We start from the raw sequence: 128,790 nt of genomic DNA, 5'->3' as shown, positions 1-128,790 counted from the left end.
AGAGCATCTCAGTGCTGTGGTGTGGCTGAAAACCTGACTGGTCGACATCGGAACAAGTATTTAGTATCAGGAAGTTGTGTAGCTGCAGGGAGACAGCTTTTTCTAAAAACCTGACTAAGAAAGGGAAGGTTTAATATCAGCCTGTAGCTGCTCATAAGGGACGAGTCCAGGTTTTTCTTTTTCAGTAGTGGCTTGATGACGGCTGTTTTTAGGGTCTGAGGGAAGATTCAAACATTCTTAAAAACCTGGTTGGCAGGGCATCAAGACAGCAAGTGGTGCTTTTCAGATGGACAAGGACCTCATCCAGGTTTTTAGGACTGACTGGAGAAAAGTGTGTCCTGGTGTTCATGTCTCTGAGTGGACACAGGGACATATGTCCTCCCCTGACATGGAAGCACTAACTGACTGCCTGGTTTTCTGGATGTAGTCAGTAAAGAAAGAAGCAAACTCATTCCAGGCCCGGTTGGATAGAAGTTCTGGGTTACTGACCCAGCAGGATCCGTTAGCCTGTTAACAGTAACGAACAAGGCTGGAGTTTTACTGCTGTTCTTAGCAATGATGTCAGAAAGAAAGATGGTCTGAATTTGTCAGCTCCAGGTTAGAAACCCTCAGTCTCTCTTTATAGATCTCATAGTGAACCTGCTTTGTTTTCCACCACCTGCATTCAGCTTTTCCACATTCTGGTTTTCCATCTCTTACCAGCGCGGAAGTTTTCCATGGAGCTCTCTTTTTGGCAGCGATCACTTCCACCTCGGTGGGAGCAACAACATCATGCTGTAATTGTACCACTGAAACGATCCACAAGCTCATCAGCTGAAGGCCGGGTTTAAAGGCCAGCTGGATTAACTGGTCTGTTTGCTGGATTACCTGGTCTGTTTGCTGGATTAACTGGTCTGTGTGCTGGATTGACTGGTCTGTGTGCTGGATTAACTGGTCTGGGTGCTGGATTAACTGGTCTGTGTGCTGGATTAACTGGTCTGTGTGCTGGATTAACTGGTCTGTTTGCTGGATTAACTGGTCTGTGTGCTGGATTAACTGGTCTGTGTGCTGGATTGACTGGTCTGTGTGCTGGATTAACTGGTCTGTGTGCTGGATTAACTGGTCTGTGTGCTGGATTAACTGATCTGTTTGCTGGATTAACTGGTCTGTTTGCTGGATTAACTGGTCTGTGTGCTGGATTAACTGGTCTGTTTGCTGGATTAACTGGTCTGTGTGCTGGATTAACTGGTCTGGTTGCTGGATTAACTGGTCTGTGTGCTGGATTAACTGGTCTGTGTGCTGGTGTAACTGGTCTGTTTGCTGGATTAACTGGTCTGTTTGCTGGATTAACTGGTCTGTGTGCTGGATTAACTGGTCTGTGTGCTGGTGTAACTGGTCTGTTTGCTGGATTAACTGGTCTGTGTGCTGGATTAACTGGTCTGTTTGCTGGATTAACTGGTCTGTGTGCTGGATTAACTGGTCTGTTTGCTGGATTAACTGGTCTGTGTGCTGGATTAACTGGTCTGTGTGCTGGTGTAACTGGTCTGTTTGCTGGATTAACTGGTCTGTGTGCTGAATTAACTGGTCTGTGTGCTGGATTAACTGGTCTGGGTGCTGGATTAACTGGTCTGTGTGCTGAATTAACTGGTCTGTGTGGTGGATTAACTGGTCTGTTTGCTGGATTAACTGGTCTGTGTGCTGGTGTAACTGGTCTGTTTGCTGGACTAACTGGTCTGTGTGCTGAATTAACTGGTCTGTGTGCTGGATTAACTGGTCTGGGTGCTGGATTAACTGGTCTGTGTGCTGGTGTAACTGGTCTGTGTGCTGGATTAACTGGTCTGTGTGCTGGATTAACTGGTCTGTTTGCTGAATTAACTGGTCTGGGTGCTGGATTAACTGGTCTGGGTGCTGGATTAACTGGTCTGTGTGCTGAATTAACTGGTCTGTTTGCTGAATTAACTGGTCTGTTTGCTGGATTAACTGGTCTGTGGATGGTCTAACTGGTCTGTTTGTTGGATTAACTGGTCTGTGGATGGTCTAACTGGTCTGAGTGCTGGATTAACTGGTCTGTTTGCTGGATTAACTGGTCTGTGGATGGTCTAACTGGTCTGTGTGCTGGATTAACTGGTCTGTGTGCTGGATTAACTGGTCTGTGTGCTGGATTAACTGGTCTGTTTGCTGAATTAACTGGTCTGTGTGCTGGATTAACTGGTCTGTTTGCTGGATTAACTGGTCTGTGTGCTGGATTAACTGGTCTGTTTGCTGAATTAACTGGTCTGTGGATGGTCTAACTGGTCTGTTTGCTGGATTAACTGGTCTGTGGATGGTCTAACTGGTCTGTGTGCTGGATTAACTGGTCTGTGTGCTGGATTAACTGGTCTGTGTGCTGGATTAACTGGTCTGTGTGCTGGATTAACTGGTCTGTTTGCTGAATTAACTGGTCTGTGTGCTGGATTAACTGGTCTGTTTGCTGGATTAACTGGTCTGTGTGCTGGATTAACTGGTCTGTTTGCTGAATTAACTGGTCTGTGGATGGTCTAACTGGTCTGTTTGCTGGATTAACTGGTCTGTGGATGGTCTAACTGGTCTGTGTGCTGGATTAACTGGTCTGGGTGCTGGATTAACTGGTCTGTGTGCTGGATTAACTGGTCTGTGTGCTGAATTAACTGGTCTGGGTGCTGGATTAACTGGTCTGGGTGCTGGATTAACTGGTCTGTGTGCTGAATTAACTGGTCTGTGTGGTGGATTAACTGGTCTGTTTGCTGGATTAACTGGTCTGTGTGCTGGTGTAACTGGTCTGTTTGCTGGATTAACTGGTCTGTGTGCTGAATTAACTGGTCTGTGTGCTGGATTAACTGGTCTGGGTGCTGGATTAACTGGTCTGTGTGCTGGTGTAACTGGTCTGTGTGCTGGATTAACTGGTCTGTGTGCTGGATTAACTGGTCTGTTTGCTGAATTAACTGGTCTGGGTGCTGGATTAACTGGTCTGGGTGCTGGATTAACTGGTCTGTGTGCTGAATTAACTGGTCTGTTTGCTGAATTAACTGGTCTGTTTGCTGGATTAACTGGTCTGTGGATGGTCTAACTGGTCTGTTTGTTGGATTAACTGGTCTGTGGATGGTCTAACTGGTCTGTGTGCTGGATTAACTGGTCTGTTTGCTGGATTAACTGGTCTGTGGATGGTCTAACTGGTCTGTGTGCTGGATTAACTGGTCTGTGTGCTGGATTAACTGGTCTGTGTGCTGGATTAACTGGTCTGTTTGCTGAATTAACTGGTCTGTGTGCTGGATTAACTGGTCTGTTTGCTGGATTAACTGGTCTGTGTGCTGGATTAACTGGTCTGTTTGCTGAATTAACTGGTCTGTGGATGGTCTAACTGGTCTGTTTGCTGGATTAACTGGTCTGTGGATGGTCTAACTGGTCTGTGTGCTGGATTAACTGGTCCGTGTGCTGGATTAACTGGTCTGTTTGCTGGATTAACTGGTCTGGGTGCTGGATTAACTGGTCTGTGGATGGTCTAACTGGTCTGTTTGCTGGATTAACTAGTCTGTGGATGGTCTAACTGGTCTGTGTGCTGGATTAACTGGTCAGTGTGCTGGATTAACTGGTCTGTGGATGGTCTAACTGGTCTGTTTGCTGGATTAACTGGTCTGTGGATGGTCTAACTGGTCTGTGTGCTGGATTAACTGGTCTGTGTGCTGGATTAACTGGTCTGTTTGCTGAATTAACTGGTCTGGGTGCTGGATTAACTGGTCTGGGTGCTGGATTAACTGGTCTGTTTGCTGGATTAACTGGTCTGTGTGCTGGATTAACTGGTCTGTTTGCTGAATTAACTGGTCTGTGTGCTGGATTAACTGGTCTGTGGATGGTCTAACTGGTCTGTTTGCTGGATTAACTGGTCTGTGGATGGTCTAACTGGTCTGTGTGCTGGATTAACTGGTCTGTGTGCTGGATTAACTGGTCTGTGTGCTGGATTAACTGGTCTGTGGATGGTCTAACTGGTCTGTGTTCTGGACTAACTGGTCTGTGTTCTGGATTAACTGGTCTGTGTGCTGGATTAACTGGTTTGTGTGCTTGATTAACTGGTCTGTGTTCTGGATTAACTGGTCTGTGTGCTGTATTAACTGGTCTGTGTGCTGGATTAACTGGTCTGGGTGCTGGATTAACTGGTCTGTGGATGGTCTAACTGGTCTGTGTTCTGGATTAATTTGTCTGTGCGCTGGATTAACTGGTCTGTGTGCTGGATTAACTGGTCTATTTGCTGGATTAAGTGGTCTGTTTGCTGTATTAACTGGTCTGTGTGCTGTATTAATTGGTCTGTTTGCTGGATTAACTGGTCTGTGTGCTGGATTAAGCGGTCTGTTTGCTGGATTAACTGGTCTGTTTGCTGGATTAACTGGTCTGTGTGCTGGATTAACTGGTCTGTTTGCTGGATTAACTGGTCTGTTCGCTGTATTAACTGGTCTGTTTGCTGGATTAAGTGGTCTGTTTGCTGGATTAACTGGTCTGTGTGCTGGATTAACTGGTCTGGGTGCTGGATTAACTGGTCTGTTTGCTGTATTAACTGGTCCGTGTGCTGTATTAACTGGTCTGTTTGCTGTATTAACTGGTCTGTGTGCTGGACTAACTGGTCTGTTTGCTGGATTAACTGGTCTGTGTGCTGGATTAACTGGTCTGTGTGCTGGATTAACTGGTCTGTGTGCTGGATTAACTGGTCTGTTTGCTGGATTAACTGGTCTGTGGATGGTTTAACTGGTCTGTGTTCTGGATTAACTGGTTTGTGTGCTTGATTAACTGGTCTGTGTGCTGGATTAACTGGTCTGTGTGCTGGATTAACTGGTCTGTTTGCTGGTGTAACTGGTCTGTGTGCTGGTTTAACTGGTCTGTTTGCTGGATTAACTGGTCTGTGTGCTGGTTTCAGCTGGCAGAACTACAGTAAAGACAGTTTGGAACAGAAATAGCAGTTTTCCCCTCGTGAAAACAGATTTTAGTCCTGAATGTGGAACCGATCTGGGTGCAGGCTGCCTAAGCTACCGTTGTGTTCTGCAGAAGAGGCCTGCTGGGTTTGCAGCAGATCTAGGAGGAGTCTGTGGGCGACAGCTGTGGTTTACATTCTTGTCTTGAGCTCTTAGGAGGCAGAAAAATCATAAAAAGAAAGAAGAAGAGGGTTTAGTTAAACCTGATGGCTGTGGGCCTCTCCTCTGAGCGACAGTTGTCATGGCAACAGGTTAAAGATCCTTCTGAAACACCGGGGTTGTGTGCTTGGATGGCGCTTTGCTCTGCTGCAGCTTACCTGGGAGGAGAAGCTCACCCCACCCCCACCAAACCACACGCCTGAGGTTCCTATCTGGGTTCAGCATCGCTGTGGTTTCGCCTCCTCTCAGACTCCCCACCTGTTTGCTCAACTGCTGCGGTTCTGGATCCTGGTGGATTCAAGACACCTGAAGCTGAGGAGGGATAAATTCTTACATGAGTTCACCTCCAGCTGTGAGGTAGGACTCATGGAGCAACACCAGGTCCTGGTCTGCCCTGCAGCTCAGAAACCAGCGTTACTCCAACAAGCTCAAAGTGAGAAAGCTTTGCCCTCATTGAGGCGAAGCTTCAACGTAACGAATGAAAGCAGCAGATATTAAACGTTCGGACTCGGTTTAATCGTATCTGGTTTTGTGGTTGCTGCTTGTTTAGGTCCCGGTGGCTGAAACAGCTGCAGCTCACCTGAACCTGCTGACACATTTCTCTGGTAAACAGCCAGAAACTTAGAGCTGCTTTCATTTCTTTCATTTCCTCAAACCTTTCTATCCTCTTCAGGAAGGGGCTCAAACATGCGGGACGGCTGAGACACTGCAGCCTGCTCTTAGTTATCACATTTCTTCACGTCATCCTGATCTGAACTTTAAACAGGTCTGAAGCTGCAAGGTGCACCAATGACACATGAAACGGTCTCTGAAGTGGAGTCTGTTTATTCATGTTACCATGAGACTGTGCTGATGAAGCACCGCAGCAAACAGGAGGGAAGAAATGAGGTGACCTGAGGGAAGAATGGATAGAAAATATAATATTTTTAAAACTAAAATGCTTCACTGGTTGTTTGGTCCAGAATCGGTAAGTCCATCGGCCATTCCTGATTATAAAGTGAAAAAAAAAACCAGGAAGCTGAAACTTTTCATTTCAGGTTCCTGCAGCTTAAAAAAACAAACGCACAACTCCAAATAAATCAGTGACTTTCTGTTTTTAGTGGTGAGTGAGACGATGCGTTTAGCTGCTACATGGAGCAACAACTACAAGGCTGCAGGAAGTTAACGTTGCTGTGGCAACGGCCAGGATGTCCCTCGTGTAGATCCATGGATACCTGCATAGATGCTGCATCTATTTATGTCTTTACACCTACACCCAAACACGAAGCCGCAGTGTAAAATCTCATGGTGATGAGTTTGAGTGAAGCCACACCAAAATGAGCGAATCTTTGAAGCCAAAACTCCAGTAGCCACATGAATGTCTTCTCTGAACTAGCGCTGCTTCCTCCTGCTCCTCTTCATCGTGCTGCTGGTGAAGGTTTCTGCAGAAAGCTGCAGCATGTTGTGCAAACAGAGTTCGACTTGTTCAGAAATGACTCGTCACCACATCCTCTTCCTTGACTCAGAGCTCGACTTCATCCTCTAACAAGCAGCTGAGGCGTAAACATGATGAAGCTCAGCAGTGGTCCTGCTGCCGCTGTTGCGCCCAAATTAGCACCCTAAGACCTTATATTCATCACGAAACTGAGTGAATGTCAAAAGAAACAGACTTGTGATCTTCCCTACCCTTCAGAAGGACTTAACAATGACAACCAGAAGGCCATGCCAGTGTTCAGGGCGTGTTGGGGGGTTGGAAACAACATACCGGTCCATCACCGCTGCCAACCGTTGTCTGAAACTGATGTCGGCTCGCAGGAGTGAACTCTGAACTCACCCACTAGTGGAGGAGCTGACTCAACAACCATGGCAACATAAAACATGCATGGAAGTATGAGGACTGCGACGTGTGAGGTTTGAAACGGACGTCGCTGTTTATGTACGTACGGAGCAGAAATGGGCCTTTGCTCTGACTGGAAGGGACCTTTTTACAGCAGGGTGCTTATTTCTTCACAACAGCGGCTGCTGGTACCGACCCACTGCTGGCACCAGTGTGCCAGTACCAAACCGCTGCTGGTACCGACCCACTGCTGGCACCAGTGTGCCAGTACCAAACCGCTACTGGTACCGACCGGCTTGATTCCATATCAAACAGAGACTCTGCAGGTGAACTCATGTTCTCTCAGAAACATCAGATAGATCCGTTTTTATCAGGAACCATTCAGTCGGAAATCTGACTCACTTTATACATTTAACATTCTTCATCATACATGCATATAAAGGCCTTGATTTGGTTTTCAAGAAATAAAAAACTTCTCAGAACATGAAAAAGAAAAACTTCACAGCTCTCCTTCTTTACTTGAATGTTGACCACAGGCCTGGTCAGAGACTGGGTCAGAAAGCAAACTGGGTCCTGGGTCAAAGGCCCGATAGCTGGGTTAGAGACCAGGTCAGAGGCTGGATTAGAATCCAGGTCAGAGGCTGGGTCAAAGGCCCGATAGGTGCTGGGTCAGAGGCCAGCCTGGGTTAGAGACCAGGTCGAAGGCTGGATTAGAATCCAGGTCAGAGGCTGGGTCCTAGTGATGGTGTGATGAAGCCCCATGAAAGTGTTGAGTCTTTCTGGCCAATCGTTTCTCTGAAATTGTTACTCAAGGCTCCTGTTTAACAGCTCATTTGTTAGAACTGACATCTGCTGGTCAGTCCTCCAATCCTCCTGTCAACATAAACCATATATCGGTGGAAATGTAATGATGCAACTGTATGTAAGTAAATCTATAAATACATCCAAATATATGAATAAAGTAATGTCTTGTTCTCTCTCCATCTATAATATGCAGACATATAGATATTAGGGCTGGACAATTAACACCATTAATTCATTAACACAATAATGTTATAACTAATTAATTAATTATTTAATTAACACCTGAGTCTCTGGACCCACTTCAGTTCGCTTACCGGCCAAACAGATCCACGGACGACGCTGTCTTCCAGGTGCTGCCACCACCCTCACCCACCTGGACAAGCACAGGGGACTCCGTAAGGATGCTGTTCATTGACTTTAGTTCAGCTTTCATCACTACAGTCCCACCACGCTCCACTCCAAGCTGCTCAGCCTGGGGCTGAACTCCACCCTGTGGGCCTGGATCCTGGACTTCCTGTCAAACAGAACTCAGGTGGTGCAGGTGGGCCGGCACACCTCCAGCCCCCGAACTCTCACCACCGGATCTCCACAGGGCTGCGTCCTCTGCGGTGGGAGGTGGAGAACCTGGCAGAGTGGTGCCATGCTAACACCCTCTTGCTGAATGTAGAAACAACTAAGGAGATGATTACAGACTATGGGAGGAGCCAGCAGAGGAACTACACCCCTCTGAGGATTAATGGGACTCTGGTCGAGAGGGGGTGCATCTCACTATCCTGGACTCTTCACCTCACCAAGGATCTATCCTGGACTCTTCACCTCACCGAGGATCTATCCTGGACTCTTCACTTCACCGAGGATCTATCCTGGACTCTTCACCTCACCGAGGATCTATCCTGGACTCTGACCATCACCGAGGATCTATCCTGGACTCTTCACTTCAGAGAGGATCTATCCTGGACTCTTCACCTCACCGAGGATCTATCCTGGACTCTGACCATCACTGAGGATCTATCCTGGACTCTTCACCTCACCGAGGATCTATCCTGGACTCTTCACTTCACCGAGGATCTATCCTGGACTCTTCACCTCACCGAGGATCTATCCTGGACTCTTCACCTCACCGAGGATCTATCCTGGACTCTTCACTTCGCCGAGGATCTATCCTGGACTCTTCACTTCACCGAGGACCTATCCTGGACTCTTCACTTCACAGAGGATCTATCCTGGACTCTTCACTTCACCGAGGACCCATCCTGGACTCTTCACTTCACCGAGGATCTATCCTGGACTCTTCACCTCACCGAGGATCTATCCTGGACTCTGACCATCACCGAGGATCTATCCTGGACTCTTCACTTCACCGAGGATCTATCCTGGACTCTTCACCTCACCGAGGATCTATCCTGGACTCTTCACCTCACCGAGGATCTATCCTGGACTCTTCACTTCACCGAGGATCTATCCTGGACTCTTCACCTCACCGAGGATCTATCCTGGACTCTGACCATCACCGAGGATCTATCCTGGACTCTTCACTTCACCGAGGATCTATCCTGGACTCTTCACCTCACCGAGGATCTATCCTGGACTCTGACCATCACCGAGGATCTATCCTGAACTCTTCACCTCACCGAGGATCTATCCTGGACTCTGAACATCACCGAGGATCTATCCTGGACTCTTCACCTCACCGAGGATCTATCCTGGACTCTGACCATCACCGAGGATCTATCCTGGACTCTTCACTTCACCGAGGACCTATCCTGGACTCTTCACTTCACCGAGGATCTATCCTGGACTCTTCACTTCACCGAGGATCTATCCTGGACTCTTCACTTCACCGAGGATCTATCCTGGACTCTGCACATAGACAGCCAGGTGAAGAAGACGAGGCAGCAACACCTGAGGAAGTTCAGAGTCTCTCTGAGGATCATGAGGATGTTCTCCACTGGAGTGGTGGAGAGAGTTCTGGTAACACCCCCCAGTGGTACGGGACCAGGGCTGGTCGGGACCAGAGGGCCCTGCAGAGGGTGCTGAGGTCAGCATAGCGTACCATGGTACCACCCTCCCCCCTCCAGGACATCTTCATGAGGAGACCAGCAGCCAGAGGAACAGGATCATGGAGACCCTCATCATCGTAACAACGGTGTGGTGGAGAGGCGGCGCTCTGGCCGCCGTCTGAGGCTCATGAAGGCGAACTCAGACTCAGGAGGAGCTTCTTCCCTCCGGCTGGAGGAGCTGGGGACTCGACCCTGTAGCGGCCCTGGCCAGCGTCCGACCTTCTGCTGGAACCACCGTCATTTCCTCCCTTTAACAAGCTTCATATCTGCTCCATCCACACTGGAAATGTTCTGTATGTACATGTAGTCGGTCTGTAGCAGCACATCGCTGCGGCTCATTATGTTTCTATTTATTGTCTTTTTGTTTATTACCGTCTGGTTTTTGTTTTCTTACTAGGGGTAAATGGGTGTGCACGGCCTCGGATGGATGTACGACTGCATTTCACTGCTATCTGCTTCATGATGAATAAACTGTTTAAAACTTGAAACTTGACCTGCTGATCTGGACGAACCCATAAGGAAAACTACAGCTGGTGATGAAGAGGAGGAACCTCTGGTGGTTGTACATAATAATGAAAAATGACAGAATACTGAAAAGCGTTGACGTGTGTGTTGGGAAAGATCAGTTGGAGGCAGCGTGTTGACTCTCCTAAGGACCACCTGAGTGACAGGTAAACCACGGACAGCCTCCCACACTCACAGCTGGTCCAACTGACTCTGCTGTGGAAACCCCCCCACCCCCAGAGACATGGGAATCACCCCCCCTCCTTGTTCACAGAGACTCTCCACATCCTGCAGTCAGGACACCTGCTGCAAGTCTTAATCAGATTTTCCCTTAACTTCAGCTTCTTTCTTTACAGTCTGGTAACAGAGTCCTGGTCCACAGTCTGAAACCAGAGTCCTGGTCCAGAGTCTGAAACCCTGCAGAGTCAGACAGATTACACCAGAGATGCAGAATGAAATGACATTGCATCCAGCCTTCATAAAAACATGTTGATAAAACATAATAGGAAAAAGTAAGAAAGTATAAAAGTAAGCCAAAAAAAAAGTATAAAGACATAAATAATATTAGAATAGAAATCGATTTATAAAGTACTGGTATTGCTTCATGTTGCTTCTGTTCAAGGGCAGAACAGACAACAGTCCATAACGGGGCCATAACGGTGGTGAGTGGGTCCATAGTAGGGCTGTTCGATTATGGGAGAAATGATAATCATGAGTATTTTGATTGAAATTGAGATCTCGATTACTGAACACGCTTAGATAAAGACAGATGGCAGCGATGCCGTTTGTCCAATGTGTTGATGAATTTCTTTAATCCGGGTTTAAAGAACTGTGTTAACAGAAAAGTTCTGTCTGTTCATAACGTTTGTTGTCTCTCTGTGTCTCTGGGAGCTGGTGGATTATTTAGTCGCGACTCACAAAAATTGAACATTTTCTATTTTCTTGTGTCGCTTCGCCCCCGTGAGCACGTCTGCATGAACCAGCGCAACATTTCACATGCACGAATGTCGCCTGTCGCTTAGCTGGAGGAGGGAATCGATCGTGCAAGTTCCATAGAAAATGATGGAGAAGGAGGGACGTCGCCTCCCGTGTGTCCAGCCCTTAACTGGCAACGTGTTTGCAACTCGCGCTGAATAAAACCAAAGCAGATGGGGCAGTGGGAGGAGTCTGCAGCAGTGGGAGGAGTCTGCAGCTGTGGGAGGAGTCTGCAGCTGTGGGAGGAGTCTGCAGCAGTGGGAGGAGTCTGCAGCAGAGGTAGGAGTCTGCAGCAGTGGGAGGAGTCTGCAGCAGAGCGCTGCAATGCTAGCTGCGCTTGATTTGCAACTGAAAACAGCAGAGGAGGAAACTGCGAAGGATAAAAATAATCGGATCCTTTCATTTTTATGATAGTTAAAAACCCAGATCATAATTGTGATTAAAATTCGAATAATCGCCCAGCTCTAGTCCATAATGGGGACAAGTGTGGGGTTCCCTAAAAGGGGTGAGTGGGTCAATATGAGAGGTGACTGGGTACTTTTTTTTTTTTCTTTCTTTTTTTTCCTACCCTGTCCTGTCCAGCATCCTAACATACAGAACGGTGGTCTGTGTGCCATATTTTGCTTGACAGATTTGCTCTACCAAGGGAGACATGTTATATACATGGCTGCCCTTGATATTTTTATTATTTTTATTGTAATCTTATTTTCTTTAGTCTTTATATGTCAGTGCCGAACCTGACAGGCAGATAGAGGAAGAGACAGAGAGAAAAAAAAGGGAGAAAAGGACAGGATTAAAATGTGGAAATAACAGTTGCCTATGCTGCCCAGAACATATCACAAAAAAACAACAACATAAACTACCACAGTACTACATGATACCGAAAGAAAAATAGAATGATGATGATATAAAAAATTACAATAGTCATCAAACGTACCTGCAGATGAACGTACCAACACACAAACATCAGCTACATCTAGTGAGAAGCGGATGGAGAGACGAGCACGTTTGTGAGCATGCACGTGTTAATATGCATGTGTGGTCATGCAACAAGGAGGAAATGCGTACCTGCAAGGGGGCCGCGATCACGCCGCACCCCGAAGCATCAGCGGGGGACGGGGGGAGCCCGAGGCCCCAAAGGCCAAGCAGATCCACAGAGTACCAAGCCCGGGACAGCCAAAGCAGACAGAGCAGCGGCCCACCCGGACCAGAGCAGAGGGGTCCCCAGACCGGAACCCCGGGCGCGACGGGGCAGGGGCACCGGCAGCCCAGGGCGATGGCGAGCAGGCCCAGCGGGCGCCGGGCGCTGCGGGCCGCACGGAGGGCAGGCGCCCCACAGGCCCAAGGGCCACCCTTTCCCCCCAGCAGAGCCCCACCCAGGAACCCGACGGGGCCAGACCACCCCAGGCAAAACCACCGTGGGCCACGCCAACCCAACACCAAGGCTAGGCACCCCAGGGACAAGAACATGTCTGCAGGTCCTCCCCCCCCCCCCCAAAAAAAAAAAACAAAAACCCTTTTTACCCCAACCCTTACCCATTCATCCCCCACCCCTCCCCAGGTGACTGGGTACTTGACCACACTCCTCTCTGGAGTGGTAGGGATGTTAAGTTTTTCTCAAGTAGAGGCATTTTGACCCCAATACCCTCCCAACGTTATTCTTCTGGAAATGGTTTGTTAAATCTGCACCAGGAACATTCCAACATCCTTCAAATATCTTCATGGTCACATCCTGGTACACGGGTTCAGACTAGAAGAGTGATCACAGATCTGGGATTTAACTTCTTTAATTAGTGTCACCACAAATATTAATAACAACACAAACAGAAAAGAGAAACTGGAGATCCACCAAAGTCCCGGCACAATAAACCCATCACAAAAACAGAAATGAAACCACCGATATCTTTTTATTCAGATTTCTGACAGCAGACACATGAAGCATTCCTGCTTGCTTCTAATCAATAACCTGCTTTTATGGTTAATTAGAAACTGACAGATTCTCCCTCGTCTTCCTGTTGGAGAACCAAGATTTACACGTCTGTTTCACACAAACCAGCTGATCCATCATTTGATCAGCTGGTCGTGTGATAGGTCATGTGACTGTGTTCAGAACCGATTCTTTCTGTATGAAACCCCCAAACGTGCTTCAGCATCATGAGCCCGACTAATTGATGACGGTAACGCTTCAGACCCGCCCAGTCTGCTTTGATTGGGCCGAACAAGCCCCTCCCCCTCTGCAACAGTTCTGTTAAAATGTAAAAAAAACATTTTACTAAAGAGAAAATATGGACGTGGTCCTGAGCTGTGGGAGAGTGGGTTTGATGTGACTTTGGGTCACCTGCTCTCACCCTAGAACTGATCCAGACCTGCTTCAAGCTTCAGGGTTCTGTCCAGTCCGAGTTCAGCTTCCAGCACAGTTGGTTCTGGTTCCTGAAGCTCCAACAAAATGAAACCACCAAAGCTGTGTGACATCAAACTGGTTCCGGCATGGTCCATCAGTGATGTACTCAGAACCTCGGACCAGAACCACTGTGCTTCTATTGCCCATCTCGGCCCTACGGGGGCCTCAGAGGGACAAACCAAACACTGCTGGGTGGAAATCTAAACCACTAGGCCTTAGATCAGACCTACAAACTGGAGTCAGAACCCGGTCAGCCTGGTTCTGGCCTGAGTTCTGCAAGAATCCCACATGACTAAAGCTTTAAATGAACTGAACAAAGCCAGAAAACCATCTCACAGAACCGGGTCGACAAACAGAACCTTCATTCATTCACACGTGTAAATCTTGTTTTCCAGTCCTCACATCTACAGAGTGTCCGGGATCTTCCTCCTCCTCCTCCTCCTCCTCCAATCACAGGACACAATGAATGACAGACAGAGGGACAGATCTGGGCTGAACCAGGAGGTTCACTGAGGACCTTCACAGAGCTCCAACATGACGGTGGACAGCTGGACATGAAGACAGATGAGGATAGCACAGCCATGGCAGACCGGCGCAAACAGAATCTGTGTGGTCCGATCGGCAGCAGGTCGGCAAGATGTCAGACCCGGACCAGGAAGTCCAGGCCTAGAGAGGCGGGAATGTGCAGTGTCTCCAGGCTGAGGGAGGACGGCGCGTACGGGAAGAGGACGGGGAAGGTTTGTTTAGTGTCCACCAGCAGCTGAGGGGGTTCGTTCCTCTCCTGGAGCCGGTTCTGGAGACGGAAACACAACAAGGCTGAGGACGGTAACCATGGTAACAGCTGACGTCTACTGTCAGACGTTCTGCCGTGTAAACAAACTTCTACTCTAGACCTTGTGAGACCCACCTGGATGTTCCTGATGAAGGACACGGTGACTCGCTCCTCGAACTCGTTCAGGGGCGTGTACAGGTTCAGGATCTTGACGATCTGCGGAGGAACACATCATCATGGTTATTGTTAGGAACCAGTCCAGAACCCGAGCGGCTGGTTCTGCTGCACCGCAGCGAGCTACGGTGGGACGTGAGGGTCACCTGCTGCGTGGTGAGGGCGCTGCAGAGCGAGCAGATGGCCTCGGCGTCCTGAGACGTCTTCTTCTTGACCTGCAGCAGCTGGGCGGCCTGGATGATGGGCTCCAGGGTGGCTGCAGCTTTACTCTGGAACAGGTTGTTAGCTCGCAGCCACTCCTCCATCTGACTGGTGTTGTACCTGCACACACACACACACACACACACACGCGCGCGCGCTCAGCAGCAGGAACAGAAGATCCAGTCCCGGTTCTAAAACCGCACCACCTGGGTCGGTACCTCAGCTGCATGCCGGTGCTCCAGGAGCAGACGTCCTTACGCAGCAGCAGGTTGTTGAGGGTGACGGCGTTGATGCAGTGGAACAGCTGCCGGACCACCTGGCCCACGATCTCCGGATCCAGTCCGTGGTCCCGCATGATGGCGTGGAACTGGCCCAGCTGCCGGATCAGCGCCTGCAGGGTGTAGCTGGCGGGGCCGTCGGCGTCCGTGTCCATGCTGGATGAACGGTTCCTGTAGCCCATCGACTTCACACTCGCCAGGCTGGGGATGCTCTCGCTCTCCAACATGGCCGACACTGGAACGGGTCAGAAGCAGATAAGAACATGGACTGAGAGCGGCCGCGTCCACCTAACACGACTCTGAGGGAACCGAGTCCACGTTCCACCATTTCAGCCAGAGAGAGGAACAAAACGGAGGGAAAATAATAGTTTTTATTTTCACGTTTTTTCATCTACTCGATAAAAATGTAAATACTAGAGCCCGAAGAGAACGAATGGGGGGCGTCACAGCCTGGACGGAGGAGGTCAGATCTGGTCCATGTACGGGGCAGGAGGTCAGATCTGGTCCATGTACGGGGCAGGAGGTCAGATCTGGTCCACGTACGGGGGTTCAGGAGGTCAGATCTGGTCCATGTACGGGGGTTCAGGAGGTCAGATCTGGTCCAAGTACAGGGGTTCAGGAGGTCAGATCTGGTCCATGTACGGGGCAGGAGGTCAGATCTGGTCCACGTACGGGGGTTCAGGAGGTCAGATCTGGTCCATGTACGGGGCAGGAGGTCAGATCTGGTCCACGTACGGGGGTTCAGGAGGTCAGATCTGGTCCACGTACGGGGCAGGAGGTCAGATCTGGCCCACGTACGGGGTTCAGGAGGTCAGATCTGGTCCACGTACGGGGTTCAGGAGGTCAGATCTGGTCCACGTACGGTGGTTCAGGAGGTCAGATCTGGTCCACGTACGGGGTTCAGGAGATCAGATCTGGTCCACGTACAGTGGTTCAGGAGGTCAGATCTGGTCCACGTACGGGGTTCAGGAGGTCAGATCTGGTCCAAGTACGGGGGTTCAGGAGGTCAGATCTGGTCCACGTACGGGGGTTCAGGAGGTCAGATCTGGTCCACGTACGGTGGTTCAGGAGGTCAGATCTGGTCCACGTACGGGGTTCAGGAGGTCAGATCTGGTCCACGTATGGGGTTCAGGAGGTCAGATCTGGTCCACGTAAGGGGGTTCAGGAGGTCAGATCTGGTCCACGTACGGTGGTTCAGGAGGTCAGATCTGGTCCACGTACAGTGGTTCAGGAGGGGTTAGGGACCAGAAGAAAGTTGGTTCCTGTTTAGAACCAGTTTTGGTTGGAGCACACCTTGTTCCACGCGTGTGCGTGTGGTTGGTGGTCCTGACGTACCGGGTCCGGTTGTTCCAACGTAATCCGATCGGGTTCCGGTTATCGGATAGGATCAAATCTTGAAAACCGGTTGTTCAAAAGAGAAATCTGGATTCCGAAGTCGGTGGGATCACGTCGTACAATCCTGATTGTTATCCGGATAAAACCCCCAGTTAGGATCCGGAAAACCAGGATTATCCTGATCCCGTCAGAGGACGGGATTACAAAGGAAACTGCGGGATAACCTCAGATTTGGAAAATATCTTTGTAGTCGGTGCATTGATAATATTTTATTTACAGGGACGAAGTGGTTGAACCGGCACCGAGAAAACCCCCAAACAAAACAAAGTCCGCTCCGAGTCCTCAGCGCATTTAGAAAAACCTCTCAGAACCACCATCAGTACTTAGACCCGCGACAAAGATCTGAGGTCATCTTTGGTTCTGGACTAAAATCTGACAGATGGATAAACTCAGAAAAGTTCTTTTCCACTTCAGAATATCCTTCCTTTCCAAAGACAGTAACCTGCAGCTGGATCAGAACTCAGCAGACCCACCTCTGTCCTCCATGGATCGGGTCTGACTCCAGACGTCTCTGATCTTCAGAAAATTCCAAACAGCTGCAAACATGTTTTTTCTCCTTTTAGTCAAACTGAATCGTTTCTATCTTTACTGAACTCCTTCACTTGGTTTCGTTCTGGTCTTATTCTCTCTGCTGCAGACATCTCGCCCCCTGGTGTTCAGTCTGAGGAACTCCACCACTGGAAGAGACTGGGACTCTGACAGGTTCAGAACCAAGTGGACCTGAAGCCATGAGGCTGCCATGTGGGTCAGACCTGAGGCAACCAGCAGCTGATCAGAAAAAGAAAAATCAAATCTCATTTTACCGATCACTGGCCAGATTCACAGGCCGGACCACAACCTGGCCCACAACCTGGCCAATCCCTGTCCACTGGTGTTAGATATTAAAGCTGTTTGTAGAAATAAAGACACGTTCCATATTAATCCTCCTGAGAGCCACGCTCAGGAAAACCAGGATTTCCAGGAAAAAGGGAGATGATGTTAATAAGAAGCTCAACCAGTAAAACATGTTCTGTCCTTGTGGAACAAAACTTCATGTTATAAAACCATCCAGATAAATAAGGAGCCAGTCTGCTGCCAGCATGTAGCAGCCAGTAAAAGAACAGGCGGAAAGTAGCTTCAGTCCTTCAGTCCAGCAGAGCGGGACCAGACTGGAGGCTGGAGGTCTAGAAGTGATGCTACGCTAACAAAACACACAAGAGGAGGATTTATTTATTCTTACACAATGTTTTTCATTGTTGTCCTCATTTCTGTCAAGATGGTCTTTATTTTTTAAACTCCTCGTCCACCTGGTTAATAGCGGTGATGATGTCCCTCTGCACCGCCCACCCAGCTGGAGTCCCGCCCACCCAGCTGGAGTCCCGCCCACCCAGCTGGAGTCCCGCCCGCCCAGCTGGAGTCCCGCCCACCCAGCTGGAGCCCCGCCCACCCAGCTGGAGCACCCAGCAACTAGAAAGTAATATTATTTAACACTAAATAAACTGCTACCAGTTTCAGATGTATCTGTACATACTTTATAATTTAAAGCAAATCACCGGCATCATTACTGCCATCTAGCAGACGCTTTTCTCCACTCTGGGAATCGAACTTCAGTCTCCTGCATGGCAGACAGATGTTCTACCGACTGAGATATCCAGCCATACGTTCCGATTCCTCTGGCGTTTCTTCCTTCTGACCCTGTGATGATAGCGTCTCCACCTGCTGCCACTATTTTGTCTTTCTGACACCAGTAACGTCCACGCCGTGTCCACCAGTTACACATTTTTACCTTTTCCAACATGGTCCATCAGGATCTCTGTCTCACACCCCGAAAAATTCCTCTTTTTCCCTCCTGAGCCATCATGGAAATGATGTGATGAATATTTATTACAGGCATCCACCTGACCTTTTATAGCCACCATGTGGGCGGGGCAAGGTGTTCCCTCACCTGCACCGCTTTAGAGTTGGTTCTGGTTTATAAACGGAAACAGGTGGAGGACGTGTGTACGCAGGCTTTGATAAATCTGAAAGGAGTGCGCTGCAGACGCCGCCTGTAGTTTGCTTTGCTTCGCTCAGGTTGATAATCGAGGGTCTGGACCGGCCTGTGACTCACCGATCATGGGCTGGATGGTGCCCTCGGCCACCTTGATGAGCTGCTGGTAGATCTGGATCGACAGGTCGCTCAGAACCTGCCGGTACTCGGCCAGATCAAAGTTCTTCAGGCAGTGCTCGTTCTGCTTGGCCGTGTTCTGAGTCATGAAAGCCTGAAGACGAAGGAACGAGTCAAGGGTCAGACAGGAAGTCAGAGCTGGAGGTCACTGATGTCGCTGTGGGGGCGGAGCTTACCTCGTCTCCGCTGTACTGCTTCAGACAGTGAAGGAGGCGGCTGGTGTTGGCCAACCAGAAGGAGGTCATCTCAAAGTCGTCGTTCTTCTGCAGAACCACAAGAACTTCATCAGAACCTAGCTGTATGTGTGTGTGTGTGTGTGTGTGTGTGCGTGGATCACACACCTTTAGGACCTTCTTGATGGAGTTGATGGTGGAGGTGAGCAGAGACTCCACCTTCTGGTCGTCGTTGATGTAGTCGGCGTGGCGGATGCACATGAAGAGGATGTAAGCCGGGAGGCAGGGGACGGTGGCCGAAACATGACTGGGTCTGACATCTGCCGGGAAACACACACACATCAGCTCAAACCTCCTCAGACCTTAGACCAACACAACACCGGTCCAGGTTCTGATCCAGTTTATATCCTGTTTACAGTGGCTGATCTGGATCAAAGAGACCAGAATCCTTTCTGCTGGGTTCTGGGTTCTTAGCTTCACCTCTGGTCTTTGGTTCGAGCTGCTTTAGGTGTTATTTGACCCGGGAACCCATCGGTCAGCCTTTGTTGTATGAAGGTCTCACCTGTGACCAAGGTCTTAATGAGCCGGGCTTCATCCTCCTTGTAGTACTCCAGCATCCCCTCGAAGTCTTTCTCCTTCCTCTGAACCGTCACCTGACGGCTCAGCACAGGTTTGGAAGAAGGGCTCAGAGCTGCAGCTTGAGAGGCTGGAAGAGGAAAAGCAGACAGGACTGAGCAAGAACCGCAAGAACCGCAAGACCTACAGACCTACAGACCTGCAGACCTACAAACCTACAGACCTGCAGACCTGCAAACCTGCAGACCTACAAACCTGCAGACCTACAGACCTGCAGACCTACAGACCTGCAGACCCGCAAACCTGCAGACCTACCAACCTGCAGACCTACAGACCCACAAACCTGCAGACCTACAAACCTGCAGACACGCAAACCTGCAGATCTACAAACCTGCAGACCTACAAACCTACAGACCCACAAACCTGCAGACCTACAAACCTGCAGATATACAGACCTACAAACCTGCAGACCTGCAAACCTGCAGACCTACAAACCTGCAGATCTACAGACCTGCAGACCTACAGACCTGCAAACCTGCAGACCTACAGACCTACAAACCTGCAGACCTACAAACCTGCAGATCTACAGACCTACAAACCTACAGACCTGCAGACCTGCAGACCTACAAACCTGCGGACCTACAGACCCGCAGACCTACAAACCTGCAGACCTACAAACCTGCAAACCTGCAGACCTACAAACCTGCAAACCTGCAGACCTACAAACCTGCAGACCTACAAACCTGCAAGCCTGCAGACCTACAGACCTGCAAACCTACAAACCTGCAGACCCGCAAACCTGCAGACCTACAAACCTACAGACCTGCAAACCTGCAGACCTACAAACCTACAGACCTACAGACCTGCAGACCTACAGACCTGCAGACCTACAAACCTGCAGACCTACAAACCTACAGACCCGCAAACCTGCAGACCTACGAACCTGCAGACCCACAAACCTGCAGACCTACAAACCTGCAAACTCTTCATACCTGCGGACCTAGAGACCAGTACACCTGCAGACCCACAGACATAGAGACCTGTATACCTACAGACCTGTAGACTTCAATGTGATCAGCTGGAGGCTCCTCTTACCTTCCAGCTCCTGGACTTTCTTCATGTAGATCCTCAGTTGCTTCTTCAGCTTCCTTTCATTCTTCTCCTGCTTCTCCACCAGCTCCTTGAGATCCTGCAAGCATAGCGACACAGATCAGAAAACCGAACAGAAAACAGGTTTTGGTTCTGGGTCCATCTGTAGACCTCCTCACCAGGTTGTCATTGGTGAGCCGTGTGATCTCCTGCTGGACGCTGTACTCTACCCGAGCCTCCGGAGACAAAGACGCCATGTAGGTCAGGATCTCCTGTTTCTTCTCAATGTCGTCCTTCAGCAGCTCGATCTGAGTGTGAAGAGCCTCCAGCTCATCCTGGTGCTGCCTGGACTGGGTCTGCAGCTGGGCCTCCAGCAGCCTGCAACCGGACCAAACCAGAACGAGCCAGACAAGGAGGAGCGTTAGTCACATGAAGGAAACATCTCTGAGCTGCACCTCAAACCACGCACAGCAACACAGCAGGACCTTCTGATCCACGACTGATAGGAGGTGGTCAGGTTCTGAGATGGTTCAGCAGCTGAAGGTCCGAGAAGATCTCTACAGAACATCAACACTGAGAAGATCTACAGAACGTCAACACTGAGAAGATCTACAGAACGTCAACACTGAGAAGATCTACAGAACGTCAACACTGAGAAGATCTACAGAACGTCAACACTGAGAAGATCTCTGCAGAACGTCAACACTGAGAAGATCTACAGAACGTCAACACTGAGAAGATCTCTACCAGGTTGGACTAAGGGAACTAGGAGATCTATGGCAGGAAAGCAGCAGCAGCTCTCAGAGACCTGGCCACTTGTTTCAGGCCTTGGTAAGCCAAACCCAGCTCTCCATCTTCGTTCAGGTGACACCAGTCCTGCAGGTTACTGGTGTCCAGCAGCAGAGGACAGAGAGGACAAAGTGTGAGAAGATAAAACCCAGATAAATTCTGCAAGACTTTTCTACAGGACCATCATGAACCTGTCTCCTGGCTGATGGACTTTAAGAGACGTCACGTTCTCATCGTGTTCCACAGGTCTGATGTTCTTTAGAGAACATCAGAGTTCAGGTTTAAATCCACCAGAACTCCAGACTAACTGGACTCATTTCACTCTTTCCCAGTGTTTCTACCTTCAGGCCGAACATCTCCACGTCTCCACTGAGTGGCATCAGCGAGGAGACAGCGTTGGACAGGCATCATCAGGTGTGGACGAAGAAGAAAATGGACTGAAAACTGGAATGTCAGGTGGTTCTGAGGAGGTGGACTTACTTTTTGGACTCACACAGTCCGTGATAAGCTCGGAGCGCCTCCTCTTTGTCCAACGGCTCCTCAGTGTCCCCCTCACGCACCTGTCAATCACAGAGGACAGTTTGACCTCTTCACGTCTTCAACCCAACAAGGCGGCCGGTTTTGAAGCCCGTTCTGGACTCACCGTGTCCTCGTTCCTTTCCTGCAGCTGGGCGTTGCTCACTATCTGAGTCCTCAGGATGAGGACCTCCTCCTTGCGGGCGTCCAGCTCCTCATTGGCTGCCCTGAGCTGACTCATCAGCAGGTTGTAGCCGTCCTGCAGCTCATTGGACGAGCTGCTCTGAGACGCTCGCTCAGCAACGCTCCTTCTCAGCTCGTTCAGGTCGTTCTTTAGCTTCTTGTTCTCTGATTCCAGCTCCTGTGTCTGCAGGGAAACAATGGAAACAGCCTGAACAGGTGCAGCCAATCAGGAGGAGCCGTTTCAGCTCTGGACTCAGAACCACCAGATCTGTTCTGGATCTCCTCAACAAGACTGTCAGGAGAAGAACTGCCATGGGTGGAACTGATCCTCACTGAAACGTGACCTGGTGCTCCTCCAGTTTCTGGTTCAGACCATGATTCTCTCCTAAAGATCATCATAAACATCATCTCCTGTTCCATAAACTAAACAGGTCACTGACTTCCAGGTTTTCCATGACTCCCTAAATCAGGTCCAGAAACTTCTTGTTCTGCAGCAGCTGAGCCAGACGTTCATTAAGGTTCTATCTGGACTGCCAGTCTCAGCTCAGACTGTTAGGTTTCACAACGGTGGAACAGACTACTAAAGTCTATCGGCTGGGGACCAGACCAGAGTCCAGCTCCACCTGAACTTTATCTGGACAAAGTCCAGTTTTACCTCAAAAAAAGTCCAGTTCTACCAGTTCTGTTCTACCAGGACTTTCATCAGTATGGTTTCAGTAGAATATTACTGTGCAATGTGGGGGCGGGGTGGTCTCTGGGGGCTTCCTAATGGCAGTGGGTTGGGGCTGCTGGTGGGGTCTGGGTTGGAGGCCGTTGGCTCTGGTGGACTGCTGCCCCATGTACCCTGGGGCCATGCTCTTTGGCAGGGGGTTTGGTTCTGGCTGTGACTTTCCTCTGCCTCCTTCTGTCTGGGTTCAGGTCTCTGTGGTGGCTCCTGGTGTCCTGGAACCCTCTCATTCTGCCTCTGATCCTTGAAGGGGGTGTTGTTGCATTTTGCACAGATGGTCTACAGATGGTCTATAGATGGTCTGTAGACGGCCTATAGATGGTCTGCAGATGGTCTATAGACGGTCTGCAGATGGTCTACAGATGGTCTATAGATGGTCTGTAGACGGTCTGCAGATGGTCTATAGATGGGCTATAGACGGTCTGCAGATGGTCTACAGATGGTCTGTAGACGGTCTATAGATGGTCTACAGATGGTCTGTAGACGGTCTACAGATGGTCTATAGATGGTCTACAGATGGTCTATAGATGGTCTGTAGACGGTCTGCAGATGGTCTATAGATGGTCTATAGACGGTCTATAGATGGTCTATAGATGGTCTACAGATGGTCTATAGACGGTCTACAGATGGTCTGTAGATGGTCTATAGACGGTCTGCAGATGGTCTGTAGACGGTCTATAGATGGTCTATAGACGGTCTATAGACGGTCTATAGACGGTCTATAGATGGTCTTCAGACGGTCTATAGATGGTCTGCAGATGGTCTATAGATGGTCTGTAGACGGTCTATAGATGGTCTACAGATGGTCTATAGACGGTCTACAGATGGTCTATAGACGGTCTACAGATGGTCTATAGACGGTCTGCAGATGGTCTATAGATGGTCTATAGACCGTCTATAGATGGTCTGTAGACGGTCTGCGGATGGTCTATAGATGGTCTACAGATGGTCTATAGATGGTCTGTAGACGGTCTACAGATGGTCTACAGATGGTCTATAGATTGTCTACAGATGGTCTATAGACGGTCTACAGATGGTCTGTAGACGGTCTACAGATGGTCTACAGATGGTCTATAGATGGTCTGTAGATGGTCTGTAGACGGTCTGCGGATGGTCTATAAACAGTCTAGACGGTCTACAGATGGTCTATAGATGGTCTGTAGACGGTCTGCAGATGGTCTATAGATGGTCTATAGACGGTCCATAGATGGTCTACAGATGGTCTATAGATGGTCTGTAGACGGTCTGCAGATGGTCTATAGACGGTCTATAGATGGTCTGTAGACGGTCTGCAGATGGTCTATAGACGGTCTATAGATGGTCTGTAGACGGTCTATAGATGGTCTACAGATGGTATGTAGACGGTCTACAGATGGTCTATAGATGGTCTATAGACGGTCTGTAGACGGTCTACAGATGGTCTATAGATGGTCTATAGACGGTCTATAGATGGTCTACAGATGGTCTATAGATGGTCTATAGACGGTCTATAGATGGTCTATAGACGGTCTATAGATGGTCTGTAGGTGGTCTGCAGATGGTCTATAGATGGTCTACAGATGGTCTATAGATGGTCTGTACCTCTATCTTTTGTTCGGTTTCTCCGGTCCAGCAGTTAGAAGCAACAACATGTTTTAAAATTAGTTCAGCACAACATGACAGCCAGACCATCATCCTGCTGCCACCATGCCGGAAAGTACACGGTGGAAAAAAAAGGATTGGTAGAACCGGACTCTGACCTTGTAGAAGCAGCCTTTCTCCTGATAGAACTGGACCCTGAACCCTGTCCTGTTAACAGACTCAGAACTCAGGACTGAACAGTTTCATTATCTGAACCATTTAGTCCGTGACGGGTCGTGGGTAAGCTGGAGCCTATCCCAGCAACAGGTGAGAGGCAGGTACACCTGGTCACCAGTCCATCACAGGGCCGAGACACAGGGGACAAACAACCATTCACACTCGCACACACTCCTAGCCATCAATTAACCTAACATCATGTCTTTGGACGGTGGGAGGAAGCCGGAGAACCCGGAGAGAACCCACACATACACGGGAGAACATACAAGCTCTACACAGAAAGGCCACGCCCCCCAGGTTTAAACCTCCCCCAGCCGAGATTCAAACCAGCGACTTTCTTGCTGTGAGGCAGCGGTGCTAACCACCACATCACCGTGCAGGACTGAACAGTTTACACACAAATCATCAGTTCTGATTCAGAACCAGAACCTGGTCTGGTACCTTGAGGTTGTTGTAGGTCAGGTCTGCGGTCTCCTGGCTGGAGGTCGGACTCCTTGGTTCAGAACCCTGAAATGGAATAAACATGAGTTATTATGTGTAATGGTTCTGATCCCGGTTGATAGGTCAGAACTCTGATCTGGTCCTGGCTGAACCGGGTCACCTTGCGATTAGCGAGCTCCTCCATCTTTTCCAGGTTGACCTGCAGCCTCTTCCTCTCCTGCTCCAGCTCACGGACCCTCTTCTGGAGCTTCATGAACAGGCTGATGTCCATGGCGGCTTTCTCCACCCCCATCTCCTGCAGCCCAGAACCATCAGAACCAGAACCATCAGAACCAGAACCATCAGAACCACTTGAACACAGTCACAGATGAGCGCCAAACCAAGATCCGGCCTCAGACTCACCTCCACCTGTTGAATGCAGTCCTCTGAGTCTCCGACCTCGGAGGTGGAGATGGACGGGTAGTTGGAGTCCGACTCCAGGCTGCTCTGAAGAGACGGGTTCCTCTGGTGGCCGGGCTGGAACTGGAGGATGAAGACGAGGAAGAGTAGGCTTAGGGTGGTCCTTCTACAGATCTGCGGTCAAACTGCAGACCTAGACCACCTCAGAGCGGGTCTGGGTTCTGTGGGTTAGAACTTTCCATCAGAGCATCCAGACGGAGACCTGAGAACCTCACCTTGCTGAGAGACACCTCCTCCTTCAGGTTGTCGTATCTCTGCTCCAGTCTGGAGAACTCTTTGAGGAGGTTCTGGTACCGCTGCCTCTCCTGGTCCAGTTCTGACTCCAGAGACGCGCTGCTCACCCCCTCTGAGACAATCAGGGACAGCATGACATCACGGGAGGGTCCAGGTGTGTGTTCAGGTGTGTGTTCAGTTGTGTGGTATCAGGTGTGTGTTATCAGGTGTGTGTAATCAGGTGTGTGTATGTGTGTGTTATCAGGTGTGTGTTATGAGGTGTGTGTAGGTGTGTGTATGTGTGTGTATGTGTGTGTGTATGTGTGTGTATGTGTGTGTTATCAGGTGTGTGTATGTGTGTGTAGGTGTGCGTATGTGTGTGTAGGTGTGTGTATGTGTGTGTAGGTGTGTGTATGTGTGTGTAGGTGTGTGTTATCAGGTGTGTGTGTATGTGTGTGTTATCAGGTGTGTGTAGGTGTGTGTAGGTGTGAGTATGTGTGTGTAGGTGTGTGTATGTGTGTGTTATCAGGTGTGTGTAGGTGTGTGTATGTGTGTGTTATCAGGTGTGTGTGTATGTGTGTGTTATCAGGTGTGTGTATGTGTGTGTAGGTGTGCGTATGTGTGTGTAGGTGTGTGTATGTGTGTGTAGGTGTGTGTATGTGTGTGTAGGTGTGTGTAGGTGTGTGTATGTGTGTGTAGGTGTGTGTATGTGTGTAGGTGTGTGTATGTGTGTGTTATCAGGTGTGTGTGTATGTGTGTGTTATCAGGTGTGTGTAGGTGTGTGTATGTGTGTGTTATCAGGTGTGTGTAGGTGTGTGTATGTGTGTGTTATCAGGTGTGTGTATGTGTGTGTTATGAGGTATGTGTAGATGTGTGTATGTGTGTGTATGTGTGTGTTATCAGGTGTGTGTGTTATCAGGTGTGTGTGTATGTGTGTGTTATCAGGTGTGTGTGTTATCAGGTGTGTGTGTTATCAGGTGTGTGTGTATGTGTGTGTTATCAGGTGTGTGTGTATGTGTGTGTTATCAGGTGTGTGTGTATGTGTGTGTTATCAGGTGTGTGTATGTGTGTATTATCCTGACCTTTGGAGCTCTGCGACTGCTGCAGGATGTGTCGGTTCATCTCCTCCTTCTCGTTCTTCAGGAGGAGGTTCTCCTTCTCCAGCTCCTCCACCCTCTGACGTCACACAGAACAGCAGAACATCAGGATTGGGGGGCGTACCTGAGCAGGTGTGAACTCCAGCAGGTAAACTCCTCTCACCTGTGTGAGCTCCACCTTCTCGCTGCTGTGCTCCTCCTCCAGCTGCTTGCGGTGAGCGTGGGCCTCCTGCAGCTCCTCCCTCAGCCTCTCCAGCTCCTCCTCCAGCGAGGCCAGCCGGCCTCCTCCGCTCTGCTGCCCCCGGACCTGCTCCAGCTCCTTCTGCAGCTTGCTGACCTCTGACCCCAGACAGGAGTTGGTCGTCTGCAGGTGCTCGTTCTGAGCTTTCAGCTCTTTGGACTGAAACACAAGGAGCTTGTTGTTGTTGTTGTTGTTGTTGTCAGCGTGTGTGTGTGTGTGTTCAGGTGGGTCACCTGCTCGTCCATCTTCCTCTGCAGCTGTACGATTTTGTTCTCCATGCCCGTGTTGAGCTTCTTCAGGTGTTCTGCAGAGCGCGCCTCGATCTTCAGCTGCTTCAGCTGCTTCTTGGCGTGCATGCGCCTGAACGCACACTGGATGATGACGGCGGCGCCGCGTGCTCGTCTGAACCGCCTCCTCGCCAGCCAGCCACGCACATTCTTCTGGATGATCAGGGCCTTGTGGTGCAGCAGGAACTACAGAGGAGAAGCTGAAGCTTCAGACCAGAACATGAACATCCACAAACAACACCTGGAAACAGGAAGTGACCCATGAAACCACCCGCCATTGTTCTGATCGAAGTCCCGGAGCAGGAGTCCAGCCCCGCTGTAAACCAGACGTCCGAAATGCTGATACTCTCCTTGTTTTATAAAATGTAGTTTCATGTTTATTCTTCAGTGTTCGTCATGGTTCCTCATTTCCACACCAACAGGGGGCCACAGCACCTTTAGTGTGTTTAACTGCACCAGGTCTCCCCAAGCTCCACCTCCTCCACCAGGAGAGGTGGTGTGTATCTCTGTGAAGTTTTCCAGCATTTCTATCCTGTCCAGGATTTTTACAATCCAGCCACTAAATGTAGTTCTATTCAGAGAATCTATCTGGTAAATCCACCATGATAACAGCTTTATTTACCACATTTCACCATAAAAACATCACCATGTTGCCATGTTCATTCGTTCTGGTCGGTGTTCCCGTTTCACCGCAGCAGGCCCTGTGCACGCTGGCCGACCAGCGAGCGGACAAACCCGGACTCCTCACCCCTGACCTTCCAAAATACAGACAGTTTAATAAATGCCGACCAGAGAGGGAATGTTCTGGATCACTGTTACACTACAGTCGGTGGGGCCATCACGCCGTCCCCGGCGCTGCACTGGGGCACTCCGACCACGTCATGGTCCTCCTGATTCCTCCATGCAGGCAGAAATGAAAGCTTTCTAAACCTGTTGTGAGGACATGAAAGCAGAGGAGGCAGGGAGGAGCTTCGTGGACTGTTGACCTGGATGTTTTCAGGACTGCTACCAGCTGTCTGGATGAGTTCACAGAGGCAGTCACGTCATACATCACGCACCATCAGGCACCATCAGGCACCATCACGCACCATCAGGACCAGCCGAAGATCAACCAGTGAGCAGAAGTGAGAGGTCATGTTTCCAGTCGACTAGTCAGGCCTTTCAAAATCGATTAATCGATTAGTCATGACGCAGGATGCACGCCAATCATCATCAGTAAAACATACATGAGATGTTATTTGTATAATGTGTGTGTTCCATAAACAAGTGTTTGTTTACGATTTTAAGAGACCTAGCTACATTTTACTGGTCTGAGGACACTGTCTCCGTCCTGTGATCCAGAGCAGATGTTCCAGCCCCATGGTCGCGGTGGAGCAGGTGCAGAGCTTTAAAGGGCTCGTGTGGTGGAACCATCAGCCGTTCCAGTTCAGAAGAGTGTGGTGATGCTGGGGAATATGGTGAAGGACCGAACCACACAGAGCGGCATGGGATTTAGTTTTATTTCAGATCATGTGGAAGTATTATGTAAGGCAGTGGTTGGCAAATGGTGGCCCACGGTCCAAAACTGGACACACGTTATGTGTCAATGTGCAGAAACGTGATGGTGTTTACAAGCTGTGTTAAAAGAACAACATAGCTCCTTTAAGACCGGTACTTTACCGATCAGGACGGCTTCTCCAGGAGCCAATAACTAACCCTCCACCCCTCCAAACATGCCAGCGTACCATAGCCTACGTTTACAAGCTGCTCACCAAAGTCTAGCAGCCTGGATTCTTACTCAGCTTCTGATTGGTTAGTCATGTGTCCTCTCATATCATTGGTGGAGTCTGGACCAGAAACGGATCACAAGAACCAATCACACCCAAGCACCTATTCTGGCTCCTGAGGACACCAGTGATGGAGGGTGTGGTGTAGCTGGCCTACCTCCCAGTAGATGCGGCGGGTGAACATGCCTCGGGTGTAGGCCTGGATGGTGATGGTGGCCCGCCTCACCCTCAGGTACGCCCGTCGCTCTCTCACCATGCGGTACTGTTTCTGACAGATGAGGGCGGCCCGGCTCAGACGCAGGAACTCCGCGTACCTGAAGGAGAACACAGGTGAAATCCATGGGGCCAGGTCTACAGGTGAAGCTGTTGGCCCGGTTCACCTTTTCACCGCCTTCAGGTGACATCAGAACCTCTCCACAACTCTTGGTGAAACAGGAAATGGTCACATGACCCGGTGAAGATGACAGCTTACCTGCGTGCCAGGTATCCTCGGCCGTATCTCTGCAGGGTGATGGCGGACTTGCGGATCTTTCGGTATCGAACCCTCTGCAGCCATCCTCGGACCGTCTTCTGGATCTTGATGCAGGCCGAGCGGAACTTATCAGCCCGGAGCTTCTCCAGGTACGCCACCTGACCGGCTCGGAAGAAGATCTTTGTCTTTCCAAACTGGAACATGTCGGGTTCCTGAGGGACAGATAGAACCAGAGAGAACCAGTTCACATGAGGGAACAGAACTGAAGCAGAGCAGAACCGGAGAATGTCCGAGGAAGAGAAACATCTGGAGGAGAACCGGAGAACGTCCGAGCAACAGAAACATCTGGAGGAGAACCGGAGAACATCCGAGCAACAGAAACATCTGGAGGAGAACTGGAGAACGTCCGAGCAACAGAAACATCTGGAGGAGAACCAGAGAGATTTCCACAGGAAGTAACAGAGGTTTTGGAGGGAACGTGGACATGTTCCCAGTGAGAGGAAACACACCATGACATTCAGCTCTGTGTGTGTGTGTGTGTGTGTGTGTGTTAATGGGAATGGTGTGAGCTTGGTCATATGACCTGCTGTTGCCGTGTGATGGGAAGTTAACCCTGTCTTCGTCGTTCTTCCTCCTCATCTTCAGGATTTGTTTTGTTTGTCTTCAGGTGATCTCAGTTCTGGTTGTTCTGGTTCCAGAACCAGAAGGTTCTAGATCTGAGGCGGGTCGTGTGTGTTCTCTCACCTTTATCAGCGTCTCCATCAGGTTCTTACACACCAGCTTCTTGTCTGCTGCCATCATGTCAGACTTCTTCATCAGGACTCGGTACCTGTTGAAGAAGTCCGGATACGTCCACCTACACACACACACACACACACACACTGGTTACACAACTATAAGCTGATGTGTGATCTGCTGATGAAGATGATGACTCACCGGGACGGGTAGCCAGCTGCGCTGATCCGGATCGTCTCCAGGACTCCGCAGGCCCGCAGCTGCTGCACGGCTCGCCGGGAATCGAACCTGCGGCGACACAGACACACGTTAAAACCGCGCCGGCGTGGTTTCAAGCACCGGAGCTCCGAACCTCACCTCAGTTTCCTGCCGGGCATTGGGTCGATGCAGCTCTGAGCAGCACACACACCGACTGACATGTGACTCTGATTTTATCTGCAGCAGCACACACACATTCCTGCGCTGTGTGACAGACTCCTCCTCTCACTGCTGAGGTCACACACACTGTGATGTCATCACAAACTGATGAGGTCACAAACACACAGAGGATCTCTGTCAGACAGCTGCGAGAGCATGGACAGTTGTCACGGAAACGCTGTGCCTAAGTAATAAAGGATGTGTGACCGATGCTGCATTCAGGTCACGTTGGAAACTTCATAAGCGTAAACAACAACAGCAACCTGATTCCAGCTGAGCTAGAAAAATCAATCATTTTCTTCTTCTGTGGTTTTACACAAACACAAATTCTTCCATCCATCCAACCATCATCCATCCATCCATCCATCATCCATGCATCCCATCCATCAATCCATCCATCCATCATCCATCCATCCATCCATCATCCATGCATCCCATCCGTTCATCCATCAATCCATCCATCCATCCATCCATCCATCCATCCTCACAGCTAGCAGAGACATCTAGTCCCTCCAGCATGTCCTGGGTCTTCCTCGGGGCCTCGTCCCGGTGGGACATACCTGGAACACCTCAGCAGGAGGCATCCAGACCAGATGCCCGAGTCACCTCATCTGGCTCCTCTGGATGCAGAAGAGCAGCAGTTCTACTCTGAGTCCCTCCCGGATCATCGAGCTCCAACTCGGGGTGGACTTGGCCCTGCCACTGGGGAGCTTTTTAAGTAACTTGGAGTAGGAGAGCCTTCACCAGGGTCCCCGCCTTCGGCCCCCACCCAGCTCACACTGCACCCAACCGCTATGGCCCCTCCTACAGGTGGTAAGCCCACAGAAACCGGTTTCTACAGGCGGGTAGAAACCGATTTCTTAAACATGGAATAAAATAAAATGAAAATCACAGAATTTTCATGGTTTCTGAAATAAATAAAAACCTGAAAATTGCTGAAGTTGAACGTTTTCTGCAACGAGTTGCAACAAATACAACAGAAGAAGAAAATCCGCTCCAACACCCCCAACTCTGTCTCTGACTGGTTGGTATAAAAACTGAAAGGTGAGTCAAGGTCAGGTCTGTTTAGGGACAGAGACCACCTGCCGGACTTCAGAAGAAATGACTTACGAGAAGGCCTCCTTGTCGTCGTTGGGCTTGATGCAGCGGACGTAGTGCGGCGTGGTGGCGTTCAGCGTCTCCATCAGGAGGTGCAGAGACGAGCGGAACTGAAACACAGAACCCGTCAGAACCAGCAGCAGGACGCTCAGAGGGTTCTGCAGAACCACGGCTCACCTGGTGTCCCACCGTCTTCCTGTGCTCCTTGTTGGGAACTTTGGGGACCGCCTTCAACGGCCGAACGTTGACTCGGGACGACTTGGACGACGAGACGTCGTCCTTCTCGTGAAACAGGTCGGCCACCAGCTGAAACTGAAACAGAGGACGGATCCTGGTTCTGTTAGCGACCCTGGACTGGGTCAAACCCTGATCCATTACCATGAAGACTGTTTAAAAAAATGGAACCCAGACGGCCCGAGTCCTGGCTCTGGTTCCTACCTGGCTGGCCTTCAGGATGTTGATCTGCTCCTCGTAAACCGTGTCCCGGTTCTTCTCCAGGAACCCGTCACACTGATACTCCACCTGCGAACAGAACCAGGTCCAGCTGTGAGTCTGTGGGTCTAGTCCAGATCAGAACTACCCTCCTGCTACATGTCTGTACTGGACCTGCTGGACCAGAACCAGGACGTGGCCTCGACTCACCCGGTCTGCAAAGTGGATGATGATGAAGGACGTGTTGGACATTCGAGGTTTCTGGAAGTGAGCGCTGCTGGAGTGCTGCTTGTAGAGTTTCTGGGCCCAGTTCTGATCCGTCCCCTTCGGAACCTGAAACAGAATCAGGTTACAGAACCGCTGAAGGAAGCAACGGATCCGTCGGCTGTGGTTCCATCGGTTCTGCTCTGGCGTGGTTAGGTTAGCTTTAGCATGGCGACAGCGGAGGAACCGCCGTCTGGACCATCCACAGGCGGATGTCGGACTTCTGGAGCCAGACTGAACCCACAAACCAGAAAACCCAAAGATCCGATCTGACTGGTGTGAACCAGAAGGTGGATCAGGGGAACCACCAGAACATCCTGCAACTGAGACATGGACTCTGAGGGTCTAGATAGTCCTGAAAGACTCCTGGTCATAGCAGATACCTTCAGACCTCATTGGCCGTACCTTACACTCTTCATCCAGCAGGTCCAGGATGCCGAGCCGGGCCTCGATCAGGTCTATGCAGGGCTGGTTGTCATAGAAGTCTATGAGAGTCCAAGGGATCTGCTCCTTCATGTACTCCTCCTGTTCCAGCTTGAAGACATGCTGAGGACACAGAGCAGGACCCAAGATCAGGACCAGGATCAGAATCAGAGTCCAGGTGCGAGATCAGGATGAAGATAAGGATCAAAGGAGAAAAAATTAAGATCCAAGAATCAGAACAGGTTCAAGATCAGGAACAGAAGCAGAAACATGATCAGGATTAAGATTAGGATCAGATTAAGAGACCAAGATTAGACCAGGACCAAGACCGAGACCAGGACTAGGACCAGAATCGAAGTCAGAGTCAGAAATAGGACCAGGACAAGGACCAGGACAGGAATTAGGATCAGAATCAGGATCAGGAACAGGACCAGGATAAGGACCAGGACAGGAATCAGGATCAGAACCAGGAGCAGGACCAGGATCAGGATCAGAATCAGGACCAGGACCAGGACCAGGACCAGGACCAGGACCAGGACAGGAAACAGGATCAGGAGCTGGTCTAACTCACAGAGTTGAACTGCTGCTGCAGCTTCTCGTTGGCGTAGTTGATGCAGAACTGCTCGAAGCTGTTCACCTCGAAGGTCTCGAACCTGCACACACAGCCTCCATGTCAACACACACCTGCAGACAGGCTGAACTCAGGTGTATTCCAGGTGTATTCCAGGTGTGGTTCAGGTGTGTTTCAGGTGTATTCCAGGTGTGTTTCAGGTGTGTTTCAGGTGTATTTCAGGTGTGTTTCAGGTGCGTTTCAGGTGCGTTTCAGGTGTGTTTCAGGTGTGTTTCAGGTGTATTCCAGGTGTGTTTCAGGTGTGTTTCAGGTGTATTTCAGGTGTGTTTCAGGTGTGTTTCAGGTGTATTTCAGGTGTGTTTCAGGTGTGTTTCAGGTGTATTTCAGGTGTATTTCAGGTGTATTCCAGGTGTGTTTCAGGTGTGTTTCAGGTGTATTCCAGGTGTGTTTCAGGTATGTTTCAGGTGTATTCCAGGTGTGTTTCAGGTGTGTTTCAGGTGTATTCCAGGTGTGTTTCAGGTGTGTTTCAGGTGGGTTTCAGGTGTGTTTCAGGTGGGTTTCAGATGTGTTCCAGGTGTGTTTCAGGTGTATTTCAGGTGTGTGGTCTACGTACCCGTAGATGTCCAGAACACCGATGAAGGAGTGCTGCTTAGACGACGTCTGCAGCGCCCTGTTGATGTGCTCAACGATCCAGTCGAACAGGCGGGCGTAGATGTGCTTGGCGAGGGCGTCGCGGGCGTTGGCGGCCTGCTTGGCGGACATATTCTTCACGTAGGTCTCGGAGGTGGTGGCCAGCTTGCGGTGGCAGAGCCAGTGCTCCATCTGCTGCAGCTCCACCCCCAGAAGCCTGCAGAAGTGTTGAAGGTGGAGGTCGTCCCTCTGCAACACAAACATTCCTCCATCAGGGACGAAACCTGGAGCAGCCGAGCTGCAGCAGCCAGACCCCGGGACCACATACCGGGATGTGACAGGACTCTCCGTCCCTCTCCGAGCGGATCTCCACGTTTCCCAGGTGCAGGATGGAGGCCATGATCTTGAAGATGCTGCTCTGACTGCTGTCCTTGATGCCTGCAGAAACAGAGGTGATCTGGCTGAAACCAGAACTGAAACCGGAGCTGAAACCGGAGCTGAAACAGGAGCTGAAATTGGGTCTGAAACGCTGCGCAGGTTGTGTTCAGAGTGGTTACCTAGCAGAGTGAAGGCCTCTCTGGTCTTCCTGAAGTCGTCAGCGTCGTTCACGCCCTCGATGAAGATGTTCTCTCCTAAAGACGTGTAGCTGAAGTCCTCTGCACTGGCTGAGAGACACAAGACACACATCTCACGTCCACAATCTGGCCCAAAGGTCACAGCAACCTGAGACATGATCCAGAATAACCTGCACCCACTACTGGATTCTGACTCCTTCTCCAAAGTCCTACTGAGACCTACTGGGTTCCACTAGGTCCTACTCAGTCCTGCTGGGTTTTACTTGCCCTACAGGATCTCGCTGGCCCTACTGGGTCATACATGGTCCTACTGAGTCCTGCTGAGTCCTTCTGGCACTTACTAGGACCTACTAGCCATACTGAGTTCTACTGGGTTCTTCTGGGTCCTACTGAGTCCTTCTGGGGCCTACAGGATCCTACTAACCCTACTCAGACCCTACACATGGTGCTACTGGTTCCTGCTGAGTCCTACTGGGCCTCCTGAGTAATACACTCACTCAGGCTGAGCTCCTTGAACTCCGGTATTGTGGCGGATGCACACAGCTGGTAGAAGATGTGGTAATTCCTCTCATCTTCCGCCTGGAACACAGACACCAACTCTCAGCTCTAACAGACCAATCACACGGCACCAACGGCAAACCTGCGGTGAGTCTGACTTACCTGGAAGACCACGCGGGACTTCTCCAGCAGGTACGTCCTCATGTTGGCTCCGATGATGTGGTAGTGTCTGCTGAAGCCGATCTGGATGTACTTCCCGAAGCGGCTGCTGTTGTCGTTCCGGGTGGTTTTGGCGTTCCCGATGGCCTGATGGGAATGGCAGAGCCCGTCATGTGACATAAAAACCTGCCAACGTTCCTCTGAGTCAAGACACCTGCACTCTGAGGTCATTCGTCATGATGGCATCACACTGTGTCACATGACACTCTGACACCGTGTTCATGTTTCTGTTCTCGGATAAATCAGAAGAACTTCAGACCACCTTCACCTGATTGGTTCTTTTGTGTCCAACGTGCTCACCTCCATGATGGGACTGGAGGCCAGGACCTTCTCCTCCACACTGGTGTCGCTGGCAGACCCACCCACAGTGGCGAAGAATCTCATGGCGTACTTCGCAGAGACGGTCTTTCCTGCTCCGGATTCTCCGCTAACGATTATGGACTGGTTCCTCTCATCTCTACGAAGTGATCACATGACCTCCATTAGTGAGCCATAAAAATGGAATCTGGTTTAGGTTGGAGCGGTTGTAGCTGATGGAGATCCTGATGAGGTCTAGATCCCGACCAGTACAGGTGGTCCCGTGTATTTCACCTCAGGTAAGGTGAGGTGAGCTTACCTGGCCGTCGGTCAGACCTCAAACAGGTGAGCGTACCTGGCCGTCGGTCAGACCTCAGACAGGTGAGCGTACCTGGCCGTCGGTCAGACCTCAGACAGGTGAGCGTACCTGGCCGTCGGTCAGACCTCAGACAGATGAGCGTACATGGCCGTCGGTCAGACCTCAGACAGGTGAGCGTACCTGGCCGTCGGTCAGACCTCAGACAGATGAGCGTACCTGGCCGTCGGTCAGACCTCAGACAGGTGAGCTTACCTGGCCGTCGGTCAGACCTCAAACAGGTGAGCGTACCTGGCCGTCGGTCAGACCTCAGACAGGTGAGCGTACCTGGCCGTCGGTCAGACCTCAGACAGGTGAGCGTACCTGGCCGTCGGTCAGACCTCAAACAGGTGAGCTTACCTGGCCGTCGGTCAGACCTCAGACAGGTGAGCGTACCTGGCTGTCGGTCAGACCTCAGACAGGTGAGCGTACCTGGCCGTCGGTCAGACCTCAGACAGGTGAGCGTACCTGGCCGTCGGTCAGACCTCAGACAGGTGAGCTTACCTGGCCGTCGGTCAGACCTCAAACAGGTGAGCTTACCTGGCCGTCGGTCAGACCTCAGAGATTTGAGCATACCTGGCCGTCAGTCAGACCTCAGACAGGTGAGCGTACCTGGCCGTCGGTCAGACCTCAGACAGGTGAGCTTACCTGGCCGTCGGTCAGACCTCAGAGATTTGAGCTTACCTGGCCGTCGGTCAGACCTCAGACAGGTGAGCGTACCTGGCCGTCGGTCAGACCTCAGACAGGTGAGCTTACCTGGCCATCGGTCAGACCTCAGACAGGTGAGTGTACCTGGCCATCTGCTTGTACGCCTCCTCAGCCACAGCGAAGATGTGAGGGTCCATGTCTCCCATGTTCTGGCCGCTGTAGGCGTTGATCACCTCTTCTCCATAAATCTGCAGTTGCTCATACGGGTTGATGGCCACCAGCACGATACCTGAGGCACAATGAAGAACACCTCAACACCTGGACACACCGACTCCACCCCCTCAGCAACATTACTGACTCCGCCCACAGCAGAGTGTGAGTGTGGAGTGGGTAGGTGTGTGTGAACGGACCGCAGTAGGTGTAGATGTGGTTGGACTCCAGGAACCGGACCCTCAGGTTGTGCAGGACCGCAGGTTCGTGCAGGTAACTGAGAGCCGTGAGGTCGTTCTCGCCGACCAGGATGTCCGGGTTCCGGAGGAACGGTAGGGGGTTGGTCTTTGGACCCACCTGGTACTCCAGAGGCTGAGACAAAAACACACCAACAGAACCGACACAACAGGTTTCAGGTCTACGTCCTCTGGTTCTGGCTGAATGTTAGAACAAAGCCTGAAACCAGCAGAACCTCAGAGGAAACCAAACCCCTGATCCTTAGGGACCCGGATTTCAAAGTCCTGGGTTTCTAAGGTTCAGAACTTCAGAACTTTGGTCTTTGACAACATGGCGTCTGCCGTGGCAAACTATTTGCTCGCGTCGCTCTTAAATTACAACTTTTTTCTTCTTCTTGTGTGTAACATGCGCGGATGTCATGCAGTGTTTACCGACAGACACTGCTGGACATCGGCAGCTCTCATGGAGTTTAGTAGAGTTATACCAACAGGTCTGCAACTCATCGTGCGCTCCCATGACCACCACCACCAGGAAGACACCGGAGCAGCGACCTCAGGTGAGCCAGCTGACCCGAGGAGAGCAGGCTGCACCCCCACTTCGGACATTCGGACCACGTCTATGTTCTTGTACCCGGCGTACAGACTAACGACAGACGTACAGACTCTGGACACCTGAGACTGAGGACACCCTGCAGGACTGTTTGTTACTACAGACAGGGAGGTGTTTAAAGCTGCAGCCACTCTGAAGGACTCTTCTCTCATTGTACAGACTACGCTGACTGGGTACATCAGCACAGTCAGGTACGTCACATGCTGCGTGCTTGCTCCGCTGCATTTACACCTGGCAACGAGTACAAGGCTGCAACGTATGGACTGAGGATGTGGCAGGTCTGCAGCACATCAGACTCCAGGAGCAGCTCCAGCACCACAGTCTGTCTGATGACCTCAACACTGACCTCCACCCCCACACAGAGAGGACGCTCTCAGACACCTGGACAGCAGCACCCCCCTCACCAGTCGTCTCACCAGCCCAGGTGAACAAAGCTCTGAGGAGGATCAACCCCACAAAGCAGCAGAGACAGACAGCCTCCACCGCATGTTCCACCGAGCTGACATTCTCACCTCCATATTCAACCTGTTCCTCAACCAGAGAACTGGTCCATCCTGTTTTAAGACCACATCCGTGGTCCCCCATCCTGCTTCAAAACCACTACCGTGGTCCCCCATCCTGCTTTAAAACCACTACCGTGCTTTAAAACCACTACCGTGGTCCCCCATCCTGCTTTAAAACCACTACCGTGGTCCCCTATCCTGCTTTAAAACTACTACCGTGGTCCCCCATCCTGCTTTAAAACCACATCCGTGGTCCCCCATCCTGCTTTAAAACCACTACCGTGGTCCCCCATCCTGCTTTAAAACCACATCCGTGGTCCCCCATCCTGCTTTAAAACCACTACCGTGGTCCCCCATCCTGCTTTAAAACCACATCCGTGGTCCCCCATCCTGCTTCAAAACCACTACCGTGGTCCCCCATCCTGCTTTAAGACCACTACCGTGGTCCCCCATCCTGCTTTAAAACCACTACCGTGGTCCCCCATCCTGCTTTAAAACTACTACCGTGGTCCCCCATCCTGCTTTAAAACCACATCCGTGGTCCCCCATCCTGCTTTAAAACCACTACCGTGGTGCCCCATCCTGCTTTAAAACGACTTCCGTGGTCCCCCATCCTGCTTTAAAACCACTACCGTGGTCCCCCATCCTGCTTTAAAACCACATCCGTGGTCCCCCATCCTGCTTTAAAACCACATCCGTGGTCCCCCATCCTGTTTTAAAACCACATCCGTGGTCCCCCATCCTGCTTCAAAACCACTACCGTGGTCCCCCATCCTGCTTTAAAACGACTTCCGTGGTCCCCCATCCTGCTTCAAAACCACTACCGTGGTCCCCCATCCTGCTTTAAGACCACTACCGTGGTCCCCCATCCTGCTTTAAAACCACTACCGTGGTCCCCCATCCTGCTTTAAAACTACTACCGTGGTCCCCCATCCTGCTTTAAAACCACATCCGTGGTCCCCCATCCTGCTTTAAAACCACTACCGTGGTGCCCCATCCTGCTTTAAAACGACTTCCGTGGTCCCCCATCCTGCTTTAAAACCACTACCGTGGTCCCCCATCCTGCTTTAAAACCACATCCGTGGTCCCCCATCCTGCTTTAAAACCACATCCGTGGTCCCCCATCCTGCTTTAAAACCACTACCGTGGTCCCCCATCCTGCTTTAAAACCACATCCGTGGTCCCCCATCCTGCTTTAAAACCACTACCGTGGTCCCCCATCCTGCTTTAAGACCACTACCGTGGTCCCCCATCCTGCTTTAAAACCACTACCGTGGTCCCCCATCCTGCTTTAAAACCACATCCGTGGTCCCCCATCCTGCTTTAAAACCACTACCGTGGTCCCCCATCCTGCTTTAAAACCACATCCGTGGTCCCCCATCCTGCTTTAAAACCACTACCGTGGTCCCCCATCCTGCTTTAAAACCACTACCGTGGTCCCCCATCCTGCTTTAAAACCACTACCGTGGTCCTCCATCCTGTTTTAAAACCACTACTGTACTTCAAGCGAGTGGTGCTGGCCCACATTCAGAGCTGCCAACCAGACATACTGGACCCCTGCAGTATGCTACCGGTCCAACAGGTCCACCTAAGACGCTACTGCTGCAGCCCTGCACATCTCCCTCTCACACCTGGAGGATGAAGACTCCTACATCAGGATGCTCTTTATTGACTACAGCTCAGCATTCAATACAGTCATCCCCCACCAGCTCACCCACAAAAGGTCTGCCCTGAGACCACACCCCATCCTCTGGGACTGGTTCCAGGACTTTCTGACCAGCAGGCCTCAGTCTGTTGGGATCAGGAACAGGACTTCAACAAGCATCATCACTAACACTGGTACACCACAGGGGTGTGTCCTCATCCCCATCCTCTACACCCTGTTCATCCATGACTGTGTGGCCTCCTGCCAGGACAACACCATCTTGAGTTTGTGGACGACACCGCTGTGATAGGATGCATCGCTGGCAGCCTACAGAAGGGAGAAGGCCAATCTGCTGACATGGTGGGAGGACAACAACCTCACCCTCAACACGGACAAGACCAAGGAGATGGTAGTGGACATGAGGAAGGAGAGGAACCCTCACCAGTCACTGCTTCTCCGCGGGCTGGAAGTGGAGAGGGTGAGTAGCTTTAAATAACTGGGGGTCCACATCAGTGAGGACCTGACCTGGACACTTAACACCACACAGCTGGTGAAGAGAGCTCAGCAGCGGCTGGACTTCCTGAGGAGGCTGAGGAAGGTCGGCATGTCACCAAAGATCCTCAGAAACTTCTCCAGCTGCGTGGTTGAGTCCATCCTGACCAGCTGCATCACCGTGTGGTACGACAGTAGTACGGTGAAGATGGGTCCAGGATCACCAGGATCCGCTACCCCGTCTGCAGAGCATCTACCATCATCAGAGACCCCACCCACCCCCAACATGGACCATCCACCCTCCTCCCCTCAGGCAGGAGATCCAGGAGTCTGAGATGCAGGACAACCAGACTCTGAAAGTCTTCCCTGAACAGCTGATAGTCTGTAACAACGACCTGTACCTGCACCCTGACTTTATGTTGTCACCCATCGCAGCACACGGCACACTTATGTACGTAGATTATTTACTCAGGTTTTTATCTCCCATCTAGTTTTTTAGGCTGTTTTTCTTCTCGTGTATCTTTATGTCATTCAGTGCAGATGGCAAAGTAAGAATTTCATTGTTCAGGGAAACTTGTTTCCTTACTGGGAAAATGACAAGAAACACTTTGACTCAAGTCTTTGATGAGGTCTGAATGAACTGTAAACCCTCAGCTGCGTCTGTAAGGCATCACAGGAACGTGACTGGATCTGATCCCAGCTGGAAACTAGGAAGAACTCCGAGTGTGCATGTTCATGTTGTGCATGTTCATGTTGTGCACGTTCATGTTTTGCACGTTCATGTTGTGCATGTGTGTGTGTTCACACCGTTCCATCTTCCAGCTGCAGTTGAAGAACTGGATCTCCTTCCTTGTAGTCTTTGGTGATCTCTGCAGCCCTCCAGACTTCATCAGGATCCGGGATCCACACCCGTGTGAACTGAAACACACACAAACACACACACACACACACACACACACACACACACACACACACACACATAACAGGTCACTGCAGGTCTCAGAGACGGAGCAAGCTTCTCGAGCACAGACCAAACGTCCCCAAATCCTGGTCTGATCCAGTTCTGTTTCAACCCCAAACCTGCTCATTATGTAATGATTTGACCTCCCGCCACCTTCCCGATCCTTCTCTCAACACTCCCGCCACGTTCTCGATCCTTCTCCCGACACCCCCGCCACGTTCCCGATCTTTCTCCCGCCACCTTCCCGATCCTTCTCCCAACACTCCTGCCACGTTCCCGATCCTTCTCCCAACACTCCTGCCACGTTCCCGATCTTTCTCCCAACACTCCTGCCACATTCCCGATCCTTCTCCCAACACTCCCGCCACATTCCCGATCCTTCTCCCAACACTCCTGCCACGTTCCCGATCTTTCTCCCGCCACATTCCCATTTCTTCTCCCTTCTGATTAGTCTGACACAGAGCATTATCATCACCATGGTGACCCTCTGAGGATGCACCTGATCTCACCTGAATACATGACATCATCATCTTCACCTGTTCTATGCAAATCTGCTGCACCACAACTAGCAGCTCATTTACATCTGACACAGGTGAGTCACCGGGACTCATGTGACTCAGAGCCAACCTGTGTTACGTAACAGGTCTCAGTCTGCATGAATGAATGCAGCTGTGAGATCACAGACACAGAAGATGAGCGATAAAATCCCACCCTCCTCTTTACCTGCTCCACTTCCTGTTAACACAGGTATCCAACCAGCCAATCACACGGCCACATGTAGCCATGGAGACGTGGTGAAGACGACCTGCTGAAGTTCAAGCTGAGCATCAAAATGATGAAGAAAGACGATTTAAGAGACTTTGAAGGTGGTTGTTGGTCTGAGTATTTACTGGGATTTCCACCCACAACCATCTCCAGGGTTTCCAGAGATGGTCTGAAGAAGAGAAAATTTCCAGAGCAGCAGTTGTCTGGACCAGGATGCAGCAGAAGACACACCGGGTGCCTCCTGCCAGCTAAGAACAGGAAACTGAGGCTACAATTCACACACACTCACCAACACTGGACAATAGAAGATGGAGAAACGTTGCTGGTCTGATGAGTCTCCATTTCATCCACATTCAGATGCTCGGCTCAGAATCTGCTGGAAACATCATGAAAACATGGATCCATCCTGCCTTGGATCAACGCTTCAGGCTGCTGCTGGTGTAATGGTGGGGGGAGATTTTCTTGGTCCACTTTGGGCCCCTTAGTACCAACGTGTCCTGGTTTAACCAGCACAGCCTACCTGAGTATTGTTGCTGACCATGTCCATCCCTTTATGACCACAGTGGAGCATCTTCTGATGCTACTTCCAGCAGGATAATGCACCATGTCACAAAGCTCAGATCATCTCCACCTACTTTCTAGAACATGACGATGAGTTCACTGGACTCCAACGGCCTCCACAGCCACCAGATCTCAGTCCAGTAGAGCAGCTTTGGGATGTGGTGGAATGGGAGATTCTCATCATGGATGCAGCCGACAAACCTGCAGCAACTGTGTGATGCTGTCATGTCAATATGGAGAAAACCTCTGAGGAAGGTTTCCACCACCTGCTTTTAGGGCTGGACAATCATTCAGAATCAATATATATCGCAATATACTTTTATTCAATAACGGTGATTATGTTTTGATCACACTTCTGATATTTCGATATACACACAGTATATGATTACAGTGTTTGATTCAAGCCGAACAGAAAGAGCTGCAACACACTGGCTACGTAAGTGATGACGTACCACACACACGAACCTGAACAATGAACCCGACCAAGCCCAGCAGCGCGAGGTAGAAGGCTAGGCTAGGCTAGGCTAGGCTAGGCTAGGCTCCAACGCTGCTAGCTTTAGCTACAAAACGAGTGTTCATCTCTGTAATGCAAAAAAGACTGAACAAGCTTCTACAAGCGAAGAGAACGCAGACGAGATGGTTGATAAGAGAGCAAAGAATAAGTCGATGGTACGAAGTGGTTTGGCTCAGTGTCGCTAACTTAGCGACTTTGTCCTGTTCGTTTTCTCTCCCCTCTGGCGACTTCTCTTTTTTTAAGCGACTAGTGACTTTTTCTGGTATTATTGGAGACTTTTGGGGACTGTAACGTAGTTTTACTTTCTCAATGAGGACCCGGTGTTACGCAGACTTGTCCTCACACTCCTCAGCTGTTTCACCACCAGGCTGAAATGAAACGTACGAAGCTGCTGCTGGAGGATCCCCGCTGGCTTACCGACACATGTTAATGTCTATTAATGAAGAGTGTGGACAATAACATTTTAAAAGTGTTTACATGTTCCAGACTAATTAAAATCATAATTAATGTAAAATTTTTGATTAAAATATCATTTAAAAAAAGTTACACTTAATAAAATTGAGCTAAAAAACAAAGGAAATATTGAGTAAAGATTTTAGTTTTATAATGTTTTGCTGATCAGGCAACAGTGAAGCATTTCCACTCAGAATATGCTGAGTCAGAATATGCTGAGTCAGAATATGAAGCATTAGTTGTTGCTCAGTCTTTTTTTCTGTTTATTGTAAGTTCTGAGTACTTTTATATTTAACCCTGGTTGAAGCACCGTTGTTAAAACCTTTAAGAATAACATAATAAGCCTGTGTTGTAGTTTAAAGTTACAGATATTAATACTGAGAAATATAAAAGTTTTATTTGACCTTTGATGGTAATTTCAAATTTCTTTGTTTGAAGGCTAATTTAGCCTTGCTAATGAAATACAAATAGAATACAAATAAAAGGTGAACATTAATTTTTTGCAGTGTTTATATCTGAAATGTTATATTGGAGGAGTTTTAAAGACTTGGCAATATAAGTTTTAGTTTTACAGCATCTGTTGTGGCATTTTAGCATATATTTATATTTATATCGATATCAGAATTAAATCGTATTGACCATAATGAAGAAATATATCGTGATAAAAATTTTGGCCGTAACGTCCAGCCCTACCTGCTTTCATCTATCACACCAGGATTAAAAAGGTCCGACCCGGTACTAGAAGGCGCCCCTAATGAAGAGGACGACCCGGTACTAGAAGGTGGACCTGATGAAGAGGATGACCCGGTACTAGAAGGTGGACCTGATGAAGAGGATGACCCGGTACTAGAAGGTGGACCTGATGAAGAGGACGACCCGGTACTAGAAGGCGCCCCTAATGAAGAGGACGACCCGGTACTAGAAGGCGCCCCTGATGAAGAGGACGACCCGGTACTAGAAGGTGGACCTGATGAAGAGGATGACCCGGTACTAGAAGGTGGACCTGATGAAGAGGATGACCCGGTACTAGAAGGTGGTCCTGATGAAGAGGACGACCCGGTGCTAGAAGGCGGTCCTGATTAAGAGGACGACCCGGTGCTAGAAGGCGGACCTGATGAAGAGGACGACCCGGTACTAGAAGGCGGACCTGATGAAGAGGACGACCCGGTACTAGAAGGTGGACCTGATGAAGAGGACGACCCGGTACTAGAAGGTGGACCTGGTGGTCCTGATGAAGAGGACAACCCGGTGCTAGAAGGTGGTCCTGAGGAAGAGGACGACCCGGTGCTAGAAGGCGGTCCTGATGAAGAGGACGACCCGGTGCTAGAAGGCGGTCCTGATGAAGAGGACGACCCGGTACTAGAAGGCGGACCTGATGAAGAGGACGACCCGGTACTAGAAGGCGCCCCTTATGAAGAGGACGACCCGGTACTAGAAGGCGCCCCTTATGAAGAGGACGACCCGGTACTAGAAGGCGGACCTAATGAAGAGGACGACCCGGTACTAGAAGGCGGACCTGATGAAGAGGACGACACGGTACTAGAAGGCGGTCCCGATGAAGAGGACGACCCAGTACTAGAAGGCGCCCCTTATGAAGAGGACGACCCGGTACTAGAAGGCGGACCTGATGAAGAGGACGACCCGGTACTAGAAGGCGCCCCTTATGAAGAGGACGACCCGGTACTAGAAGGCGGACCTAATGAAGAGGACGACCCGGTACTAGAAGGCGCCCTGATGAAGAGGACGACCCGCTACTAGAAGCCGCCCCTTATGAAGAGGACGACCCGGTGCTAGAAGCCGCCCCTTATGAAGAGGACGACCCGGTACTAGAAGCCGCCCCTTATGAAGAGGACGACCCGGTACTAGAAGGCGGTCCCGATGAAGAGGACGACCCGGTACTAGAAGGCGGACCCGATGAAGAGGACGACCCGGTATTAGAAGGCGGTCCCGATGAAAAGGATGACCCGGTACTAGAAGGCGGACCCGATGAAGAGGACGACCCGGTACTAGAAGGCGGTCCCGATGAAGAGGACGACCCGGTACTAGAAGGCGGTCCCGATGAAGAGGACGACCCGGTACTAGAAGGCGGTCCCGATGAAGAGGACGACCCGGTACTAGAAGGCGGTCCCGATGAAGAGGACGACCCGGTACTAGAAGGCGGACCCGATGAAGAGGACGACCCGGTACTAGAAGGCGGACCCGATGAAGAGGACGACCCGGTACTAGAAGGCGGTCCCGATGAAGAGGACGACCCGGTACTAGAAGGCGGTCCCGATGAAGAGGACGACCCGGTACTAGAAGGCGGTCCCGATGAAGAGGACGACCCGGTGCTAGAAGGCGGACCCGATGAAGAGGACGACCCGGTACTAGAAGGCGGACCCGATGAAGAGGACGACCCGGTACTAGAAGGCGGACCCGATGAAGAGGACGACCCGGTATTAGAAGGCGGTCCTGATGAAGAGGACGACCCGGTATTAGAAGGTGGTCCTGATGAAGAGGATGACCCGGTACTAGAAGGTGGCCCCGATGAAGAGGACGACCCGGTACTAGAAGGCGGACCCGATGAAGAGGAAGACCCGGTACTAGAAGGCGGTCCCGATGAAGAGGACGACCGGGTACTAGAAGGCGGACCCGATGAAGAGGACGACCCGGTACGAGAAGGCGGACCTGATGAAGAGGACGACCCGGTACTAGAAGGCGGTCCTGATGAAGAGGATGACCCGGTACTAGAAGATGGACCCGATGAAGAGGACGACCCGGTATTAGAAGGCGGACCCGATGAAGAGGATGACCCGGTACTAGAAGGCGGTCCCGATGGTCATCTCTATCTCAGGGTGTCTCAGAGAAGAACTTTTGCTGTACGGAGGCCCTGAAGGGCCAAACTCTGCATGTTTTCATTGAAACCAGTAAACATGATCTGGTTTTGTTCATGTCAGACTGAAGGCCTCATGCACCAGTTTTGCCTCCATTAAGTTCTCGGCTCCTTTTGTTTCCTCTGGTCCAATGAGCCGCTGCGTTGTGGGGTCACACGGTGGTTCAGCCAATCAGAGGAGTCCAGCTGACAACATGGACTTTGTTTATCTGGGACACTCGTGCTGGGACCAGTAGCCGAGCTGGACGCCGCCTGAATGTGGACACGCTCAGCAGGAGACACACTCACATGCATGCAGGCACACACACAAACACACACACACTTGCATGCACGCATGCACACACACATACACACAAACACACACACACACACACACACACATTGCTTGCAGGGTTGAAAGATTTTAATCTGATGACCAACCTCCAGCATGTGATGAACTAACCAATCAGAATGTGTGGTTCTCCTCCTGGAGTTCATCTCCACACCCACCAGGCAGCAGAACCCTGGTCTCCACAGGAAGCTCAGACATGTGACTACAGACGTGTCAGAATCAACATACATGTTACCGTGTCAGAGTAAATTCAGCTGAAACACAGTAGAACGTGTGGATGTTGATCTGCTTCTATCAGGGTTGAAGCTTTAGATTCAGACGGAAGGAGTTTGTGTGCCACCGATTTCCTCCCATCAGACGATTATTTTAACAAAGTCTTTCTCAAAGACCAGAAGGACCCGTTTCCTCCCCTTTCAGGTCATCAGAGGGCACGGAGTCCTCTTCCAAACTATTAAACACACTAATTCAGATTTATTTCCACTCTTTCTGCTCAAATCTTTCAACTTCAGTTTAAATGGAAAGCACCAAATATAAAATGATTCAGATGATTTTAACCCTTTAAATGCCAGTTAGATCACATGATGCCAGTTTCTATTAAAACTAACACACCATCATCACACACCTCCTCCTGTTTTAGCCCAGGTAAGGCTCGACCAGGTGAGGCTCCGCCCACTGATGCGTCAGCACCATGACATCAGCCTCAGGGAAAGTCTGGGTGTGTCCCACAGGAAGCGGCCTGTCCAGGAACTTTGATCTAAACAGACGGAGACAAAGTTCAGACACACCCCGACGCACACACCTGACAGGTGAGCTCTGAACAACACAACACCTGCAGGTGGAAACAGTTACATCACACCAACACGTATCCTGAGACGCTGGAGCCAGACCAGGTTTCCTCAAAGGAAAACTTCCTGGATCTGGAAGCTGAAACTCGGGCTGCTGCACGAACACGGATAACACGGATAACAGGCAAACCATGACAACATGTCAGACAACCAGAACCTCCAGTTATCGGTCCCCACGCTGTGGGATCGGCTCCCAGTCCGGCTTCGGGAACCCGGAACCTCCAGTTAGCAGCCTCATGATCCCGTTCAGAGTTAGAAAAGTTTATTTTCTCCTGAACATTAAGGAATATTTTCCTCCTTCAGGTTTGTTGTTTAAAGAAGCTCCTGAAGGAAATCCTGGACATGGATCCAATCTGGAGCTGAGTCACTCTGGGAAAGCAGGGAATGTTGAGAACGCTAGGGATGCTGAGAGGACTGGGAATGCTGGGAATGCTTGGAGGTCTGGGAAAGCTGGGAATACTAGGAACATTGGATGAAAACGTTAGTCTGGAGTACAGATGGAGTTATGACGTCTTCCTGCAGACGGACAGAGACCTGATCCCCCCCCCCCAAGTCTGAGAGGGTGCTAGATTATCCTGCCCCCTCTTGAGGAGCTTTGGGGGCGGGGCTTATGCAGTGGATGCTTCTGATTGGTTGAAAACTTCAACATCTTGCAAACAGGATTTAAAAAAACTTGCCACTAGACCTGAACTGGACCAACAGAACCAAAGAGAACAGAACCACGAAGTCTGATGCCGTTGTGACAAACAGCTTTTTATATTTTATTTCTTTTTATTTATGTATTTATGCTCATATTTACTATTTCTTTCATTTAATTTATAATTTATTTTGTTTTTATAATCATAATAACAAACTGTAATGATAGTGCAGCAACAGCAGGAAACAGATAAAATCAACAGTCACCCGACCCGTTACGGGCCAGGACCGACCCGTTACAGGTCAGGACCGACCCGTTACGGATCAGCTGGGAGACAGAACATCTCTGTTTCTGATCAGCTGCATTCTGGTCTGGTCAGACCCAGTAGGACCACATCTGAAGACCAGGCTGACTTGGCCCAGTCTCTGAACACGGAGCAGATGGACCCCCCCCCCTTTTTAAATAGCCTAATAATGACGTGGACTCCAGAGTCTAGGAGGAGGATTATGGAGGTCCTGGATCAGATCTTATTATCTATGTGTTTCTGTTTTACATAAAGAAAAAAATGAGGCAGAAGTTTTTTTGTCTTCCTGCTCGTCTTCATCATCATCATCATCATCAAGGTGATCTTAGGTTGTTTTTGAGTCAACAAAGAGAAAAACAATGAAACGAAATGTGGTTCATTAAACCTCCGTTTGTCTTCAGCTTCTCTCACAAACACCAGAGAATGAAGACGCACAAAGTAAAACCCGAGAACCCGCAGAGGCTGGGTCATCACCATCAGACAGAACCGCCTGAGACAGAACCGCCTCAGAAAGAACCGCCTCAGATTGAACCGCCTCATACAGAACTGCCTCATACAGAACTGCCTCAGAAAGAACCACCTCATACAGAACCGCCTCATACAAAACCGCCTCATACAGAACCGCCTCAGAAAGAACCGCCTCATACAGAACCGCCTCACACAGATCCGCCTCAGAAAGAACCGCCTTACACAGATCCGCCTCATACAGAACCGCCTCATACAGAACCGCCTCATACAGAACCGCCTCATACAGAACCGCCTCATACAGAACCGCCTCATACAAAACCGCCTCAGAAAGAACCGCCTCATACAGAACCGCCTCAGACAGAACCGCCTCACACAGATCCGCCTCAGAAAGAACCGCCTTACACAGATCCGCCTCAGAAAGAACCGCCTTACACAGATCCGCCTCATACATAACCGCCTCATACAGAACCGCCTCATACAGAACCGCCTCAGAAAGAACCGCCTCATACAGAACCGCCTCATACAGAACCGCCTCAGAAAGAACCGCCTCATACAGAACCGCCTCAGACAGAACCGCCTCACACAGATCCGCCTCAGAAAGAACCGCCTTACACAGATCCGCCTCATACATAACCGCCTCATACAGAACCGCCTCATACAGAACCGCCTCATACAGAACCGCCTCAGAAAGAACCGCCTCATACAGAACCGCCTCATACAGAACCGCCTCAGAAAGAACCGCCTCATACAGAACCGCCTCAGACAGAACCGCCTCACACAGATCCGCCTCAGAAAGAACCGCCTTACACAGATCCGCCTCAGACAGAACCGCCTCATATAGAACCGCCTCAGAAAGGACCGCCTCATACAGATCCGCCTCAGACAGAACCGCCTCATATAGAACAGCCTCAGACAGAACCGCCTCAGACAGAACCGCCTGAGAAAGAACCGCGTCAGAAAGAACCGCCTCATACAGAACCGCCACAGACAGAACCGCCTCACACAGATCCGCCTGAGAAAGAACCGCGTCAGAAAGAACCGCCTCATACAGAACCGCCACAGACAGAACCGCCTCACACAGATCCGCCTCAGAAAGAACCGCCTCACACAGATCCGCCTCAGACAGAACCGCCTCACACAGATCCGCCTCAGAAAGAACCGCCTCACACAGATCCGCCTCAGATAGAACCGCCTAACATAGAACAGCCTCAGACAGAACCGCCTCAGACAGAACCGCCTCAGAAAGAACCGCCTCAGACAGAACCGCCTCAGACAGAACCACCTCAGGCAGAACCGCCTCAGGCAGAACCACATTAGACCAAACTGCAACAGGCAAAATCACCTCAGGAAGAACCGCCTCAGACAGAACCGCCTCAGAAAGAACCGCCTCAGAAAGAACCGCCTCAGAAAGAACCGCCTCAGATAGAACCGCCTCAGAAAGAACCGCCTGAGACAGAACCGCCTGAGACAGGACCGCCTCAGAAAAAACCGCCTCAGAAAGAACCGCCTCAGACAGAACCGCCTCAGGCAGAAACGCCTCAGACAGAACCGCCTCAGAAAGAACCGCCTCAGAAAGAACCGCCTGAGACAGAACCGCCTCAGACAGAACCGCCTCAGAAAGAACAGCCTCAGACAGAACCGCCTCAGACAGAACCGCCTCAGAAAGAACCGCCTGAGACAGAACCGCCTCAGAAAGAACCGCCTCAGGCAGAACCCCATCAGGCAGAACCACCTCAGGCAGGACCACATTAGACCAAACTGCAACAGGCAAAATCACCTCAGGAAGAACCGCCTCAGACAGAACCGCCTCAGATAGAACCGCCTCAGACAGAACCGCCTCAGACAGAACCGCCTCAGAAAGAACCGCCTCAGATAGAACCGCCTGAGACAGAACCGCCTCAGAAAAAAACGCCTCAGATAGAACCGCCTGAGACAGAACCGCCTCAGACAGAACCGCCTCAGAAAGAACCGCCTCAGAAAGAACCGCCTGAGACAGAACAGCCTCAGAAAGAACAGCCTCAGACAGAACCGCCTCAGGCAGAAACGCCTCAGACAGAACAGCCTCAGAAAGAACCGCCTCAGAAAGAACCGCCTGAGACAGAACCCGCTCAGACAGAACCGCCTCAGAAAGAACAGCCTCAGACAGAACCGCCTCAGACAGAACCGCCTCAGATAGAACCGCCTCAGAAAGAACCGCCTGAGACAGAACCGCCTGAGAAAGAACCGCCTCAGATAGAACCGCCTCAGTCAGAACCGCCTCATACAGAACCGCCTCAGACAGAACCGCCTCAGAAAGAACCGCCTCAGAAAGAACCGCCTCAGACAGAACCGCCTCAGAAAGAACCGCCTCAGATAGAACCGCCTCAGACAGAACCGCCTCAGAAAGAACCGCCTCAGAAAGAACCGCCTCAGACAGAACCGCCTCAGAAAGAACCGCCTCAGATAGAACCGCCTCAGACAGAACCGCCTCAGAAAGAACAGCCTCAGACAGAACCGCCTCAGGCAGAAACGCCTCAGACAGAACCGCCTCAGACAGAACCGCCTCAGACAGAACCGCCTCAGACAGAACCGCCTCAGACAGAACAGCCTCAGGCAGAACCGCCTCAGGCAGAAACGCCTCAGATAGGACCGCCTCAGACAGAACCGCCTGAGAAAGAACCGCCTCAGACAGAACCGCCTCAGAAAGAACAGCCTCAGGCAGAACCGCCTCAGGCAGAAACGCCTCAGATAGAACCGTCTCAGATAGAACCGCCTCAGAAAGAACCGCCTCAGATAGAACCGCCTCAGACAGAACCGCCTCAGAAAGAACCGCCTCAGAAAGAACCGCCTGAGACAGAACCGCCTCAGAAAGAACAGCCTCAGACAGAACCGCCTCAGGCAGAAACGCCTCAGATAGAACCGCCTCAGAAAGAACCGCCTCAGACAGAAACGCCTCAGATAGAACCACTTCAGAAAGAACCGCCTGAGACAGAACAGCCTCAGACAGAACCGCCTCAGATAGAACCGCCTGAGACAGAACCGCGTCAGATAGAACCGCCTCAGACAGAACCGCCTCAGATAGAACCGCCTCAGAAAGAACCGCCTCAGACAGAACCGCCTCAGAAAGAACCGCCTCAGGCAGAACCACCTCAGGCAGAACCACATTAGACCAAACTGCAACAGGCAAAATCACCTCAGAAAGAACCACCTCAGACTGAACCGCCTCAGATAGAACCGCCTCAGAAAGAAACGCCTGAGACAGAACCGCCTGAGACAGAACCGCCTCAGAAAGAACCGCCTCAGGCAGAACCCCATCAGGCAGAACCACCTCAGGCAGAACCACATTAGACCAAACTGCAACAGGCAAAATCACCTCAGGAAGAACCGCCTCAGACAGAACCGCCTCAGATAGAACCGCCTCAGACAGAACCGCCTCAGAAAGAACCGCCTCAGATAGAACCGCCTCAGATAGAACCGCCTGAGACAGAACCGCCTGAGACAGAACCGCCTCAGAAAAAACCGCCTCAGATAGAACCGCCTCAGACAGAACCGCCTCAGAAAGAAACGCCTGAGACAGAACCGCCTGAGACAGAACCGCCTCAGAAAGAACCGCCTCAGGCAGAACCCCATCAGGCAGAACCACCTCAGGCAGAACCACATTAGACCAAACTGCAACAGGCAAAATCACCTCAGGAAGAACCGCCTCAGACAGAACCGCCTCAGATAGAACCGCCTCAGAAAGAACAGCCTCAGACAGAACCGCCTCAGACAGAACCGCCTCAGATAGAACCGCCTTAGACAGAACCGCCTCAGAAAGAACCGCCTCAGAAAGAACCGCCTGAGACAGAACCGCCTCAGAAAGAACCGCCTCAGATAGAACCGCCTCAGAAAGAACCGCCTCAGAAAGAACCGCCTCAGACAGAACCGCCTCAGAAAGAACCGCCTCAGATAGAACCGCCTCAGACAGAACCGCCTCAGACAGAACCGCCTCAGAAAGAACCGCCTCAGATAGAACCGCCTCAGGCAGAACCCCGTCAGGCAGAACCACCTCAGGCAGTACCACATTAGACCAAACTGCAACAGGCAAAATCACCTCAGAAAGAACCACCTCAGACAGAACCACCTCAGATAGAACCGCCTCAGAAAGAACCGCCTGAGACAGAACCGCCTGAGACAGAACCGCCTCAGAAAGAACCGCCTCAGGCAGAACCCCATCAGGCAGAACCACCTCAGGCAGAACCACATTAGATCAAACTGCAACAGGCAAAATCACCTCAGGAAGAACCGCCTCAGACAGAACCGCCTCAGATAGAACCGCCTCAGACAGAACCGCCTCAGATAGAACCGCCTGAGACAGAACCGCCTGAGACAGAACCGCCTCAGAAAAAACCGCCTCAGATAGAGCCGCCTGAGACAGAACCGCCTCAGACAGAACCGCCTCAGAAAGAACCGCCTCAGAAAGAACCGCCTGAGACAGAACCGCCTCAGAAAGAACAGCTTCAGACAGAACCGCCTCAGGCAGAAACGCCTCAGACAGAACCGCCTCAGAAAGAACCGCCTCAGACAGAACCGCCTGAGACAGAACCGCCTCAGAAAGAACCGCCTCAGATAGAACAGCCTCAGAAAGAACCGCCTCAGAAAGAACCGCCTGAGACAGAACCGCCTCAGAAAGAACAGCTTCAGACAGAACCGCCTCAGACAGAACCGCCTCAGAAAGAACCGCCTCAGACAGAACCGCCTCAGACAGAACCGCCTCAGAAAGAACCACCTGAGACAGAACCGCCTCAGAAAGAACCGCCTCAGATAGAACCGCCTCAGTCAGAACCGCCTCATACAGAACCGCCTCAGACAGAACCGCCTCAGACAGAACCGCCTCAGACAGAACCGCCTCAGACAGAACCGCCTCAGAAAGAACCGCCTCAGACAGAACCGCCTCAGACAGAACCGCCTCAGACAGAACCGCCTCAGAAAGAACCGCCTCAGAAAGAACCGCCTCAGAAAGAACCGCCTGAGACAGAACCGCCTCAGACAGAACTGCCTCAGGCAGAAACGCCTCAGATAGAACCGCCTCAGAAAGAACCGCCTCAGAAAGAACCACATTAGACCAAACTGCAACAGGCAAAATCACCTCAGACAGAACCACTTGAGACAGAACCGCCCAAAAACATAGATCAATATGGATAATGTGACGGATCTTCAGGCTGTGAGGCGTTCACTGACCGTAAAGATCTGTAAATATTAGACATCTACGGATCCTAAAGACACCGATACCAAATCTTAAAAAAAATGCATAATGTAAATATGTTTATCAGGGGGTATCCACCCACCCATCCATCCACCCATCCATCTGTCCATCCACTCATCTTTCCATCCATCCACCCAGCCATCTATCCATCCACCCATCATTCATCTATCATCCATCTATTACTATTATTAATATTATCATTGTGATTATTATTGTTATTAATATTATTACTTTTATATCTTAAGTGACCTTTTTCTTTTGTAATAACTGCTATGAAATAGAAAATAAACCAGTTTCATCCAATCTGGAGTTTATTTCTCCTGCAAAAGGAAAAAAAAGTTTCATTTCCTGCAAACAAACCTCTCAAGCATCATCATCACCCCGGTCCCCATCAGACCCCCGGTCCCCATCAGACCCACGGTCCCGATCAGACCCCCGGTCCTCATCAGACCCACGGTCCCCATCAGACCCCCGGTCCCGATCAGAGCCACGCTCCCCATCAGACCCCCGGTCCCGATCAGACCCCCGGTCTCTATCAGACCCCCGGTCCCCATCAGACCCCCGTTCCCATCAAACCCCGGTCCCCATCAGACCCCCGGTCCCCATCAGACCCTGGTCCCCATCAGACCCCGTTTCCCCTCCCGACAGCAAGTCTGACCTCAGCCTCGCGCAGATTCAAAAAGACCAAAGAAAGACTTAAAGTGGACGTATTTAAATTCACGACGTCAAACCTCAAACTGTGACGTCAACCAAACTCCTCTCCACCTCCTCGAAAATTCGGCTCATTTACGACCCGCGTCATCCGAACCTCAGCCGAACCGTCCTCTGCTGACCTGACCCAGCCTCCGGTTCAGGTGTCTGGCCGCTATAAACCGGGACAGAACCAACACGGGGTCTGGCCTCATGTTCGGTTGGAGGTAAACGGTTGGGATTCATGTTCGGCAGAGTTCGGTAAAACTCGGGGACCGTAGTTCTGGTTCGGCAGGTCGCGGCTTGTTTTCCAGGTGAACTCACCTTTGTGTACAGCTCGTTCACCGACATCGTCCCTGTTCCAGAAAGCCGCACCAGTTGGTCCGTCAACGGTCCATCCCAGTCCTATGAAGTCCGGTTCGGTCCAGATCCAGGACCCAGACGTCGGTCCGCGCGACTGCAGCAGGTGTCCGGCGGAGTTTCGGTCACTTTGTTTAGCGGAACTTCCGCTTGCGAGGCGACAGGTGTTCCTCCGGTTAGAACCCGTCCGCCGGTTCCTGCGGCTCCACTCTGTGATGCAGAACCGTTAAATACGGATCCGAACCGCATGAAGGATCAGAAAGTCCAGAAAAAAGAGCGCGAGGCGCAGGTGGAGGACGAGGCCGGTTCTTCCTGACACACAGCCCGCTGATTGGCTGCTTCCTGGATCCCATCCAGGTTTCTGCTGCGCACGCCTGCACACACACGCGCGCACACAGACTCACACTGGTGTTAGTCAACATGAGGCCTACGGACCCACGGAGGGCCTCAGGATCAGTCTGAGGGGTCACAGCTCAGTGAGAGCAGGAGACTAGTTTTAGTGTCCCTCCAGAACCAGTACTGAGCAGGTCCAAAGGGCCTACTAAGTCCACTGGGAGCAGATTCAGATTCGGGGCCCCCGGACTGGGATGTACTACGGAACGCTAGCGTACGGGTCAGCGACCACTAGCCTGTGTAATACTGGCTGCAGACGCTCAGTACTGGAGGTCACCACTAGGGGCAGCACACAGCACCTGGACACTGGAAGGTGAAAAGGTCATGTTGTATTTCTGGGCATCAACCCCCCAGAACGCCTTCAATCTGGTCCAGCTGTTCAGGAACGAGTGTTTCTTGGGGAGGAAACGGGGTGCAGGTCGCTGTGGTTTAAACCTGTGGACACTCTGAATTTATTATTCGCTTTTTTATCATTTCTATTATCAAGTTCGCTCTGAAAGGCCACGCTTCCTTTGTTTTGGTTAAGCCTCTTTCCACCGGCAAAGCTTTAAACTCCTCCCCACTTCCCCCGGATCATCGCTGGCTGATGGAAAAGGAGCGGGCTTCATCCAACTGCATGGTGGGAAATGTAGGAATCGATCTTGTAGTTTTCATCAAACTTTCCCTCAAACTCTGGAAGCAGTTTGATGTTTTCATCAGGAATTTATTTACTATTTTTTAATTAAATCCATCACTAGACGAAAATATTTAAATAGAAAATATATGAAATAAAAGGATCAGACCTCCGACTTTCATCCAGCCCGGAAATTTCCGTCTGCTGGGAATTCTCCCAGTTCCTGTAAATATAGACGTGTGCTATGTGTTTTAGATATTTCATATCTTTATCTTTTACTTGTATTTCTATTTTCTTATTTATGCGTATTTAAGTCGAGAATCTTCCAAATCCTGTTTAGTTAAAAAAAAAGTGTGTGAATTTAAATAAAAATATTTCAGTTTAAAAAGTATTTATTTAAAAGTTTTTAATTAAAATTTGTTTCAATAACAATATATAAATATATTTTTTAAAAAATATATTAAATGTTTGTAATAAAAAATGTTTAAAGAATAAGAATTTAAATAAAGATGTAATAAAAAGCATTTAATGAAATATTTAAATTAAAAGTAGTTTTATAAATGATGTAAATAAAGAAAACAGCATAAAAAGTGATGAATGTAAACTAAATAAAGATATTTAAATTAAAAGTATTTAAGTAAACATGTAAATAATATTTTGATGAAAATGTTTAAAGAAAAGTCTTCAAATTAAAATACTGAATAAAAAGCATTTAACAATAAAAATATTCGAATAAAAGGAATTAGAATCTTACGTAAATGAAAGTGTTTAAATAAAACGTAGAAATATAAAGTGTAGAAATCCAGGCATCCGGGACCTGCTGCAGGTCTGAGTGAAGTCTCAGGTCTCTACAGGAGTCCAGGTCGGACTTTGATCTTATCAGAGTTAATAATCAGCTGATAGTGTGTATGAACTCTGACCCCAGGTGAAGACCGGACCTTACCTGGCCGTACGGGTTGTAATCAGCAGCCATCCTAAGTAGTGGATCCTCAGAGAGAAGATCCAGATCAGAGTTCTGCTTAGACCATCAGAGCCTTTTCAGACCTGTCTGGGTTATTCTTAGACTGGGAGACGAGTCCACTCCCAGACCACACCTGCTGCAGGTATGAAGCTGTTTACCTGATGCTCCGCCCACACAGACGTGTTCAAACCACAGCCTGATCCTCTAAGGATCAACCCTCCTCCTCCTGCTGCAGAGGACTCAACTAGTCCTCTTGGATCTGGAACCTGGAGGTCTGACTGGAAAAAAGTCAGACGGATGGTGGTGGGGACATGGTGGGACAGTGGAGACATGGTGGTAAGGTGGAGGCATGGTGGAACTTTGGGGACATGGTGGGACAGTAGAGACATAGTGGAACTTTAGGGACATGGTGGGATGGTGGAGACATGATTGGACAGTGGAGACATGGTGGGGACATGGGGGTAAGGTGGAGACATGATTGGACAGTGGAGACATGGTGGCATGGTGGGGACATGGGGGTAAGGTGGAGACATGGTGATAAGATGAAGACATAGTGGGGACATGGTGGTAAGGTGGAGACATGGTGATAAGATGGAGACATAGTGGGGACATGGTGGTAAGGTGGAGACATGATGGGACAGTGGAGACATGGTGGCATGGTGGGGACATGGTGGTAAGGTGGAGACATTGTTGGGTGGTGGGGACATGGCGTTAAGGTGTAGACATGGTGGGATGGTGGGGACATGTTGGGACAGTGGAGACATGGTGGGGAAATGGTGGTAAGGTGGAGACATGGTGGGGACATTATGGTAAAGTGGAGACATGGTGGCATGGTGGGGACATGGTGGTAAGGTGGAGACATGGTGGAACTTTGGGGACATGGGGGAACTTTGGGGACATGGTGGGATGGTGGAGACATGGAGGTAAGGTGGAGACATGGCAGAACTTTTGAGACATGGTGGGACAGTGGTGACATGGTGGTGAGGTGGAGACATGGTGGGATGGTAGGGACATGGTGGTAAGGTGGAGACGTAATGGGATGGTGGGGACATTGTGGTAAGGTGGAGACATGGTGGGATGGTGGAGACATGGTGGTAAGGTGGAGACTTGGTGGGATAGTGGGGACATAGTGGTAAGGTGGAGACATGGTGGGGACATGGTGGGACAGTGGAGACATGGTGGTAAGGTGGGGACATGGTTGTAAGGTGGAGACATGGTGGGACGTTCGGGACATGGTGGAACAGTGGGGACATTGTGGTAAGGTGGAGACTTGGTGGGATAGTGGGGACATGGTGGTAAGGTGGAGACATGGTGGGATGGTGAGGACATGGTGGGACGGTGAGGACATGGTGGTAAGGTGGAGACATGGTGGGGACATTATGGTAAGGTGGAGACATGGTGGCATGGTGGGGACATGGTGGTAAGGTGGAGACATGGTGGAACTTTGGGGACATGGGGGAACTTTGGGGACATGGTGGGATGGTGGAGACATGGAGGTAAGGTGGAGACATGGCAGAACTTTGGAGACATGGTGGGACAGTGGTGACATGGTGGTGAGGTGGAGACATGGTGGGATGGTAGGGACATGGTGGTAAGGTGGAGACGTAATGGGATGGTGGGGACATTGTGGTAAGGTGGAGACATGGTGGGATGGTGGAGACATGGTGGGGACATGGTGGGACAGTGGAGACATGGTGGTAAGGTGGAGACTTGGTGGGATAGTGGGGACATAGTGGTAAGGTGGAGACATGGTGGGATGGTGGGGACATGGTGGGACAGTGGAGAAATGGTGGGGACACGGTGGGACAGTGGAGACATGGTGGTAAGGTGGGGACATGGTTGTAAGGTGGAGACATGGTGGGACGTTCGGGACATGGTGGAACAGTGGGGACATTGTGGTAAGGTGGAGACTTGGTGGGATAGTGGGGACATGGTGGTAAGGTGGAGACATGGTGGGATGGTGAGGACATGGTGGGACGGTGAGGACATGGTGGTAAGGTGGAGACATGGTGGAACAGTGGAGACATGGTGGGATGGTGAGGACATGGTGGGACGGTGAGGACATGGTGGTAAGGTGGAGACATGGTGGGACATTGGGGACATGGTGGTAAGGTGGAGACTTGGTGGGAGGGTGGGGACATGGTGGTAAGGTGGAGACATGGTGGGACGGTGAGGACATGGTGGGAGGAGACATTCAGGACTTCATCCAATCAGAAGGTTCCAGGTGTTTCCATCATGCTGGAGGAGGAAATGAGGTGACATGTCTGGTTGTCATGGAGATCAGCTCAGGAAGTTCTGGAAGCATGGTGGTGCTGAGCTGCTCCATTATCTTAAAGTCATGTGACTCACCTGTTTGCCTCACACCTGTCTCCAGGTGTGAGGTAACCTGTCTCCAGGTGTGAGGTAAACATTGTGCAACCCTCTGTGGTTCCCAGTGAGCCGCTTTTCCTTCACTCGTAGCAGCTTTTTGTTCCCACATAAAGACTTCTGTGGAGGATCAGACGTCCTCCTGATGTTATCTCTACATCAGCTGGAATAGTAACTCCATATTTACTTTTCCTTCTGCGAGACTGAGCTTACTTTAGCTGGAGTCTCTTAACAGATGATGCCTGAAAACCTGCTGGATCCTGGTCCTGCTGGATCCTGGTCCTGCCGGATCCTGGTCCTGCCGGATCCTGGTCCTGCCGGATCCTGGTCCTGCTGGATCCTGGTCCTGCCGGATCCTGGCCCTGCTGGATTCCTATAAACACTCCTAAACCTGTGGAACGCCTTCTTAGCAGAGCTGAAGATGTTACAGCTGCAGAGGGAGGGCCACTGTCATGCTGAATGGATGTTTACTAAGTTCATCCGAGAGTCAAATCAAGGGAGCCGGTACTTCTGGCACTATAGGTGGACCCGGTCAGTGACGTGCGGTCAGGTGAGGCAGGTGAAGCAGTGCCTCACCTGTCAGGATAAAGAAAAAAACACAGTAAATATTCATATTTTCCAGTGATCTGTGTTAAAAATGCATTTTCAGTATGACTCTAACACGTTTTTGACAGTTTATTAAGTAAAAATGGCCAAATTTGAGTATTTCCTGATCAAATCCAGGGCAGAAACCCAGTGGAGGAACGAGCTGTGTCTCAGCTCTGACTGGACCGTCCAACACAAACTGGGTTCATGACACGTTTCCTGTTCCTCAGCATGTCGCCAACATGAACGTTACAGAAATATGTGTTTTACACCACGACTCTCTACAGTCTGTGTAATTATTTCATGTTTTTGTGGGAGAAATATTCCTGTTTATCCTACAATAAAGTGCAGAGAAAAGTCAGCGGTGAGGCAAACAGTACTCTGCCTCACCTCAAGGGGGCACACACACACACCAACACACACACACCAACACTCACACACCAACACACACACACCAACACGGTGTGTGAGTGTGTGTGTGTGTGTTGGTGTGTGTGTTGCCAGCGACAAATCTAGTGACTTTTTCAGTATTGGAGACTTTTGTAGACGGACGTATATGAAAGTAGTTTATTCTTCTCAGTGAGGAGATGGAGGATAGTGTGGGTGGAGGACAGTATGAGTGGAGGTTTGAGTGGGTGGAGGACAGTATGAGTGGAGGTTTGAGTGGGTGGAGGACAGTATGAGTGGAGGTGTGAGTGGGTGGAGGATAATATGAGTGGAGGTTTGAGTGGGTGGAGGATAGTGTGGGTGGAGGACAGTATGAGTGGAGGTTTGAGTGGGTGGATGACAGTATGAGTGGAGGTGTGAGTGGGTGGAGGATAATATGAGTGGAGGTTTGAGTGGGTGGAGGATAGTGTGGGTGGAGGACAGTATGAGTGGAGGTTTGAGTGGGTGGATGACAGTATGAGTGGAGGTTTGAGTGGGTGGAGGATAGTGTGGGTGGAGGTTTGAGTGGGTGGAGGATAGTGTGGGTGGAGGACAGTATGAGTGGAGGTTTGAGTGGGTGGATGACAGTATGAGTGGAGGTTTGAGTGGGTGGAGGATAGTGTGGGTGGAGGTTTGAGTGGGTGGAGGACAGTATGAGTGGAGGTTTGAGTGGGTGGAGAATAGTGTGTGTGGAGGACAGTATGAGTGGAGGTTAGAGTGGGTGGAGAATAGTGTGTGTGGAGGACAGTATGAGTGGAGGTTAGAGTGGGTGGAGAATAGTGTGTGTGGAGGACAGTATGAGTGGAGGTTTGAGTGGGTGGAGGATAGTGTGTGTGGAGGACAGTATGAGTGGAGGTTTGAGTGGGTGGAGAATAGTGTGGGTGGAAGATAGTGTGGGTGGAGGTTAGAGTGGGTGGAGAAGAGTGTAGGTGGAGGATGGTGTGGTTGGAGGTTAGAGTGAGTGGAGGTTAGTGTGGGTGGAAGATAGTGTGGGTGGAGGTTAGAGTGGGTGGAGAAGAGTGTAGGTGGAGAATGGTGTGGTTGGAGGTTAGAGTGAGTGGAGGTTAGTGTGGGTGGAGGATAGTGTAGGTGGAGGATAGTGTGGATGGAGGATATTGTAGGTGGAGGATAGTGTGAGTGGAGTTTAGAGTGGGTGGAGGATAGTGTGGGTGGAGGATAGTGTAGGTGGAGGATAGTGTGGATGGAGGATAGTGTGAGTGGAGTTTAGAGTGGGTGGAGGATAGTGTGGGTTGAGGTTAGAGTGGTTGGAGGTTAGAGTGGGTGGAGAATAGTGTGGGTGGAGGCTAGTGTGGGTGGAGAATAGTGTAGGTGGAGGATAGTGTGAGTGGAGTTTAGAGTGGGTGGAAGATAGTGTAGGTGGAGGATAGTGTGGATGGAGGATAGTGTGGGTGGAGGATAGTGTAGGTGGAGGATAGTGTGAGTGGAGTTTAGAGTGGGTGGAGGATAGTGTGGGTGGAGGATAGTGTAGGTGGAGGATAGTGTGAGTGGAGTTTAGAGTGGGTGGAGGATAGTGTGGAGGATAGTGTGGATGGAGTTTAGGGTGGGTGGAGGATAGTGTGGGTTGAGGTTAGAGTGGTTGGAGGTTAGAGTGGGTGGAGAATAGTGTAGGTGGAGTTTAGAGTGGCGGAGAAGAGTGTGGGTGGAGGATAGTGTGGGTGGAGGCTAGTGTGGGTGGATTCATGATCAATAACCGTGTAGTGAAGGAAAACCAACAGACTGCATAGAATCTGGACTTCGATCCAGTCCTCCATCCTGAGCTGCACAGGACCAGAACCAGAACCCGGTTCAGGGAGGGCAACTGTCTACCTGGACTGGTTGGAGAGGACAGGAAAGAGAGAACAGCCCGTGCAGCTTTTATCCAGAAGGACCTGCTGAGAGGAGGAACCTGTTCATGATGCCAATACTGTCAGGTTTCTACATGGAGGATGAGGAGCAGATATGAAGCTTGTTAAAGGGAGGAAATGATGATGAAGTGGGTGGTGTTACCAGAACTCTCTCCACCACTCCAGTGGAGAACATCCTCATGATCCTCAGAGAAACTCTGAACTTCGAGTCCAGGATAGATCCTCGGTGATGTTTTCTATAATTTTCTATTGACTCATCTTGTCAGGGCTGGTGTGTGTGGATCCAAGGAGAAGGGAACGTAAGGGAAGAACAAAGAACACTTTATTCGAGGATCTACAGATGGATAAGATGAGTTCGCTTGGAGGACGGGCTGGAGCGGGCAGACAGGATTTTCGGTATGGCGAGGTCCAGGTCGGAGGCTTGAGGGAAAGAGAACAAATACAGGTCAGCTTTCAGTTTCACCAAGATATGAACTAGACTTCGAGCTTGACTGGTTACCACAGTGAGTAGTATAATCCAGCGATGACTGGAGGTCCGGGTGAGGTTTATATGGGGATGAGAATGATGACTTGATATCCTCCAGCTGCGTAGTCCTAATAGCGGTGATGATAGGTGATCCATATATGGTCAGCAGGAAGCGGGAATGAGCATGGGCCATGACACATCTGGGTTTGAAGGTGTAGTTACAGGCTGAGACCACCAGAGGGAGACTGCAGCTACATCTACATGTAAATCATATTCACCCAGTACATTATATGAAATTAATGTTTTTGGCATGCTGGAGGTAGCTTCATAAAAAAAAAACATTTTAATCAAGATCAGGAAAGTGGATCCTAGAACTCCAGTCCTCACTGAGACCAGGAAAGTATATCCTAGAACTCAAGTCCTCACTAAGACCAGGAAAGTATATCCTAGAACTCCAGTCCTCACTGAGACCAGGAAAGTATATCCTAGAACTCCAGTCCTCACTAAGACCAGGAAAATAGATCATAGAACTCCAGTCCTCACTGAGACCAGGGAAGTAGATCCTAGAACTCCAGTCCTCACTAAGACCAGGAAAACAGATCCTAGAACTCCAGTCCTCACTGAGACCAGGGAAGTAGATCCTAGAACTCCAGTCCTCACTAAGACCAGGAAAATAGATCCTAGAACTCCAGTCCTCACTGAGACCAGGTAAGTATATCCTAGAACTCCAGTCCTCACTGAGACCAGGTAAGTATATCCTAGAACTCCAGTCCTCACTAAGACCAGGAAAATAGATCCTAGAACTCCAGTCCTCACTGAGACCAGGGAAGTAGATCCTAGAACTCCAGTCCTCACTAAGACCAGGAAAACAGATCCTAGAACTCCAGTCCTCACTGAGACCAGGGAAGTAGATCCTAGAACTCCAGTCCTCACTAAGACCAGGAAAATAGATCCTAGAACTCCAGTCCTCACTGAGACCAGGGAAGTAGATCCTAGAACTCCAGTCCTCACTAAGACCAGGAAAACAGATCCTAGAACTCCAGTCCTCACTGAGACCAGGGAAGTAGATCCTAGAACTACAGTCCTCACTAAGACCAGGAAAACAGATCCTAGAACTCCAGTCCTCACTGAGACCAGGGAAGTAGATCCTAGAACTCCAGTCCTCACTGAGACCAGGAAAGTATATCCTAGAACTCCAGTCCTCACTGAGACCAGGAAAGTATATCCTAGAACTCCAGTCCTCACTGAGACCAGGTAAGTATATCCTAGAACTCCAGTCCTCACTGAGACCAGGGAAGTAGATCCTAGAACTCCAGTCCTCACTAAGACCAGGAAAACAGATCCTAGAACTCCAGTCCTCACTGAGACCAGGGAAGTAGATCCTAGAACTCCAGTCCTCACTAAGACCAGGAAAATAGATCCTAGAACTCCAGTCCTCACTGAGACCAGGGAAGTAGATCCTAGAACTCCAGTCCTCACTAAGACCAGGAAAACAGATCCTAGAACTCCAGTCCTCACTGAGACCAGGGAAGTAGATCCTAGAACTCCAGTCCTCACTAAGACCAGGAAAACAGATCCTAGAACTCCAGTCCTCACTGAGACCAGGGAAGTAGATCCTAGAACTCCAGTCCTCACTGAGACCAGGAAAGTATATCCTAGAACTCCAGTCCTCACTGAGACCAGGAAAGTATATCCTAGAACTCCAGTCCTCACTGAGACCAGGGAAGTAGATCCTAGAACTCCAGTCCTCACTAAGACCAGGAAAATAGATCCTAGAACTCCAGTCCTCACTGAGACCAGGGAAGTAGATCCTAGAACTCCAGTCCTCACTAAGACCAGGAAAACAGATCCTAGAACTCCAGTCCTCACTGAGACCAGGGAAGTAGATCCTAGAACTCCAGTCCTCACTAAGACCAGTGGATGATGGCTGGATGGATGGATGAATCATGGATGGATGGTTGGGTGGAAGATGGATGGATGGGTGGATGAGAGACGAATGATTGATGGATGGGTGGATGAGGGACGAATTTACAAGAGATTTATTTGTCATTATACAAGTGCAGGACACAGGTACAACAAAATGGTTTCCAGTACAACCCGTCCAAGAGTAACAGCAACAACATGTAAACACAAACAGGATCAGACAGACTGAGGCAGCAGCCACTGTGCGGCGCGCCTATATTTGTATTAGATATAGATGAAAATGATAACATGAGGGGAATAAGATGAGGCTAGAGAAAAAAAGGCATCTCAACACTGGGCCTAGGGCCTAAGGGTCCAGTGTTGAGATACAAAAAAACACACCTCAGTACATAAAAGCACAAATTCAGACATTCACAACATAAGAACAAATGGCAGGGAGGGGAGAGGGGTCTCCCATCGCGGCCAATTGAGGACGCAGCTGAACATGAGCTCATCCAGTCAACCCGCCGCCCGGGAGTGGAGGGAGGGGGGGAAGGATCGACCAAGGCAGTGAATCCTCAGGGGAGACATGTCTGTAGTGGTGCATGCGTGTGTGTGTGCAGTGAGTGAGCCTGTGAACTTCCTCCCAGTTCCTTTCTCCAGTCTCCGCCACCAGATGATAGTGGGGCATCCTTGGGAGCTGTTCCAGGAAAAAGTCAACATAACCTTCCAGGAGAACTTTGTAACCAGCCATCCAAGGCCAGTCCAGGGAGCCGAATCAGATAACAGGCCAGAGCGGTTTCGTCTGCCTTGAGTCTCTCAGTGGTCCCATGGTGACTCTAAATCATCCGAATTTGTGGGTCAATTGCCATCCAGCCGAGCCGACAACTTCTCCACGTTGATGTCCACCCCGCGTACGAGCTCCAGAATCACAACCAGCTTGCCATTCTGAGCCGAATAGCCTCCAGTTGCGATTTAGCTCCTGCAACGCCAGAGTCTGATTGTTCATAGCTCAACACACACCGGCAAAGAAATCCGGCAGCTTGCCAGTGGCCGCCGACAGTGTCCGAATTTTGCGATATGCCAGGAAGCTGCCCGCTCCAAACAGCAGAAACCCAGTTATCATGAATCCGAATGTATAGATGTCTTCAGCATCCTCGACAAACAGAATCGACAGGTACATGAGTTTCCACACTCCCCAGGAATCCATCACATATCCAGCCGAAAATGTTCCGCCAGGACAAGCAGGCTCCCCTACGCCTGTTTTCCGGTTCGAATAAATTTGGTCGATTGTATTTAGGGACCAGCTGATCAAATCCATGGTTCTAGATTTTGGTTTCAGAAAGAAATGCAGAGAGAGTCTCAGAGATGACAGGACAAGTAGCAGGGCAGAGTGGGGAGGAGGGAGAGAGAAGAAAAGCGTCTGCCTTCATTGAGAGCCAGAAGAGAAGAATGATTGATGGATGATGGATGATGGATGGATGCTCGCAGGAAGGAGACGCTGCCTCTTCACCCACATCAAAGAAGGAGGAAAAACTTCTGATGAAGACGTCAAACAGGTTTTGTTTTTTTTTTCTAGACCTTGTAAATGGTGTTAAAGCAGGTCAGGGCTCGACAGTCACGGATCTACAATAAGTACAGGTACACTGTGTGTAACTAATCTACAGTAGTACAGGTACACTGTGTGTAACGGATCTATAGTAAGTACAGGTACACTGTGTGTAACGGATCTACAGTAATACAGGTACACTGTGTGTAACGGATCTACAGTAATACAGGTACACTGTGTGTAACGGATCTACAGTAGTACAGGTACACTGTGTGTAACTGACCGTTTACGATGAAGAATAATAAAATAAAATGGACTCTGTGACTGGGTTGTCATGTTTCTGTCAATACATTTACAGCCTGTAGTTCAGTCGTTTTCTGTAGACATCAGTACCGACTGGCCAGACCTACGGACTGTCTAACAGAAAGATTTTAAATCCAAGAACACCTGGTTGGGATCCAAAACGAAAACGGGCTAAGTTTAGATAGATTGCTGGTTTGGGTGTCTTCTGAAACCGTGGATACGGAGAAATGTTGTATGATTGTGTGGGTGTGTCCATCTGGATGTTCTGGATGTGGGAGAAATGGACCACGCTCACACAGCTGTGTCGTTCTATCTGCAGTACAACCTGCTCCTGATCAGGTGAGAGAGTTGTTGTCATTCCAGGAATAGTTTACATGCATTATTGTCTTCTGGTCTCTGGGCCAGTATTGGTTTTTCAGTTTCATAACCCCTCCTCTCTAAACAACAGTAGTCCTGAGACAAGAAGCAAATACTTTTGAGGTAAAGAGTAGTTAGAGTAGTCTAGCATATCACTTTTTCTTTAAAGGTGTTTTCTGTGCTACAAAAAACAAAGAAGTGGTCCCTCCCACTTCTGGAGGGACCACTACACCACCCCTCATTTCCAAACTACCTGAAGTTTGAAATCACGATAGCAGATGAAGAAGAGGAGGGTGGAGGGGTGAAGAAATGTTACGGGAAACAGACTGAAACTGGTCCAAGGAAAACACAGATGGAGGTCGGTTTGTTTGTTCCTGACAGCGAGGGACAAGGTCCGGTCTGGTGCAACCCGCCGGTAAACAGAGGAGGGATAAAAGCTCCAAGTCCAGACTCGGTTACAGAGACCAAAGACCACCGAAGACTTCTGCAGCATCTGATTCCTCGAAGAAACGTGAGTCTGTTTCTGCTTCCTGTAAAAGGTTAGAAAAGGCATAATGAGCTGATTAAGGACCAGAGACCTGCCTGAACCGGTTTCAGATGAGTTCCCATGATGGGCAGACATGATGTTGCCTTCTAACCTGCTGTGTTGGCGAGATGTGGACTCACCTTTTCGTCACATTTCCGGCTTTAACCCTGAGCCTGAAACCTGGGTGGTGTGTTTAGTTTCCAGCTCGGCCTCAGGGTCCAGGTCTACGCTTGCTCCTCAGCTACTGAAGCAGGTTAACATGCAGCAGCTGTCTGCTGTGTTTCAGGGAGATGTGGAGGCTGCTTCTGACCTCCTGTCTGCTCTGCTGGAGCTGTGAAGGCATCCGTGTGAGCTGCAAAGATGAAAGCAACCATGATGTGGACTGGTGAGGCCTTTCTGAGTCGCAACGAGCAGGCAGATTTACTGGGATTGATGAGACTGACCGTCTCTCTGTCTGTCTTCACCATCAGGTACATCATATACAAAGGACCTGCTGGTTTAAGTTACATCTTCATCGATCCAAGCGGACAAGTGACGAAGAAGAACAATATCAACTCTCCCACGGGTGCACTCGCATACACACTGCAGCCCATCTTTACACCCATTCGAAGAATGGTTAGAATCAGTATTTATTAATGAAACACTTTTTATTGTGTTTTTTATTCCCTCAAAGACACAGAAACCAAAAGTTAAAAAACAGACAAGTAAGGAAAGAAGATCTGATAGAAGCAGAAAGATCCACAAGCAATGCTGAGAGCAGAGCAGAGTGCTGCTTTACAACTGCAACCAATCAGCCACACAGCACCAAGCAAACCTGCCGATGAAATATTAAATCAGTCTACCACCCAACTAACCAACCCACCAACCAACCCACGACCCTACTAACCAACCCACCAACCGACCAACCAGCCCACGACCCTACTAACTAACCAACCAACCGACCAACCAACCCACGACCCTACTAACTAACCAACCAGCCAACCAACCCACGACCCAACTAACTAATTAACCAACCAACCAGCCAACCAACTAACCCACCAACCGAACAAACCGACCCACTACCCAACTAACTAACCAACCAGCCAACCAACCAACCCACCACCCAACAAACCAACCAGCCAACCAACTAACTAACCAACCAGCCAACCAACCAACCAACCCACGACCCTACTAACCAACCCACCAACCGACCAACCAACCCACGACCCTACTAACTAACCAACCAGCCAACCAACCCACGACCCTACTAACTAACCAACCAACCGACCAACCAACCCACGACCCTACTAACTAACCAACCAGCCAACCAACCCACGACCCTACTAACTAACCAACCAACCGACCAACCAACCCACGACCCTACTAACTAACCAACCAGCCAACCAACCCACGACCCTACTAACTAACCAACCAACCGACCAACCAACCCACGACCCTACTAACTAACCAACCAGCCAACCAACCCACGACCCTACTAACTAACCAACCAACCGACCAACCAACCCACGACCCTACTAACTAACCAACCAGCCAACCAACCCACGACCCAACTAACTAATTAACCAACCAACCAGCCAACCAACTAACCCACCAACCGACCAACCGACCCACTACCCAACTAACTAACCAACCAGCCAACCCACCAACCCACCACCCAACAAACCAACCAGCCAACCAACTAACTAACCAACCAGCCAACCAACCAACCAACCAACCCACGACCCTACTAACCAACCCACCAACCGACCAACCAACCCACGACCCTACTAACTAACGAACCAACCGACCAACCCATGACCCAACTAACCAACCCACCAACCAACCAACTAACTAACCAACCAACCAGCCAACCAACCAAACAACCAATCAACCAACTGACTAACCAACCAAATGACCCACCAACCATAGGTCTGTTTCCTTCAGTAGTGCTAATGAAGCTTTTCTTTGTGAATCATTTGTAGGAACAGAACTTTGGCTTCATCAGCTACAGCGACCAGCCTCCAGGATGCCAAGCAGATTTCAGGCAGTTTGGCCACAGTAAAGGTAAAAACATCTTGTCTCTGAGGAATCTGACATTTAGAACAGCTGTAAATACTGTGTGCTCATATAAAGCATATATAAAACTAGCCCCCTTGAGGATAGTATGTAGAGGGGATTTGATCCCCTAGCTTAGGTCATCCATGAGGTTTTGGTCCTGACTCCGCGTGTCTGGAGTCAACAAGCTCCTGAAGCAGCTCCATGAGTTTTCTGAATTGCTGTTGGTCTGTTCTGCTCCACAGGGGTTCTGATGGTGGACAAAACCAGGACAGGGGTCTGGCTTCTACACAGCACACCACAGTTCCCTTACAGAAGAAACGAGAACAACTTCTGGCCTCCCAGTGGTTTAAAGAAAGGGCAGATTTTTATCTGTGCAACATTCAAATACAATGAGTTCAAAAACATCGGTAATCAGAGAAAGTTTTGAAGGAGCCTCTCAGGAAGACCTGCAGTAAAATGTTCTGGTTTAATGCTTTCAGGAAAACACCTGCAGTACATCGGCGCATTTCCATATGAACATGATATTCCAGACAGCTTCCATGATGAACTGAAACACGCTGTCCAATGGACCAAACTAACTCCACCCACCAGTGACTTCCCAACGCTGACATCAGATCAAGGAACAACCTTCAAAGCCATTCCTAAGCAACAGTCAAACACTGAAGAAGGTGAGATTTCTTCATCTTTACAACCTCATGATGGATGAACGGCACAGCTTCCAGTTTAAGTTAAAAACTGAACAAAGAGTCCTCCTTCTTCCAGCCAATGAACAGACACCCTTCTTTCCAATGTAGCAGCTCTCTGAAGGTCCCACCACAGCAAGGTTGTCCAGAAGGTTGAGGTCTGGACTATAAGTGGACCATGGCACCAACTTGATTCTTTTGGTTTTTCAGCTGTTCAACTTTAGTTCCTTCTAAGTGAACTGTACTGAAGTGGTGAGGCCTTGTAAGTTCCTCAAAGGCCTTCAACTTACGGGTCTGGTGAACTTGTTGAGGCCCATTACAGGGTCGATGAACCTGTGAAGCAAGACTCGTTACAGGGCCAGTGAACCAAGGCCCGTTACAGGCCTGGTGATCCAAGGCCCGTTACAGGGCCAGTGAACCTGTCGAGGCCTGTTACAAGGCCGGTGAACCAAGGCCCGTTACAGGGCTGGTGAACCTGTCGAGGCCCGTTACAGGGCCAGTGAACTAAGGCCCATTAGAAGGTTGGTAATCCAAGACCCGTTACAGGACTGGTAATCCAAGGCCCGTAAATTGGCCAGTGAACCTGTCAAGGCCCGTTACAGGGCCGGTAAACCTGTCGAGGCCCATTACAGGGCCGGTTAACCTGTCGAGGCCCGTTACAGGGCCAGTGAACCAAGGCCCGTTACAGGGCCAGTGAACCAAGGCCCATTACAGGGCCAGTGAACCAAGGCCCATTACAGGGCCAGTGAACCAAGGCCCATTACAGGGCCGGTAAACTAAGACCTGTTACAGAGCTGGTTAACCTGTCGAGGCCCGTTACAGGGACAGTGAACCAAGGCCCATTACAGGGCCGGTAATCCAAGGCCCGTAAATTGGCCGGTGAACCTGTCGAGGCCCGTAACAGGGCTGGTAAACCTGTCAAGCACCATTACAGGGACAGTGAACCTGTCAAGGCCCATTACAGGGCCGGTTAACCTGTCGAGGCCCGTTACAGGGCCAGTGAACCAAGGCCCGTTACAGGGCCAGTGAACCAAGGCCCATTACAGGGCCAGTGAACCAAGGCCCATTACAGGGCCAGTGAACCAAGGCCCATTACAGGGCCGGTAAACTAAGACCTGTTACAGAGCTGGTTAACCTGTCGAGGCCCGTTACAGGGACAGTGAACCAAGGCCCATTACAGGGCCGGTAATCCAAGGCCCGTAAATTGGCCGGTGAACCTGTCAAGGCCCGAAACAGGGCTGGTAAACCTGTCAAGCACCATTACAGGGACAGTGAACCTGTCAAGGCCCATTACAGGGCCGGTTAACCTGTGGAGGCCCGTTACAGGGCCAGTGAACCAAGGCCCGTTACAGGGCCAGTGAACCAAGGCCCATTACAGGGCCAGTGAACCAAGGCCCATTACAGGGCCGGTAAACCAAGACCTGTTACAGAGCTGGTTAACCCGTCGAGGCCCGTTACAGGGACAGTGAACCAAGGCCCATTACAGGGCCGGTAATCCAAGGCCCGTAAATTGGCCGGTGAACCTGTCAAGACTAGATTTTCCAGGTAGCTGGAATTTAATGTTTGCTGGTTTTGTAGACCATGCTGGTCTGGAAGCTGGACTGAATATGTAAATATGTAAAACCAATATATCCTTCAATTAAATAATAAAATAAAAAGGTTAATATTGATGGAAACACAACATAGAAACAATGTAATGTATGTACATAAATAATGTAAAGAATATTCTATTCTATTCTATTCTATTCTACACTCATTTATCAGACGCTTTTATCCAAAGCGACTTACATTTGAGAGGAAGAACAACACAAGCAACACAATTCAAACAAGATGGACGTCATCATTAAGTTGTAGTCAGACTGGAGTCCAGTTTGACCCAGAGGCAGTGCATAACCTTTTTATTTTTTGTTTGTTTTTTTAAGTTGTTTGTATTTTTTGTAAGTCATTTTATTTAAATACAAACATTATGATTTCATCACACAACATCATCTTCGGTATAAGTGCAGCAGCTTCTTCAGTACCTGGTTGAACCAAAGATCTGGACAAATCTTTCTAACTCATTCTGAGTAGAAGAGTTAATCTAAGTGTGGAAATGCTCCTTAAACAACTGAGTCTTTAGCTTGCTTTTAAAAGTGGATAAGGACTCTGCGGATCGGACGGAGTTTGGTAGATGGTTCCACCACCGGGGAACAACAGAAGAGTCTAGCTACTGATGTGGCGCCACCTTGTGGTGGGAGCACTAGGCGTCTTTCGCTGGCAGAGCGTAACTGTGGAGAGGGAGTGTAGCTCTGGATTAAGGAGTGAAGGTAGACCGGAGCCGTTTGGGTTATTGTTTTGTAAGCCAGAAGCAGAACTTTGAATCTGATGCGTGCTGCAACTGGAAGCCAGTGGAGAGCGATTAGCAGCGGAGTGACATGAGCTCTTTTGGGCTGGTTGAAGACCAGACGTGCTGCTGCGTTCTGGATCATCTGTAGAGGTTTAACTGAGCATGCAGGCAGGCCAGCCAGTAAGGAGTTGCAGTAGTCAATGCGTGAAATGACCAGAGCCTGGACCAGGAGCTGGGTCGTGTGTTCAGTCAGGTAGGGTCTGATCCTCCTGATGTTGTAGAGAGCAAATCGGCAAGACCAGCAACCGAGGCAACATGGTCCTTAAAGGTCAGCTGGTTGTCTACCATGACACCAAGATCCCTGGTAGAAGACGTAGGTACAAGCGTGATGGAGTCAAGCTGCACACTTATCTGTGGTGGTAAGGAATGATCTCCCTGTGAGGTAGGACGTAAACCACGAGAGGACAGATCCTGAGATGCCAAGCTCTGAGAGTGTGGAGAACAGTATATGATGGTTGACCGTGTCAAAGGCAGCAGACAGGTCCAGCAGTATAAGGACTGAGGATTGACCAGCGGATCTGGCAACCCGTAGGGAATCAGTAACTGACAGAAGAGCAGTTTCAGTAGAGCGACCTTGCCTATAGCCAGACTGATATGGATCTAACAGGTTGTTGTCTTGGAGGAACTGTGAGACCTGACTGAAGACGGCACGCTCTAGTAATTTAGACATGAATGGAAGCAGTGAGACCGGCCGGTAGTTTCCAACCTGGGCTGGGTTGAGTGTGGGTTTCTTCAGCAGCGGGGAACCCAAGCTTGCTTGAAGGCAGAAGGAAAGACACCGGATTTAAGAGAGGAGGTGATAATATGAGTTACTGCAGGTTTGATTGTCAAGAGTTTTACCAGCTTTGTGTGTTGGAGGAGTCTGAACCAGTTTGAGATTGAAAGAGTAGATGAGAGCCAGAAAGTCAGTCGCTGTGGTTTGCCAATGTGAATGTTCATGTCTCCCATGGCAATTAGTGGTGTGCCATCATCAGGAATGTCAGAGAGAATCATGTCCATTTCAGAGACAAACTCAGCTATACTGCCACCCGGAGGCGGTAAATGACCAGAACGTATGCAGTGATGGGTGTAGAGACCTTTACTGGTGATACTCAGGTGATGAGCAGTTAGCCATAGGACGGAGAGGTAAAGTTCCACTTTGTAGAAATAAGAAAGCCCGTTCCACCTCCTCGTCCAGCTGAGCGAGGTGTTTGGGTTAATTCTGCATCGACAGAAAGGGCAGCTGGTGTAGCTGTGTTTTCTACACGGATCCAGGTTTCAGTCAGGGCTAGGACCTGAATGTCTGAGACATTTATCAATGAACTGATAAATTCTGCTTTGTTCACTGCAGACTGACAGTTCCAGAGACCAAAGGTAACAGAGGATGTGGCCGACGTGCATGCCATTGGAAAGGACAGGTTTTGTGGATTGTGGTGTCTATGGGTGACACGTCTTGGTCTGTAACCATGTCTGACAGGGATGGTTTGAAGCACATCGTGTGTTGCTTTAGTAGTGAGGAGGTTTTAGCTCATACCCTTGCTCGGTGGACTCGCAGGTCTTTACCTTTTGTGGTCTTAACCCGACGTGGGCTGAGACAATGGCTGACGCTTCAGTGCACCATGTGTGGTAAAGTACCTGCATTTGGCACAGCAGATCCCACTTTGCTGGACTGAAACCGGCTGAAACCGCCTCTATCTGCTTTACCTGAGCAGTAACCAGTGGGTGTGGCCTCAGTGGGTGTGGCCTCAGTGGGTGTAACCCGCAGCACGGCCTCAGCTGGTTGTAGAGAGAAGGTGCTAACGACAGAGCGCCACACCAGCGATGTAAACAATAACCCGAAACCAAGACAGAAACTCAGGCAGTAAACAGATATAACACAGTGTTTTACATGTTTTTTAAATTAAATTGATGTAATGTCAAATTTGTATATTTACATAAAATATTTTATACATTTATGAATATATTTAATAAAAATGATAATAATACATATTTCTATCCATCCATCCATTTTCTTCTGCTTATCTGGAGTCGGGTCGTGGGGCAGCTGCCTAAGCAGGGAAACCAGACTTCCCTCTCCCCGGCCACATTCACCAGCTCATCCGGAGGGATCCCGAGGCGTTCCCAGGCCAGCCGAGAGATGTAGTCCATCCAGGCATCCTAGGTCTTCCTCGGGGCCTCTTTCCGGTGGGACGTGCCAGGAACACCTCACCAGGGAGGTGTCCAGGAGGCATCCTGACCAGATACCAGAGCCACCTCATCTGGCTCCTCTCAATGTGGAGGAGCAGCGGCTCTACTCTGAGTCTCTCTGGGCAGACCTCATCCACCCCCGGGGCCCTGCCACCAAGGAGCTTTTTAACCACCTCAGCAACCTCAGCCCCAGAGATGGGAGAGCCAGCACCAGCTACCCCAGACTCTGCTTCCTCATCGGAAGACGTGTTGGTGGGATTGAGAAGGTCTTCGAAGTATTCCCTCCACCGCCTCACAACATCCCGAGTCGAGGTCAGCAGCCCCCCATCCCCACTGTACACAGTGCTGAGCCGCCGGATGGTGGACCAGAATCTCCTCGAAGCCGTCCGGAAGTCATTCTCCATGGCCTCTCCAAACTCCTCCCACGCCCGAGCTTTTGCCTTAGCGACCGCCGAAGCTACGCTCCGCTTAGCCCGCCGATACCCATCAGCTGCCTCTGGAGTCCCACAAATAATAATTTTACATTTTAGATCTAAAATAAATATTATCAAAGTATCAAATAAAATAAATACAATATGAAAAAAAAAAATGTAAAGTTGTAACTGAGCCTAAAATGTTCTCCATAAATGTTCATAACATTTTCTAAAGGGACAGATTATGAAAATTTCATCTTTGTACTGAAACTGTGAAAATGTGGAGTTTGCCTTATTTCTAGGTTTTATGTTGTTTTCCTGCTCTGACCCACTGGAACCTGAACTAAAATCTAGTTTAGGACTTATATTGAAAAGGCCCTGCTCTGGCCTGGTCCCAGGTTGAGAACCCCTGCTCTAGACCAGGGATCCTTAAAGGCTGCAACACACCTGACTCACGTTAACTAGCCTGGAGTTCAAGCACAAGTCAGTTAGTGGCCCACTAATTTGAGTCAGGCGTGTTGCAGCCGTGAAACATCTAAACCCTGCAGGACGGTGGCCCCCAGGACCAGGACTGGGGATCCCTGCTAGAATAACATGATGCAGGACTTTGGTTTCCTTGTCTACATAATTTGTGTTTAAGTTTCTCATCACAGGACCGAGTGGTTTGTAACCTGGTTTCTTCTTGCAGATGGAGACCTGTACTACACCATCGCCAAAGACCTGAAGAGTGACATGCTGGTCCAGGTGTGGGGCAACTAGCAGGACGAGTCCCACTGTGAGGCCGGAAAGTCTGTGCTCAACATTGAGACCATAAAAACTGATGTGGGTCAGTGGAACCCTGCAGCTGACCACTCCAAGTGGTGCGTGGCCAAAGACCAGAATAAGCCCTGGGTCTGCATCGGAGATGTAAACAGGTGTCAAACCCAGTATGCAAGGCGGGGGGGCGCTCTGTGTGTCAGCAGTGATAAAATACAGCAAAAGTTTCTGGGTTTTGTTGTACAACGTGACAACTGCCCGGCAAGAAAACGGCCGTACCAGTGTGACCCGGACTTCGACAGCCTCGACTTCCTGAACGAAGATAACGCTTGAGTTATAGTCGACTACGACTCCAAGTTCCTGAATGACACAGAGACAGACACCCACAAAAGCCCGTCTGTAATGGGTTAAACCAGCTCACCTGGAAGAGCCTGAGACCAGCTGAAGAAAGCTAGCTAGTTAGCTAGTCTGTCAGACTGCTGATAGAAAGACTCAGAGGAAATTTAGAAAAACATGGTTCAATAAAACTTCCTTCATCCATCATGTTCACTGTCTCCACATGTTTCTCCACATGTTTCTCCACATGTGTCTCCACATGTTTCTCCACATGTTTCTCCACATGTGTCTCCACATGTTTCTCCACATGTGTCTCCACATGTGTCTCCACATGTTTCTCCACATGTTTCTCCATATGTTTCTCCACATGTGTCTCCACATGTTTCTCCACATGTTTCTCCACATGTTAGGCGCTGTGGATGCTTCCAGGCTGCGCTTGTTTCTGACCAGTTACAAAAGTACATGATGAATTTGCAGCTGTACTGTTACGCTCCTGTTACGTCAGCAAGGGTCCAGTAGGATAGCTGCTCTACTCTTTTATCCATAAAAACTCATATATGGGGGAAATTGAAGGGTTTTAAGAGGTTAAACTCTGTCTGCAGCATCTCCTCGTGCCTGGATATCAGCATCTACAGCCAGGGGCGCTGCCAGGGATCCTGGGCCCTATGAAAACAAACTTAAATGAACCCCCCACCCCCCCCCCCCAAAAAAAAAAATTTTGAAACTGTAATACATAAAATGAGCAATTTTAATGATATTGTGACCATCATGCTTGTGAGCAAACATGACAGGCTACTTGGTGAAGCACTACAAATACCATGAAGTTCATTTACTTTATATTTAAAAACCATCTATTTTTTTTAAATACTTAAACAATAAATTATCTCAAGATCAATTACTTAAAATAGAAAACTTAAATGCAAAATAACCTCCTCCATGAAAATGAAATGCGTTTATAATCTGTGGAGAAACAAATCAAAGCTAAAACACCATCAAAAACTACAAATAAATGAGGCTCAGAAACAGAAACTAGGACCTCACATGGTTTATTGTTTTATATGAACTGAATGTAAAACGGTTAGAAACAAACCACTGTGGAGATTTACAGCCAAACAACAGCTGGACACGTCTTTAAAATTAAATAATCACATTTTACAAGGTAGAACTTTGTGTAATAAGATAACAAGGAGAGGTAAAGGTGCATTATTGCTGAGTCAGTCTCATTCACCATCACTGTCCTTACTCAGCGTTTTTCACCAAGAACCAATGTGGAGTTTTCTCCCTGGAAAACCACTTCTCAAGTCCTGAAGTCCAGCTTTCTATTCTATCCAGCTGTTCTATTATATAGTATCTCCAATCATGTAATGTCATGTGTAACAGCATCAGTCCTTTTGTCTGGAGGCCTCCACCTATTTGTTTTACAACAATGTGAAGGGAAACTGATCTGACTACCAATCCTCCACGTCATCGTCTCCTCATGTAGCAACACATGAAGTCTAATTTATTTTAAAATTAATTTAGTGTTCAGGTGGGGCGGGGAGGGGGGCGTGTTCGAGGGGGGAGGGGCAGCTTCGGCTGCTCTCGTGTCTGTTCGAACATACGTGATGTTTTTTAGCTAATCGTTTGCCTGCCTTGATTATTGGACTAAAACAGTGAAATGAATAAAATGCAGAGTTTCTTCAGAAATATAAGCTAATATGGAGCAAAGTGAGCAGCTTATATGAAAGCTGATGTTCCACAACTTTCCATCAGACGAACTAACCAACCTCCTCGCCTCTGGAAGAACTGGGTGACGTACTGTCCACCCCTCTGTTCTCTCCAGTCTCAGCTTTTTCTTTTTAAACTTCCCCATGTTTGAGGCATCCTGCTGTCTTACCATCCACCGTCTGTAGCGCTGATGGAGCAGCTGATGGAGCAGGTGGTGGAGCAGCTCGTAACTAAAATGTTTGTGTGATTGTAGGTTTATCAGAGCATCTTGTCAGTATTAAAATTGAAAGGTTCTGTTACATGAAGACACTTTTACAGCCTCCAGAAGAGAAACTAGTCTCTAGCAGTTCCTCCTCTCCAGCAGAAACCTGCACTTTTTAGCACAGGAACCATCGGCCTGATTAAACCGAGCAGTTCTACAGCTTTAACCTCTAGACTTGTTAGAAAAGACGGATCGGCTTCTGTCTCGTCCGTATAGCCCCAGTGGAGGCTGTGCTGGGCCCGGTTCCCCGGACGTCCTCCTCTGGCCGGATCCGGTTCCCCGGACGTCCTCCTCTGGTTGTGCCGGGGCATCAGAGATTATGGATTACGTGGCAGACTTTCTCTGGAGAGTCCAGAAGCGCCCCCCACTGGTCCTGGACATGGACCTGCCCTGCAGCAACCCAAAGCAGACCTGCTGGGTGATGAGCTGCTCCCAGGGTCTGTTAGCAAAGCTCATCTTTACTTCTACTTGTGGGGTTTCATGATTTCGGGCCTGTTGAATCTGAACATCAGGATCATTATTTTATTTATTTTGGGAATCTATTTAAATCAGCTTTTGTAAAAGGGTTCAATCTGAGTCAGCTGATGCTGAGACGCTTTGAGCTTTAATCTTTAGTTCCAGGTTCTGCTGATCCACACAGACTCAAACCTCCAAACACCATCTCAGACCCATCGTGAGGTTGAATCGTATCCTCTGCTCATGCTGAGCCCTGGTAGATGTTGGTTGATCGACGAGGCCGCTGAGTTCTGGGAGAGTCGGAGTTCTAGAAGAACAGTCCGATCCACTGCTCCACAGATCCAACGAGATCATTTAGTACTTGTAAAGCTGCTGGATGGAAACACAGATGCCTGCAACAGAACCGGAGCTGAGGTTCTCCAGGTGAAGGTGGAGCAGCATTCCAGCTCTTTAATAATTAATCTGAGGAATGAGCGACATGCTGAAGATAAATATTTTACTTCTGATTTCAGTCACACTGACATGTTTCAGTCCAGGACTTCATCAGAGTACTACAGCAGTACTACTACAGCAGGAGTACTACAGCAGCACTACTACAGCAGCACTACTACAGCAGGAGTACTACAGCAGCACTACTACAGCAGCACTACTACAGCAGGAGTACTACAGCAGGAGTACTACAGAAGGAGTACTACAGCAGCACTACTACAGCAGGAGTACTATAGCAGGAGTACTACAGCAGCACTACTACAGCAGTACTACTACAGCAGGAGTACTACAGCAGCACTACTACAGCAGGAGTACTACAGCAGGAGTACTACAGCAGGAGTACTACAGCAGCACTACTACAGCAGGAGTACTACAGCAGGAGTACTACAGCAGCACTACTACAGCAGTACTACTACAGCAGCACTACTACAGCAGGAGTACTACAGCAGGAGTACTACAGAAGATGTAAGTATTTCATGATATTATACAGTGAATTCCTTTACCTGTGTTCATGTTTGATGAACAGCAAGAAAACTGAATAATTTCATCATGTCTTTGCTGTAAAGCCGCGTTTCTCCATCTCGGTCCCCTGGAACCCCTGCCCTGCAGCTTTCAGACCAGCGGCGGGGGTCCCGGCCCCTGGCGGCGGGGGTCCCGGCCCCTGGAACCCCTGCCCTGCGGGTTTCAGACCAGCGGCGGGGGTCCCGGCCCCTGGAACCCCTGCCCTGCGGGTTTCAGACCAGCGGCTGGGGTCCCGGCCCCTGGAACCCCTGCCCTGCGGGTTTCAGACCAGCAGCAGGGACTGAGCATCTCCTTGGTGTGTACCCCGGCCTCCAGGGTGGTCTGCCACAGCCTCATTGAGTTTGCAGTGAAGTGCTGATGTTGTACAGCTTCAGGGTTTTCAGGATCATGTATGTGGCGTTGAGTCAGAGGCTTTCTGGTTATCAATCCAGGCAGTAACAGGTTGGTCTGTCTGGTTCTGCAGTCTTTGGTCCGGTTTGGTTTGGTAAACCTGGTAGGTGGGGTATAAGCTGAATAACAGTGTTGTCATAGTGATGAACTCTTGAAGCGAAGCAGGAGGATGGTGGACATCAGCAGGTTGTCTTCATGTCATGTGGCTTTAAGAAAAATAAATCACCGTACATTTAGACGTGGAACTTTTCCAGCTTTGTTTCTATAGCTGAGCCACACAGGAAGTCATGATTCTTTCCACCAATCAGAGGATTGCAACGTGACAAGCTCCACCCTTTCGGGTCGGACTGGTAAGACTGGGACCCCAACAGAAGGAGCCCAAACAAGTCGTCAGGTTGGGTCTGATATTCTGGCTCCTTCCCAGTTTTTACCAGTGGAAACACAGAGAGATGTGTACCGACCTGGTCTGAACTGGACTGGACCAGACCAGACCTGTTGGGGGAAACAGGCACTCACATATAATAGTGGACTTCATCATGGAAGAAGAAGAAGGTGTTTCTCTGCTTACGGTGCGAACATCCTTAACCGAGACATGGAAGAAGGTTCTGGACTTGAGGAGAACCAGGACTACATGATGCAGCTGGTGAACAAGCTGCTGTAAATTCTGATGTATATTCTGTGTTCCTGCAGTTGCCATGGTGATATACCGCATTGTCGTGCACCAGGAACGTTTGTTTCTGTCCGGCGACGCCCACCGAACCGTCATCCAACTGGTGGGAAGCAGAGGAGTCAGCGAGAGCGTTCGATTGGCCGACACATCTGTGAGTCACCAGAAACATGACTTCAGCTCGAACCAAAAGTCCAAGAATGACTTGTTTCCTTTTCTCTTTGCAGATTTGTGGTTCCGTCAGGAATCTGTGGTTCTGCTGCAGAACCAAAGAACTCAGAGTGAGAGTCGACTGTGGCTGTAATCCAGAATCTGAATACTTACGTGTTTTTGTTATCCAACATTCATTTCTCTGTTGCCAGGCGGAATACTCACTTCACTGTCCCAGAAGTCTCGGAACTCTCTTACTGGTGCGTCTGCAGACTCCGCCCACTTCAACCAGCTGCTGGTTTTGTTCAGAAGTTGTCGTGACAACGCCTGAGGGCGGAGTCTTGCTGTTTCCTTGCTACAGATTTGTTGGTGGTGGCACGTCGCTGGCTCTGAGAGATTCGATTGGTCGGTGTAAAATCAGATGTCTGGTTTGTTGTTCGTTTATTTTTCTTTTCATTAACAAACATTTTTGTTTGTTTTGAAGCAAAGTTGGTTTTCCAAGATGTCCGACCGGTAGAGCTGGATCAGAGGATGAAGGAGCTGACGTATCGCCGTCAGACTTATCGGTGACCAACCAGAATATCCGACCACGTGTTCTGGTTTCCATCTCCTCACACTAAAACCTCATGTCTGCTTGGCTTTCAGCTGGAGTTGCTATGACGACTGTCTCCCGGAGACCATGATGGCCAAAGGCATTTTCTCACTTCCTGCTGAGGTTCAGTTCTCCGCTTGCAAGGCCGCCGACATGATCCTGACAGTCGGTGAAGTGTAGGTCCTGATTATTCCCATGGCCTCTGGTTGAGGAGTTTTCCGGTAGTTTCCTGGTTCAGTGTTCTGTCTCCTCCAATCAGACTTCTGGAACTCGGTCTGCAGCGCTTCCTGTGTTTCCAGCAGCGGTGGTCCAGTTTTCACCAGATCCATCAGCTCTGCCGGCGGACCAGGACACCAACCAGCGGTGAGACCACCTCTTAGTTTATCCAATCCTTGATTCAGAGTTGTTTCCATGGCAACGTCACGTGTCCTGTCTGGTCTGCGTCAGAGTTGGTGGAGCGTCTGTGGCAGGAGGACTGGTTCTTCGGATACCAGTTCCTAAATGGGGCCAACCCCACGCTGATCCGCCGCTGCACCGAACTTCCACCCAACCTGGCCGTCACTGAGGAGATGGTGGGGGCGTCGCTGGGGGGCGGAGCCAGCCTGAGTGAAGAGATGGAGGTGAGACAAACACAGATTCACAGCAGGATGTTGACGCGTGACATCGGGGTTCCCGCCAAAATGGACGAATTACAACTGAGAAGAGGCTCGACGTTCATGGACCACCAGGTGGATTTTGTTGGTCTGAGACATAAACTAATGATCTTTTCTGCAGTTTTGTTGGTAAAGGAGCTGCAGCCGCCTCAAGCACAATGTCCACGTCCTTATTTCATGAGGAAGTGATGACCTCTTCTGCCCGGCTCTGTGCAGTCAGGTGACCTCCGGACGTGGACCGGTGTTCCTCTCCTGACTTCAGCCGCCCATCTTCTGTTGCTCCTCTCAGAGCTTCAGTTTTGGGTTTTCAGAAGTGGTCTTGTCTTTTATCCAGCTCTCTGAGGTCAAACCACCCCTCCAGGATTCAGTTTAAAAGCAGTACTATCCCAAAATCCACCCCGAACCATCCGAGATCGCGGCTGGGTAAACTTAAGTCTGACGGTCATGTGACATTGCTGCTGAGATTGAGTCTCGTCTTCCTGCAGAGAGGAAACGTCTTCATGGTGGATTATCGGCTGCTGGACGGTCTCACGGCCAACACCGTGAACGGGAAGCAGAACTACCTGACGGCCCCGCTCGCCCTGCTGCACCTGGACTCCAACAACCAACTGCTGCCCATAGCCATCCAGGTAACTCCCCCCTCCCTAACCCCGCCCACTCAAAGCTCCCACATGACCCCGTCCACTCAAAGCTCCCACATGACCCCGCCCACTCAAAGCTCCCACATGACCCCGTTCACTCAAAGCTCCCACATGACCCCGTCCACTCAAAGCTCCCACATGACCCCGCCCACTCAAAGCTCCCACATGACCCCGTCCACTCAAAGCTCCCACATGACCCCGTCCACTCAAAGCTCCCACGTGACCCCGCCCACTCAAAGCTCCCACGTGACCCCGCCCACTCAAAGCTCCCACGTGACCCCGCCCACTCAAAGCTCCCACATGATCCCGCCCACTCAAAGCTCCCACATTTTTAGAGTTCAGATAAAAAAAAACAACAGCTGGATCTCCTTTCCTTGTCTCCTCCTTTCCTAGTCTCCTTTTCTAGTCTCCTAATCATTTGTCTATATCCTTTTTACTTGTTTCCTCACACACCTTTTTGTTTCCTGACTCCTCTCCCCTTTCCCTCACTCATTTCCTTGTTTCCTCACTCATCTCCTCACTCATTTCCTTGTTTCCTCACTCGTCTCCTCAGTCATTTTCTTGTCTTCTCATGAGTCACCTTTTCCTCATTCCTGTTATTGTTTCCTCAGTCGTCTCCTTGTATCCTCACTCTTCTCCTTGTTTCCTCCCTTGTCTCCTTGTATCCTCAGTCTTTTTGTTTCCTCACTCGTCTCCTTGTTTCCTCTCCTAGCTGCAGCAGTCTCCAGGTGAAACCAACCCTGTCTTTGTGCCTCAGGATCTGGAAGCTGATTGGCTGACGGCAAAAACGTTTGTTCGCTCTGCAGACTTCTCCGATCACGAGCTGCGATCTCACTTCCTGCGCACACATGTGATGTCAGAGCTTTTCGCCATGGCAACACTTCGTAACTTTCCCACAGTGCATCCTCTCTACAAGGTATTCTGGAGCAGCTGGTGTTGATCCAGAACACATCTGGAGGACTTGGTGTCGTGGTTTCAGTCCTGATGTGTTCCTGACCTTCAGCGATGATGTTTCTCCTTCTCAGCTGCTGGCTCCTCACTTCCGCTTTACTCTGGAGATTGATGCTCTGGCTCGCCAGCTGCTTCTCTCTGATGGAGGGTCGCTGAAAGAGGTCAGTTCTTCTGCTTTGCCCTCTTGGTAACCAGAGGAGGAGGAAGATGAGGATGACAAACAGCTGATGCCACCTTTTCTCTTCTTCTCTTCAAATATAAAGTACACGGCGGTGGGCGGAGCTGCCACTCTGGAGTTTCTGAGGAGGGCGTTGGCCTCGCTCACCTATCAGGACCTTTCTTTACCTGATGACATTATTGGGCGTGGCATGGAGTCAGTTCCTGGTTATTATTACCGTGACGACGGCCTGCGGCTGTGGGACATCATCCACCGGTAAGATAAACGTTCTGAAGGAGGAAGTGCTTTACCAGGTTGATCAATACTAAATACTGTGATTGGTTTAATCCAGGACCTAATCCCTGAAATCTGATTGGCTGCAGGTATGTGGAGGGGATAGTCAGTTACTATTACCATGGTGACGAAGATGTCATCGGAGACTGGGAGCTGCAGAGCTGGATCAATGACATCATTGTGTTTGGTCACCTGGGAGATAAAGAGAAAGGTTTGTTTCACCACCTTACTGCTGAAAATTAGAAGAGAACGTCAGTTTCTCATTCAGAACTCTAGAACCAAAAGTCTGGAACGAAACCAGAACTCTGGAACCAGAACTCTGGAACCAGAACTCTAGAACCAAACCAGAACTCTAGAACCAAACCAGAACACTGGAACCAAAAGTCTGAAACCAAACCAGGACTTTGGAACAGAAAGTATGGAACCAAACCAGAACTCTGGAACCAAAAGTATGACACCAAACCAGAACTCTGGAACCAAAAGTCTGGAACCAAACCAAAACTCAGGAACCAAAAGTCTGGAACCAAACCAGAACACTGGAAACAAAAGTCTGGAACCAAACCAGAACTCTGGAACCAAAAGTCTGGAACGAAACCAGAACTCTGGAACCAAAAGTCTAGAACCAAACCAGAACTCTGGAGCAAGAAGTCTGGAACCAAACCAGAACTCTGGAACCAAAAGTCTGAAACCAAACCAGAACTCTGGAACCAAAACTCTGGAACCAGAACTCTAGAACCAAACCAGGACTGTGGAACCAAACCAGAACTCTGGAACCAAAAGTCTGGAACCAAACCAAAACTCTAGAACCAAAAGTCTGGAACCAAACCAGAATTCTGGAACCAAAGGTCTGGAACCAAACCAGAACTCTGCAACCAGAACTCTGGAACCAAAAGTCTGGAACCAAACCAGAACTCTGGAACCAAATCAGAACTCTGGAACCAAAAGTATGACACCAAACCAGAACTCTGGAACCAAAAGTCTGGAACCAAACCAAAACTCTGGAACCAAAAGTCTGGAACCAAACCAGAACACTGGAAACAAAAGTCTGGAACCAAACCAGAACTCTGGAACCAAACCAGAACTCTGGAACCAAAAGTCTGCAACCGAACCAGAACTCTGGAACCAAAGGTCTAGACCCAAACCAGAACTCTGGAGCAAGAAGTCTGGAACCAAACCAGAATTCTGGAGCCAAACCAGAACTCTCGAACCAAAAGTCTGGAACGAAACCAGAACTCTGGAACCAAAGGTCTAGACCCAAACCAGAACTCTGGAGCAAGAAGTCTGGAACCAAACCAGAATTCTGGAGCCAAACCAGAACTCTGGAACCAAAAGTCTGAAACCAAACCAGAACTCTGGAACCAAAACTCTGGAACCAGAACTCTGGAACCAAACCAGAACTCTGGAACCAAAAGTCTGGAACGAAACCAGAACTCTGGAACCAAAAGTCTAGAACCAAACCAGAACTCTGGAGCAAGAAGTCTGGAACCAAACCAGACTTCTGGAGCCAAACCAAAACTCTGGAACCAAAAGTCTGAAACCAAACCAGAACTCTGGAACCAAAAGTCTGGAACCAAACCAAAACTCTGGAACCAAAAGTCTGGAACCAAACCAGAACTCTGGAACCAAAAGTCTGGAACCAAACCAAAACTCTGGAACCAAAAGTCTGGAACCAAACCAGAACACTGGAAACAAAAGTCTGGAACCAAACCAGAACTCTGGAACCAAACCAGAACTCTGGAACCAAAAGTCTGGAACGAAACCAGAACTCTGGAACCAAACATCTAGACCCAAACCAGAACTCTGGAGCAAGAAGTCTGGAACCAAACCAGAATTCTGGAGCCAAACCAAAACTCTGGAACCAAAAGTCTGAAACCAAACCAGAACTCTGGAACCAAAAGTCTGGAACCAAACCAAAACTCTGGAACCAAAAGTCTGGAACCAAACCAGAACACTGGAAACAAAAGTCTGGAACCAAACCAGAACTCTGGAACCAAACCAGAACTCTGGAACCAAAAGTCTGGGACGAAACCAGAACTCTGGAACCAAAGGTCTAGACCCAAACCAGAACTCTGGAGCAAGAAGTCTGGAACCAAACCAGAATTCTGGAGCCAAACCAGAACTCTGGAACCAAAAGTCTGGAACCAAACCAGAACTCTGGAACCAAAGGTCTAGACCCAAACCAGAACTCTGGAGCAAGAAGTCTGGAACCAAACCAGAATTCTGGAGCCAAACCAGAACTCTGGAACCAAAAGTCTGAAACCAAACCAAAACTCTGGAACCAAACCAGAACTCTGGAACCAAAAGTCTGGAACGAAACCAGAACTCTGGAACCAAAAGTCTAGAACCAAACCAGAACTCTGGAGCAAGAAGTCTGGAACCAAACCAGACTTCTGGAGCCAAACCAAAACTCTGGAACCAAAAGTCTGAAACCAAACCAGAACTCTGGAACCAAAAGTCTGGAACCAAACCAAAACTCTGGAACCAAAAGTCTGGAACCAAACCAGAACACTGGAATAAAAAGTCTGGAACCAAACCAGAACTCTGGAACCAAACCAGAACTCTGGAACCAAAAGTCTGGAACGAAACCAGAACTCTGGAACCAAAGGTCTAGACCCAAACCAGAACTCTGGAGGAAGAAGTCTGGAACCAAACCAGAATTCTGGAGCCACACCAGAACTCTGGAACCAAAAGTCTGGAACCAAACCAGAACTCTGGAACCAAAGGTCTAGACCCAAACCAGAACTCTGGAGCAAGAAGTCTGGAACCAAACCAGAATTCTGGAGCCAAACCAGAACTCTGGAACCAAAAGTCTGGAACCAAACCAGAACTCTGGAACCAAAAGTCTGGAACCAAACCAGAACTCTAGAACCAAAAGTCTGGAACCAAACCAGAACTCTGGAACCAGAACTCTGGAACCAAAAGTCTGAAAGCAAACCAGAACGCTGGAACCAAAAGTCTGGAACCAAAACCAGAATTGTAGAACCAAATGTCTGGAACCAAGCCAGAACTCTCGAACCAAAAGTCTGGAACGAAACCAGAACTCTGGAACCAAAGGTCTAGACCCAAACCAGAACTCTGGAGCAAGAAGTCTGGAACCAAACCAGAATTCTGGAGCCAAACCAGAACTCTGGAACCAAAAGTCTGAAACCAAACCAGAACTCTGGAACCAAAACTCTGGAACCAGAACTCTGGAACCAAACCAGAACTCTGGAACCAAAAGTCTGGAACGAAACCAGAACTCTGGAACCAAAGGTCTAGAACCAAACCAGAACTCTGGAGCAAGAAGTCTGGAACCAAACCAGACTTCTGGAGCCAAACCAAAACTCTGGAACCAAAAGTCTGAAACCAAACCAGAACTCTGGAACCAAAAGTCTGGAACCAAACCAAAACTCTGGAACCAAAAGTCTGGAACCAAACCAGAACTCTGGAACCAAAAGTCTGGAACCAAACCAAAACTCTGGAACCAAAAGTCTGAAACCAAACCAGAACTCTGGAACCAAAAGTCTGGAACCAAACCAAAACACTGGAAACAAAAGTCTGGAACCAAACCAGAACTCTGGAACCAAACCAGAACTCGGGAACCAAAAGTCTGGAACGAAACCAGAACTCTGGAACCAAAGGTCTAGACCCAAACCAGAACTCTGGAGCAAGAAGTCTGGAACCAAACCAGAATTCTGGAGCCAAACCAGAACTCTGGAACCAAAAGTCTGAAACCAAACCAGAACTCTGGAACCAAAACTCTGGAACCAGAACTCTGGAACCAAACCAGAACTCTGGAACCAAAAGTCTGGAACGAAACCAGAACTCTGGAACCAAAAGTCTAGAACCAAACCAGAACTCTGGAGCAAGAAGTCTGGAACCAAACCAGACTTCTGGAGCCAAACCAAAACTCTGGAACCAAAAGTCTGAAACCAAACCAGAACTCTGGAACCAAAAGTCTGGAACCAAACCAAAACTCTGGAACCAAAAGTCTGGAACCAAACCAGAACTCTGGAACCAAAAGTCTGGAACCAAACCAAAACTCTGGAACCAAAAGTCTGAAACCAAACCAGAACTCTGGAACCAAAAGTCTGGAACCAAACCAAAACACTGGAAACAAAAGTCTGGAACCAAACCAGAACTCTGGAACCAAACCAGAACTCTGGAACCAAAAGTCTGGAACGAAACCAGAACTCTGGAACCAAAGATCTAGACCCAAACCAGAACTCTGGAGCAAGAAGTCTGGAACCAAACCAGAATTCTGGAGCCAAACCAAAACTCTGGAACCAAAAGTCTGAAACCAAACCAGAACTCTGGAACCAAAAGTCTGGAACCAAACCAAAACTCTGGAACCAAAAGTCTGGAACCAAACCAGAACACTGGAAACAAAAGTCTGGAACCAAACCAGAACTCTGGAACCAAACCAGAACTCTGGAACCAAAAGTCTGGAACGAAACTAGAAACTCTGGAACCAAAGGTCTAGACCCAAACCAGAACTCTGGAGCAAGAAGTCTGGAACCAAACCAGAATTCTGGAGCCAAACCAGAACTCTGGAACCAAAAGTCTGGAACCAAACCAGAACTCTGGAACCAAAGGTCTAGACCCAAACCAGAACTCTGGAGCAAGAAGTCTGGAACCAAACCAGAATTCTGGAGCCAAACCAGAACTCTGGAACCAAAAGTCTGAAACCAAACCAGAACTCTGGAACCAAAACTCTGGAACCAAACCAGAACTCTGGAACCAAAAGTCTGGAACAAAACCAGAACTCTGGAACCAAAAGTCTAGAACCAAACCAGAACTCTGGAGCAAGAAGTCTGGAACCAAACCAGACTTCTGGAGCCAAACCAAAACTCTGGAACCAAAAGTCTGAAACCAAACCAGAACTCTGGAACCAAAAGTCTGGAACCAAACCAAAACTCTGGAACCAAAAGTCTGGAACCAAACCAGAACACTGGAATAAAAAGTCTGGAACCAAACCAGAACTCTGGAACCAAACCAGAACTCTGGAACCAAAAGTCTGGAACGAAACCAGAACTCTGGAACCAAAGGTCTAGACCCAAACCAGAACTCTGGAGCAAGAAGTCTGGAACCAAACCAGAATTCTGGAGCCACACCAGAACTCTGGAACCAAAAGTCTGGAACCAAACCAGAACTCTGGAACCAAAGGTCTAGACCCAAACCAGAACTCTGGAGCAAGAAGTCTGGAACCAAACCAGAATTCTGGAGCCAAACCAGAACTCTGGAACCAAAAGTCTGGAACGAAACCAGAACTCTGGAACCAAAGGTCTAGACCCAAACCAGAACTCTGGAGCAAGAAGTCTGGAACCAAACCAGAATTCTGGAGCCAAACCAGAACTCTGGAACCAAAACTCTGGAACCAAAAGTCTGGAACCAAACCAGAACTCTAGAACCAAAAGTCTGGAACCAAACCAGAACTCTGGAACCAGAACTCTGGAACCAGAACTCTGGAACCAAAAGTCTGGAACCAAACCAGAACTCTGGAACCAGAACTCTGGAACCAAAAGTCTGAAAGCAAACCAGAACGCTGGAACCAAAAGTCTGGAACCAAAACCAGAATTGTAGAACCAAATGTCTGGAACCAAGCCAGAACTTTGAAACCAAACCAGAAGTCTGGAACCAAAAGTCTGAGACCAAACCAGAACACGTTTTTCATTTGGTTTCTGTCCGAGAAATCCAGCACCTCCATCAGGTCTGAGTTCTATTAGCACCGCCTGGTGGAACCTTCGTTAACGACTGGAGTACAGGATGGGAACAGTTGAAAATGAAGAAAATCCTCAGGCTCAGAATATAAACAGTCTCTGAAGGATCACTGGAGAACCTGAGCAAATCCGTGTGATTAGAGAACTTTAAAACTGCACCAGGAACTAAACTTTTCTCTCCTCAGGTTTCCCGAGATCCTTCTCCATGGCATCGGAGCTGACAGACTTCGTTACCATGGTAATCTTCAACGCATCAGCGCAGCATGCAGCCGTCAATGACACACAGGTAGGATTTAAAACAAACGACGGTCCCTGACTCTGTCTGGGTTGTTTACTCTCCTGTCCCGGTCTTCTCCAGCTGGATTACTTCGGGTGGATGCCCAACGCCCCCCTAGGCCTGCAGAGTCCTCCCCCGGCCTGCAAGGGGTGCTGCAGCAAAGACAGTTTGCTGGACAGTTTTCCTGACTTGACCTCCACCGTTCATGGACTAGCCACCATTTACCTGCTCAGCAAGAAGCCTGCGGACTTTGTAAGACCACAAATGCACCACATGAACCTGAACATGCGTCTGCTTGTTCTATTGGGTCAGCATGTCTCATGTTCCTCTCAGGTTCCTCTAGGTGGCTCCACCGAGCAGCATTTCACAGAGACTGTTCCTGTGGCAATTGTAGCCCGTTTCCGTAGCGACCTGAAGCATCTCAGCTGTGACATCAGAGCGAGGAACGTGGACCTGAAGCTTCCCTATGTCTACCTGGACCCGTCCACGGTGGAGGACAGCGTGACGCGCTGACGTGGAGTCACTGCTTTGCTAACGTGGAGTCTTCTCTCTAATCCGGTTCTAGTTCTGGAGAGTTCCTCTTCTGTTCTCATTCTACAGTTCAATAAATTTTATTTTATTTTCGGAGATCTTCAAGACGGTTTGTCTTCTTTTGTCTACACATCAGACGACCTTAAAATGGCGACGTATTAGAATTTATAATGATTTTATTTGTATAGCCCTTTACAACCAAAAGGTCCTCAAAGTTCTTCACAACAATCAAAAAAAAGTACGTAAGCACATAAAATGATTAAAAGACAGAAACACAACTGGAAAGTGCTGCAGGTGTTAAGAGCCTCCAAGAAGAGCATGAAATGGACAAATATGAACAAATCCACCTAGAAACAAGACTGGCTTCGTCAGGGTTACCAGCCAGTCTAAAACAGAGTCTTAAGCTTCGATTTAAAGGCTGAGACCAGCAGTGATGCGTACTTTGGGGCAGTTTGTTGCAGTCCCGGTCCAGCAGCCATCACCCCGTTTGCATCTGGACCTGGGACCGCCCGACCAGGGACCGCCCGAGAAGGCAGGCTTTTTGGACGGTTCCTACAAATTTACACTTCTGATAAAAACTTATCAAACGGGGAAACCAGACCAGGACGGAGGCTTGAAGTTTAGGGCAAACGTTCCTAATGACCGACCATTTTTAATGACGCTGCAGCGTGAAACTGGAACAGTCCAAATTTTATTCACTTCTCGGACTGAAACCCTTTAAAAACCAGACCCTTCAAATCCTCCTGAAGCAGCCAGACACCTGTGGTGACTCTGGTCCAGCTCAGTTCGGCCCAGGAACCACATCTGTTTCGGCCCTGCAGCTGGGGGGAGGCCTCCAGCCGGTACCGGTTGGAGGTTTGTTTCTTTATCAGGCTCGGTTGAATTTGGGCTGTTCTGGTTCTGATCGGTTGGGGCTGCTAAGGTCCAACATCTGAAACTGCTTCAGGTTCTGGATCTTTTCCAGTCCAGTACCACTGGGGATCAGGAGGTCTCAGCAGAGTGGATCCAGTTCAGAAGGTGGATGTTTGGGATGGTGTTCTCCTGCTCTGCTCCCTGGTCTCACACATAGCTGTACTATAATATTACACCAGAGTACATGCTGTACACGCAGTGTACACGCAGAGTACATGCAGAGTACATGCAGAGAGATGGGCTGGTGATGGAACTAGTGATGGATTAGTGATGGAACTAGTGATGGGCTGGTGATGGAACTAGTGATGGGCTGGTGATGGAACTAGTGATGGGCTGGTGATGGAACTAGTGATGGGTTGGTGATGGAACAAGTGATGGGCTGGTGATGGAACTAGTCATGGGTTGGTGATAGACTGGTGATGGGCTGGTGATGGAACTAGTCATGGATTGGTGATGGAACTACTGATGGAACCAGTGATGGGTTGGTGATGGAACTAGTGATGGGCTGGTGATGGATTAGTGATGGAACTAGTGATGGGCTGGTGATGGAACTAATGATGGGCTGGTGATGGAACTAGTCATGGGTTGGTGATGGACTGGTGATGGATTGGTGATGGAACTACTGATGGAACTATTGATGGGCTGCTGATGGAACTAGTGATGGGCTGGTGATGGAACTAGTCATGGGTTGGTGATGGACTGGTGATGGATTGGTGATGGAACTACTGATGGAACCAGTGATGGGTTGGTGATGGAACTAGTGATGGAACCAGTGATGGGTTGGTGATGGAACTAGTGATGGGCTGGTGATGGATTAGTGATGGAACTAGTGATGGGCTGGTGATGGAACTAATGATGGGCTGGTGATGGAACTAGTCATGGGTTGGTGATGGACTGGTGATGGATTGGTGATGGAACTACTGATGGAACTATTGATGGGCTGCTGATGGAACTAGTGATGGGCTGGTGATGGAACTAGTCATGGGTTGGTGATGGACTGGTGATGGATTGGTGATGGAACTACTGATGGAACTAGTGATAGGTTGGTGATGGAACTAGTGATGGGCTGGTGATGGACTGGTGATGGAACTAGTGATGGGTTGGTGATGGAACTAGTGATGGATTGGGGATGGGCTGGTGATGGAACTAGTCATGGGTTGGTGATAGACTGGTGATGGATTGGTGATGGAACTACTGATGGAACTAGTGATGGACTGGTGATGGAACTAGTGATGGGTTGGTGATGGACTGGTGATGGAACTAGTGATGGATTGGTGATGGGCTGGTGATGGAACTAGTGATGGAACTAGTGATGGATTGGTGATGGGCTGGTGATGGAACTAGTGATGGAACTAGTGATGGACTGGTGATGGAACTAGTGATGGACTGGAGATGGAACTAGTGATGGGCTGGTGATGGAACTAGTGATGGACTGGTGATGGAACTAGTGATGGGCTGGTGATGGAACTAGTGATGGGCTGGTGATGGAACTAGTAATGGATTGTTGATGGATTGGTGATGGGCTGGTGATGGACTGGTGATGGAACTAGTGATGGGCTGGTGATGGAACTAGTGATGGACTGGTGATGGAACTAGTGATGGGCTGATGATGGAACTAGTGATGGATTGGAGATGGGCTGGTGATGGACTGGTGATGGAACTAGTGATGGGCTGGTGATGGGCTGGTGATGGAACTAGTGATGGACTGGTGATGGCCTGGTGATGGAACTAGTGATGGACTGGTGATGGAACTAGTGATGGACTGGTGATGGGCTGGTGATGGACTGGTGATGGGCTGGTGATGGGCTGGTGATGGACTGGTGATGGATTGGCGATGGACTGGTGATGGACTGGTGATGGATTGGCGATGGATTGGTGATGGACTGGTGATGGATTGGTGATGGACTGGTGATGGATTGGTGATGGATTGGTGATGGGCTGGTGATGGATTGGTGAATGACTGGTGATGGACTGGTGATGGACTGGTGATGGAACTAGTGATGGATTAGTGATGGACTGGTGATGGATTGGTGATGGACTGGTGATGGACTGGTGATGGATTGGTGATGGACTGGTGATGGATTGGTGATGGACTGGTGATGGAACTAGTGATGGATTAGTGATGGACTGGTGATGGATTGGTGATGGACTGGTGATGGATTGGTGATGGATTGGTGATGGACTGGTGATGGACTGGTGATGGGCTGGTGATGGAACTAGTGATGGACTGGTGATGGGCTGGTGATGGACTGGCGATGGGCTGGTGATGGACTGGTGATGGATTGGCGATGGACTGGTGATGGACTGGTGATGGATTGGCGATGGATTGGCGATGGACTGGTGATGGATTGGTGATGGACTGGTGATGGACTGGTGATGGATTGGTGATGGATTGGTGATGGGCTGGTGATGGATTGGTGATGGACTGGTGATGGACTGGTGATGGACTGGTGATGGAACTAGTGATGGATTAGTGATGGACTGGTGATGGATTGGTGATGGACTGGTGATGGATTGGTGATGGACTGGTGATGGATTGGTGATGGACTGGTGATGGACTGGTGATGGGCTGGTGATGGAACTAGTGATGGGCTGGTGATGTAACTAATGATGGATTGGTGATGGATTGGTGATGGAACTAGTGATGGGCTGGTGATGGATTGGTGATGGGCTGGTGATGGATTGGTAATGCTGGTGCGGGAACAGCCATGAAGCCATGAAGCAGCTTTAACATTTACACTCCAGTTACTTGGTCCTTGAAAAATTGCAACTACATATCAAAGAGTGGAATTCCTCAACTTCTCTCCAGTGTGGATGTGGCTTTGCTCCGATTAAAGCTGAGCTGACTGGATAACTGGATCTGGAATATGTTTGGTAAACAGCTGAAATATCTAAACTGGTGTCCAGACATACATGGACCTGACTGGTGCACAGCTCAGTCATCTCAGTGGTAACTATGGTAACTAGAGATGGGTGAAAAGCAGAGGACGACTGGTATCTGGAAAGAAAATGTTTTATTGGTGTTATAGTGTTAGAAACTTCTGGGATCCACATGTTGTTGTGACATATAAGAAGTTAAACCTTTAGTTTCTTCTAAACCAGGACTGAGAGGAACCAAAGACGTGTGGGACATGTAGTGGGACAAACAGTAAATAATTTCTGCAGTCTTGTATTGTCTCGTCTCATTCGTCCCGTCTCATCATGTCTCATCTCGTCCCATTTAATGTCATCTCGTCCTATTTCTTAGAGTCCGATCCGGTTTCATCAGGGTTTAGACGAGACTGAAAGTCCTCATGAATCCTGGTTCTCTGTCAGAGGGAAACTCAGGGATGTTCTTTCATGAGTTTTCTTGAAGGTTCTTCCCTCTGTGGCTGCAGACCTGGACCTCTGCGCTTTCCTGAAAGGATAGAGGATGGTAGTGCTGGCCTCAGGTCTGGACAGGATCTTGTCTTTCTTCTGGTTGTAGATCTGCTCCAGGACCAGGTCCTGCTGATGCTCCCTGAGAAGCTGAGCTTTCTGCTGGTCCCGGAGCTGCTGCTGCTGCTTCATCTGAGCCTGAAGGTTGGCCCGGTATGCCGCTGCCACCCGCCTCCGGCTGCAGAGGGTCAGTGACATCATACAGACGACAACAACAACAACAACAACAACAACAACAACAACAACAACAACAGCTGTTCTGCAGCTCTGAGGATGTACCATATCCTCTCCTCCTCCTCCTCCAGCTTCATCGCCTCCATGGCTCTGCTCAGCTCCTCCTTCTCCTTCTGAAGCTCAGCTCCTTTCTGCAGGGTCACATGCGCTGAGATATGTGGAGACACACACACACACACACACACACACACACACACACACACACACACACCAGACTGGTCAGAGCGTCCTGGTCTTACTGGTCTAACTGGTTTTATGACTACCAGACCAGGCTGCGAAGGAGCGCACGTTCAGGTCTACTACAAACCAGCAGGTGGATCAACAACTAATAACGGAGGCTGATGGAGAAATAAATACGTCACCGAGCGACACCACTGGTAACTAACGGCAACATCATCAGCTGTGTCCTGCAACTAGTACACCTAGGACACCACAGCAGGTCCAAGACCGGCGTACATCTTCAGGTCCAGATATTAAAGGACCGCGTACGTCTTCAGGTCCAGATATTAAAGGACCGCGTACGTCTTCAGGTCCAGATATTAAAGGACCGCGTACATCTTCAGGTCCAGATCTTAAAGGACCGCGTACATCTTCAGGTCCAGATATTAAAGGACCGGCGTACGTCTTCAGGTCCAGATATTAAAGGACCGCGTACATCTTCAGGTCCAGATCTTAAAGAACCGGCGTACGTCTTCAGGTCCAGATATTAAAGGACAGGCGTACGTCTTCATGTCCAGATCTTAAAGGACCGGCGTACGTCTTCATGTCCAGATATTAAAGGACCGGCGTACGTCTTCATGTCCAGATCTTAAAGGACCGGCGTACGTCTTCATGTCCAGATATTAAAGGACCGGCGTACGTCTTCATGTCCAGATCTTAAAGGACCGGCGTACGTCTTCATGTCCAGATCTTAAAGGACCGGCGTACGTCTTCATGTCCAGATCTTAAAGGACCGGCGTACGTCTTCATGTCCAGATCTTAAAGGACCGGCGTACGTCTTCATGTCCAGATATTAAAGGACCGGCGTACGTCTTCATGTCCAGATCTTAAAGGACCGGCGTACGTCTTCATGTCCAGATCTTAAAGGACCGGCGTACGTCTTCATGTCCAGATCTTAAAGGACCGGCGTACGTCTTCATGTCCAGATATTAAAGGACCGGCGTATGTCTTCATGTCCAGATATTAAAGGACCGGCGTACGTCTTCATGTCCAGATCTTAAAGGACCGGCGTACGTCTTCATGTCCAGATCTTAAAGGACCGGCGTACGTCTTCATGTCCAGATATTAAAGGACCGGCGTACGTCTTCATGTCCAGATCTTAAAGGACCGGCGTACGTCTTCATGTCCAGATCTTAAAGGACCGGCGTACGTCTTCATGTCCAGATCTTAAAGGACCGGCGTACGTCTTCATGTCCAGATCTTAAAGGACCGGCGTACGTCTTCATGTCCAGATCTTAAAGGACCGGCGTACGTCTTCAGGTCCAGATATTAAAGGACCGGCGTACGTCTTCATGTCCAGATATTAAAGGACCGGCGTACGTCTTCATGTCCAGATCTTAAAGGACCGGCGTACGTCTTCATGTCCAGATCTTAAAGGACCGGCGTACGTCTTCATGTCCAGATATTAAAGGACCGGCGTACGTCTTCATGTCCAGATATTAAAGGACCGGCGTACGTCTTCATGTCCAGATGATAAAATTAAAGATTAGATGGAATAGTTTTAAAAGTAAAGAAAGTGAATCTCTGAATAACTCCATTAATGTTTCCTGGATGTTACGCTGGTCTAAAGGAGGCTACCTGCACAGGATACATCTCCATGGTAACCGATGTAAACAGATCACATCTCCATGGTAACCGATGTAAATAGAATCCAGGTTAAAGGGGTGATGGTAGATGAATCTGTGATCCATGTTTGTCTGCTTGTGTTTTCTTTGAGGACATCTCCGGGTCTCCTACCTTTGTTCTGGACCTGCAGGAGGCGCGCCTCCATCACCTCCTCCTTCAGCCTCCTTCTGGCCTCCTGCTCCAGTTGCTTCTGCTGCTCCCGCTTCCTCCACGTCTCCTCCAGCTGCTCCTCCTGCTGCTGCTCCTCCTCCTCCTCCTCTCTCCTCTGCCTCTGCAGCTCCTCAGACAGATGCTGGCGGTACCTCCTCTGCTCCTCCTGCAGCTCCTCCTGGACACCACACATATCAGACATCACAGGGGAGAGGTGGAGAGAAGAGGAGGTGTGGTGGATGGAGGAACAGAGGAGTGAGAGAGGAGTGAACTCATTTAGTGACCCTACAGCGTTCCTCTTGTCCTTTTTACTGCTCTCATGACTGCAGCTAACTTATTATATTTATTTTCTGCCTCCATAGTTCTCTTTCTCATGAAGTCATCCATGGGCCGATACGTATCTTTATATGTCACACCTGGACCACCTGGATTATATGACCCAGGTATAAAAACTGTATATCAGGTCCCAGTCGTACTCAGATGAATAATTTCTTAGTGTTAATGGATTCCTCAGATCAGGTCTGCCTGACTCCTGCGGCTGATGTCATGAGCTGTAAACACTGATTACATCATTTAACCACTTAATCAATGTGATGAGTAAAACATCAATAAGAGGCAGAATGAGATGGAACTGCTGGGAGGAGGAAATGAGCTCATCCTGATAAATTCTTCTATTTATCAGGATTTAATATGTCGACACTGATCAACACACAAATAGTTTTTTTTACCCAGAATGCTCTAGAAATACAGCTGGAACATGTCACTTCGTGTCCACACAAGGTTCAGATTCAGGTAAGCTGTCAATCACAGCCGCCAATCACAGCCGTCGATCACAGCCGTCGATCACAGCCGTCGATCCCAGCCGTCGATCCCAGCCGTCAGTCCCAGCCGTCAGTCCCAGCCGTCAGTCCCAGCCGTCAATCACAGCCGTCAATCACAGCCGTCAGTCACAGCCGTCAATCACAGCCGTCAATCACAGCCGTCAATCCATCCAGAACCCTGAAGGTTAAAGACGAGTAAGCATCCTCCTCCTCCTTCTCCTCCTGCTCCTTCTCCTCCCCCTCCTTCTCCGCCTGCTCCTTCTCCTCCTCCTCCTTCTCCTCCTCCTCCTTCTCCTCCTCCGGTCTCTGGAAACGGTCCGGTTCAGCCGTGCTCCTGGTGAGATGTCCTCAGGGTTTCCCATGAGTTTCATGAGGATTTTACAGTCCAGGTGTTTCCTTCTTCCGGAGCCAACCAGCGTTCCTGGCTACGTCAGCTTGGTGTTTGGGTGGTGCTCCTTCTTTTGCTTCTGTTTTACGGTTGCTCTGGTACCAGGGGGTGGCGTCAGTCAGCTGATGCTCTGCAGACTCTCCGTCTCCCACGGTCACCGCTCCAGTGTGAGACCGGGGATGATCACTTCGTTGACCCGGGTCTGGTGGTCCAGGTCCGTGGTGGCTGTTCAGCAGCCTTCACCTCCTTCACCAGATCAGGAAGCTCTGCAGCCGAACACCAGGCACCTCCTCCTCCGTTGGAAGCACGCTGACCTCTGACGTCGGAGTCTGGACCCGCATAGACCTACCGGCACCGGGTCAACGGGAAAACCGAGAGAGAAGAAAGGAGGAGCATAGGAGAAGCAGTCAGCTGTGCTTACCTTCCTCCTCGCCGCCTCCTGCCTCTGATCCGTCTCCTCTCTGAGCAGCTCCTGCAGGAGCTTCTGGTCCAGCTGCGTCTCCTCCTGCTGCACCCGGCTCAGTCTCTCCATCTTCTGCCGTAGGGCCCGGTCCAGCTGCCGCCGCTGGTTCTGCTGCTTCTGACGCTTCAGGTGCTGCTCCTGCTGCAGGTCAGTTTGGCGCTGCTGCTCCTGCAGAGAGAGGAGGTGGTCTTGTTAGCTTCCTGCTCCTCAGGAGGACTAGGACCCACTGATCTACAGAGGAGAACCAGCAGACTCCTCACCAGGAGCTGGGCCTCTTCCTCCCTGCACTCCTTCTCCCGCTGCCTCTGCCGCTCTGCCTCCTCCATCTGACTCCTCAGGAAGCAGAGCTGCTGGGCGTCTGTCTGCCTCCTCCTCTGCAGGAGCAGACTCTCCTCCTGCTCCTTGTCTCGTAAGTCGGCCTCCCACAGCTCCTGGAGCAGCTGCTCCTCCTCCTGCTGCTGCCGCCACTGCTCCTGTCTGCTCCTCAGCTGCAAGGCTTGCTCCTCACCCAGCTGCTGCTCCCTGCACCTCCTCTGGACGCTGCGCAGCTCCTCACACTGCTCCCTGCAGGCGGAGGAGTCAGCTTCATCTACATGCGTTTACATCTCTGATTGGACGTTACCGTCAATCTAAGCTCTCTGATTGGTGGAAAGTCTGACAGGAAGTGGCTTCATCATCATGTCCAGGTCTAAATAGAGGTCTCTTAGCAACATAGTAGTGATGGTGATGTTTTTATGGTGAAATGTGGTAAATAATGCTGTTATCATGGATCATTGTGGATCCAGATAGAGTCTGGAACGTCCCCCTACCAACCCGTCCTTCACTACATACCGACTCATTCTCTTGGCGATCCAGACACGCCTCGCCGCATACCACGTGACTACCGCCGTCACCACGGCAACCACAACCCGCATCAAGATGTCATTCCAAATCCATAGTTGTGTGTAAATAGTTTTATTTTTATTGCTTATGTTGTGTTTTATTCTTTGTTTGTTTGCTCGCCTCCTTGCGCCACATTGAGTTTCTGCCCGCAATGCATTGTGGTCTATATTGACCCATCTAGTGACCATCGATGCTCACTACATTTAAAGATGCATTGTGGGTAACTGTTGAGTGCCCTACTTTTTCTTTCTGGACATTCGGACACAGCCAGAGTCTCTGAATAAAACTACATTTAGTGGCTGGAAAACCTCCGTAGATCATCTAAAGGGTTAAATATCCACCACATTTACCCCACAGAGCTACACACCACCGCTCCTGGTGGAGGAGGAGGTGGAGCTCGGGGAGACCTGAAGGAGGTTTAAGGGTTAATAAAGTTAGAACCAGTGGGAACCAGTTTGGACCTGAAAATCCTGTCCAGTTGCTCTGAGGCCAGCTCCTGCTCCTCCTTCTCTCTCCTCTCTCGGAGGACTTTGGCTCTCTCCTTCATCCTGGTTCTCCTCTCCTCCGTGGTCTCCTGCATCTCCTCCAGCTCCTGCAGGAACTGCTGCTCCTCGTCCTCCAGCAGCTGCCTGAGCCTGGAACAGGATCAAGATCCAGAACATGACCTGAAGGGTTGTCCAAGCAGAGCTTCAAACAGGCTGTTCTAGATAACCTGGATCATCTACCTGGATCATCTACCTGGATCATCTACCTGGACCAGCTACCTGGATCATCTACCTGGACCATCTACCTGGATCATCTACCTGGACCATCTACCTGGATCATCTACCTGGACCAGCTACCTGGACCATCTACCTGGATCATCTACCTGGATCATCTACCTGGATCATCTACCTGGACCATCTACCTGGATCATCTACCTGGACCAGCTACCTGGATCATCTACCTGGACCAGCTACCTGGATCATCTACCTGGACCAGCTACCTGGATCATCTACCTGGACCAGCTACCTGGATCATCTACCTGGACCATCTACCTGGATCATCTACCTGGACCAGCTACCTGGATCATCTACCTGGACCAGCTACCTGGATCATCTACCTGGACCAGCTACCTGGATCATCTACCTGGACCATCTACCTGGACCATCTACCTGGATCATCTACCTGGACCATCTACCTGGACAAGCTACCTGGATGATCTACCTGGACCAGCTACCTGGATCATCTACCTGGACCAGCTACCTGGATCATCTACCTGGACCATCTACCTGGATCATCTACCTGGACCAGCTACCTGGATCATCTACCTGGACCATCTACCTGGACCATCTACCTGGATCATCTACCTGGACCATCTACCTGGATCATCTACCTGGACCAGCTACCTGGATCATCTACCTGGACCAGCTACCTGGACCATCTACCTGGATCATCTACCTGGATCATCTACCTGGATCCTCTACCTGGATCATCTACCTGGATCCTCTACCTGGATCATCTACCTGGACCAGCTACCTGGATCATCTACCTGGATCATCTACCTGAACCAGCTACCTGGACCAGCTACCAGGATCATCTACCTGGATCATCTACCTGGACCAGCTACCTGGACCATCTACCTGGACCAGCAACCTGGATCATCTACCTGAACTATCTACCTGGATCATCTACCTGGACCAGCTACCTGGACCAGCTACCTGGATCATCTACCTGGATCATCTACCTGAACCAGCTACCTGGACCATCTACCAGGATCATCTACCTGGATCATCTACCTGGACCAGCTACCTGGATCATCTACCTGGACCAGCTACCTGGACCATCTACCTGGATCATCTACCTGAACTATCTACCTGGATCATCTACCTGGACCAGCTACCTGGACCATCTACCTGAACCAGCTACCTGGACCAGCTACCTGGATCATCTACCTGGATCATCTACCTAGACCAGCTACCTGGACCATCTACCTGGATCATCGACCTGGACCAGCTACCTGGGTCATCGACCTGGACCAGCAACCTGGATCATCTACCTGGACCAGCTACCTGGACCATCTACCTGGACCAGCAACCTGGATCATCTACCTGGACCAGCTACCTGGACCATCTACCTGAACCAGCTACCTGGACCATCTACCTGGATCGACTACCTGGATCATCTACCTGGACCAGCTACCTGTACCATCTACCTGGACCAGCAACCTGGATCATCTACCTGAACTATCTACCTGGATCATCTACCTAGACCAGCTACCTGGACCATCTACCTGGATCTTCTACCTGGACCAGCTACCTGCACCATCTACCTGGACCAGCAACCTGGATCATCTACCTGGACCATCTACCTGAACCAGCTACCTGGACCATCTACCTGGATCGACTACCTGGATCATCTACCTGGACCAGCTACCTGTACCATCTACCTGGACCAGCAACCTGGATCATCTACCTGAACTATCTACCTGGATCATCTACCTGGACCAGCTACCTGTACCATCTACCTGGACCAGCAACCTGGATCATCTACCTGAACTATCTACCTGGATCATCTACCTGGACCAGCTACCTGGACCATCTACCTGAACCAGCTACCTGGACCAGCTATCTGGATCATCTACCTGGATCATCTACCTAGACCAGCTACCTGGACCACCTACCTGGACCAGCTACCTGGACCATCTACCTGGATCATCGACCTGGACCAGCTACCTGGGTCATCGACCTGGACCAGCTACCTGGACCATCTACCTGGATCATCTACCTGAACCAGCTACCTGGATCATCTACCTGGACCAGCTACCTGGATCATCTACCTGGATCATCTACCTGGATCATATACCTGGACCAGCTGAACCTGGACCTGAAGTCATTAACAGAGCTCATTATGGCAGTGCAGGGCCATCTTGGGGGTCCACAGAGGCCCCAGATGGCCCTCCTGTGAGTATAGTACTGGGAACCTGGTTCTGGGCTCCTGGGCTTCAGACTCGTGCCGGTCCATCGCAGCCCGGACTCGTCTCTGGACGTCTCCTCTCAGGAAACGCTGCTCGCTGCTCTGCAGCCAAGAAGCTGTGACGTCGCAGCTCTGCAGGTCTCTGTAGAACTCCTGGACCTGGTCTCTGTGGGACTCCTGGACATGGTCTCGGATCGCCGCCCTTCCCCGGGTCTGCAGGACCTGCTGATCCGTGGTCCTCCGCAGAGGATACCTCCTGATCTGTCCCACAGAAACACCACCAACCCATGGAGGGGTTAGTACTAGTAGTCTGACATGGTAGTACTAGTAATCTGACATGGTAGTACTAGTACTGTCACATGGTAGTACTAGTACTGTCACATGGTAGTAGTGAAAACAATAAACTCTCCCACTGTAGTAACGGAGTACATTTTAACCGTAGTATTCCTCCCGTTAGCTCACAGTAAGAGTACTTTCCTGCTGTTTTCGGGACCAGATAACACTAACGTCCTCCTCTCTACATGGCGGTACCTCGGTAGTTTCTTAGTACTCGCGCTTTGTAGTACTTGTATGAGTATTATCTCACCACGGCCACTGAATGCGGTGTCGGCCCGCAGATCTCGCGACATCTCCGGCTCTTCTCGCTCATCATAAAATCCTCAGATTTGTTTCTTCTGATTTCTGCTTCGAGCTCTTAAGTCTCCAACGGTCTCTGCAACAGACTTTCTGTTGCTATGGTAGCAACAAACACACGGAGCGACGCCGAACAGACTTCCGGCGTCTTACGTCATGTTCCAGGTACGTCACGTTTGTCATCCAGACGTCCTGCAACGCAGGCGGTGGAAAAAAGTTCCAGAATTATTTTCTCTGCTCAACACAGATAAAAAATTTTAGCTTCATTTTTATTAAAGTAAGACGGAGTTTTGACAAGGCGGAGCGGAGGTGGGGGGGGGGGGGTGGAGGCCATGTTCAGCCTGCACCACGTGACAGGACTCTACAGCAACTCAGCGCAGGTTTATTCACATTTTCATTCAATAAACTTTGGTCTAAAACCATGTTTACATGTTTTCTGTTCATGTCTCATACATTTTATCTTGTGTAGGTTGTAGTAGTTAATATATTAGTAACTGGTTTCCTGTTGTGGTTCGGTTCAGACCAGAACTCTGAGTAGTGTGTGAGACTGATTCAGTCATGTCATCGTTTTGCCTGTACGGGAGATGTTGCCCTGGGGTTTTATTCTGGGTTTAATGTGTTAAATATGTGACACTCAAACTTTTGTCAGCTGTTCTGTTGGTGGTGCATTTGAGGGCATAGCTGCAGAGTGGGGCATCTGAATGTTTCTGCAGGAGGATCTTCCTTCAGGGAGAGTTTGAAAAGAAAACTCTGCTCTGAATGTAGCCCCACCTCCTCCACCTGCAGCGCTGTCCAGTCTGGACTGAGTATAGTTCCCAAAGCGCATGTAGCTCCGCCCTTACACATCTTCAGGAAAGCGCCTGACAGGAAGTGGGTGAAGATGAGAGTCCAGGCTTCCTGTTACTAACAAGAACGACACCAGACACCATAAACACGTTTATTTATTGTTTATTTATTGTTACCATGGTGACACCAATGTCACCCCAATTTGTCAGAAATACTAAACTGAGAAAACCAGAAATGTTATAAAAACATCACATGATTTTATATTCAGGGCTACCTGATCCGAACTAGATCAGACTGGATCGGCCCGGATTGGACAGATCTGACTGACACAAACTGAATCAGACCAGAATAGACAGGATCGGACCGGTCTGACTGGACCAGAACACGTCCTGACTTTACTTCTAAACGTGTTTAATTATTAAGGCAACATGTACAGCTATAAACGGTGAGGAGGCGTGGCCTGGACAGCCTGTGGGCGGAGCTCCAGAATCACAGCTTGGCCTTGTTCATGCGGCTCATCAGTTTCTCCAGTTTGATGGCGAGCGTCATGTCGCCTTTGATCCGCAGCTTTCCAGACATGAAGGCCAGCGTGGGCTTCAGCTTCCCTGAAACAAACAGATTTTATTGCACATCCAAGATGGAGGTGCTGGAGCCGACAAACAACATTTACAGGACTAAAGTAAAAGAGGTAACGGAGCCACAAGGGGAAAAGAAAACATCGGCGTGATGGTGTTATATGTGGATTTTTCACAGAAAACTGGGCAGGAAACAGCCGTTACCATGGAAACACACCTTAAAGCCACAGTTTTACCACAGGAATATTAATGCATACACACTTACATCTGGCATTGTTGCCATGGTGACACTCACCTGAAAACATCTTACTGAAGTCGCTGGAGTCCATTGTCATGACGACGTCTGCTTTGACAGATGGTTCACCTTTACCGGCGCTGCCTGAGCCACTCTTCAGGTCCAGAAACCAAACGCCGCTGTGTTCTCCTTATATGGGCACAAGGAAGTCTAAGTTAAAGACACGCCTACAGGAAGGACGTCCTTATAAGGACATAATGAGGCTCATCATTACCTGACAGGTCAAATCTGTAGACGCCCTGTGTGGACTTCACCACATCTTCGTTAATAACTGCTCTGATTACATCAAAGGTGCTTTGTATTGGTCCAGCAGAGGGGGGCGTGGTCTCCGCCGATGGGGGTTTGAAAGCTGGGGTTGCCCCTGGCAACCAGGAAGCGACAGGTCATTTCAGAGGAGAACATGAAAACGGGACAGCAGGGGTAGGGTAATTTAAACTGTAGTTTTTTTAGTGAAGATGATGATGATGATAGGCTGCCATGTTTGTAGTTTATTCAGTGTCAAGCTGTCGGCAGCCATGTTTGTAGTTTCATACTGCCGTGATGTTTGAAGTTCTTACCGTGCTGCTCCATCTGCTGGACGAGAGCCTCTGGAGCTTCATCCAAGAAGAAGTCTGGCAGCAGGGGGTGACCTGCAGACCAATCAGAGATCAGTGTAGGTACCACATGTTAATTGTACACAGGTTAGCTCAGGTAGCACTTGATCACCTGGTTGGACGGCGTACTGATCAAATTCTTGGACTCCATGTGCTCTGAGGATTTCCTCATCCACCAGGAAGTGGCCGGTGTAGTCCTTGGGTTTGGACAGGATTATGTAGGCGGCGTCAGCCAAGATGTCTGCAGTACGGCACTGTTTACCCACCCCGTCTCCGCCCAGCATCTCCATGGCCGCTGTCTGGATCGCTATGGCAACAATACAGTGGACAATGGCTGAAACACCATCAGGTTGAAGGACAAACTTCACAGCTCACACCAGGCTAGTTTTAGACATTTCAGATTATCCTGAACCAGGAAAACCTGACAACCACTTTTCCAGATCTGGTCTTAATTTAAGTCTGCTTGTAAAACCCGGTTTAAAAACTAATACCTCCATCAGTCTGAGGGCCGGTACCATGTATTATCATCGCTGGTCGAGATAAGACGGCCTGGTTCCTGGGGGGCGTGGCTCAGCAAGGTAGAGCCGCCATCTTGTAACCTAATGGTTGCCAGTTCGATCCTCGGCCAAGTCGAGTTCATGTTGAGGTGTCCTTGGGCAAGACACCGAACCCCTAATTGCTCCTGATGGTCGTGGTTGAGCGGCTTGCATGGCAGCTTCTGCCATCAGTGTGTGAATGTGTGTGTGAATGGGTGAATGTGATGTATGATGTAAAGCGCTTTGGGTATCGTTCCAGGTACAGAAAAGCGCTGTATAAATACGGACTATTTAGCATTTGGTTCGGGTAAAAAGAACTGGTTGCGGTGAGAAACTCTGGTCGTGGTGGGAAGTCAGACCATCACAGAACCTTTGGGCGGGACACCAAGATGGCTGCATAGAGAACTTCTCCAACTCCCCCACCCAGAAAAATACCACCTAAATGTAATCAAGTGGCCTAAATGAGTTTCTAACTTACTAAACATACAAATGAAGACTAAATCGGTGCAGAAAATCATGCCACAGTACGTTCTGAGCTTTACGGATGACGTCACGGAGGCTCCGCCCATCTTTCATATACAGTCTGTGGCCAAAACTATTCTTCAAGGGATTGCTTCAGATACGAGCATGACTGCGAACGACAGTCTAGGCTGTCGAACGTCTGAAGCCAAAGCTAGAATATCGGTGTTAGTGAAATAAAGCCGAGGATAACGGAGACCAAGATGAAGGCAGTTACCAGCTCCGGGAGCGGAAGATGCCGCCGTACGAATATTAGAATAATGAGAGTGGAGAGAAATGATGTTCTGAAATCAGAAGCTTCTATTTGAAGTGCTGGATATCCAACCGAATGAAGATCCAGAAACAGAACGAACTGACAGACCTGGCCGGCAAGGCGGCACGGCGCGACACGCCGACATGCTGCGACATGCCGACACGCTGACACGCTGCGACATGCCGACACGCTGACACGCCGCGACATGCCGACACGCCGCGACATGCCAACACGCTGACATGCCGACATGCTGCGACACGCCGACACGCTGCGACATGCCGACACGCTGACACGCTGCGACACGCCGCGACATGCCGACACGCTGCGACACGCTGACACGCCGACATGCCGACACGCTGCGACACGCCGCGACATGCCGACACGCTGACTCGCTGCGACACGCTGCGACACGCCGCAACACGCCGCGACATGCCGACACGTTGCAACACGCTGCAACACGCCGCGACACACTGACATGCCGCGACGCTGCGACACGCCGCGACACACCGACATGCTGCGACACGCCGCGACACGCCGGCACGCTGCGACACGCCGACACGCTGCAACACGCCGCGACGCTGCAACACGCCGACACGCTGCAACACGCCGGCACGCTGCGACACGCCGACACGCTGCAACACGCCGCGACGCTGCGACACGCCGACACGCTGCAACACGCCGGCACGCTGCGACACGCCGCGACGCTGCGACACGCTGCGACACGCCGGCACGCTGCGACACGCCGCGACGCTGCGACACGGCGACACGCTGCAACACGCCGCGACGCTGCGACACGGCGACACGCTGCGACATGCAAACACACCACGACACGTCCTCGTTGGCTTCTTGAGATTCAGAGGAGGCTGTGCTAAGATCAGGAAAAGGCCGGATCACAGGGGAGGAGAACGAGGGTCGTTCTCCAGATACAGATACAGGACGGCCATTTTCTTCCTCCAACACGAAAGCGTCAGAATGATGGGCTGCTGAAAGGCCGGCCGCCGACCCAGACGTACTATAATCAATTTTATCATCAGTCTTTATCATTATTATCAGTCACTTAGGGTTGATTATTGCCTCAGATTCTTATACACATGCCTTTCTGTTTCCTCACAGCAGTAAGGGTGTCAGAGGAAAGGCTGCTGGACCAAAACACTTCTTTACTTAATAATAAAAATCCCACTAGAACTTTAACAAAGGCAGAGCTTCATTAAAGGGAGGATCATGAAGAGAGACAAGCATCTCAGCCGAACCAGAGACCAGTTTACAGCGGAGGCAACGGGTCCATCCTGCAGCAGAACCAAGATCTGCACCGTTTCAGAACCACAGGAACGTGTTCAGGCCAACACGGGACACATTAATGCAGCATTCCTGTTTTACCTCAGCGACCAGGCCAACAGAGGAGAGGAGATGGTGGTCTCGGTCTACCTAAGTGGACTGGTACCATTGAAAAGAAGATCAGACTCTGTGATGGGCTCCTACAGAACCAGAACTTCGAGAACTTTTTTCATTGAAGCCATTATATCACAAAAAAAAACTGAAACGTCATTCAGAAACCCACTTCTAGTCTCGGAGAGAGAACCTGGAAAATAACCCATCAGAATACAGGACGACACCCATTCTTTACTAAATCTGGCAGAATACCGGGTTGAAGGTGGATAAAAACGGGATCAGATGTTATCTAAACACTAAATGCTACTTCTTCTAATGAACGGTGGGAGGAAATGACCAAAGCAGCCGCACACGAACAGAAAACATGAAATACTCGATGAACAAGAGTTAATTCATTCGTTAAGTGGCTCTCTGGACCTTCCACAACGGCTCCTAATACACGGCTAAACATGCTAAAGAGCCAACTCATGTTTTTAAATATAGACATAACAAATGCAGATTTTTAGCAATTTTGCAGCTTTTTCATAGAATATTACACAGAAGTATGACACTAAAAGTACCGGGAATATTTCATCTATTTCACTTCTCATTAGACGGACACTATGGGTTTTTTTATTTTACATAATTTTCCTCAAATATCTCCATCCCATAGAAGAAAGTCTGTCTGTCCTTTTTTAGCAAAAGCTTGATGTTTTTATGTTTGATAAATGTTAGAGTTACAGAAACAGATACCAGTGCTGAGCTTGTTGGCACCACAGTTCATGTTTACAATCTCATTTTATCGACATCACTGAGAAGTTTAGTACAGAATGTGATTTTTTACTGAAACAAAATTAAATAGTGGAAGGGGAGGGGCGTGTGTTAGCATGCTAACTGCTAGCCACCCACCTGTTTTAGGCCAGAGGGCATTGACGGCGATCTGACCTCTGAACTCTTCGGCCATTCCCAGGACGCACATGGACATGCCATATTTGGCCATCGTGTACGCTGACGGCAACAAAGACACATCGTTAGGTAAGGTGGCGGACGCAGCTGATGGGCCGGTTGCTACGGTTACCTGTGTGGTTCTTGAACCAGACGGGGTTGAGGTTGAGTGGAGGCGACAGGTTCAGGATGTGAGGACTGCGGCTCTTCAGCAGGTGAGGGATGACCAGCTTCGACCTGAGAGCAACAAACCCTTGTTAACCACGGCATCGGTGACCCGTTAACCGCAGCTAGTTAACCAGTTATGTCTTGGGTCTGCAGCATGCCTACGTCAGGTAGGTTCCTCTCAGGTTGATTCCCAGCATCAGATCCACTTTCTTCATGGGCGTCTCCAGGGTTCCCGTCAGGCTGATGGCGCTGGCGTTGTTCACCAGGATGTCGATACCTGCCAATCACACACAAGAACTGTGATGATGTCACCTCGAGGAGAAGGCATCAGGATCAGTTTCCCATAAACAGGTGAATCCAGGAACTTTGAAGTCACATGACCTCAGCCTGTAGAAACAGAAGAAAAGGAGTTTTACCTCCGAACGTGTCAACGGCTTTCTGAACAGCTGCACCGATCTGCTGCTCATCCCGAATGTCCACAACACAAGGCAACGCCTTCCCACCTGCCGCCTCCACTGCAACACACACAAATACTACACAGTCAGATTCGCAGACAAGCAGGTAGCCTGCTAGCTCACCTTCCGAATGTCTGTTTCTCTTAGCGGGTAGCCTGCTAGCTCACCTTCCGAATGTCTGTTTCTCTTAGCGGGTAGCCTGCTAGCTCACCTTCCGAATGTCTGTTTCTCTTAGCGGGTAGCCTGCTAGCTCACCTTCCAAATGTCTGTTTCTCTTAGCGGGTAGCCTGCTAGCTCACCTTCCGAATGTCTGTTTCTCTTAGCGGGTAGCCTGCTAGCTCATCTTCCGAATTTCTGTTTCTCTTAGCGGGTAGCCTGCTAGCTCACCTTCCGAATGTCTGTTTCTCTTAGCGGGTAGCCTGCTAGCTCACCTTCCGAATGTCTGTTTCTCTTAGCGGGTAGCCTGCTAGCTCACCTTCCGAATATTTGTTTCTCTTAGCGGGTAGCCTGCTAACTCACCTTCCGAATGTCTGTTTCTCTTAGCGGGTAGCCTGCTAGCTCACCTTCCGAATGTCTGTTTCTCCTGGCAGGTAGCTTGCTACCTCACCTTCTGAATGTCTGTTTCTCTTAGCGGGTAACCTGCTAGCTCACCTTCTGAATGTCTGTTTCTCTTAGTGGGTAGCCTGCTAGCTCACCTTCCGAATGTCTGTTTCTCTTAGTGGGTAGCCTGCTAGCTCACCTTCCAAATGTCTGTTTCTCTTAGCGGGTAGCCTGCTAGCTCATCTTCCAAATGTCTGTTTGTCTTAGTGGGTAGCCTGCTAGCTCACCTTCCAAATGTCTGTTTCTCTTAGCGGGTAGCCTGCTAGCTCATCTTCCAAATGTCTGTTTGTCTTAGTGGGTAGCCTGCTAGCTCACCTTCCGAATGTCTGTTTCTCTGGCAGGTAGCTTGCTACCTCACCTTCTGAATGTCTGTTTCTCTTAGCGGGTAACCTGCTAGCTCATCTTCCAAATGTCTGTTTGTCTTAGCGGGTAGCAGTAGATTCTTCATTAACCCCTTAAAAATCCACGAATATCAAATATTACAGAATTTTAATGCCACCGTTTAACAAACATGTTTTTAATGTTCTTCGTTTTGTCATGTTTCTACTTAAGTGTGGTTAAAAATTTTTTAAAAACTACTCTTCTGAGGTTGGTTGCTCATATGCCACCGTGTGGTTCACAATGAATTCTTGGAGAAAAGAGGCCGCAAAGGAAGCATCACCAGCAGCCTTCGTTTGAGGCCAAACGAAGTGTGGATTTATACGGTGGATCTGGAGACGCCCTCAAATTGGGACCATGCTTGGCACCACAATAACATATGAAGCCGATATATCCGCACTTCGAAGTGTTCAGACCCTGAACTGGTACACACAAACTGTGTGGATTTATTAATCATTATCACCAGAAATGCCTGCTGTTGTCATGGTGACGATTTTACATCAGTGAGTTTGTGATTTTCTAGAATATATGGCTTCATTGTTGAAGTTCACAAATCAGCTGTTTAGACATCCAATTTTTCTGGGTTGGTACAACTAGAACGCACTATTAGCTTGTTAGCTCACATTCTGAGTTTTTGTTTGTTAGTAGTTGGAGTGTTAGCTCACCTTGCTGGATTGATGTTTATGTTATGCTGTAGAAAAATTACCAAGAGTCTGGAACGAGTAAAACTATATAAGGTTTATTTACAGGAGAAGTATTGAATACAGAATTACTTGCAAGTTGAGAGCTTTCTTCTGACTCACAAAGAGTCAAGAGAGGACTCTCCTCGATTCATCAGAGAAAAACAGTTTTACTCAGATGGTCCCCAGATGAAGGTCAGTCTTAAAACTGGTAAAAGTCAGAGAAAAGAGAGACTGAATGGCACCACTCTCTTCCATGCACCCAAGGACAAAAAACAGGCTGGTATTCTAAATAGCTATTGCTATCTAGCAGGTGCATCAACCAGTCTCAACTTTCCCATATCCAAGATGTGGTCACTCTGACCCCACACAAGCATGCACAATAAACCTGCAGAAAAACCGTAACTTCAATATTCTGGAAAATCAGAACACACACTATGAAAATGTAATAGTAAATAGATTAAGAATGATAAATGAATAAAGAAAACTGAACATTCGTTTGATTATTATATGAGTATATATGTGTGATTACCATATGCAGCAAAATTTCTTTCAAAGTTACCAGTAAGCATTTAGCTCACCTTCCTGTGTTGGTGTTTATAGAAGCAGTTAGCCTGTTAGCTTACCTTCCTGAGTTGGTGTTTATAGTAGCAGTTAGCCTGTTAGCTCACCTTCCTGAGTTGGTGTTTATAGTAGCAGTTAGCCTGTTAGCTTACCTTCCTGAGTTGGTGTTTATAGAAGCAGTTAGCCTGTTAGCTCACCTCCCTGAGTTGGTGTTTATAGTAGTAGTTAGCCTGTTAGCTCCCCTTTCCCGAGTTGGTGTTTATAGTAGCAGTTAGCCTGTTAGCTTACCTTCCTGAGTTGGTGTTTATGTTAGCAGTTAGCCTGTTAGCTCACCTTCCTGAGTTGGTATCTATAGTAGCAGTTAGCCTGTTAGCTTACCTTCCTGAGTTGGTGTTTATAGAACCAGTTAGCCTGTTAGCTTACCTCCCTGAGTTGGTGTTTATAGAAGCAGTTAGCCTGTTAGCTTACCTCCCTGAGTTGGTGTTTATAGTAGCAGTTAGCCTGTTAGCTTACCTTCCTGAGTTGGTGTTTATAGAAGCAGTTAGCCTGTTAGCTTACCTCCCTGAGTTGGTCTTTATAGAAGCAGTTAGCCTGTTAGCTCACCTTCCTGAGTTGGTGTTTATAGTAGCAGTTAGCCTGTTAGCTCACCTTCCTCAGTTGGTATTTATAGTAGCAGTTAGCCTGTTAGCTCACCTTCCTGAGTTGGTGTTTATAGTAGCAGTTAGCCTGTTAGCTCACCTTCCTGAGTTGGTGTTTATAGAAGCAGTTAGCCTGTTAGCTCACCTTCCTGAGTTGGTGTTTATAGTAGCAGTTAGCCTGTTAGCTCACCTTCCTGAGTTGGTGTTTATAGTAGCAGTTAGCCTGTTAGCTCACCTTCCTGAGTTGGTGTTTATAGAAGCAGTTAGCCTGTTAGCTCACCTTCCTGTGTTGGTGTTTATAGAAGCAGTTAGCCTGTTAGCTCACCTTCCTGTGTTGGTGTTTATAGTAGCAGTTAGCCTGTTAGCTCACCTTCCTGAGTTGGTATTTATAGTAGCAGTTAGCCTGTTAGCTTACCTTCCTGAGTTGGTGTTTATAGTAGCAGTTAGCCTGTTAGCTCACCTTCCTGAGTTGGTGTTTATAGTAGCAGTTAGCCTGTTAGCTTACCTTCCTGAGTTGGTGTTTATAGTAGCAGTTAGCCTGTTAGCTCACCTTCCTGAGTTGGTGTTTATAGAAGCAGTTAGCCTGTTAGCTCACCTTCCTGTGTTGGTGTTTATAGAAGCAGTTAGCCTGTTAGCTCACCTTCCTGTGTTGGTGTTTATAGTAGCAGTTAGCCTGTTAGCTCACCTTCCTGAGTTGGTATTTATAGTAGCAGTTAGCCTGTTAGCTTACCTTCCTGAGTTGGTGTTTATAGTAGCAGTTAGCCTGTTAGCTTACCTTCCTGAGTTGGTGTTTATAGAAGCAGTTAGCCTGTTAGCTTACCTCCCTGAGTTGGTCTTTATAGTAGCAGTTAGGCTGTTAGCTCACCTCCCTGAGTTGGTGTTTATAGAAGCAGTTAGCCTGTTAGCTTACCTTCCTGAGTTGGTGTTTATAGAAGCAGTTAGCCTGTTAGCTCACCTTCCTGTGTTGGTGTTTATAGAAGCAGTTAGCCTGTTAGCTCACCTTCCTGAGTTGGTGTTTATAGTAGCAGTTAGCCTGTTAGCTCACCTTCCTGAGTTGGTGTTTATAGTAGCAGTTAGCCTATTAGCTCACCTTCCTGAGTTGTTGTTTATAGTAGCAGTTAGCCTGTTAGCTTACCTTCCTGAGTTGGTGTTTATAGAAGCAGTTAGCCTGTTAGCTCACCTCCCTGAGTTGGTGTTTATAGTAGTAGTTAGCCTGTTAGCTCACCTTCCTGAGTTGGTGTTTATAGTAGCAGTTAGCCTGTTAGCTGACCTTCCTGAGTTGGTGTTTATAGAAGCAGTTAGCCTGTTAGCTCACGTTCCTGAGTTGGTGTTTATAGTAGCAGTTAGCCTGTTAGCTCACCTTCCTGAGTTGGTGTTTATAGTAGCAGTTAGCCTGTTAGCTTACCTTCCTGAGTTGGTGTTTATAGTAGCAGTTAGCTTGTTAGCTCACCTTCCTGAGTTGGTGTTTATAGAAGCAGTTAGCCTGTTAGCTCACCTTCCTGTGTTGGTGTTTATAGAAGCAGTTAGCCTGTTAGCTCACCTTCCTGTGTTGGTCTTTATAGTAGCAGTTAGGCTGTTAGCTCACCTTCCTGAGTTGGTCTTTATAGAAGCAGTTAGCCTGTTAGCTTACCTTCCTGAGTTGGTGTTTATAGAAGCAGTTAGCCTGTTAGCTTACCTCCCTGAGTTGGTGTTTATAGTAGCAGTTAGCCTGTTAGCTCACCTCCCTGTGTTGGTCTTTATAGAAGCAGTTAGCCTGTTAGCTTACCTTCCTGAGTTGGTGTTTATAGTAGCAGTTAGCCTGTTAGCTTACCTTCCTGAGTTGGTGTTTATAGAAGCAGTTAGCCTGTTAGCTTACCTCCCTGAGTTGGTGTTTATAGTAGCAGTTAGCCTGTTAGCTCACCTCCCTGAGTTGGCCTTTATAGAAGCAGTTAGCCTGTTAGCTTACCTTCCTGAGTTGGTGTTTATAGAAGCAGTTAGCCTGTTAGCTCACCTTCCTGTGTTGGTGTTTATAGAAGCAGTTAGCCTGTTAGCTCACCTTCCTGAGTTGGTGTTTATAGTAGCAGTTAGCCTGTTAGCTCACCTTCCTGAGTTGGTGTTTATAGTAGCAGTTAGCCTGTTAGCTCACCTTCCTGAGTTGGTGTTTATAGTAGCAGTTAGCCTGTTAGCTTACCTTCCTGAGTTGGTGTTTATAGAAGCAGTTAGCCTGTTAGCTCACCTCCCTGAGTTGGTGTTTATAGTAGTAGTTAGCCTGTTAGCTCACCTTCCTGAGTTGGTGTTTATAGTAGCAGTTAGCCTGTTAGCTTACCTTCCTGAGTTGGTGTTTATGTTAGCAGTTAGCCTGTTAGCTCACCTTCCTGAGTTGGTATCTATAGTAGCAGTTAGCCTGTTAGCTTACCTTCCTGAGTTGGTGTTTATAGAAGCAGTTAGCCTGTTAGCTCACCTCCCTGAGTTGGTGTTTATAGTAGTAGTTTGCCTGTTAGCTCACCTTTCTGAGTTGGTATCTATAGTAGCAGTTAGGCTGTTAACTTACCTCCCTGAGTTGGTGTTTATAGTAGCAGTTAGCCTGTTAGCTCACCTCCCTGAGTTGGTCTTTATAGAAGCAGTTAGCCTGTTAGCTTACCTTCCTGAGTTGGTGTTTATAGAAGCAGTTAGCCTGTTAGCTCACCTTCCTGTGTTGGTGTTTATAGAAGCAGTTAGCCTGTTAGCTTACCTTCCTGAGTTGGTGTTTATAGTAGCAGTTAGCCTGTTAGCTTACCTTCCTGAGTTGGTGTGTATAGAAGCAGTTAGCCTGTTAGCTTACCTCCCTGAGTTGGTGTTTATAGTAGCAGTTAGCCTGTTAGCTCACCTCCCTGAGTTGGTCTTTATAGAAGCAGTTAGCCTGTTAGCTTACCTCCCTGAGTTGGTGTTTATAGTAGCAGTTAGCCTGTTAGCTCACCTCCCTGAGTTGGTCTTTATAGAAGCAGTTAGCCTGTTAGCTTACCTTCCTGAGTTGGTGTTTATAGAAGCAGTTAGCCTGTTAGCTCACCTTCCTGAGTTGGTGTTTATAGAAGCAGTTAGCCTGTTAGCTCACCTTCCTGTGTTGGTGTTTATAGAAGCAGTTAGCCTGTTAGCTCACCTTCCTGTGTTGGTGTTTATAGTAGCAGTTAGCCTGTTAGCTCACCTCCCTGAGTTGGTCTTTATAGAAGCAGTTAGCCTGTTAGCTTACCTCCCTGAGTTGGTGTTTATAGTAGCAGTTAGCCTGTTAGCTCACCTCCCTGAGTTGGTGTTTATAGAAGCAGTTAGCCTGTTAGCTTACCTTCCTGAGTTGGTGTTTATAGAAGCAGTTAGCCTGTTAGCTCACCTTCCTGAGTTGGTGTTTATAGTAGCAGTTAGCCTGTTAGCTCACCTTCCTGAGTTGGTGTTTATAGTAGCAGTTAGCCTGTTAGCTCACCTTCCTGAGTTGGTGTTTATAGAAGCAGTTAGCCTGTTAGCTCACCTCCCTGAGTTGGTGTTTATAGTAGTAGTTAGCCTGTTAGCTCCCCTTTCCCGAGTTGGTGTTTATAGTAGCAGTTAGCCTGTTAGCTTACCTTCCTGAGTTGGTGTTTATGTTAGCAGTTAGCCTGTTAGCTCACCTTCCTGAGTTGGTATCTATAGTAGCAGTTAGCCTGTTAGCTTACCTTCCTGAGTTGGTGTTTATAGAACCAGTTAGCCTGTTAGCTTACCTCCCTGAGTTGGTGTTTATAGTAGCAGTTAGCCTGTTAGCTTACCTCCCTGAGTTGGTGTTTATAGTAGCAGTTAGCCTGTTAGCTCACCTCCCTGAGTTGGTCTTTATAGAAGCAGTTAGCCTGTTAGCTTACCTCCCTGAGTTGGTGTTTATAGTAGCAGTTAGCCTGTTAGCTTACCTTCCTGTGCAGCAGTGTAGATGGTCCCTGGCAGTTTTGGGTGAGGGTCGGCCGTCTTGGCTGCGATCACGATGTTGGCTCCATCCCTCGCAGCTTTCAGAGCGATGGCTTTTCCAATACCTCTGCTCGCTCCGGTGATAAAGAGCGTGCAGCCAGCTAACTTCCTGCAGAAACAACAGAGTTAGCCTACAGATGGTAAAAGCCATTTTAAGACCTTTACCTGTTCCTGCTTTGTAGAATCAGAAAATGTTTAATACTTACTGAATCTGTTTGTTTTTTCTTAATTTATTATACAAATAAAGTAATCTCAAAAATATACTGAATTCTCATACAATTCGACCTGAACGCTGATGAGGCTGACAGGTAGAAAACAGATTCAGTCAAGAACAAGGCGGAAGTAAACAGTGCATGTGTAAATAAACATATCATTGATCAGACAGAATAAAACAGGATTTCTCTCCTCTTCGTCCTTCTTATCCACAGAAACAGGACTAAACTTCCTCTTCGTTTTTCACAATAAAAGCTGAATACGCTTTCGTTTTATACTGAAAGAGTTTTCCGCCTTGTTATCTAAGGCAGTGGTTCTCAAACTTTTTACAGTATGTGCCACATGAGAAAATATGGAGCTCACCAAGTACCACCATCATGAAAAACCTGAATATAAGACCTGAACATACAGTAGCAACCATATTAAGCTATAACATACATAGCTATTAGCTATGGACAGTTCATAAAGGACCTGGGCTGCACGGTGGTGTGGTGGTTTGCACCACAGCCTCACAGCAAGAAGATCGCTGGTTTGAATCTCAGCTGGAGGGGGAGGTTCGAACTTTGCGGCCTTTCTGTGTGGAGTCTGCATGTTCTCCCCGTGTAGGCCTGGGTTCTCTCCAGGTTCTACAGCTTCCTCCCACCGTTGTGGCTGTTTGTCCCCTATGTGTTGGCCCTGCGATGGACAGGTAACCTGTCCAGGTGTACCTGCCTCTCACCGGTAATGCTGGGATAGGCTCCAGCTTACCTGCGACCCTTAATGTTTAATAATTTTATTAAAAAATATTTATGACTTTCCTCTAAGTACCACTGGTGGTACACGTACCACAGTTTGAGAACATGGGATCTAAGCGAAAAGATTTTTAATCAAAACTATTTAACAAAGCTGATGGGTAAATACTTTTAAACACTTTTCTAATCGGAGCGCTGGGACCACACCGGAAGTGGAGCCAGCTGAGGAGCTGCCATGACCAAGTTCAGTCAAACTTCTGTCGTTTTTAAGCTGCCTTGCTCAGGGGTCACGCGGCAATGGATGCGGGACAGAAACTCAGATTTTTCCTGCAGCAAAACACGTCGCTTCTCAGGTCGGCTGCAGTAAAGTCCCGAATGAATCCTTCAGAGTCCAAACCAACCGGACTAAAGGCCGATGGAGTTCTAGTCTCGCACCGGTACCGGTCCGGGGGAATCGAACTCACCCGGTGTTCTGCAGCATGGTGGTCTGAGGTGCGGGTCGACAGGAGCGGACTGGGTCACAGCTGCAGCAGGTCGTCTTCACCACCTTTCACCCACTTTACAGAGCCCGGACCGGAAGTTCACCAGCAAACACTTCCGGTCCACGGGTCGAACTTCACACCTTACAGCAGGTTACAGATATTAAACATACACATAATGAAGATAAAACTACAGAGACTAAAATGATAATAAAGTCTTTTAAAACAAGAGGACAATCATGTAAAAAATGATGTAATTTATGCCATTTTTCTTCTTCATAAATGAAGTGATTCGAAGAAAAAAAACATCGTTCATTGTGGAAAACATTCAATTTGGTTTGGTCTTCATATATTTAGTTTGGTGGATGAAAAATTTCCCAAGCAATAATAAAACACTGAAAATTGTGCTGCGCTAGATAAAACAGTTTTTATCCAGATTAGGCAGAGATGCGAGTTTAGAAGAGCACCAGAAACAGAAGTCCTCCCAGAAAATGGGGAGACCGGGGATGGTTGTAACATGGAGAGTTGGAATGCCACTGTTTTCACCAATCAAGAATGAGACAGGAGTCAGACGATCATCCCAGTGTTCCTTCTCCATCTCACATGCCAGTGAACAAGGCTGAAAACACATGCATGCTGATTTTATTGACTAAAAACTGATTTTGGGATAAGAAAGTAATTTTTTTTACCAACACTTAATTTAGTTTAGTACTTATGTAACTTAAAATAAAACCATATGACTTACAGTAAATGAAAAAGTTGTCTTTTAGGCAGAATGTGACCACTATGCTAACACAGCTACCTAAACACTGGCTGACAGGGTGGGTTATAACATTTATGTTAACAGTGTTACAACCATCCCCATTCATAAAATGAAGTTGTTTTTTTATTTTATTATTTTTAAAGCATGTCTAGGCAATGGAAAAAAGAAAGAGAGATGTGTGCCAGCTTTTTTTTTTTTAAAAAGCATAAATAAAAACACATGAAAAACACTGAAAGGCAATGCTGAAGAATCTGAGAATATTTGAGGGAATATTTGTATTATCTACATGGAGCCGTCTTGCAGCTCCAGGCCAAAGGAAGTTTGGGTAAAATGTACCTAATGTAGTCTATGGGGCCACCAAGCTCGTACTCCAGGGTTCCCAACTTTCATTTGTCAATATTGTGATTCAGATTAAGAACATATGCAAACAAAATATGTACAAACTAGCCCTGTTTTTTTTCTTTGTTTTTTTATATGCAAAAAGTGTGTAAGCTCAATATCACACCTGAATCTTTTTACACACGTGCAGAGTTATCATGAAGCAGCCATAGTCCTGTTATGAAAGTTTGTTCAAGTAGGCTTATTCACACACAAATTCACATTAATTCAAGTTAAACATTGAACATTGAACGTTTGAGCTGTAGTCAGTTAAAGAGAAAAGATTTTGTTTGGGATCTTTTCTTTTCTTTTAAATAAATCCATTTTTGAGGCATATTATATGTTGTGGCATCTGTTTAGGCTTCTTTTGTCCAGTTGTTAAACCCTCCCCGGTAGTGGGGTAGGTTGTAACAAAGGACGACCATGTGTTTGACATTAACATACGATGTCTGTGATGTTCTTGCAGATTTTTGAATTGGTGCATTTTTAGTGAAGAAATGTGGGTTTTTCATGTAAAAGTTTGAGAACTGTAGCTCAAAAATTCAATGAGTTACAGGTGTTGCAGCAAAAAGTGTTACAACCATCCCCGGTCTCCCCTACACAATCAAACCCAGCGATCAGCAGGTCCAGCAGTTCTCTCCAAACCCAGCCTCAAGCATCCTGGAGGTCACGAATCCTTCTGAAGCAACCTCCTTTACTTTTGGAGCAACGGGAATGTTTTATACCTTCGGTGGTCCAGGTTTTCTTTGGTCCCGTTTCTTGGTGCTGATAAGGAGCCGTGAGGAGGTGCTGGGCAGGTTTGGGTTGGTGACAGATTATCCGTCGATGAGAAGCTGCACAGCAACACTGTTCATGTGTAAATTAAATGGTAGAACCGCTCTCGAGCTGCTGTTTCCTGTCATTTAACCCAAACCTGGAGCTCAAGGAACCAGGCCAAGTCTTTCCAGGGTCATCAAGGACCTGCATCCCGGACCGTACACCTGATCCAGCCACTCCTGGAAAATTAAGACTTGAAAAGGCTTTTTCTTAAGGTCAGAATCACATTTAAGAGGAAATGAATTCCTCCTAATTCCATAAAAAGTTTGGGATATGACCCAAAAGCTGTTTTCATTCTTCAGGAAAGATCTGAGTTTTCATCGTACCATCCCAGCACATGAACTGTTCCTGTTCCTCCGTCCTTCCTTTACTGGCATCTGGTTTTCCAGACACAGAGAAAATGATCCTGGTTTATAGCTTTAACTGTGAGTCTCGGGAAGGGATGGGAATGTGCTGGAAATTCCATCTTTGTGAGAAAATCTCGCTGTGACCTCATAGTTCAAATGACTCCAGACGTTGTCTTCCTCCAGTAACTTCGTGTCGTTAGTGATGTAAAGCTGCGGATTTAACGGGAATGTTGGGAATCATGTAATAATTCCCATTTTAAGCTTCAGGCCTTGGAGTAAAAGTCTGAAGGATTCCTTGATTGACGGCTGTCCGTCAGGAACAGGCCGCATCGTCAGCTGTTTGCCTGAAATATTCTGTTTCCAAAGTCTAAACTTATTCTACGGCCTGAAAATCCGGATGAAAGGGAAAGAGACGGGACGCTCGTGTCTTTGTGCAGAGTTCAGATTAGATTTAGAAATTTGGGCCCAAACCAAAATATTTAAACATGAAGTCATGTTGAGCCGCGTGGAAGGCTTTAAAGAAATCTAAGAAAGGATGAAGCTTCGTCTTTAGTTACCAGCAGGTCCAGGACGGAGAAGCCCCGAGTCTGGATTCATCATCAGGGATGCCGGTCTTAAGGCCTCGACCGCTCCGGATGAGCCTGGCTTCATGGTGGTCTGGAGAGTATCACGTTCCTGTAGCACAGGGAGGCAGTAAAGGCTTCTTTTACTTTTATTATGCATGAATGTGTTTAAAGGTGCTGCCTTCAGCATGAAAAGGGCTTTATAATAAAGTTTGATTTGATTTGAAGGAAGGATGCAGCAGAGATCAGGACAAAGTGCTCGGATCAAACCAAGACCAGCACCTGGGGCCGGAACAAAAACCGCTGTGCGCCAAATATAATCAACTTTTAGGATTTATGAAAACCAAACGTGACGGGAAAATGTTCCTTCCTCCAGGCAACTCTGACCCAGATGTACAAAATCTAACAAAACAGGAAACAGAGACACCACCGGTCCACAATAAAACCAGAGATGATGTGAAATGTGAGACGTTTGTACACAATCCACCATCACCTTCCACACCACGTGTTAGATATTAAAGCTGTTTGTAAGAGAATATATGGGCCACCTTTCGTCAAACTGATTTGACAGGTGGTGTCAGCCAATCAGAAGCTGCCACGTCATCACCGGAAGTCCCTCCCTAACCGGAAGTCCCGCCCCCTGCTAGAGACCGGAAGTCCCTCCCTAACCGGAAGTCCCGCCCCCTGCTAGAGACCGGAAGTCCCTCCTTAACCGGAAATGTCGTCATCAGCCGGAAGTCCCTCCTTAGCCGGAAACTGCGTCATCAGCCGGAAATGTCGTCATCACCGGAAATGTCGTCACTGGCGGAAATGTCGCCATCAGCCGGAAGCCGCGTCACTGCCAGTAGCCGGAAATGTCGCCATCAGCCGGAAGCCGCGTCACTGCCAGTAGCCGGAAATGTCGCCATCAGCCGGAAGCCGCGTCACTGCCAGGATCCCCGCCTCTTCCGCGGTTTTAGAACCAATGAGGAGGGTCGGTCCGACGAGGGCATGTCAGGGCATGTCTGGGGAAAACAGTCAAAATAAGAAGAGAAGCTGTTTCTTTACAGTAACAAAGTACGGAGCGAAAAAAAATGGAGAAAAGACGAGAAACCGAGAGTGTAAACGGAGGCGAAGCGGTTCCTGACCCGAGCAGCGCTGAGTTACCGAGGTGCATCAGGGTCGAGAGTACTCCTCCGGTGATCAGTGAGACTGCTGTAACCATCTATGAATCGACGCGTTCGATACCCGGAGCTCCGGTGAAGAGAGTCGTGCATTACCAGAGGGTCCAGATGCCGGCGTCCGTGTCTCTGCGCGACGAATGGTCTCTGGATCCCTACGGAGTGAGCGGCCGGTGGGGGTACGTGTTCAAGTATGAGACGGGAGAACTCTGTATGTACCAGGTGGATGGGAGTGAAACTTTCAGAACTTTACCGAATGTAGCATCCCTGACCTCCAGCGACTGGGGAGTGCTGAAGATAGTGGTCCCACAGTGGCGTGGAGAGGTTGAGCTAGGCTCCTCGGGTGAATATGAGCATACAGCGGCCTCTCCTCCTAAGCGGCCTAGACCAGGGTTTTCCCCGCGCAATTCAGAGAGGGTCGGCGGGGGAAAGCCTCGTTATAGCGCCGTGTGGCAGTCAAAAACCACCACCTCAGGCCGCTGGTTTTTCCGAGCCAGTCTCCGGAGTCTCAGCGATCCGTGGGATCAAGAGCACTTTATTTTGGAGTCCTTTAATTCAGAATGCGGCGTCTTCCAGACGGTGTTGACGCTGCCTCACGCTGCCTGGGCTGAAAAAATGGAAGAAAATAGCGACAAGATTAGTACCCTCTTCCGCGACTGTCGCAACTGGAAAGACGCCATATCGGTGAAAAAAAACTTATTTTTGTAGACCACGCCTTCTCGTCCTTCCTCCATTGGCTGTTTTTTTCCAACTCCTCCTCCACCTTCGTCCATTGGCTGTTCCCCCCGATCCCACCTACCACACGACACTTTCTCATTGGCTCGGGTTCTAGCGGGGGAGGGAGAAAGTCACCTGGCATGATAAAAGAAGCAGCAGCAGGACATTTTTCTTTTAACCTCGATTCTGGAAGGACCCACGATGCAAGAGAGAAAGATGCGTGATACAGCCCGACTCCGCAACCAGAGAAGTCTGACCGAGTTCTTCGATCGGATCCCCGCTCCGTCCGAGAATCCCTCTTCAGTCTTCAACTCCTCCGACTCGAGCGAGTCTGGTGAGTTTTCACCCCAGCGCGGTGCTCGCAACCCGGGGTCGCCATCCTCGTCTCAGGACTCTGACCGCACACTCTCGCTGCTATCTGGAGTCGGGGTTCTGGGGTACTCTCAGGACTCCGACCGCACACCCTCGCTGCTATCTGGAGCCGGGGGTCTGGGGTACTCTCAGGACGTTGACTGCTCACCCTCGTTGTTATCTGGAGCCGCGGACCTGGGCCACTCTCAGGACACAGAGTGCTCACCCTCGCTGTTGGCAGGAATCAGGGTCGAGGGACACGCTCAGGATCCTGAGCCAGCGCCACCCGCGACGTTGGAGCTGGCCGTGGATGAGGGGTATGAGGGTTCCCTGCACGCATCCTCTACAGGGCCTCAGGATCCTATGCGGTGCAGTTCTGCTGTATCACGGCCCGCTTCTCCTTCCTCATCCGAGGGAGACGTAGAGAGTCTGGAGGACGAGCCGGACGGCTGGTTGTCATCCACGTTCATCAACACTGTAAAGACGGCGGTTCTCCATCTACTCACCATCGTCCTCCGTAAGTTCCGGGAGGACAACTGTTACGGATGTGAGGTTAACCACCCCAGCCAGAAAGAGCACCAGTGTCTGGACGTGCTTGAAGATGACTACTACCGCGACAACTTTCACGGCCTCATGAGAGGTCTCTGCACCCCTCAGTTCATTCCGGCCATTCAGCGTCTGTTAATTCTGCACAACATCCAGTCTGATGACGGTAAAGTCAAAACCGTAGCGGAGACCCTTTTACATGAGCTCAAATCAGTGAGGAGACTTGGGGATATGTATGAGATATTAGATAGACTAGTCGAGCAGGGTGTAGTTAAAATAGAGCAACTTTTAATAGTGAGTGAGTATTGGAGAGGTAATTATTCTTTAAGGGTTTAGGATAAAAGAAAAAAAAAATGGGGAATTACTGGAGAAAACTATCAAAGTATGCTGAGAACTGCATAATCAGCTATCGGCTAATAGAGGTTCTGGAGCAGGTGATTAAAAACAGAGTTTTAGCTCAAAGAGGTGTGGAGGTTGTTACGGTCGAGATAGAAACTCAGAAACTGGAAAACATTTTACACCAAGTTCGTGCTCACGCTATTCACAAATCCTGGGAGTCGTTTGTACATCGCACTGTGTGTATAAGCGTTACAAGTTTGTCTGAGACTTTTGAAAACATTGTAAAAGAATGGGTTAAAAGTTCCTGCGATGTAAAACCTATTCATCTGTTCACCCTTTATGCCTTGTTTGTTGACGCGGTGAGTTTCCGTTTACAACACAATCTGCCTGTAAATACAGCGGCTGAACTGCAAAGATTACACGTTGTCATTCACACTCATTTAGAAGATGTGATTTTAGACCGTGCTTTAGCGATTATCCAAGCTTAGTCTTCTTTACCTTGAATGAACATGTGTGTTTTTTCTTTTTTTTTTCTTTGTGATGTTGACTGGAAATAAAAAGAATAGATAAAAAAAAAGGGTGCTGTTTGTACACCGCCATGTGTGTATAAGCGGTACAAGTTTGTCCGAGAGGTTGATATTTCCTTTATTCATATTCTGCTTGAATGTATGCTTATTTTTTTATATGCTGTTGAGTGAAAAAAATAAAAAAAGAAAACACAATAAAGAAGCGTTCTCGTTTCTCTTTTTCCCAGTAAAACCTTAGAGCTTGCGGAAGGCGGGATGGCTGAGAATAAGGTCATGAAAAGAGTCTATTACAACCCGGCCCATCCGGGTAGTCTGGGTGGTGTGGGTAGGCTCCAGAGGGGGGTGCAAGATGAAACGGGGGAGAAAGTTAAAGTTGATAAAGTCAGAGATTTCCTAGCAGAGCAGGATGCTTACACCCTCCATAAACCGGCCAGAATCCATTTTTCTAGAAACAGAGTTTTTGTCTCTCGCCCTTTAAGTCAATTTCAGGCCGATCTATGCGATATGCGAGCCTTAGCCGAGCATAACGACGGTTTTAATTATATGTTAACGGTCATAGACGTATTTTCAAAAAGGGCTTACGTGCGCGCCTTGAAGACAAAAACTGCCGGCGAGGTGGTGAGGGCTTTCGAATCGGTCTTCAGAGACAGTCAGATACCTAAAAAGTTACAAACAGATTCTGGTAAAGAATTTTTCAATAAAAGTTTCGAAGGTCTGATGAAGAAACGCGGGATCGTGCATTTTGCCACAGCAAGCGACCTCAAAGCGTCAGTGGTGGAGAGATTTAACCGAACGTTAAAAACTAGAATGTGGAGATATTTTACAGCCAAAAACACGCGGCGATACATCGACGTCCTACAGGATTTGGTGAAGAGCTATAACAGCAGCTATCACCAGAGTATCAAAATGACCCCCATGCAGGTCACCTCGGAGAACACCTCTCAAGTGTTTCAGAATCTTTACGGCGCGTCTTCAGCCAGGCGGTCAAAAGCGCTGAAGTTTAAGAAGGGTGATCTTGTTAGAATATCCAAGCTTAGAGGGGTATTTGATAAAAAGTATGAGCAGAGTTTTACCGATGAGGTGTTTACAGTCTCCGAGTGTATTCCACGCATTCCGCCCGTATACAGACTTAATGATTTCGATGGCGAACCCATAGCAGGTTCATTTTACGAAGCAGAGCTGCAAAAAGTAAAAATGTCTAAAGACAGACCTTATCACGTGGAGGAAATTCTGAAGCAGCGCACCGTCGGGGGTGAAAAGCAGGTTTTAGTACGCTGGAAGGGCTGGCCGCTGAAATTCTGCAGTTGGGTCAAGAGGTCGGATCTCTTAAATGCCTGAAAAGAGAGGGGTACGGAGGGCTGGTCCTTCATTCCTGGCACGTCGGCGTCATGAATCTATCGAGCGAGGAGGGGTTTTACGTGACCCTTCCCTCCAACGCCAGCGCCGGTTTGTTTAAAGACAACACCATTTCGTGCTACACCGTGGATCTGGCAAAAGCCATAGAGCTGAGTGGAGAATGGATGGTGGGTCTGTGTGAAATCGTTTACCCCCGAACGTGGTATAATCTACCGCCGGACGCTGCTTTCATCGAGTTAATGAAGATGAGCGAGGAAGGAAGGTCGGACAAAGCGTCACGAAAGCATCATCAAGTACTGGTTAGTGTGAAATTCAGCAGAGGTGGGTATTACGCTCGTCAGAAAGACCTCCTGGATCAATTAGTCCCGGCGCTCAGAAAGCACAACCCCTCAGCAGACGCGTCTTACAACGAAGTGAGTAAACGCATAGATTTTAGAGGGGATGGTCAGTACAGAATCCGGCCCTACCCGCCCCTGGCATACATGCTAGGTTTAAAAGCGAACGAATGGTGGACTCTCTCTAACCGGGCGGCCCCTTACCCCAGCGACCTCAGAACAGGGATATATAACCTCTTTGTCTACACGGATCTTATTCAGTTCCAAAATATCGGGGACACCTACGCTCCGCTGCTTGACGTGGTGACGGTTGAAGGAGATTACGGAGACGTGGTGAACATCAGATACAATAAGGTGCATTACGTTCCCCTGTCAAAGAGTTACATCAAGAGTATACGCATAGAGATTAAAACGGATCGTGACAGACCTGTAGATTTTATGTACGGGAAGACGATCATCAAATTACATTTCAAACCGATCGCGCATCAGCGCTCTGTATAAAATCCGTTACTTTAGACATGTCTCTCATAGGACTGAGACAGGACCCGCGCCGCTTTATCAGTTATTATGATAGCCAAGTAGGGGGCGCTCTTCCATCTTTTTCGGGCGCCCCTGTAATGTACGGGAGAGGAATCGGCTCTATATTTTCAAAATTGTTTCGTTTTGTCAGCCCTCTGCTGAAGAAAGGTTTCGCCATTGCTAAGCCTCATCTTAAATCAGCTGCAAAGAATATAGCCACGGACGTCGTTGGCCAGACCGTGGGGAAGATGATGGGACCGAGGGATCAGGAGGGTGCCGGCGGCATCATGGTCTTATCCCGCAGACCAAAGAGGCGACCGCCAGGGGAGCGTGTTTCCGCCACACGCTCTAAAAAGCGCAGGACGCGTACAAAGAGAAAATCAGTCGGAGGAGGCAGCCGTAAGGCGCGGAAGTCCTCCCGCAGCACAGAAATATTTTAAGTTCATCTTACTCTTCTTTTTATATTATTCTTAATTTCATTTAGCCTTTTTTAAACCAACATGGCCCTTTTACACCAGAAATCGGCTGAGTGCAGTCTCGCAGAGCTTGACCTGTTCTCTGCACCGATGACGCAGCTCTCTATCGAAGATAAGATTTATACAGAAATTACGCCTCTTTCAGCTATTACCGACGGCGGACCGATCGAATTTTTTATTCCGGGTGATGGGGATAGATATCTGGATCTGAACGACACTTTGCTGCTTCTCCGCGTCAAGATCACCAACGCCGATCACACTAACCTGGCAAACGATGCCGCGGTGGGCCTCATTAATTATCCTCTAAATACCATTTTCAGCCAGTGCGATGTAATTCTGGGGGATAGATTGATTTCGCAGAGCAGCGCCACCCATCCTTACAGAGCCATGATTGAAACTCTGCTAAACTTCTCCGACGACACGCTGAAGAGTCAATTTACAGCGGGTCTTTTCATCAAAGATACCGCCGGAGCTGTAGACTCTATAGTGCCCAATAACGGTCCTAACAGAGGGTTAAACCAGAGAGCGACCTTTACCGCGAACTCGCGAGAACTACAGCTGCTCGGTCCTCTTCACGGCGATATTTTTTTCTGCGAAAGACTGCTGCTGAACTCGGTGGATTTGAGAATAAAATTCACCCGAGCCAGTGATCATTTCTGCCTCATGGCGGCCAGGGACTCCACTTTCCGTCTAAACATTTTAGGAGCTTCTCTATTCGTTAAAAAAGTTACAGTTTCTCCAGCGGTGCGATTAGGCCACTCTGCGGCCTTATTGAAAGGAAATGCGCTATACCCCCTCTCACGAGTTAACGTAAAGACTTACTCGATCCCTGAGAATTCCAGGATATGTAACCAGGAAAATCTATTTCTGGGAGTCATACCCAAATACGTGGTGCTCGCCATGGTGGATCACGAGGCCTTCACGGGGAGGAGAGATCTTTCGCCATTTAATTTCATCCATAATGATGTGGAGTATTTAGCTTTATGTCAGGATGGGAGACAGATCCCCGCAAAGGCATTCCAGCCCCAATTTAATCAGGGGATTTCAGTCAGAGAGTTTTACAGCATGTTTATCGCTACGGGTCGACACCTAAAGGATTTACCGCTGAGCATCGACCGTGAAGATTTTAACAACGGGTACTCGCTGTTTGTGTTTAATCTTACCCCGGCAGAGGACACCGACGCTCTCTCCCCCATACCCACAGGTAACCTGAGACTGGAAATGAGATTCAGAGCCCCTTTACCCCAGACGACGACGTTAATCGTGTACGCCTGCTACGATTCCATTCTGGAGATAAACTCCAAAAGACAAGTGCTGGTGGATTATTACTGAGCAGGTGTGAAGAGAA

The 128,790-nt window shown here is 49.1% G+C and overlaps 6 protein-coding genes across 7 annotated transcripts; 2 read left to right on the top strand and 4 right to left on the bottom strand.

The window, feature by feature from the left end:
- Positions 1-13,044: 13,044 nt before the first annotated feature.
- Positions 13,045-57,360, bottom strand: myo5b (myosin VB). Of its 2 annotated transcripts, none has more exons than XM_041970031.1 (39): positions 57,259-57,360; positions 41,132-41,242; positions 37,039-37,210; positions 36,773-36,917; positions 35,629-35,785; positions 35,272-35,415; positions 35,109-35,190; positions 34,594-34,701; positions 34,365-34,474; positions 34,020-34,285; positions 33,407-33,488; positions 32,818-32,958; positions 32,359-32,481; positions 32,155-32,238; positions 31,894-32,028; positions 31,729-31,826; positions 30,403-30,489; positions 30,211-30,322; positions 29,467-29,678; positions 29,152-29,308; positions 27,175-27,414; positions 26,864-27,100; positions 26,686-26,779; positions 25,606-25,736; positions 25,334-25,453; positions 25,092-25,226; positions 24,932-24,997; positions 21,911-22,150; positions 21,748-21,827; positions 20,658-20,856; positions 20,485-20,578; positions 19,376-19,519; positions 18,982-19,133; positions 18,817-18,903; positions 18,584-18,734; positions 15,040-15,334; positions 14,767-14,941; positions 14,582-14,662; positions 13,045-14,467 (listed from the first exon to the last, which is right to left on the bottom strand). In XM_041970031.1, exons 1-39 carry the CDS (start codon positions 57,286-57,288, stop codon positions 14,315-14,317), a joined length of 5,430 nt encoding a protein of 1,809 aa, XP_041825965.1. In that variant the 5' UTR covers positions 57,289-57,360; the 3' UTR covers positions 13,045-14,314. The 2 variants fall into 2 exon arrangements, with proteins under 2 accessions (XP_041825965.1, XP_041825966.1); XM_041970032.1 differs by lacking the exon at positions 57,259-57,360 and adding an exon at positions 55,274-55,650.
- Positions 57,361-57,674: 314 nt separating this feature from the next.
- On the bottom strand, positions 57,675-59,417 carry LOC121630383 (extensin-3-like). The gene has a single exon (XM_041970664.1). It carries the CDS (start codon positions 59,415-59,417, stop codon positions 57,675-57,677), a length of 1,743 nt encoding a protein of 580 aa, XP_041826598.1.
- An 8,090-nt stretch (positions 59,418-67,507) lies between these two features.
- Positions 67,508-76,166, top strand: LOC121630039 (deoxyribonuclease-2-alpha-like). Its single transcript, XM_041970073.1, has 7 exons — positions 67,508-67,607; positions 67,909-68,007; positions 68,093-68,237; positions 69,584-69,665; positions 69,902-70,066; positions 70,139-70,327; positions 75,996-76,166. Exons 2-7 carry the CDS (start codon positions 67,913-67,915, stop codon positions 76,064-76,066), a joined length of 747 nt encoding a protein of 248 aa, XP_041826007.1. The 5' UTR covers positions 67,508-67,607; positions 67,909-67,912; the 3' UTR covers positions 76,067-76,166.
- Positions 76,167-79,736: 3,570 nt separating this feature from the next.
- LOC121630016 (polyunsaturated fatty acid lipoxygenase ALOX15B-like) lies at positions 79,737-90,930 on the top strand. Its single transcript, XM_041970040.1, has 16 exons — positions 79,737-79,778; positions 80,913-81,046; positions 81,120-81,173; positions 81,255-81,447; positions 81,527-81,608; positions 81,688-81,810; positions 81,894-81,997; positions 82,082-82,254; positions 82,773-82,916; positions 83,641-83,844; positions 83,954-84,040; positions 84,143-84,312; positions 84,420-84,541; positions 90,215-90,315; positions 90,388-90,558; positions 90,640-90,930. The coding sequence occupies exons 2-16, from the start codon at positions 80,921-80,923 to the stop codon at positions 90,817-90,819; spliced, it is 2,034 nt and encodes a 677-aa protein (XP_041825974.1). The 5' UTR covers positions 79,737-79,778; positions 80,913-80,920; the 3' UTR covers positions 90,820-90,930.
- A 3,816-nt stretch (positions 90,931-94,746) lies between these two features.
- Positions 94,747-103,700, bottom strand: cfap53 (cilia and flagella associated protein 53). The gene is made up of 8 exons (XM_041970045.1): positions 103,491-103,700; positions 102,912-103,165; positions 100,411-100,584; positions 99,328-99,631; positions 99,026-99,235; positions 97,357-97,573; positions 95,446-95,548; positions 94,747-95,344 (listed from the first exon to the last, which is right to left on the bottom strand). Exons 1-8 carry the CDS (start codon positions 103,554-103,556, stop codon positions 95,041-95,043), a joined length of 1,632 nt encoding a protein of 543 aa, XP_041825979.1. The 5' UTR covers positions 103,557-103,700; the 3' UTR covers positions 94,747-95,040.
- A 760-nt stretch (positions 103,701-104,460) lies between these two features.
- Positions 104,461-118,375, bottom strand: hsdl2 (hydroxysteroid dehydrogenase like 2). Its single transcript, XM_041970055.1, has 11 exons — positions 118,235-118,375; positions 116,772-116,935; positions 109,992-110,090; positions 109,738-109,852; positions 109,541-109,644; positions 109,372-109,470; positions 105,899-106,093; positions 105,751-105,822; positions 105,408-105,554; positions 105,194-105,322; positions 104,461-104,928 (listed from the first exon to the last, which is right to left on the bottom strand). The coding sequence occupies exons 1-11, from the start codon at positions 118,249-118,251 to the stop codon at positions 104,813-104,815; spliced, it is 1,257 nt and encodes a 418-aa protein (XP_041825989.1). The 5' UTR covers positions 118,252-118,375; the 3' UTR covers positions 104,461-104,812.
- Between the last annotated feature and the right edge of the window lie 10,415 nt (positions 118,376-128,790).

Source organism: Melanotaenia boesemani, chromosome 19, assembly GCF_017639745.1.
Source record: "Melanotaenia boesemani isolate fMelBoe1 chromosome 19, fMelBoe1.pri, whole genome shotgun sequence".
NCBI classification, from domain to species: domain Eukaryota; kingdom Metazoa; phylum Chordata; class Actinopteri; order Atheriniformes; family Melanotaeniidae; genus Melanotaenia; species Melanotaenia boesemani.
The sequence above is the reverse complement of the archived record's forward strand: the minus strand, read 5'-3'. Positions and strand labels throughout refer to the sequence as shown.

Bases quoted from the DNA above. Each gene is read 5' to 3' on its own strand.
- myo5b (XM_041970031.1), bottom strand. From the start codon at position 57,288: ATGGCTGCTGATTACAACCCGTACGGCCAG. The intron at 37,211-41,131 runs GTGTGAACACAC...TTTTTGTCTCAG, and splicing joins TGCAGCTGGAAGATGGAACG to CCTCTGGAGTACCAGGTGGG. The intron at 32,482-32,817 runs GTACGGCCAATG...ATTCTGTTTCAG, and splicing joins TGCTGGATGAAGAGTGTAAG to GTTCCGAAGGGGACGGATCA.
- LOC121630383 (XM_041970664.1), bottom strand. From the start codon at position 59,417: ATGTCCCCACCCTCCCACCAAGTCTCCACCTTACCACCATGTCCCCAA.
- LOC121630039 (XM_041970073.1), top strand. From the start codon at position 67,913: ATGTGGAGGCTGCTTCTGACCTCCTGTCTGCTCTGCTGGAGCTGTGAA. The intron at 68,008-68,092 runs GTGAGGCCTTTC...CTTCACCATCAG, and splicing joins AGCAACCATGATGTGGACTG to GTACATCATATACAAAGGAC. The intron at 70,067-70,138 runs GTAATCAGAGAA...TAATGCTTTCAG, and splicing joins CAATGAGTTCAAAAACATCG to GAAAACACCTGCAGTACATC.
- LOC121630016 (XM_041970040.1), top strand. From the start codon at position 80,921: ATGGTGATATACCGCATTGTCGTGCACCAGGAACGTTTGTTTCTGTCC. The intron at 81,047-81,119 runs GTGAGTCACCAG...TTCTCTTTGCAG, and splicing joins TTCGATTGGCCGACACATCT to ATTTGTGGTTCCGTCAGGAA. The intron at 84,542-90,214 runs GTTTGTTTCACC...TTCTCTCCTCAG, and splicing joins CCTGGGAGATAAAGAGAAAG to GTTTCCCGAGATCCTTCTCC.
- cfap53 (XM_041970045.1), bottom strand. From the start codon at position 103,556: ATGATGAGCGAGAAGAGCCGGAGATGTCGCGAGATCTGCGGGCCGACA. The intron at 99,236-99,327 runs GTGAGGAGTCTG...CTCTCTCTGCAG, and splicing joins AGGAAGAGGCCCAGCTCCTG to GAGCAGCAGCGCCAAACTGA. The intron at 95,549-97,356 runs GTAGGAGACCCG...CACATATCTCAG, and splicing joins CCTGCAGGTCCAGAACAAAG to CGCATGTGACCCTGCAGAAA.
- hsdl2 (XM_041970055.1), bottom strand. The intron at 110,091-116,771 runs GTAAGCTAACAG...TGTGTGTTGCAG, and splicing joins CTACACTGCTGCACAGGAAG to TGGAGGCGGCAGGTGGGAAG. The intron at 109,471-109,540 runs GTAACCGTAGCA...TGTTGCCGTCAG, and splicing joins CTGGTTCAAGAACCACACAG to CGTACACGATGGCCAAATAT.